Source organism: Lithobates pipiens, unplaced genomic scaffold (assembly GCF_037356315.1).
Source record: "Lithobates pipiens isolate NorthernLeopardFrog02 unplaced genomic scaffold, aLitPip1_a1.2 Scaffold_61, whole genome shotgun sequence".
Lineage (NCBI taxonomy): Eukaryota > Metazoa > Chordata > Amphibia > Anura > Ranidae > Lithobates > Lithobates pipiens.
Genome location: NW_027507883.1, coordinates 1,481,289 through 1,625,467, shown reverse-complemented (window position 1 = coordinate 1,625,467; position 144,179 = coordinate 1,481,289). Strand labels below are relative to the sequence as shown.

General features: G+C 47.7%; 1 non-coding gene and 33 pseudogenes across 1 annotated transcript; 21 read left to right on the top strand and 13 right to left on the bottom strand.

Moving 5' to 3' along the window:
* The first annotated feature begins 68,800 nt into the window (after nucleotides 1–68,800).
* Nucleotides 68,801–68,919, top strand: LOC143958535 (5S ribosomal RNA; annotated as a pseudogene).
* A 1,120-nt stretch (nucleotides 68,920–70,039) lies between these two features.
* LOC143958816 (5S ribosomal RNA) lies at nucleotides 70,040–70,158 on the top strand (annotated as a pseudogene).
* A 107-nt stretch (nucleotides 70,159–70,265) lies between these two features.
* LOC143958740 (5S ribosomal RNA) lies at nucleotides 70,266–70,384 on the top strand (annotated as a pseudogene).
* A 4,902-nt stretch (nucleotides 70,385–75,286) lies between these two features.
* Nucleotides 75,287–75,405, top strand: LOC143958444 (5S ribosomal RNA; annotated as a pseudogene).
* A 3,784-nt stretch (nucleotides 75,406–79,189) lies between these two features.
* LOC143958667 (5S ribosomal RNA) lies at nucleotides 79,190–79,308 on the top strand (annotated as a pseudogene).
* A 107-nt stretch (nucleotides 79,309–79,415) lies between these two features.
* LOC143958411 (5S ribosomal RNA) lies at nucleotides 79,416–79,534 on the top strand (annotated as a pseudogene).
* Nucleotides 79,535–79,644: 110 nt separating this feature from the next.
* Nucleotides 79,645–79,763, top strand: LOC143958799 (5S ribosomal RNA; annotated as a pseudogene).
* A 226-nt stretch (nucleotides 79,764–79,989) lies between these two features.
* LOC143958538 (5S ribosomal RNA) lies at nucleotides 79,990–80,108 on the bottom strand (annotated as a pseudogene).
* Nucleotides 80,109–94,530: 14,422 nt separating this feature from the next.
* Nucleotides 94,531–94,649, bottom strand: LOC143958718 (5S ribosomal RNA; annotated as a pseudogene).
* Nucleotides 94,650–99,685: 5,036 nt separating this feature from the next.
* Nucleotides 99,686–99,804, top strand: LOC143958595 (5S ribosomal RNA; annotated as a pseudogene).
* A 108-nt stretch (nucleotides 99,805–99,912) lies between these two features.
* LOC143958824 (5S ribosomal RNA) lies at nucleotides 99,913–100,031 on the top strand (annotated as a pseudogene).
* A 330-nt stretch (nucleotides 100,032–100,361) lies between these two features.
* Nucleotides 100,362–100,480, top strand: LOC143958797 (5S ribosomal RNA; annotated as a pseudogene).
* A 311-nt stretch (nucleotides 100,481–100,791) lies between these two features.
* Nucleotides 100,792–100,910, top strand: LOC143958656 (5S ribosomal RNA; annotated as a pseudogene).
* Nucleotides 100,911–101,017: 107 nt separating this feature from the next.
* Nucleotides 101,018–101,146, top strand: LOC143958687 (5S ribosomal RNA; annotated as a pseudogene).
* A 105-nt stretch (nucleotides 101,147–101,251) lies between these two features.
* On the top strand, nucleotides 101,252–101,371 carry LOC143958507 (5S ribosomal RNA; annotated as a pseudogene).
* Nucleotides 101,372–101,478: 107 nt separating this feature from the next.
* LOC143958747 (5S ribosomal RNA) lies at nucleotides 101,479–101,607 on the top strand (annotated as a pseudogene).
* A 109-nt stretch (nucleotides 101,608–101,716) lies between these two features.
* Nucleotides 101,717–101,835, top strand: LOC143958706 (5S ribosomal RNA; annotated as a pseudogene).
* A 109-nt stretch (nucleotides 101,836–101,944) lies between these two features.
* LOC143958301 (5S ribosomal RNA) lies at nucleotides 101,945–102,063 on the top strand (annotated as a pseudogene).
* A 334-nt stretch (nucleotides 102,064–102,397) lies between these two features.
* Nucleotides 102,398–102,516, top strand: LOC143958590 (5S ribosomal RNA; annotated as a pseudogene).
* A 13,761-nt stretch (nucleotides 102,517–116,277) lies between these two features.
* Nucleotides 116,278–116,396, bottom strand: LOC143958705 (5S ribosomal RNA; annotated as a pseudogene).
* Nucleotides 116,397–116,504: 108 nt separating this feature from the next.
* Nucleotides 116,505–116,623, bottom strand: LOC143958300 (5S ribosomal RNA; annotated as a pseudogene).
* Nucleotides 116,624–116,957: 334 nt separating this feature from the next.
* LOC143958361 (5S ribosomal RNA) lies at nucleotides 116,958–117,076 on the bottom strand (annotated as a pseudogene).
* Nucleotides 117,077–117,185: 109 nt separating this feature from the next.
* Nucleotides 117,186–117,304, bottom strand: LOC143958364 (5S ribosomal RNA; annotated as a pseudogene).
* Nucleotides 117,305–117,411: 107 nt separating this feature from the next.
* Nucleotides 117,412–117,530, bottom strand: LOC143958593 (5S ribosomal RNA; annotated as a pseudogene).
* Nucleotides 117,531–118,312: 782 nt separating this feature from the next.
* On the bottom strand, nucleotides 118,313–118,431 carry LOC143958327 (5S ribosomal RNA; annotated as a pseudogene).
* A 108-nt stretch (nucleotides 118,432–118,539) lies between these two features.
* Nucleotides 118,540–118,658, bottom strand: LOC143958531 (5S ribosomal RNA; annotated as a pseudogene).
* A 323-nt stretch (nucleotides 118,659–118,981) lies between these two features.
* Nucleotides 118,982–119,100, bottom strand: LOC143958554 (5S ribosomal RNA; annotated as a pseudogene).
* A 107-nt stretch (nucleotides 119,101–119,207) lies between these two features.
* On the bottom strand, nucleotides 119,208–119,326 carry LOC143958424 (5S ribosomal RNA). Its single transcript, XR_013270132.1, has one exon. It is a non-coding gene; the product is annotated as a 5S ribosomal RNA (ribosomal RNA).
* Nucleotides 119,327–119,436: 110 nt separating this feature from the next.
* Nucleotides 119,437–119,555, bottom strand: LOC143958544 (5S ribosomal RNA; annotated as a pseudogene).
* A 108-nt stretch (nucleotides 119,556–119,663) lies between these two features.
* LOC143958822 (5S ribosomal RNA) lies at nucleotides 119,664–119,781 on the bottom strand (annotated as a pseudogene).
* Nucleotides 119,782–120,646: 865 nt separating this feature from the next.
* Nucleotides 120,647–120,765, top strand: LOC143958818 (5S ribosomal RNA; annotated as a pseudogene).
* Nucleotides 120,766–130,782: 10,017 nt separating this feature from the next.
* LOC143958430 (5S ribosomal RNA) lies at nucleotides 130,783–130,901 on the top strand (annotated as a pseudogene).
* Nucleotides 130,902–137,639: 6,738 nt separating this feature from the next.
* LOC143958505 (5S ribosomal RNA) lies at nucleotides 137,640–137,758 on the top strand (annotated as a pseudogene).
* Nucleotides 137,759–138,788: 1,030 nt separating this feature from the next.
* LOC143958528 (5S ribosomal RNA) lies at nucleotides 138,789–138,897 on the top strand (annotated as a pseudogene).
* Nucleotides 138,898–144,179: the final 5,282 nt, after the last annotated feature.

Here is a 144,179-nt window from a genome sequence, read left to right as displayed (position 1 = left end):
CCTTTCGCAAATTTGTGGCCATTGGAACACCACAATGGAAGGTCCCAGGAAGGAAGTATTTCTCAGAGAAGGGCATCCCAGAGCTATATGGCCATGTTCAGCGGCAAGTGAATGTATCTCTGGCACACAGTGTCGGTGCCAAGATACATCTGACCACAGACACGTGGTCTAGCAAACACGGGCAGGGAAGGTATATCAGTTTTACTGCCCACTGGGTGAACCTTCTGACGGCCGTCAAGCATGTAACCCGTGGCACCCGTGTAGATTTGGTTTTACCGCCACGGATTGCATGCAGGCCTGACTCTTCTTCTCCTCCTCCTACTCCATCCTCCTCCCTCTCCTCCTCAGCTGCCTCCTCCTTTTCCGCTGCTAGCGTCTCTTCCACTGCACCGCCCAAGCTCCCCAGAACCTATTCCACATGCCAGGTGAGACGTTGCCATGCCGTGCTGCGTCTGTTGTGCCTGGAAGCAAAGAGCCACACTGGCCCGGCACTCCTTTCAGCTTTGCGTTCACAGGCAGATGAGTGGCTAACACCGCTCAATTTGACAGTTGGTAAAGTGGTGTGTGACAACGGTGCCAATCTGCTTAGCGCATTGAAACAGGGCAAAATCACGCACGTGCCGTGCATGGCACACGTCTTAAACTTGGTCGTGCAGCGATTCCTTGTCAAATACCCTGGGGTCCAGGACATCTTGCGGCAGGCAAGGAAAATCTCGGCCCATTTCAGAAGATCTTACACGGCCATGGCTCGCCTTGCTGACATTCAGCGGCGACACCATCTGCCGGTCAGACGTCTTATTTGCGATTGCCCGACGCGATGGAACTCAACCTTCTATATGCTTGATAGGCTGCTCCAGCAGAAACGTGCAGTTAACGTCTACCTGTATGAACTCTGCGAAAGAAACGGTTCTGGGGAGCTGGGTTTTTTTTCACCGCGCCAGTGGCTGCTCATGCGCGACACATGCAGACTTCTGCGGCCATTTGAGGAGATCACCAAACTGGTCAGTCGCAGCCATGGCGCCATCAGTGACATGGTACCTTATGCCTTCTTTCTGGAGCGTGCATTGCGTCGTGTCATTGATCAGGCTGTGGAGGAGCAGGAGCGGGAAGATGAGGAAGTCGCAATGCTGGATGAATTCCCAGGGGGGGCTACTCTATCTGAGACAAGTCAACAACAGGAGTCTGATGAGGAGTCAGAGGAGGATGGTGCCGGGGCGGATGAGCAGGAGCAAGAAGAGCATGCTTTAAACCTTTCTGGGATCCCTGTTGTGCGAGGATGGGGAGAGGAGAATGAAGAGGACGACATTATCCTGGATGATGAGCAGGAGCCAGGCCACCACACCGCTTCCACTTTAGTGCAAATGGGGGCCTTCATGCTCCAGTGTTTTAATAGGGACCCCCGTATAAAAAGCATGAGGGTCAAGGACCAGTACTGGGTGGCAACGTACTTAGACCCCCGGTACAAACACAAAATGGCGGAAATGTTACCGCCGTCGCAGAGGGCTGTCAGAATGCAGCACTTCCAGGCCTTGCTTCGAGAAATGCTGCATTCTGCTTTTGCGTGCGCTGGCAGAGGAGCAATTCCCACTCCCAGAGAAGGATTTGCGGGTACCAATCCAACAGCGCCTGCAAGAAGAGGCCGGTTTGAAGATGTGTTGGTGACTTCGGATATGAGGTCATTCTTTCAGCCGACCCATCGACAGGTGTCATCCGGATCCAGCATCAGGGAACGCCTAGACCGTCAGGTGTCCGACTACATTGGGTTAACGGCCGATGTGGACGCTCTGAGGAGTGATGAACCCCTAGACTACTGGGTGGGCAGGCTTGACCTCTGGCCAGAGCTTGCCCAATTTGCAATCGAACTGTTGGCTTGCCCCTCATCCAGTGTCCTGTCCGAAAGGACGTTCAGCGCAGCAGGGGGGATTGTGACCGATAAGCGTACTCGCCTAGCTCACCACAGTGTTAACTACCTCACATTTCTAAAAATGAATGAGGCATGGATCTCGGAGGAATTCAACACATGTGACCAGTAGACCATGTATATGTCTATAAACTATTTTTTTAATCAAGCACACAGACCTTCTTAATTCATTTGGCTCACTTCCTTGACCCAAAAAAGCACACCGTACTATATGCCCCTACCCTCCTCTTTGAAGAGGTTGAGCGGTGTCATATTTCTACTGGGGCTGCTTATGATATCCCTGTGCTGTGCTGACTTCCTCCTGGGGGTTCTTATTATGAAGGGATCACACTATCCCTGTGCTGTGCTGACTTCCTCCTGGGGGTTCTTATTATGAGGGGATCACACCATCCCTGTGCTGTGCTGACTTCCTCCTGGGGCTGCTTACGGTGCTGCTGTCAGTGCTGTATGTCACGGTGCTGCTGTCAGCGCTGTATGTCACGGTGCTGCTGTCAGCGCTGTATGTCACGGTGCTGCTGTCAGCGCTGTATGTCACGGTGCTGCTGTCAGCGCTGTATGTCACGGTGCTGCTGTCAGCGCTGTATGTCACGGTGCTGCTGTCAGCGCTGTATGTCACGGTGCTGCTGTCAGTGCTCTGTATTACGGTGCTGCTGTCAGATGCCTCTATCACGGTGCATGTGTCATTCCGGTATGTCACGCTGCTGGTGATCATCTCCTGCACCCTCTTCTTTGCCTACCCTGGTCCCTGACCTTCCCTCTCCTCCATTGCCTTCATTAGCTCCATAGTCCTGAATTGTTAGAACAATTTCCCAAATAAAATAAAAATGCTTGTAGTTATCGATCCCAAATTCACCTCATACATGTATTATGTCATTGTCCAGATGGTGGGACTACGTTTTACCCCCTAATAATTACCACGTGGCCGCAAATTCGACATGAAGGTTTGCAAAGTTCGCCTCCCATTGAAGTCAATGGGGCCCGCGGCGAACGTTCGGTTTCGCGAACGTTTGGGTCCGTTCGCATTTCGCGTTCGCGAAACGTCCCGTCGGAAGTTCGTCCATCACTAATTAGTAGCTGCTGGCTTTTAATATTTTTTTTTTAGGTGCAGCTCCTCTTTAACTCGGTGTACTGTTCGATTCTTTAACTCGGTGTACTGTTCAATTCTTTAACTCGGTGTACTGTGTACTCCTGGCTCTTGTTTTAAGTTTGTATCCAGTTCCTGAGTATCACTGTGCTTCGAGTCAGCTGATTGGTTGCAGGGAGGGGCCGAGCTCTCTCACTCTAGGATCATATTACCACTGCCAGCTCTGCTGCTCTGCTATGTACTGAGTGCAGAGTGAACTGTTTCAAACGAATCAGTTCACTGAAAAGAATCGATTCATCCAGTTCACTAAAAAGAATCGATTCAAAAGAACGATTCGTTCATGAACTGGACATCACTATTGTACACAAGTCATCCAATAGATCAACTTCTGTATAACCAGCCAGCCTATACATGGATCAAAATTCAGCCATTCCTGCTAAACAAGCAGAATTTTTTGACTCCATGTACAGCCAGGCTAACTCTAAAGCACAACCTCTGTACAATCAGATTGTCTCTTGTATGGCCAGCTGATTTTAGTGCCTCTTGTCAATAACAGTCCAGGTGATAGAGGGGCTTATTTTGAAGTGCAGATACCCATATCTTTCAGTTTACTGTAAGTTGTCGATTATGTTCTATGTGTGAATGAAGCATGAGGGAAATTGATTTGCTGTGTTCCTTATGTTTACTGTATTAAAGCGGGAGTCCGCCGGGACTCCGCGTTTTTTTTTTTTTTTAAAAGCCAGCAACTACAAATACTGTAGCTGCTGACTTTTTAAATAGTGACACTTACCTGTCCAGCGCGCCCGCGATGTCGGCACCCGAAGCCGATCTCTAGATCGTCTCTCGGGTGCTGCCGCCGCCATCTTGGGTATGGGAATCAGGAAATGGAGCCTTTCGGCTTCATTTCCTGGTTCCCTACTGCGCATGCGCGAGTCGCGCTGCGCAATAAGGACAGTCCCCACTGCCTCTGGGATCTGTGTGTTTCCCAGCAGGCAGCGAGGCACTTGCGGAAAGGGGCGGGCACTTGCGGAAAGGGGCGTAATCTACGCCCCTTTCCGCAGAGAGCTATCCCGGAAGTGGGTGCAGATACCTGTACTGTACAGGTATCTGTACCCCCCTCCCCCCTGAAAGGTGCCAATTGTGGCGCCGGAGGGGGGGAGGGTTCCGATGAGCGGAAGGTCCACTTTAGGGTGGACCTCCGCTTTAAGACACTACAGATTAGGGAATATGCCAGGGACTTGAATCCTATTTGAGATCTTGACTTCAACCATAACAAAAACGCATTGCATAGATCTAGTTTTTCTGTCTTGTTATGCACATTTAGGGTGGTCATACATTATACAATCTCCTTAAAGCGGGAGTCCACCGTTTTTTTTTTTTAAAAGCCAGCAGCTACAAATACTGCAGCTGCTGACTTTTAAAATAGTGACACTTACCCGCCCAGCACGCCCGCGATGTCGTCACCCGAAGCCGATCTCTCGATCGTCTCTCGGGTGCTGCCGCCGCCATCTTAGGTATGGGAATCAGGAAGTGGAGCCTTTCGGCTTCATTTCCCGGTTCCCTACTGCGCATGCGCGAGTCGCGCTGCGCAATAAGGATGGTCCCCGCTGTCTCTGGGATCCGTGTGTTTCCCAGCAGGCAGCGGGGGACTTTCGGAAAGGGGCGTAGATTCTGCGGAAAGGGGCGTACCTTCTGCAGAATCTACGCCGGAAGTGGGTGCAGATACCTGTACTGTACAGGTACCTGCACCCCCCTCCCCCCTGAAAGGTGCCAATTGTGGCGCCGGAGGGGGGAGGATTCCAATGAGCGGATGGTCCATTTTAGGGTGGACCTCTGCTTTAAGACCCCTTTCACACTGAGGCAGTTTTCAGACATTTTAGCACTAGAAATAAAAATACCCCTATAATACACAAGCTTAATGTATTCAGTAAAGTTGGTCTGTAAACTAAGGTCCGTTTTGTTAGGTTAATACAGCATTTTGAAAGTTTATAAACTAGCAGCAGACTGTGGCCATCTTAAGTGTGGGCATCTGAAGCCAGACTGTATTTCTTCCTGGATTTCAGCCTTGCAGATCTCGCACATGCTCAATGCTGCACAAGCAGTGTAATAAGTTTCAGGTCAGGTTTCCATGGCAACGGCAGTGTTAGAGGAGGTTGCCACCCATATCTATGCAAACCCCTCCTCCCTCCAGGAACCAGTAAATATACTGCATGTACAAGGAATATTATTCAAGAAACACACACTATATATACATCGTGTTCTGTACATATATACACACACATATCTACACTCAGTTGATACTTTTTTCTGTACAGCTTTTCATTTAAAAAGAAAAAAAAAATAATAATCTCAGCAACACAATTCATTTATGCATCTAGACGTATTGAAGACGACTTTATGAAGTTCAAACTGTGCATATTAATTTTGAAAAATGGTGCTTGTGTTTTGGTGTTATGCCCCTTTCACACAGGATGGATCAGTAATGATCCGCCCCGTGATGATCCGCTTGCTCTGCGGGGATCGCTCTGTTGTCCCCGCTGAGCCGGAGGATAACAGGGCGGTCCCAGCACACTGTGCAGGGACCGCCCTGTCAGCTCTCCGCTCTCCTCTACGGGGGATCGGATGAGCACGGACCGTCTGTCCGTGTTCATCCGATCCGCTCTGCAGACGGATAGAAAAATAGGATTTTCCTCCGTCTGCAGAATCGGACAATTGCGGAGGCGGACGATATCGGGTGTTTGCGGATGTTCATCCGCCGACACCCGCTATCCCATAGGAATGCATGTATGTCCGTACTTCATCCGCAAACGGATGGATGAAATACGCACATAATGTCCGCATATGTGAATGGGGCCTGAGATGGGATGGTGGGAGTATTTAAAAAAACTGCTTATTTACAACTATTTGCACAAACAACTTTCTCTATGTTACATAGATAATCGGGTTAAAAATAAGAAAATATTCACCCAGCACATCGCATCGCCCCCCTCCCAGTAAAATCGCATCGCCCCAGCACATTGCATCACAACGCCCCCAGCACATCGAATCGCATCTCCCCCAACACTTCTCATCGCATCGCCCAAAGCACATTGCATCACCCCCGACACATCAAATCACATCAGAACATCGAATCGCCTGAGATCACCTGGCAGTGCAAGGGAAATGGGACATCCCTGTGGCGGGGGTAGTCTCCAACATCTTAGAGCTGCGAGCAGTGTACTTAGCTCTGCTGAGTCTAAAAGAACATCTACGGCAGAAACAAGTGCTATTGCGGCTAGACAACAGAGCAGCAGTTTCATATATATAACGGCAGGGGTGAACGCACAGCATCACATTATTAAAGGAAGTAGAGCCCATTATGTTATGGGCGGAAAGAAATTTGTTGGATTTAAAGGCAGTTTACCTTCCGGGCCGTTTGAATCAGCAGGCGGATCGCCTATCACGTTGTTTTCCAGACAGCAACGAGTGGGCAGTGCACCCATCAGAGTTCAGTTGGATCATGAGTCTGCAGAAGCCACTAGAAATAGATCTCTTTGCTTCTCCAATGAATGCGAAGCTGCCGAGATTTCCATCCCGTCTGCCTCATCCCCGTGCAGAAGCAGTAGATGCCCTCTCGAGTCCGTGGCGATGCGAGACCGCATATGCGTTTCCCCCCAGACCCTTGATCGCAAAGTTTTTAATCAGATTATCGATGGAGCCAGTCAGAGTGTGTAGAAATTGAGTTATTACTGTATTAATAACTATATTTCAATAATTCATATTGATGAGGAAAGTTCCAAGAAAATCCGTTCAGTTCTCGTGTAAAAATACCAAAATTGATTTAATAATAAAAATAGCAAAATATTACAAGAACAGTGTCAAAATGTAGAATATAAAATAGCATCGATAAGTTTCTTATTCTTAAAATGAAGATTGTATAAATTTATCCTTGTGTGTGTGTGAGAGAAAGTTTGTCAGCTTCTCCTTCCAAGTCTGTGTCAGTCTGTGTCTCTGCAAGTCTGCCCTCTAGAAACTGCCTGTCTGTATTTTCTACCCCTAAAACTAAAAACCCCCACCCTTTTACCAATTAAGAATGGTTTTAACAATCTCTGAGCTCTGTTGTACCACAGGGAAAGCCCGCGAATTCTGAATGAGCAAATTCCCTCCCACCTCATCCAACAGGATGTTGAAATACAAAACCGTCTCTAATCAAAACATTCCATTGGGATGGCAAAACTGCCATGTATTAAACCATTTAAGTTATACAATACAAGTTTCCTATCTTCTAAACCAAATTCTACATATATCAGTAAATAGATTATATACGTTTAAAATGCAATGTACGTAATGATAATCCTAATCAGGAAATACTGTAATATAAAGAAATAACATGTATCATACTGAAACTCTGTCTTTGAACAATAATGTAACATTACCTCTTAAAATGGGGGAGGGGAATGATCAACTGGCTCTAAATTACAGCCATATGTGAAATGTACATAGAACTACTTCCCATGAAATGCATATGAAGCTTTAAAAACACTTTTACATAAATATATGTAAATATACATATATATATATACATATATACGCATATATATGTACACACACATACACATACATATATATATATATATACACATATACACCCATTTCACTTTATCCATATCTAGAATATATAATGATATACATTAGCAAGTCAATCATACTCAAGACCCAAACCATATATACATTTTAATATTCTAACAATTCCCTCTCAAAATGAATGATTAAACAATCTTTTCATTTTACGCAACTTTGAAAACCCAAATGTCCAATGAAGTCAAAAGAAATGAATCTATAACTCAAATGTCCATTAAAGTGAAAAACCAAATAATCATAAAAAATAATGTGACACAATATAAAGTCCCATGTGAAATATAAGACAAAAAATTATGATTGATCTTGTATGTTCAAAACAACAATAATAATGCTTGACCACGTGGACCCTTCACCTCTGTAAACCAATAATGAATGCACCTGGGGTGATTAGGGTGTGCCCAGGCACGCAGCGTGCCTGGGCACACCCTAATCACCCCAGGTGCATTAGCATTATCCAGGAGCAGCACCAGTGATATGACGTTTTGAGGCCTAAGAGAGGATCCGAGCATATTTGGAGACTACGTGATATCCGAAGGATTGGGTCGTTTCCAGGCTTCTTGCACCGAACGATTGGGTCGGCTTTCGGCTTCCTTATCGAAACGTCTATGTGATCGTATCTGCGCAGACTGACCTCCCTTAACAGGGGGTCACTGGAGATCTGGTAAGCCTCCATTCATTATTGGTTTACAGAGGTGAAGGGTCCACGTTGTCAAGCATTATTATTGTTGTTTTGAACATACAAGATCAATCATCATTTTTTGTCTTATATTTTACATGGGACTTTATATTGTGTCACATTATTTTTTTATGATTATTTGGTTTTTCACTTTAATGGACATTTGAGTTACAGATTAATTTCTTTTGACTTCATTGGACATTTGGGTTTTCAAAGTATTTTTCACTAATGATTTTTCACATTATTTAGGTTTTTCACATTTTCCATACACACACATTTTTCCTATTAAGTCACATTTATATTTAAGAGGCCAAGCGAAGCACTTTTACTTTTTTCTGCTTTTGTGTGCCCAGTATCCGGGTTATAGTGTTCAGCTGCTGTTTTTATATCATTTTATTTTATTTTATTTTACTAAGCGCAGATTTCTAATTTCTTTTGTAACCTAAAAAAAATAACTAGCTACTTAGCGGCACCAGTGACACTAATGGAGCGATCAGAAAAACGATCGCTTAGTGACACTGGCAAAAGGGGGTGAAAGGGTTAACTCTAGGGGCAATCAGGGGGTTAAACCTTTATTGGGGGGGTAGGGGGCTACCCTGGACCTAACATTAACTGCCCTGACAGTATTTACTGTCACAACTGACACTAAATGCAGTGATCAATAAATAAATGATCACTGCAATCAGTGACACTGTGACTGGGAGGGGGAGGGGGGGCGGGGTGCGATCGGGGGGGTGGGGTTTGTGTGCCTACATGTCAGTGTAGTGTTGGTGCACACTTACTTTCACTGTTCTCCTCGTAGTCCGGTCAATAAGACCGCCCCGAGGAGAATGACATCACTTCCTCCCTGCCTGTGTTTACTATACACAGCGGGGGAAGCTTCTCATTCGCCAGGAGCGATCGAGAGGGGATGGCCAGAAACCAACGGCCATCCCCTCATCCCGGAACGCTCCTGAAGTGAAACGGACCGCCGCATCCAGCAGGAGGGGGGTCCGATCGGACCCCCCACCCACTGGAAGGCAAGCACGTACATGTACGTGCTTTCATAGTTTCATAGTTAGTTAGGTTGAAAAAAGACACCAGTCCATCCAGTTCAACCTGAGTGAGTGTCTACAATTGTCCCTATTCCTGTACATTGCACACTCACATTGGTCCCTACCCTCAAGGAGCCCACAATCCAAGGTCCCCACGCATATACTAGGGCCAATTTTGGACAGAGGCCATTTAACCTACCTGCATGTCTTTGGATTGTGGGAGGAAACCGGAGTACCCGGAGAAAACCCACACAGACACAGGGAGAACATGCAAACTCCAAACAGGTAGTGTTGTGGTTGGGATTTGAACCAGTGACCCTTCTTATTCCTAGGTGAGAGTGCTAACCACTACACCACTGTGCTGCCCTTGTGCCTGTCGGTGCCATTGGACCGACGTACATTGCCATGCGGCGGTCCTTAAGTGGTTAAGGATGATAAAATAAATTGTCTAACATGCTATAGAAGCAGTGTCAGAGTTATGAGCTTTAATCATAACTCATTGCTTGGGTTCATCACTGAATTTTGTGGACCCAAAAATATTGCTTGACTGCGTTAGGAATGAAAAAGTATATAGCTCAATCAACTGCCTGAGTTATGAGCTTTAATCAGAACTCATTGCTTGGGTTTACCCACTGAATTTTGTGGACCCAAAAATATTGCTGGATGGAGTCAGGAATAAGAAAGAGAGCAGGGATTTCAGTCTGATCCCTCTTGGGAAAGTCTACAGAGAGCCCCCGCTCTCTGGAAGTAAAGGGCGGCTGTTGGAAGACCATCTTACATTTCAATTGTAAGCTATAATTAAAGTGGGAGTCCACCGGGACTCCACGTTTTTTTTTTTTTAAAAGCCAGCAGCTACAAATACTGCAGCTGCTGACTTCTAAAATAGTGACACTTACCTGTCCAGCGCGCCCGCGATGTCGGCACCCGAAGCCGATCGCTAGGTCGTCTGTCGGGTCCTGCCACCGCCATCTTGGGTATGGGAATCAGGAAATGGAGCCTTTCGGCTTCATTTCCCGGTTCCCTACTGCGCATGCGCGAATTGCGCTGCGCAATAAGGATAATCCCCGCTGCCTCTGGGAGCTGTGTGTTTCCCAGCAGGCAGCGGGGCACTTGCGGGAAGGGGCGGGCACTTGCGGAAAGGGGCGTAAGTTACGCCCCTTTCCGCAGAGAGCTGTCCCGGAAGTGGGTGCAGTTACCTGGATTATCCAGGTAACTGCACCCCCCTCCCCCCTGAAAGGTGCCGATTGTGGCACCGGAGGGGGGGAGGGTTCCGATGAGCGGAGGTCCACTTTAGGGTGGACCTCCGCTTTAAGCCTCTAGTCTGGTTGCTAGGTTGTTCTGAAGTAGAAGGCTGAGGGACTGGGTCAATCTCAGTTCGTGCTGGACTTGCGGAAGAGTGCTCATTCCTCTGAGAAGGCCGGGCTAGATCTGATTCAGTCTCTCTTCCAACTGCTTCTAGGGCAACATGGCAGGCAGTCCAAATGTTTGGTTATGGCCTATGAAGTGAATGGCAGATCCTATTCTAACTATTCATCCTTTCTTCCTGGGAATTCGGTGTTTTGATCTTGGAATGGTTCTTAGCTTTTCTTGGTTAGAGTATGAGGGCACCATACTACAGCCAACAAACTTTGGCCAGGCCAAAATCAACGTGCCCTATTCTTGGTTCAGACTTTAGGGACTGGGTCAAGATGTCTTCTCCCCATAGGGGAAAAGGTATGACACATGCCATTCCCACACAAATAGGTTTAAACGTCCATAATTTAAACCATATGAAAGTTTTCAATGAAAACTATTCATTAATGTCCATGTATAGTGTAGCCAGTAGCAAGCAAAAACAGAGTAGGGTTCAGGCACAATGCACATAGATATCACTTGCTGCCCATTTGCTAGAGCGGGATTTAGACAGGACCCCCTCCCAAGCCCACTGTAGCATTGTTTGTATATAATGCTGTTAACTACCCGTTTGCTGCTCATTAGTATGCCCACCTTGGAGCAGTGTAGAATGCATTGCCAGTGATTTCCCCTTGCGCATCTGCTCTGTGGTCCCAACAGAGCAGATTTCATAGGCAATGTAAATAGTAAATGGCTGCTCTACTAGAGCCGGCCTTTGGTTTATATGAAATTCAAATGATGTGTTGTGCAATCAAGCCCACTGAAGCATTGTTTGTTTACAATGCCATTAATTCCCCTCCACTACTCATTTATATGCCCAACTTGGAGCAGTGTAGAATGCATTGCAAATGATTTCACCTTGCGCATATGCTTTTTGTGGTCCCAACAAAGCAGCATTCATAAGCAATGCAGATAGTGATTGGCTGCTCTAGGGGAGCCAGTTATATGAAATGCAAATGATGTGTTGCACAATCAAGCCCACTGTAGCATTGGTTTTATACAATGCCATTAATTCGCCCTTTACTGCTGATTCATACCCAGTCTGGCGCAGCATAGAATGTATTGCGCCTGATTTCCCTTTTCAGGCTCTCTGTGGTCCCAACAGAGCAGTGTGCAGATGCAATGCACATAGATTTCTTGCTGCCCATTTGCTGCAGCTAGGCTTTCGACAGGACCCCCTCCCAAGCCCATGGTAGCATTGTTTGTATACAATGCCATTAATTTGCCCTTTGCTGCTGATTCATGCCCAGCCTGGCACAGCATAGAATGCATTGCGATTGATTTCCCGTTGGTTTCCAGCTCTTTGTGGTCCCAACAGAGCAGTATTCAGACACAATGCACATAATTGATTTATTTTTATTTTTTTGTTAGGCTTTAGTACGGTTATTAGTTAGCATTAGAACCATATTGTTTAATGTGAAAATGATGTATATTTTTACTGCTGAATGCTTTATTTTTTTAGAAGCCAGGAAAGCATTTTATTGTTTTAAAATGCCTAGCTTGTCAATATTACAATTGAGTGCAGTGTGTTTTAAAGGTTGTTAATGCAATAATTGGGGCCTAAAGCCCCATATCATCCTCCTTGTGTTTTTTAATGTTACCAATATCTCGTTGCAGATGACTGGAATGAGCACAAGATGTATGTGTGAAATGCATCCACATGACCATAGTTTGGTGTCTTTGGTGTTATCTTTGTGAAACAATATAAAAGGCAATCGGAAGTTCTGGATCTGCAGTCATTTCTTTCTTCCTTCTGACTGGAATGATCCAGTATGGCTGGGCTGCTGCTCGATCTAAAGTAAGTGAAGGGTACACATTTTTTCTTCATTTTATACATTTATTTTTCTTTAAAGATGCATTTAGCCTTTAACTCCAGGGCACATTCATCCCATTGGTGGTCAATGGGCAGCATGTCTCCCCTTGGTGGTCAATGGGCAGCATGTCTCCCCTTGGTGGTCAATGATGGGCAGCATGTCTCCCCTTGGTGGTCAATGATGGGCAGCACGTCTCCCCTTGGTGGTCAATGATAGGCAGAACGTCTCCCCTTGGTGGTCAATGATGGGCAGCACGTCTCTCCCCTTGGTGGTCAATGATGGGCAGCACGTCTCCCCTTGGTGCTCAATGATGGGCAGCACGTCTCCCCTTGGTGGTCAATGAGGATTCACTATTGAGTTGGCCCACCCTTTTGCAGCTACAACAGCTTCAATTCTTCTGGGCAGGCTGACCACAAGGTTTAGGTGTGTGTCTTTGGGAATGTTTGACCATTCTTCCAGGGAGAGCATTTGTGAAGTCAGGCACTGATGTGGACGAGTAGGCTTGGCTCGGGATTCTCTGCTCTAATTCATCCCAAAGGTGTTCTCTTGGGTTGAGGTCAAGAATCTGTCCAGCCCAGTAAAGCTCCTCCATCCCAAACTCGCTCATCCATGTCTTTTATGGATTAGTGACAGGAGGGAAGTTGGGGCTACTTCCCCAGGATAGAAGGGTGAGGCATTCACACGTGGTATCAACAAAATTCCAAGCTTCCAGGAATAGGAATTTCTCCAACTTTAGACAAGGCAGAGACCCCAAAAAGAATTGGAGGAGTACTCAGGCCACGTTTCTAAAGGCAAATAGAGAAGCCTCTCCAATAATCAGGAGGGGACAAAGTCCATTTGACAAAAGGCCACTGCAGCCAGGTTGAAGAGGTTTGCGGAGGTATCGGCGGTCGTTGCGAAGATCCGTGGGTGGTTTCTACAGTCCGTTTTACCCATTTTTGGACCTTCCAAGATGTGCCCCCACAGGACTCGTTAGTTCTAACAAAAAGTCCAACTTCACAGCAGAAAGCGGAAGTTCTGCAGAAATATCTTCACCTTCTTGTAGTACAACAGACAGTTTTACCGGTCCCTCCCTCCGAGAGATTCATGGCATTCTATTCTCCTCTCTTCCTCATCCCCAAGAAGAGTGGAGAGTGGAGACCAGTGGTGGATCTGAAGAGGTTAAATCGTTTCATACAGCTCGACACGTTCAAGATGGAATCCTTGCAGACGATCATCCAGATGGTCCAACCAGGAGACTGGATGGTATAGGTAGACTCGCAAGATGCTTATTTCCATGTTCCCGTGTTACCAGCGTTCCAAAGATTTTTGAGAGTGGCAATAGGCTCAACACATCTCCAGTTTCAATGCCTGCCTTTTGGCCTATGCACATCACCAAGGATATTCTCAAAAGTTCTAATTTCAGCCCTGGCACCTTCGAGTCTTTCACTTTTTGGATGACATTCTACTGCTAGCGTCCGATCAAGCCCAGCTACGGGACCACAAGGAGATTCTTCTGAGGACTCTGAGAGAGTTTGGGTGGTTAGTAAATACAGAGAAGAGCCTCCTAACCCCAACTCAGGTGATGATTTACCTGGGTGCTCTATTCAGCACCAAGGCTGGTACAGTGCGCCTCCCTCCCCAGAAGGTGAAGGCGATTGTTCAGAAGATGGTCCACGTCAGATCTCTCTCCCACCTGTCAGCCTCGAATTGCTTGAGTTTAATCGGGACCATGGCGGCTTGCCTTCCAATGTTACCTTGGGCTCATTGGCATCTGAGGACTTTTCAATGGGGCTTTTTGACGCAGTGGAGGAAGAAGTCCCTATGTCAGAGAATATCAATTTCAGCTTCTATGAAGAGAAGTCTCCTCTGGGGGTCAAAGGAAGACCTCATTTCAGACAGCAACGAGTGGGCAGTGCACCCATCAGACTTCAGTTGGATCATGAGTCTGCAGAAGCCACCAGAAATAGATCTCTTTGCTTCTCCAATGAATGCGAAGCTGCCGAGATTTCCATCCCGTCTGCCTCATCCCCGTGCAGAAGCAGTAGATGCCCTCTCGAGTCCGTGGCGATGCGAGACCGCATATGCGTTTCCCCCCAGACCCTTGATCGCAAAGTTTTTAATCAGATTATCAATGGAGCCAGTCAGAGTGATAGCTATTCTGCCGTACTGGCCGAAGAGGCCGTGGTACCCTTGGGCAGTGAACCTCAGTGTATGCCCCGCCGTTCAAGATCCCAGTGTTCCCGCAGCTTCTCTCACAGTGGAAATTGGTGCACCCAGCTCCTCACAAACTGAATCTACATCTTTGGATCTTGAGCGGCAGAATTTCCAGTCATTAGGATTCTCAGTGGTGGTGATTTCTACTCTCCTAAAGGCTAGGAAACCTTCCACGAACTTTATCTATTCTAAAATATGGAATACATTTAAAACATTTGCAGAAAGTAAGCAGTGGGACCCCACCACTCCGTCCACCTCAGTAGTTTTGGAGTTTCTGCAGAATGGTTTAGATCTGCGGCTCAGTTTAACCAGTAGAGACCCGCGCTATAGCCAAATGACGGCAACAGCGCGGACCTCCTTTGCCGGGACGATGTCTATTGACGTTGTCCCGTGCACAAGCGGCCTGCGCGCCCCCTGAGGGGCGCGCGTGGCGCGCTCTGTGATCGGCGAGTCTACGAGACTCGTCTGATCACGGATCCGAGCAAGGGGTCGATCCCGACCTCTTACCACGTGATCAGCTGTCAGCCAATGACAGCTGATCATGTGATACAACGAAGCCGGTAATCGGCTATCTTTCCTCCGGCGGCCGTAAAATGCCTCAACAACGGTGCTGCACCCCAGTGCCACATATCCGTGACCATCAGTGTCGCCCATCAGTGCCACCTATCAGTGCCACCTATCAGTGCCCATCAGTCCCATATATCAGTGGTACCTATTAGTGCCACCCATCTGTGCCATCTTATCTGTGCCCATCTTTGCCCATCAGTGCCGCCTTATCTGTGCCTATCAGTACTGCCTTATCTGTGCCTATCAGTGCCACTTTATCTGTGCCTATTAGTGCCGCCTTAACTATGCCTATCAGTGCCCACCAGTGCAGCCTATCAGTGCCCACCAGTGCCGCCTCATCAGTGCACTTCAATGAAGGAGAAAAATGACCTGTTTGCAAAATTTTATAACAAACTATTAAAGATGATTTTTTATTTTTTTTGCATCTTTTTTTGGTTTGTTTAGTAAAAAATAAAACTCCCAGCTGTAATTAAATACCACCAAAAGAAAGCTCTATTTGTGGGAAAAAAATGATAAAAATTTCATTTGGGTACGGTGTTGTATGACCGCGCAATTGTCATTCAAAGTGCATCAGCGCTGAAAGCTGAAAATTGGTCTGGGCAGGAGGGGGGTTTAAGTGCCCAGTAAGCAAGTGGTTAAAGTGGTGCTCAGGCCAAAATTACACTTTTTAAATAAAAATACCCCTATAATACACAAGCTTAATGTATTCAGTAAAGTTGGTCTGTAAACTAAGGTCCGTTTTGTTAGGTTATTACAGCATTTTGAAAGTTTATAAACTAGCAGCAGACTGTGACCATCTGAAGTGTGGGCATCTGAAGCCAGACTGTATTTCTTCCTGGATTTCAGCCTTGCAGATCTTGCACATGCTCAATGCTGCACAAGAAGTGTAATACGTTTCAGGTCAGGTTTCCATGGCAACGGCAGTGTTAGAGGAAGTTGCCACACATATCTATGCAAACCCCTCCTCCCTCCAGGAACCTGTAAATATACTGCATGTACAAGGAATATTATTCAAGAAACACACACACACACTATATATATATATATCGTGTTCTGTACATATATACACACACATATCTACACTCAGCTGATACTTTTTTCTGTACAGCTTTTCATTTAAAAAGAAAAAAAAAATAATTAAAAAAATAATAATCTCAGCAACACAATTCATTTATGCATCTAGACGTATTGAAGACGACTTTATGAAGTTCAAACTGTGCATATTAATTTTGAAAAATTGTGCTTGTGTTTTGGTGTTAGGCCACTTTCACACGGGATGGATCAGTAATGATCCGCCCCGTGATGATCCGCTTGCTCAGCGGGGATCGCTCTGTTGTCCCTGCTGAGCCGGAGGATAACAGGGCGGTCCCAGCACACTGTGCATGGACCGCCCTGTCAGCTCTCCGCTCTCCTCTATGGGGGATCGTCTGTCCGTGTTCATCCGATCCGCTCTGCAGACGGATAGAAAAATTGGATTTTCCTCCGTCTGCAGAATCGGACAATTGCGGAGGCGGACGATATCGGGTGTTTGCGGATGTTCATCTGCCGACACCCGCTATCCTATAGGAATGCATGTATGTCCGTACTTCATCCGCAAACGGATGGATGAAATACGCACATAATGTCCGCATGTGTGAATGGGGCCTTAGATGGGATGGTGGGAGTATTTAAAAAAACTGCTTATTTACAACTATTTTAATCGGGTTAAAAATAAGAAAATATTCCCCTAGCACATCGCATCGCCCCCCTCCCGGTAAAATCGCATCACCCCAGCACATTGCATCACAACGCCCCCAGCACATCGAATTGCATCTCCCCCAACACTTTTCATCGCATCGCCCAAAGCACATTGCATCACCCCCGACACATCAAATCACATCAGAACATCGAATCGCCTGAGATCACCTGGCAGTGCAAGGGAAATGGGACGTCCCTGTGGCGGGGGTAGTCTTCAACGTCTTAGAGCTGCGAGCAGTGTACTTAGCTCTGCTGAGTCTAAAAGAACATCTACGGCAGAAACAAGTGCTATTGCGGCTAGACAACAGAGCAGCAGTTTCATATATATAACAGCAGGGGTGAACGCACAGCATCACATTATTAAAGGAAGTAGAGCCCATTATGTTATGGGCGGAAAGAAATTTGTTGGATTTAAAGGCAGTTTACCTTCCGGGCCGTTTGAATCAGCAGGCGGATCGCCTATCACGTTGTTTTCCAGACAGCAACGAGTGGGCAGTGCACCCATCAGAGTTCAGTTGGATCATGAGTCTGCAGAAGCCACCAGAAATAGATCTCTTTGCTTCTCCAATGAATGCGAAGCTGCCGAGATTTCCATCCCGTCTGCCTCATCCCCGTGCAGAAGCAGTAGATGCCCTCTCGAGTCCGTGGCGATGCGAGACCGCGTATGCGTTTCCCCCCAGACCCTTGATCGCAAAGTTTTTAATCAGATTATCGATGGAGCCAGTCAGAGTGATAGCTATTCTGCCGTACTGGCCGAAGAGGCCGTGTTTCCCTTGGGCAGTGAACCTCAGCGTGTTGTATGACCGCGCAATTGTCATTCAAAGTGCATCAGCGCTGAAAGCTGAAAATTGGTCTGGGCAGGAGGGGGGTTTAAGTGCCTAGTAAGCAAGTGGTTAAAGTGGTGCTCCGGCCAAAATTACACTTTTTAAATAAAAATACCCCTATAATACACAAGCTTAATGTATTCACTAAAGTTGGTCTGTAAACTAAGGTCCGTTTTGTTAGGTTAATACAGCATTTTGAAAGTTTATAAACTAGCAGCAGACTGTGGCCATCTTAAGTGTGGGCATCTGAATTCAGACTGTATTTCTTCCTGGATTTCAGCCTTGCAGATCTCGCACATGCTCAATGCTGCACAAGCAGTGTAATAAGTTTCAGGTCAGGTTTCCATGGCAACGGCAGTGTTAGAGGAAGTTGCTACACATATCTATGCAAACCCCTCCTCCCTCCAGGAACCAGTAAATATACTGCATGTACAAGGAATATTATTCAAGAAACACACACTATATATACATCGTGTTCTGTACATATATACACACACATATCTACACTCAGTTGATACTTTTTTCTGTACAGCTTTTCATTTAAAAAGAAAAAAAAAATAATAATCTCAGCAACACAATTCATTTATGCATCTAGACGTATTGAAGACGACTTTATGAAGTTCAAACTGTGCATATTAATTTTGAAAAATGGTGCTTGTGTTTTGGTGTTAGGCCCCTTTCACACGGGATGGATCAGTAATGATCCGCCCCGTGATGATCCGCTTGCTCTGCGGGGATCGCTCTGTTGTCCCCGCTGAGCCGGAGGATAACAGGGCGGTCCCAGCACACTGTGCAGGGACCGCCCTGTCAGCTCTCCGCTCTCCTCTACGGGGGATCGGATGAGCACGGACCGTCTGTCCGTGTTCATCCGATCCGCTCTGCAGACGGATAGAAAAATAGGATTTTCCTCCGTCTGCAGAATCGGACAATTGCGGAGGCGGACGATATCGGGTGTTTGCGGATGTTCATCCGCCGACACCCGCTATCCCATAGGAATGCATGTATGTCCGTACTTCATCCGCAAACGGATGGATGAAATACGCACATAATGTCCGCATGTGTGAATGGGGCCTTAGATGGGATGGTGGGAGTATTTAAAAAAAAAAATGCTTATTTACAACTATTTGCACAAACAACTTTCTCTATGTTACATAGATAATCGGGTTAAAAATAAGAACATATTCCCCCAGCACATCGATCCCCCCCCGTAAAATCGCATCGCCCCAGCACATTGCATCACAACGCCCCCAGCACATCGAATCGCATCTCCCCCAACACTTCTCATCGCATCGCCCAAAGCACATTGCATCACCCCCGACACATCAAATCGCATCAGAACATCGAATCGCGTCGCCCCCAACAGATCGCATCAAATCGCATCACCCAAGCACATCGCATTGAATCGCCCCAGCACATTGAATCGCATCTCTCCCAGAACATCAAATTGCAACACCCAAGCGCATCGCATCTCCCCAGAACATTGAATCGCATCACCCCCAGCACATTGCATCACCCCCAACACTTCGAATTGCATCAGCACATCGAATCACATCGCCCCAGCACATCTCATCGCCCCAGCAAATCGAATCGCATCTCCCCCATCACATTGCATCTCCCCCAGCACATTGCATCACCCCCAGCGCATCGAAATGCCCAAAGCACATTGCATCACCTACAACACATCGAATCGCATCAGCACATCGAATCGCTTCGCCCCACCATATCGCATAGAAATGCATAGCCCAAGCACATCGCATCGCCTCAGCACATCGAATCGCATCTCCCCAGAACATCGAATCGCATCTCCCCAGCACATCGAATCGCCCCCAGCACATCGCATCGCTCAAAGCACATTGCATCACCCCAACACATCAAATCGCATCAGAACATCGAATCGCGCCGCCCCCAACACATCGCATCAAATCACATCACCCAAGCACATCGCATTAAATCGCCCCAGCACATCAAATTGCATCTCCCCAGAACATCGAATCACATCACCCCAGCAGATTGTATCACCCCCAACACTTCGAATTGCATCATCACATCGAATCGCATTGCCCCAGCAAATCGAAACGCATCTCCCCCAGCACATTGCATCTCCCAGCACATCGAATCCCCCCAGCACATCGAATCGCCCAAAGCACATTGCATTACCCCCAAAACATCATATCACATCAGCACATCAAATCGGTTTGCCCCACCACATAGCATCAAAACGCATTGCCCAAGCACATCGCATCGCCCCAGCACATCAAATCGCATCACCCATCGCATCGAATCGCATCACCCAAGCACATCGCATTGAATCGCCCCAGCACATCGAATCGCATCTCCCCCAGAACATCGAATCGCATAGCCCCAGCACATCTCATCGCCCCCAGCACATCACATCTCCCCAGCAAATCGAATCGCATCTCCCCCAGCACATTGCATCTCCCCCAGCACATCGAATCGCCCCAGCACATCAATTCGCCCAAAGCACATTGCATCACCCCCAACACATTGAATCACATCAGCACATCGAATCGCTTTGCCCCACCACATTGCATCGAAACGCATCACCCCAGCACATCGCATCGCCCCAGCACATCGAATCGCATCTCCCAGATCATCGAAACGCATAACCCCCAGCACATCGCATCTCCCCAAAACACATTGCATCACCCGCAACACATCAAATCGCATCGCCCCCACAGCACATCACATTGAATCACATCGCCCCAGCACATCGCATCGCCCCCAGCATATCACATCACATTGCCCCTGTAAGGGTTAATCCTGTGTCTAGGGTGGTCCCTTCAACCTCTCAGACCTTAGATCCAATGTATTGTATAAATTCTGATATATCTGGAATCAATTCTCAAAGGACAAATAAAACCACACACACACCATGGCGTCCTTCGAGAACTAATTGTATTGAGTTGTTACAAAGCAATTGATATAGGATATTTCACGTCATACAGAATAAGACATGCGCAGTAGACATCAAGACGATTACAGCTGGTCAAGACAAAAACGCTATTGTTCTTTGTTCTAAGCTAGCTGAATTAATATAAGAAAAGATACATAATTCCTTCTGTAGCTAAAAGATGCTGAGAAACAGTGTGAAGGTTATAGATAAGTGTGTGAGAACACACGAGTTAGAAGAATCTCATGTTGAGACAGTTATCTGAGAAGTTAAAGGGGTGTTCAAACTGTACATATTGTGAAATGGAAGTTTGTGAATATTAAGATGGCTGACAGAAACAAGATGGATGCTTAACATAACCTTTCAACCCCCTCTTAAGTCATGGAATGACTTCTACAGATCCGCAGCCTCCTGAAATCTACGGTTCTTGCTACGTTTGTTATATTCTTTTACATAAAGCTGCAGATATTGTGTATATGCGTGAGAAGGTTGGTCTGGTGTAGTACACTTGCTAATACAAAGTAGAATACGATTGAAAATCAAGTAGCCTATCAATCCTAACAATAGTACTATGATAATCATAATCACTATGTCCTTTAACCATGAAAACATTCCACCTAAACCCAAACTAGAAAAGGGGTTCCATCCATAATTACCTATGTCCCTTGCTTGTTTCATTAATTCATTTACCTGTGTTCGGTGTTGATTAATAACATCATAGTAGTCTGGGATTTCCAGGCTGGTATTGTGAAATCATGTACAACATTCATAATCTTGGGTCATTTCGCATAAACCTGTCAGAGCTGCACTCATGCTTTCAATAGCTAATTCGTGTAACTCTAGTTGTCTTCTAATTGCTTTGAGCTCGACATTGAGTAGTCCTATATCTTGGGAGTTTTTTTCCATAACATCATTTATTAAACTAGTGTAGTTATTTAATTTGTCCATCATGGTTATGCCCCATCCTGTCCAGGATGGAAACCATGTCCATGACTTATCTGAAGTAGAAAACATAGGTGGGGCTTCTCTCTTGTATTTATAAGTTAACCTATGTACTGGACTTGAAGTAACTTGTATGTGATGTTCCTGATTCTGGCCTAGGGCTGACATGACTGATACCAACTGTGCTAAATAACACCATCCTTTCACTCCTGCGGGGATCCATGGGTAACAAATTTTAGCACAGCATACATATGTATTGTTTCCCAATGAAAAACTTCTTAGAGAACTAGGTTGGGGCTCAGTTCCAGCCTCAAATGCAGCACTAACAAGTTTACTTACAAGTATCCCAGAGGTTGTGTTCCTGTATGTAGTAAGTTCACCAATGGTGTTTGTTAAGGGATTGATTTTTGTAACTACACATATGACCCATGATAATGTTACTGGTGTGGAAGGGAATACCCTTTGAAATGTTAAATACAGACTTGGAACACATACCTATTCCGTTGGATGTATTGCCTAACTGAACACACCACTCAGGTTCATGTGTCTTTCCTAAAGTGTAAAACATAATACTCTGATTGCGGTACCCTTCCGAGACATTCTTAATACTTAAGACTAGAGTATTTTCCAATAATGACTTGAGGTTCAGAGGGACAGCTAAGAGTGGGATTTTAGCAGTTTCTGGGTGCAACTTACTACAAATCCAGCATTTTTCATATCCTGACTTTCTAGCGTAAGCATATTTAAATTTTAACAGTAACATTTTTCCAGAAAAACTTGTTTCTTTGATCAATTCATTAGAGACATCTCTTTTACTGCGATTTCTGAGGTGAAAGTCAGTATGGTTGGTGTGTATTTCGCTTTTACCACATATGAGTTTCAAGGCACCTAAGTCTTCAGGATGAAAAATACAGTTAGTTATTATCCACACTGGGACAAAGATCAGAAGTAGAAACATCACCAGAAGGCAAAAGGCCTTCCCAGAAGTCTGTGGTGAAATGAGTGACATCACTGTCCTTTATGTCTGTGCTTGTCTTTTGAGGACTTAAAACTAGTGATGGACGAACTTCCGACGGGACGTTTCGCGAACGCGAAACGCGAACGGACACAAACGTTCGCGAAAACGACCGTTCGCCGCGGGCTCCATTGACTTCAATGGGAGGCGAATTTCGCAAACCTTTAGGTCGAATTTGCGGCCACGGGGTAATTATTAGGGGGTAGCACGTAGTCCCACCACCTGGACAATAGCATAATACATGTATGAGGTGAATTTGGGATCGATAACTACAAGCATTTTTTTTTTATTTGGGAAATTGTTCTGACAATTCAGGACTATGGAGCTAATGAAGGCAATGGAGGAGAGGGAAGGTCAGGGACCAGGGTAGGCAAACAAGAGGGTGCAGGAGATACAGAGCACTGACAGCAGCACCGTAATACAGAGCACTGACATCAGCACCGTGACATACAGCGCTGACAGCAGCTCCGTGACATACAGCGCTGACAGCAGCTCCGTGACATACAGCGCTGACAGCAGCTCCGTGACATACAGCGCTGACAGCAGCTCCGTGACATACAGCGCTGACAGCAGCTCCGTGACATACAGCGCTGACAGCAGCACCGTGACATACAGCGCTGACAGCAGCTCCGTGACATACAGCGCTGACAGCAGCTCCGTGACATACAGCGCTGACAGCAGCTCCGTGACATACAGCACTGACAGCAGCTCCGTGACATACAGCGCTGACAGCAGCTCCGTGACATACAGCGCTGACAGCAGCACCGTGACATACAGCGCTGACAGCAGCTCCGTGACATACAGCGCTGACAGCAGCTCCGTGACATACAGCGCTGACAGCAGCTCCGTGACATACAGCGCTGACAGCAGCTCCGTGACATACAGCGCTGACAGCAGCTCCGTGACATACAGCGCTGACAGCAGCTCCGTGACATACAGCGCTGACAGCAGCTCCGTGACATACAGCGCTGACAGCAGCTCCGTGACATACAGCGCTGACAGCAGCTCCGTGACATACAGCGCTGACAGCAGCTCCGTGACATACAGCGCTGACAGCAGCACCGTAAGCAGCCCCAGGAGGAAGTCAGCACAGCACAGGGATGGTGTGATCCCCTCATAATAAGAACCCCCAGGAGGAAGTCAGCACAGCACAGGGATGGTGGGAGCCCCTCATAATAAGAACACCCAGGAGGAAGTCAGCACAGCACAGGGATGGTGGGAACCCCTCATAATAAGCAGCCCCAGTAGAAATATGACACCGCTCAACCTCTTCAAAGAGGAGGGTAGGGGCATATAGTACGGTGTGCTTTTTTGGGTCAGGGAAGTGAGCCAAATGAATTAAGAAGGTCTGTGTGCTTGATTCCAAAAATTGTTTATAGACATATACATGGTCTACTGATCACATGTGTTGAATTCCTCCGAGATCCATGCCTCATTCATTTTTAGAAATGTGAGGTAGTTAACACTGTGGTGAGCTAGGCGAGTACGCTTATCGGTCACAATCCCCCCTGCTGCGCTGAACGTCCTTTCGGACAGGACACTGGATGAGGGGCAAGCCAACAGTTCGATTGCAAATTGGGCAAGCTCTGGCCAGAGGTCAAGCCTGCCCACCCAGTAGTCTAGGGGTTCATCACTCCTCAGAGCGTCCACATCGGCCGTTAACCCAATGTAGTCGGACACCTGACGGTCTAGGCGTTCCCTGATGCTGGATCCGGATGACACCTGTCGATGGGTCGGCTGAAAGAATGACCTCATATCCGAAGTCACCAACACATCTTCAAACCGGCCTCTTCTTGCAGGCGCTGTTGGATTGGTACCCGCAAATCCTTCTCTGGGAGTGGGAATTGCTCCTCTGCCAGCGCACGCAAAAGCAGAATGCAGCATTTCTCGAAGCAAGGCCTGGAAGTGCTGCATTCTGACAGCCCTCTGCGACGGCGGTAACATTTCCGCCATTTTGTGTTTGTACCGGGGGTCTAAGTACGTTGCCACCCAGTACTGGTCCTTGACCCTCATGCTTTTTATACGGGGGTCCCTATTAAAACACTGGAGCATGAAGGCCCCCATTTGCACTAAAGTGGAAGCGGTGTGGTGGCCTGGCTCCTGCTCATCATCCAGGATAATGTCGTCCTCTTCATTCTCCTCTCCCCATCCTCGCACAACAGGGATCCCAGAAAGGTTTAAAGCATGCTCTTCTTGCTCCTGCTCATCCGCCCCGGCACCATCCTCCTCTGACTCCTCATCAGACTCCTGTTGTTGACTTGTCTCAGATAGAGTAGCCCCCCCTGGGAATTCATCCAGCATTGCGACTTCCTCATCTTCCCGCTCCTGCTCCTCCACAGCCTGATCAATGACACGACGCAATGCACGCTCCAGAAAGAAGGCATAAGGTACCATGTCACTGATGGCGCCATGGCTGCGACTGACCAGTTTGGTGATCTCCTCAAATGGCCGCAGAAGTCTGCATGTGTCGCGCATGAGCAGCCACTGGCGCGGTGAAAAAAAACCCAGCTCCCCAGAACCGTTTCTTTCGCAGAGTTCATACAGGTAGACGTTAACTGCACGTTTCTGCTGGAGCAGCCTATCAAGCATATAGAAGGTTGAGTTCCATCGCGTCGGGCAATCGCAAATAAGACGTCTGACCGGCAGATGGTGTCGCCGCTGAATGTCAGCAAGGCGAGCCATGGCCGTGTAAGATCTTCTGAAATGGGCCGAGATTTTCCTTGCCTGCCGCAAGATGTCCTGGACCCCAGGGTATTTGACAAGGAATCGCTGCACGACCAAGTTTAAGACGTGTGCCATGCACGGCACGTGCGTGATTTTGCCCTGTTTCAATGCGCTAAGCAGATTGGCACCGTTGTCACACACCACTTTACCAACTGTCAAATTGAGCGGTGTTAGCCACTCATCTGCCTGTGAACGCAAAGCTGAAAGGAGTGCCGGGCCAGTGTGGCTCTTTGCTTCCAGGCACAACAGACGCAGCACGGCATGGCAACGTCTCACCTGGCATGTGGAATAGGTTCTGGGGAGCTTGGGCGGTGCAGTGGAAGAGACGCTAGCAGCGGAAAAGGAGGAGGCAGCTGAGGAGGAGAGGGAGGAGGATGGAGTAGGAGGAGGAGAAGAAGAGTCAGGCCTGCATGCAATCCGTGGCGGTAAAACCAAATCTACACGGGTGCCACGGGTTACATGCTTGACGGCCGTCAGAAGGTTCACCCAGTGGGCAGTAAAACTGATATACCTTCCCTGCCCGTGTTTGCTAGACCACGTGTCTGTGGTCAGATGTATCTTGGCACCGACACTGTGTGCCAGAGATACATTCACTTGCCGCTGAACATGGCCATATAGCTCTGGGATGCCCTTCTCTGAGAAATACTTCCTTCCTGGGACCTTCCATTGTGGTGTTCCAATGGCCACAAATTTGCGAAAGGCCTCCGAGTCCACCAGTTTATATGGCAGTAGTTGGCGGGCTATGAGTTCTGACAAGCCAGCCGCCAACCGTTGGGCAAGAGGGTTATCCGGCGTCATCATTTTTTTACGCTCAAACATTAGGCCCACGGAAGCCTGCCTTTTTGCAGAAAAATGTGAGCTTGGCGTGATGGAAGGTGGAGTGGAGGACAATTGTGAGGAGAGAGGAGAAGGAGAAGTAGAAGACGAGGCTGGACGGTGAGAGCCTGCAGTGTGGCTTTGTGTGTTCCGTTGCTCCCACTGGGCTCGGTGATGGCTGCTCATGTGCCTTCTTAAGGCGGTCGTCCCTAGGTGAGTATTGGGCTTACCGCGACTAACGCGTTGACTGCAAAGATTGCAGATGGCAACGCTATTGTCAGCAGCGGACACGTTAAAAAAAGCCCACACTGCGGAGCCATGTGCCGGTGTCCTGGGAGCGCCAGATGTGACCGTACATGGTCGATGACTCGCTCCTGATACATTTGCAGTCTGCTTTGTCCCTGCTGTGCAATGTAAGTCATTGCTGCTTCTCCTCCCTATCTGCTGGTCCATATCTCCCTCTGAACTCCCCTCCTCTTCCTCTCTTGTGGGCACCCACGTGACATCACTAGACACGTCATCATCAACGTCACCTTCCCCACCGCTATAAGTAGAGTAGGCAGCAACACCGGGGACCAACCTCCTCCTTGGGCTGATCTGGGTACTGGCGTCAGACTGCTGAGTAGCGCTTGTTGCTACCTCCTCTTCCTGATCCAATACCAAGAGTGGCTGCGCATCAGAAATGTCCTCTTGATATGGATCGGAAAATAATTCCAGTGACTCAAGCGGAAGGTATGTGGTGGTGGTGGTGGTGGTCGTGTTGTTGGTGGTAGTGTCTTTGGGGGTGCACATAGCAGAGAGTGAAGAAGAGGGTGCAGATCGAGAGGATGAGGAGGGTGCAGAAGAGTAAGGCTGAGCGAGCCACTCAACCAAGTCTGGTGCATCCTTTAAAGTAATTGAACGCACCTTCTGCAACTTCCCACTTTGGCTCAAGCCTGTTGCTCCTGCCCTACCCCTACCACCCCTGCGGAAGGGCCTGCCTCTTCCTCTGCATGTCATTTTTTAAATGACCCTGTGACAAAACTCTTAGTCCCTATACCGCTGAAGGACTGCTGCAGTATAGGTGAGCGGTCAGCAGTGGTGCACGTCAACCCTATCTATTGTGGACCGATAGCGGTCCTTACAGAACAGCAGACTGTACCGCACTCAAGCCTATGTACCGTAGCACCCTATACCAAGTTACCAGTCCTTATAAGAACTTTTGTGGAACAAGCAGGTTGTGTGTTAGTGATTAGCAGACTGTACGTCAGTCCCTATACCGCTGAAGGACTGCTGCAGTATAGGTGAGCGGTCAGCAGTGGTGCACGTCAACCCTATCTATTGTGGACCGATAGCGGTCCTTACAGAACAGCAGACTGTACCGCACTCAAGCCTATGTACCGTAGCACCCTATACCAAGTTACCAGTCCTTATAAGAACTTTTGTGGACCAAGCAGGTTGTGTATTAGTGTTTAGCAGACTGTACGTCAGTCCCTATACCGCTGAAGGACTGCTGCAGTATAGGGCAGCGGTCAGCAGTGGTGCACGTCAACCCTATCTATTGTGGACCGATAGCGGTCCTTACAGAACAGCAGACTGTACCGCACTCAAGCCTATGTACCGTAGCACCCTATACCAAGTTACCAGTCCTTATAAGAACTTTTGTGGACCAAGCAGGTTGTGTGTTAGTGTTTAGCAGACTGTACGTCAGTCCCTATACCGCTGAAGGACTGCTGCAGTATAGGGCAGCGGTCAGCAGTGGTGCACGTCAACCCTATCTATTGTGGACCGATAGCGGTCCTTACAGAACAGCAGACTGTACCGCACTCAAGCCTATGTACCGTAGCACCCTATACCAAGTTACCAGTCCTTATAAGAACTTTTGTGGAACAAGCAGGTTGTGTGTTAGTGATTAGCAGACTGTACGTCAGTCCCTATACCGCTGAAGGACTGCTGCAGTATAGGTGAGCGGTCAGCAGTGGTGCACGTCAACCCTATCTATTGTGGACCGATAGCGGTCCTTACAGAACAGCAGACTGTACCGCACTCAAGCCTATGTACCGTAGCACCCTATACCAAGTTACCAGTCCTTATAAGAACTTTTGTGGACCAAGCAGGTTGTGTATTAGTGTTTAGCAGACTGTACGTCAGTCCCTATACCGCTGAAGGACTGCTGCAGTATAGGGCAGCGGTCAGCAGTGGTGCACGTCAACCCTATCTATTGTGGACCGATAGCGGTCCTTACAGAACAGCAGACTGTACCGCACTCAAGCCTATGTACCGTAGCACCCTATACCAAGTTACCAGTCCTTATAAGAACTTTTGTGGACCAAGCAGGTTGTGTATTAGTGTTTAGCAGACTGTACGTCAGTCCCTATACCGCTGAAGGACTGCTGCAGTATAGGGCAGCGGTCAGCAGTGGTGCACGTCAACCCTATCTATTGTGGACCGATAGCGGTCCTTACAGAACAGCAGACTGTACCGCACTCAAGCCTATGTACCGTAGCACCCTATACCAAGTTACCAGTCCTTATAAGAACTTTTGTGGAACAAGCAGGTTGTGTGTTAGTGATTAGCAGACTGTACGTCAGTCCCTATACCGCTGAAGGACTGCTGCAGTATAGGGCAGCGGTCAGCAGTGGTGCACGTCAACCCTATCTATTGTGGACCGATAGCGGTCCTTACAGAACAGCAGACTGTACCGCACTCAAGCCTATGTACCGTAGCACCCTATACCAAGTTACCAGTCCTTATAAGAACTTTTGTGGAACAAGTGAGTTGTGAATGTTTAGCAGACTGCAGCAGAAGGGCAGCAGTCAAGTATAATATCCTTTCTATATTTGGAAGAAAGAATATTATACATGTACAAGCCTATTACTGTACCACTGATACCAGTCCTGAAAAGAACCTTTGTGGAACTAATAATAACAGCAAGTCTTTAAAATTACCCTCACTGCCTGACAACACTGCTTCCTTCCTGTCCCTATACAAATTGGCAAAAAAAGAGAACGATTAGTGGTTACTGGAACAGCTCTTTTGTGGACCTTGATAGTAACAGCTAATGATGATGATGATGATGATGATGATGAAAGACTAATCTGGCTGTCCCTGTAGCATACACCGTCCTTTCCCTTTCTCTAAACTAACAAAAGACACTCAGGCTGCTGCAAGAATCAGCAGCACAGCAAACCTATCAACACCTAACACCTATACCAGTCCTGAAAAGAACTTTTGTGTACCAAATAGCTAGTGGTTTATCTCTCCCTACTCCACACAGGAACCTGTCCCTATCTTAACAGAAGAAAGAATGTAAAATGGCCACCGGATCGGGTGTATTTATAGGTTAGGGGGAATGTACAAGTGTCCATGTGCTGTCATGTCTCAATTGGCTGTCCTGTATCACATGATAAACGTGTCACCAAAGGTTAAAGTTCTTGTATACATTAAACACGTAAGTCCGCCGCGGCGAACGACGGAAAAAGGCGTTCGAACGTGCGGACCGCGAATGTCGGAAATTCGCCGCGAAACGACCGCCGGGCGAACCGTTCGGCCATCACTACTTAAAACACCTGCTTCACCTCTTTTCAGCCTTTCTTGAATTCCTGGGCTTAGATCAACCTTCTTTACTCTGCTGGCATGGATCCAAGTAGGACTTTCCTCTGTAAGGATGGCGGTCCTGGTGACGGCTACCACTTTGGTCACTGGTTCGAATGGAACCTCTTGCGGCTTTCGACCTTTCTGAAGCCTCTGGACCACAACTTGATCACCGACCTGGAACGGGTGGGTTGGTACCTGTGAAGAAGAAGGAGAGGTGCGAGCAACTCTTCTTTCGACAATATCAAGAGTTTCAATCAGTTTTTTTACATATTCCTCCTGTATTTGTTCCAAATCACCTTTCTCTACCATCAAGGGATGATTAGTCCACGGTGTGGGGAATGGCCTACCCATGAGTACCTCAAAGGGGGAATAACCCGTCACACTGTGAGGGGTCATTCTGATTTCAGCTAATACAGCTGGGAGAACTTTTTTCCACTTGCCAAAATTCCCACCCGTAGCTTTCCTTATCCTGTCTTTAATTGTTCTATTCATTCTTTCTACAATTCCTGAACTCTGTGGATGGTAGGGGAGGTGAAATTTCCAGTCTATTTTTAGTACTTTTACAAGATCTTGGCATATTTTAGCTGTGAAAGCTGGGCCATTGTCTGAATTTATTTGCAATGGACACCCCCATCTAGGAATAATTTCCTGTGTGAGGATCTTCACTACAGTTTGTGCGTTTTCATTGTTGGTGACAAAAATTTCGGGCCAGTGTGACATTATGTCCACGATAACCAAAAGATATTGTTGTTTCGTTTCCTTCTTTGGGCATATGTGTAAAGTCTATCTGTAAATGGGTAAACGGTGTTGTTGGGTACTCAAGATGTTCATGCTTTGATTTCTTTGGGTTTGTTGGATTGTTCCTAATGCAAGTGACACATCTCCTTACAAAAGCTTTGACTAGATTAGGTAATCCTGCAATGAAAAAATCTGCATCTAGAAGTTCACATGTGGCATGCCATCCCTTGTGACCCAGTCCATGGTATTGTGCAATGAACAGGGGGGCGCTAGCAACAGGAATACACGGCTTCCCCTCTTTGCAGATTAATCCTGTTTTAGGATCCTTTTGTACCATCCCATCACAGTTCCATTGTGCAATATCATCAGGGGTGGCAAAAGCCTGCAGTTCTGTGAGCCAATGTGTCTCTTTCAGGGAACATGGCTAAGGTGTTAGCATGGGCATTTGAATGTTTGCCTTTTGTGTAGATGCAGCTTCTTTAGCTATTCTGTCAGCTAGTGCATTACCTTTGGCTATATCAGTCATTTGGCCTGTATGTGCCTTACAGTGCATGATAGCTAGTTTTGAAGGCAACTGAATTGCATCTAGTAATGCTGTGACTAGGTCAGAGTGTGAGATGCTCTTTCCATCTGCTGCCACATATCCTCTGCGAAGCCATATTACACCATGGTCCCAAACCACACCATGAGCATACCTGGAATCAGTGTAAATGTTTACTTCTTTTCCTGCTAACAGCTGGCATGCACGGGTTAATGCTATCAATAGTGATGGACGAACTTCCGACGGGACGTTTCGCGAACGCGAAACGCGAACGGACACAAACGTTCGCGAAAACGACCGTTCGCCGCGGGCTCCATTGACTTCAATGGGAGGCGAATTTCGCAAACCTTTAGGTCGAATTTGCGGCCACGGGGTAATTATTAGGGGGTAGCACGTAGTCCCACCACCTGGACAATAGCATAATACATGTATGAGGTGAATTTGGGATCGATAACTACAAGCATTTTTTTTTTATTTGGGAAATTGTTCTGACAATTCAGGACTATGGAGCTAATGAAGGCAATGGAGGAGAGGGAAGGTCAGGGACCAGGGTAGGCAAACAAGAGGGTGCAGGAGATACAGAGCACTGACAGCAGCACCGTAATACAGAGCACTGACATCAGCACCGTGACATACAGCGCTGACAGCAGCTCCGTGACATACAGCGCTGACAGCAGCTCCGTGACATACAGCGCTGACAGCAGCTCCGTGACATACAGCGCTGACAGCAGCTCCGTGACATACAGCGCTGACAGCAGCTCCGTGACATACAGCGCTGACAGCAGCACCGTGACATACAGCGCTGACAGCAGCTCCGTGACATACAGCGCTGACAGCAGCTCCGTGACATACAGCGCTGACAGCAGCTCCGTGACATACAGCACTGACAGCAGCTCCGTGACATACAGCGCTGACAGCAGCTCCGTGACATACAGCGCTGACAGCAGCACCGTGACATACAGCGCTGACAGCAGCTCCGTGACATACAGCGCTGACAGCAGCTCCGTGACATACAGCGCTGACAGCAGCTCCGTGACATACAGCGCTGACAGCAGCTCCGTGACATACAGCGCTGACAGCAGCTCCGTGACATACAGCGCTGACAGCAGCTCCGTGACATACAGCGCTGACAGCAGCTCCGTGACATACAGCGCTGACAGCAGCTCCGTGACATACAGCGCTGACAGCAGCTCCGTGACATACAGCGCTGACAGCAGCTCCGTGACATACAGCGCTGACAGCAGCACCGTAAGCAGCCCCAGGAGGAAGTCAGCACAGCACAGGGATGGTGTGATCCCCTCATAATAAGAACCCCCAGGAGGAAGTCAGCACAGCACAGGGATGGTGGGAGCCCCTCATAATAAGAACACCCAGGAGGAAGTCAGCACAGCACAGGGATGGTGGGAACCCCTCATAATAAGCAGCCCCAGTAGAAATATGACACCGCTCAACCTCTTCAAAGAGGAGGGTAGGGGCATATAGTACGGTGTGCTTTTTTGGGTCAGGGAAGTGAGCCAAATGAATTAAGAAGGTCTGTGTGCTTGATTCCAAAAATTGTTTATAGACATATACATGGTCTACTGATCACATGTGTTGAATTCCTCCGAGATCCATGCCTCATTCATTTTTAGAAATGTGAGGTAGTTAACACTGTGGTGAGCTAGGCGAGTACGCTTATCGGTCACAATCCCCCCTGCTGCGCTGAACGTCCTTTCGGACAGGACACTGGATGAGGGGCAAGCCAACAGTTCGATTGCAAATTGGGCAAGCTCTGGCCAGAGGTCAAGCCTGCCCACCCAGTAGTCTAGGGGTTCATCACTCCTCAGAGCGTCCACATCGGCCGTTAACCCAATGTAGTCGGACACCTGACGGTCTAGGCGTTCCCTGATGCTGGATCCGGATGACACCTGTCGATGGGTCGGCTGAAAGAATGACCTCATATCCGAAGTCACCAACACATCTTCAAACCGGCCTCTTCTTGCAGGCGCTGTTGGATTGGTACCCGCAAATCCTTCTCTGGGAGTGGGAATTGCTCCTCTGCCAGCGCACGCAAAAGCAGAATGCAGCATTTCTCGAAGCAAGGCCTGGAAGTGCTGCATTCTGACAGCCCTCTGCGACGGCGGTAACATTTCCGCCATTTTGTGTTTGTACCGGGGGTCTAAGTACGTTGCCACCCAGTACTGGTCCTTGACCCTCATGCTTTTTATACGGGGGTCCCTATTAAAACACTGGAGCATGAAGGCCCCCATTTGCACTAAAGTGGAAGCGGTGTGGTGGCCTGGCTCCTGCTCATCATCCAGGATAATGTCGTCCTCTTCATTCTCCTCTCCCCATCCTCGCACAACAGGGATCCCAGAAAGGTTTAAAGCATGCTCTTCTTGCTCCTGCTCATCCGCCCCGGCACCATCCTCCTCTGACTCCTCATCAGACTCCTGTTGTTGACTTGTCTCAGATAGAGTAGCCCCCCCTGGGAATTCATCCAGCATTGCGACTTCCTCATCTTCCCGCTCCTGCTCCTCCACAGCCTGATCAATGACACGACGCAATGCACGCTCCAGAAAGAAGGCATAAGGTACCATGTCACTGATGGCGCCATGGCTGCGACTGACCAGTTTGGTGATCTCCTCAAATGGCCGCAGAAGTCTGCATGTGTCGCGCATGAGCAGCCACTGGCGCGGTGAAAAAAAACCCAGCTCCCCAGAACCGTTTCTTTCGCAGAGTTCATACAGGTAGACGTTAACTGCACGTTTCTGCTGGAGCAGCCTATCAAGCATATAGAAGGTTGAGTTCCATCGCGTCGGGCAATCGCAAATAAGACGTCTGACCGGCAGATGGTGTCGCCGCTGAATGTCAGCAAGGCGAGCCATGGCCGTGTAAGATCTTCTGAAATGGGCCGAGATTTTCCTTGCCTGCCGCAAGATGTCCTGGACCCCAGGGTATTTGACAAGGAATCGCTGCACGACCAAGTTTAAGACGTGTGCCATGCACGGCACGTGCGTGATTTTGCCCTGTTTCAATGCGCTAAGCAGATTGGCACCGTTGTCACACACCACTTTACCAACTGTCAAATTGAGCGGTGTTAGCCACTCATCTGCCTGTGAACGCAAAGCTGAAAGGAGTGCCGGGCCAGTGTGGCTCTTTGCTTCCAGGCACAACAGACGCAGCACGGCATGGCAACGTCTCACCTGGCATGTGGAATAGGTTCTGGGGAGCTTGGGCGGTGCAGTGGAAGAGACGCTAGCAGCGGAAAAGGAGGAGGCAGCTGAGGAGGAGAGGGAGGAGGATGGAGTAGGAGGAGGAGAAGAAGAGTCAGGCCTGCATGCAATCCGTGGCGGTAAAACCAAATCTACACGGGTGCCACGGGTTACATGCTTGACGGCCGTCAGAAGGTTCACCCAGTGGGCAGTAAAACTGATATACCTTCCCTGCCCGTGTTTGCTAGACCACGTGTCTGTGGTCAGATGTATCTTGGCACCGACACTGTGTGCCAGAGATACATTCACTTGCCGCTGAACATGGCCATATAGCTCTGGGATGCCCTTCTCTGAGAAATACTTCCTTCCTGGGACCTTCCATTGTGGTGTTCCAATGGCCACAAATTTGCGAAAGGCCTCCGAGTCCACCAGTTTATATGGCAGTAGTTGGCGGGCTATGAGTTCTGACAAGCCAGCCGCCAACCGTTGGGCAAGAGGGTTATCCGGCGTCATCATTTTTTTACGCTCAAACATTAGGCCCACGGAAGCCTGCCTTTTTGCAGAAAAATGTGAGCTTGGCGTGATGGAAGGTGGAGTGGAGGACAATTGTGAGGAGAGAGGAGAAGGAGAAGTAGAAGACGAGGCTGGACGGTGAGAGCCTGCAGTGTGGCTTTGTGTGTTCCGTTGCTCCCACTGGGCTCGGTGATGGCTGCTCATGTGCCTTCTTAAGGCGGTCGTCCCTAGGTGAGTATTGGGCTTACCGCGACTAACGCGTTGACTGCAAAGATTGCAGATGGCAACGCTATTGTCAGCAGCGGACACGTTAAAAAAAGCCCACACTGCGGAGCCATGTGCCGGTGTCCTGGGAGCGCCAGATGTGACCGTACATGGTCGATGACTCGCTCCTGATACATTTGCAGTCTGCTTTGTCCCTGCTGTGCAATGTAAGTCATTGCTGCTTCTCCTCCCTATCTGCTGGTCCATATCTCCCTCTGAACTCCCCTCCTCTTCCTCTCTTGTGGGCACCCACGTGACATCACTAGACACGTCATCATCAACGTCACCTTCCCCACCGCTATAAGTAGAGTAGGCAGCAACACCGGGGACCAACCTCCTCCTTGGGCTGATCTGGGTACTGGCGTCAGACTGCTGAGTAGCGCTTGTTGCTACCTCCTCTTCCTGATCCAATACCAAGAGTGGCTGCGCATCAGAAATGTCCTCTTGATATGGATCGGAAAATAATTCCAGTGACTCAAGCGGAAGGTATGTGGTGGTGGTGGTGGTGGTCGTGTTGTTGGTGGTAGTGTCTTTGGGGGTGCACATAGCAGAGAGTGAAGAAGAGGGTGCAGATCGAGAGGATGAGGAGGGTGCAGAAGAGTAAGGCTGAGCGAGCCACTCAACCAAGTCTGGTGCATCCTTTAAAGTAATTGAACGCACCTTCTGCAACTTCCCACTTTGGCTCAAGCCTGTTGCTCCTGCCCTACCCCTACCACCCCTGCGGAAGGGCCTGCCTCTTCCTCTGCATGTCATTTTTTAAATGACCCTGTGACAAAACTCTTAGTCCCTATACCGCTGAAGGACTGCTGCAGTATAGGTGAGCGGTCAGCAGTGGTGCACGTCAACCCTATCTATTGTGGACCTATAGCGGTCCTTACAGAACAGCAGACTGTACCGCACTCAAGCCTATGTACCGTAGCACCCTATACCAAGTTACCAGTCCTTATAAGAACTTTTGTGGACCAAGCAGGTTGTGTATTAGTGTTTAGCAGACTGTACGTCAGTCCCTATACCGCTGAAGGACTGCTGCAGTATAGGGCAGCGGTCAGCAGTGGTGCACGTCAACCCTATCTATTGTGGACCGATAGCGGTCCTTACAGAACAGCAGACTGTACCGCACTCAAGCCTATGTACCGTAGCACCCTATACCAAGTTACCAGTCCTTATAAGAACTTTTGTGGACCAAGCAGGTTGTGTATTAGTGTTTAGCAGACTGTACGTCAGTCCCTATACCGCTGAAGGACTGCTGCAGTATAGGGCAGCGGTCAGCAGTGGTGCACGTCAACCCTATCTATTGTGGACCGATAGCGGTCCTTACAGAACAGCAGACTGTACCGCACTCAAGCCTATGTACCGTAGCACCCTATACCAAGTTACCAGTCCTTATAAGAACTTTTGTGGAACAAGCAGGTTGTGTGTTAGTGATTAGCAGACTGTACGTCAGTCCCTATACCGCTGAAGGACTGCTGCAGTATAGGTGAGCGGTCAGCAGTGGTGCACGTCAACCCTATCTATTGTGGACCGATAGCGGTCCTTACAGAACAGCAGACTGTACCGCACTCAAGCCTATGTACCGTAGCACCCTATACCAAGTTACCAGTCCTTATAAGAACTTTTGTGGAACAAGCAGGTTGTGTGTTAGTGATTAGCAGACTGTACGTCAGTCCCTATACCGCTGAAGGACTGCTGCAGTATAGGTGAGCGGTCAGCAGTGGTGCACGTCAACCCTATCTATTGTGGACCGATAGCGGTCCTTACAGAACAGCAGACTGTACCGCACTCAAGCCTATGTACCGTAGCACCCTATACCAAGTTACCAGTCCTTATAAGAACTTTTGTGGACCAAGCAGGTTGTGTATTAGTGTTTAGCAGACTGTACGTCAGTCCCTATACCGCTGAAGGACTGCTGCAGTATAGGGCAGCGGTCAGCAGTGGTGCACGTCAACCCTATCTATTGTGGACCGATAGCGGTCCTTACAGAACAGCAGACTGTACCGCACTCAAGCCTATGTACCGTAGCACCCTATACCAAGTTACCAGTCCTTATAAGAACTTTTGTGGAACAAGCAGGTTGTGTGTTAGTGATTAGCAGACTGTACGTCAGTCCCTATACCGCTGAAGGACTGCTGCAGTATAGGGCAGCGGTCAGCAGTGGTGCACGTCAACCCTATCTATTGTGGACCGATAGCGGTCCTTACAGAACAGCAGACTGTACCGCACTCAAGCCTATGTACCGTAGCACCCTATACCAAGTTACCAGTCCTTATAAGAACTTTTGTGGAACAAGCAGGTTGTGTGTTAGTGATTAGCAGACTGTACGTCAGTCCCTATACCGCTGAAGGACTGCTGCAGTATAGGTGAGCGGTCAGCAGTGGTGCACGTCAACCCTATCTATTGTGGACCGATAGCGGTCCTTACAGAACAGCAGACTGTACCGCACTCAAGCCTATGTACCGTAGCACCCTATACCAAGTTACCAGTCCTTATAAGAACTTTTGTGGACCAAGCAGGTTGTGTATTAGTGTTTAGCAGACTGTACGTCAGTCCCTATACCGCTGAAGGACTGCTGCAGTATAGGGCAGCGGTCAGCAGTGGTGCACGTCAACCCTATCTATTGTGGACCGATAGCGGTCCTTACAGAACAGCAGACTGTACCGCACTCAAGCCTATGTACCGTAGCACCCTATACCAAGTTACCAGTCCTTATAAGAACTTTTGTGGAACAAGCAGGTTGTGTGTTAGTGATTAGCAGACTGTACGTCAGTCCCTATACCGCTGAAGGACTGCTGCAGTATAGGGCAGCGGTCAGCAGTGGTGCACGTCAACCCTATCTATTGTGGACCGATAGCGGTCCTTACAGAACAGCAGACTGTACCGCACTCAAGCCTATGTACCGTAGCACCCTATACCAAGTTACCAGTCCTTATAAGAACTTTTGTGGAACAAGCAGGTTGTGTGTTAGTGATTAGCAGACTGTACGTCAGTCCCTATACCGCTGAAGGACTGCTGCAGTATAGGTGAGCGGTCAGCAGTGGTGCACGTCAACCCTATCTATTGTGGACCGATAGCGGTCCTTACAGAACAGCAGACTGTACCGCACTCAAGCCTATGTACCGTAGCACCCTATACCAAGTTACCAGTCCTTATAAGAACTTTTGTGGACCAAGCAGGTTGTGTATTAGTGTTTAGCAGACTGTACGTCAGTCCCTATACCGCTGAAGGACTGCTGCAGTATAGGGCAGCGGTCAGCAGTGGTGCACGTCAACCCTATCTATTGTGGACCGATAGCGGTCCTTACAGAACAGCAGACTGTACCGCACTCAAGCCTATGTACCGTAGCACCCTATACCAAGTTACCAGTCCTTATAAGAACTTTTGTGGAACAAGCAGGTTGTGTGTTAGTGATTAGCAGACTGTACGTCAGTCCCTATACCGCTGAAGGACTGCTGCAGTATAGGGCAGCGGTCAGCAGTGGTGCACGTCAACCCTATCTATTGTGGACCGATAGCGGTCCTTACAGAACAGCAGACTGTACCGCACTCAAGCCTATGTACCGTAGCACCCTATACCAAGTTACCAGTCCTTATAAGAACTTTTGTGGAACAAGCAGGTTGTGTGTTAGTGATTAGCAGACTGTACGTCAGTCCCTATACCGCTGAAGGACTGCTGCAGTATAGGTGAGCGGTCAGCAGTGGTGCACGTCAACCCTATCTATTGTGGACCGATAGCGGTCCTTACAGAACAGCAGACTGTACCGCACTCAAGCCTATGTACCGTAGCACCCTATACCAAGTTACCAGTCCTTATAAGAACTTTTGTGGACCAAGCAGGTTGTGTATTAGTGTTTAGCAGACTGTACGTCAGTCCCTATACCGCTGAAGGACTGCTGCAGTATAGGGCAGCGGTCAGCAGTGGTGCACGTCAACCCTATCTATTGTGGACCGATAGCGGTCCTTACAGAACAGCAGACTGTACCGCACTCAAGCCTATGTACCGTAGCACCCTATACCAAGTTACCAGTCCTTATAAGAACTTTTGTGGACCAAGCAGGTTGTGTATTAGTGTTTAGCAGACTGTACGTCAGTCCCTATACCGCTGAAGGACTGCTGCAGTATAGGGCAGCGGTCAGCAGTGGTGCACGTCAACCCTATCTATTGTGGACCGATAGCGGTCCTTACAGAACAGCAGACTGTACCGCACTCAAGCCTATGTACCGTAGCACCCTATACCAAGTTACCAGTCCTTATAAGAACTTTTGTGGAACAAGCAGGTTGTGTGTTAGTGATTAGCAGACTGTACGTCAGTCCCTATACCGCTGAAGGACTGCTGCAGTATAGGGCAGCGGTCAGCAGTGGTGCACGTCAACCCTATCTATTGTGGACCGATAGCGGTCCTTACAGAACAGCAGACTGTACCGCACTCAAGCCTATGTACCGTAGCACCCTATACCAAGTTACCAGTCCTTATAAGAACTTTTGTGGAACAAGTGAGTTGTGAATGTTTAGCAGACTGCAGCAGAAGGGCAGCAGTCAAGTATAATATCCTTTCTATATTTGGAAGAAAGAATATTATACATGTACAAGCCTATTACTGTACCACTGATACCAGTCCTGAAAAGAACCTTTGTGGAACTAATAATAACAGCAAGTCTTTAAAATTACCCTCACTGCCTGACAACACTGCTTCCTTCCTGTCCCTATACAAATTGGCAAAAAAAGAGAACGATTAGTGGTTACTGGAACAGCTCTTTTGTGGACCTTGATAGTAACAGCTAATGATGATGATGATGATGATGATGATGAAAGACTAATCTGGCTGTCCCTGTAGCATACACCGTCCTTTCCCTTTCTCTAAACTAACAAAAGACACTCAGGCTGCTGCAAGAATCAGCAGCACAGCAAACCTATCAACACCTAACACCTATACCAGTCCTGAAAAGAACTTTTGTGTACCAAATAGCTAGTGGTTTATCTCTCCCTACTCCACACAGGAACCTGTCCCTATCTTAACAGAAGAAAGAATGTAAAATGGCCACCGGATCGGGTGTATTTATAGGTTAGGGGGAATGTACAAGTGTCCATGTGCTGTCATGTCTCAATTGGCTGTCCTGTATCACATGATAAACGTGTCACCAAAGGTTAAAGTTCTTGTATACATTAAACACGTAAGTCCGCCGCGGCGAACGACGGAAAAAGGCGTTCGAACGTGCGGACCGCGAATGTCGGAAATTCGCCGCGAAACGACCGCCGGGCGAACCGTTCGGCCATCACTAGCTATCAATTCAGCAGCTTGTGCAGACTGATAGGGTATTGGATTGGCCTCGAGGACAGTATCCGGCAGTTGGACAACAGCATATCCTGCATGATAGACATTATCACTTGGTCTGCTGCAAGAGCCATCAACAAAAACTGTTTGTGCAGTAGGAATTGGTACTGAATGCATATCTGCTCTAGGTGAAGTGTCCTGATGTATTGATTGTATACAGTCATGAGGTGGTGGTAAGTCATCCTGTTCTCCTTTAAGACCTAATAAGGCATTCAAAATTGGAGCTGGGCCAGAGTTTATGTTTGAACTTTTTATTTTCAGGTTTGGATTGGACAGGAGGATGACTTCATACCCACTCAATCTTTGTGCTGACATATGTTGAGTATGTAAAGTTTTGAGGAGTGTGGTAACGCTGTGTGAGGTGTATAAAGTAGTGTTATGGCCCAAGGTAAATGGTGCTGCCAACTCTGCGACCATAGAACAAGAAGCCAACGCTCTGAGGCAAGCAGGCATGCCTTGCACCTGTACTGGAACCACCTTTGAGAAAAAAAGCTACAGGGCGCAGTCTCCCACCATGTTCCTGGGCCAGTACTCCTGCCATGGTTCTGCAATTTTCCCTAGCAAACAAGTGAAACATTTTGCTAAAATCAGGGAGGCCGAGGCTCGGGCTGGTAACCATTGCACTTTTCAACATAGTAAAAGCATTTAACATTTCATCAGACCATTTTACAATATCAGACATTTCAGAGAGGGTTGCTTGTCTCAATATATTGTCATAGAAAGAGCAGTCAGGTATCCATTGGCGGCAGTAACCAATCATTCCAAGAAAGGTTAGCAGGTCTTTCTTGGTAAGTGGGCGGGGCAGACCCACTATAGCAACAATTCTTTTGTGACTGACTTTCCTAACTCCCGGAGACAGCACAAACCCTAGGTACTCAACCTCCTGTTTACACCATTGTAATTTTTTCTTAGACACTTTGTGACCACACGTATGTAACCATTTCAATAAGGATAGGCTATCAGCTCGGCAGTCCTCCTCTGAAGAACTACAAATCAAAAGATCATCAACATATTGCAACAGTACAGAACCATGAGGGGCAGTCCAAGGCCTGAGGGTGGCTTGGAGTACTATAGAATAGACCACAGGTGAGTCTATATATCCCTGGGGCATTCTACACCAGGTAAACTGGCGATTGTGTTGGTCAATCGACACAGTAAAAGCAAAGAGTGGCCTTGTCTCCTTGTCTACAAGGACAGAGAAAAAAGCATTCTTTAAATCAATCACAGTAAAACATTTGGCTGTTGCTGGAATGGAGGACAGTAGAGATGGAACATCAGGTACAATGGGTGCTATTGGGACTATGAGGTCATTTATGGCCCTCAAGTCCTGTACAAATCTGAAGGAGCCATCCGGCTTCTTTACAGGGTTAACAGGTGTGTTGTATGGAGAAATAATTTCCTCCAGGATTCCATCCTGCAGAAACTTTTTCACCATTGGCACTATGCCATCCATCTTTTCTTTAGAGAGTGGATACTGTTTATGATAGATAGGAAATGCACCTTCTTTGAGAGTGGCCCTGTATGGTGTGCATGAAACAAGTCCTACATCCAGATCTGATGTAGACCAGACCTGGGGGTCTATATCCTCAAAATCTTCTTCACTATTTTGTTGTGACAGCATCAATGAACCTGGTTTGCATGCTACTATAGTGATTTTATCTGAGGAAATGTCTAGACCTCCTTCTGAGTTGGTTCTAATTGTGATTCCTAGTGGCCCAAACAAGTCTCTTCCCAACAAATTTACAGGACACCTTGGTATTATCCTGAAAGAATGTGTGCATATGGTGTACCCTTCATCATCTTCTATTGGTAGGGGTGGAGTCCTATATGTTTTTGTCAGTATCCCATTAATTCCCAAAGAGGGTTCCGCTGGTTCCCATTTGCCTCTGAAATGATCTTCACAAATAGTACTCCTAGTGGCCCCGCTATCAACGAGATAGGGGAGGAGTCTCCCATTTATTGAAATAGCAACCATTGGACTGTCAGTGAAATCATCTGAGACAAAAGGAAAAGCTGGGACATTACCCCCCGGGCCCCACCATTGTTGTTGATTTCCCCATTTGATTGAAAATGTTGGACCTTGTTGGATGGATGCCTGTGGTTGTTGTGTCTGGTTAGGGACAGAGCTGGAATCGGGAGTCTGAGAAGGGGTGGGGTGAGGACACTGACTCACCCAGTGATCCTCAGCACCGCAATTGAAACATCCATTGTTTCTAGAGCGACTCATCCCTCTTCCATTTCTGCCTTTAAATCACCTGCTGCATCTTTCTGTGAAAGAGCTTTACCAAAGTCAGTTCTAGAAAGTGTTGACCATTCAGTAATTATTTGTTTGACTGGGACCACTAAATGGGGTTTGAGATTACCCAGGAAAGTCTGGATCAATAATGGATCCATAGTTGGCACAACACCCAAACCGGCTTTCTGTCCATCCTGCCATATGAACCACCCAAGGGTTAACTAGATATTGCTCCGTACATTTAATTTTCCTATGAAAACAAAACAATTTACCTTGCTTGACTGCCACCTAGCGGTGCAGACAATCAGACAACGGTGTGAATCAGACAATTAGACAATACCTCAACCTAGATTCCTTTACCAAAAAGAAATCAGTACTGTCCGTGATACTTTTTTTATACTAATACAGCTACAATCACTTCAAGACTGTAACAGAATAAATTTGGAACAAGTTCAAGAGTATTTCAGACATACAATAAACACACAATCTTGCTCATGGAGCTGCTGTTTTGTTTCAGACAAATTTAAATCTTCTATGAAATTAACTTGCAATGTACATTAATCCGTTTACCTTTTCACAAAATAGCTTTACCCAAATTGTAACTTTATAACCTTCAGGAATACTACTCACCAAGTATGCCTTTTGGTTCTGGAAACAAAATAGCAGTTCACATATACACACTCAGCGCAATTCATTCAGCGTGATACATTTAAAGCAAAGCAGTTATACAATCATACACAAAGTTTACACAATACATTGATCATCAGTCACCAGTTCTGTCCTGAACAGAACTAAAACTCTAGAGTACTCTGTAAATTTTTCTAGGTCCCCAAAACCTATTCTTCTAAGATCGCCAAGATCTTTTCTTTTAAGGTCACCAAAACCTTTACAAGTGTCCCCAAAACACTATATGACCTCCAAGGTCATGACCGGTCAACTTATGTATACTTATGAGAGGTTCTATAACCCAACAGCAATCTCTGTGGTATGGAAGCCAAGTCACACACCTGACACCTGGACTCCGGCAAGTCAATTTCACTCAATAAGAATAGAATTCACTTACCGAGCCGTTAAAAGTAGCAGCTTTCCACGTCCATTAAGGGTAAATAAACATCCATCCCGGGACGAGCCCTCAGTTCTGTAAGGGTTAATCCTGTGTCTAGGGTGGTCCCTTCAACCTCTCAGACCTTAGATCCAATGTATTGTATAAATTCAGATATATCTGGAATCAATTCTCAAAGGACAAATAAAACCACACACACACCATGGCGTCCTTCGAGAACTAATTGTATTGAGTTGTTACAAAGCAATTGATATAGGATATTTCACGTCATACAGAATAAGACATGCGCAGTAGACATCAAGACGATTACAGCTGGTCAAGACAAAAACGCTATTGTTCTTTGTTCTAAGCTAGCTGAATTAATATAAGAAAAGATACATAATTCCTTCTGTAGCTAAAAGATGCTGAGAAACAGTGTGAAGGTTATAGATAAGTGTGTGAGAACACACGAGTTAGAAGAATCTCATGTTGAGACAGTTATCTGAGAAGTTAAAGGGGTGTTCAAACTGTACATATTGTGAAATGGAAGTTTGTGAATATTAAGATGGCTGACAGAAACAAGATGGATGCTTAACATAACCTTTCAGCCCCCAGCACATAGAATCGCATCTCCCCAGCACATAGAATCACATCTCCCCCAGCACATCGAATCGCAACTCTCCCAGCACATTGAATCACCCCCAGCACAACGCATTGCCCAAAGCACATTGCATCGCCCAAAGCACATTGCATCATCCCCAACACAGCTCTGCAGTGCTGTGAAGGATAAATCAGACCTGGGTGATGTGTCTTGGTGAATGAGGTTTATGCAATCATGTTGTGGCACAACCTCATCCTGCTCTCCTTTTAATTCTAAAAGGCATTTAAGATTGGTGCTGGTCCTGCAGTGGGAGAAGCATATTTGATGTGCAATTTTGCATTAGACAGCACAATCACCTCATAGCTGCTCAACCACTGAGCAGACATGTTCTGTGTATGTACATTTTTCAATAGGATTGATACATTGTGGGTGGTGTGAAGTGTGGTGTCGTGCCTCAGAGTGAAAGAAGTGGTCATCTGAACCATCATCGCGAATGACGCGAGAGCTCTGAGACACACAGGCATGCCCTGAACCTGCACCGGAACCATCTTTGAGGGGAAAAAAACAATAGGGCACAACTTGCCTCCATGCTCCTGAGCGAGGACACCTGACAAAGTCTTACAATTTTCCCTTGCAAACAAATAAAACATTTTTTTTCCATAATTAGGGAGGCCGAGCCCTGGAGCCATTACCATAGCATTTTTCAAATACACAAAAGCATTTCACATTTCATCTGACCATTTTATACAGTCTGGCATGTCTGAACCTATGGCTTGTCTCAGGAGATTGTCATAGTAGGAACAGTCAGGTATTCATTGGCGGCAGTAACCAATCATACCAAGAAAGGTAAGCATGTCTTTCTTAGTAAGTGGGCGGGGCAGACCCACAAGAACCATAGCTCTTTTGTGATTGACTTTCCTTTCTCCTTTTGAGAGTACACAACCAAGATATGCAACCATTTCTTGACACCATTGCAATAATTTCTTTGACACTTTGTGACCACTTTCAAAAAAACATTTCAAAAGATCCCTCCCATCCTCCAGGGTGGCCACCGAGTAGAACTGCAGATGAGGAGCCACATACTGGAGCAGGGATGAACAGTGTCCTGGTATCCAAGCTCTGAGAGTAGTTTGGTAGTTTGGAGGACAATGGAATAGACTGCAGAGGAGTCTACATAGCCCTGGGGCATTCTACACCATGTTAGTTAGTTAGAAAGCAAAGATTGGCTGTGTCTCCTCATCCACAGGGACGGAAATAAAAAATGCATTCAATAAATCAATCACAGTAAAATACTCGGCATCCTGTGGTATGGCAGTATTGGTGACACATCAGGCACTATTGGAGCAATCGGTACCATTAGGCTATTGATGGCCCTTAGGTCTTGTACAAACCTATAGTCACCATTTGCCTTCTTACTGGGTTAATGTTAATGTAGGGCGAGACAATTTCCCTCTTGGTTGTCTCTGTGTGTAACCCCCTCTTTGTCCTTGCCTCTCCCTTTTATAAAAGTTACCCCTTTTATTTCCTGAGAAATCATTTTGATAATGTGTCTGCACTAGTTTATTTAAGGATGTCAAAACATCCTGCAGCATCCTTCGCTGTCAGAAATCAGTTATTGTGCTTGTAGCCCACTCTGATATTTACTGTGTGTCCTCATGTAATGAAGTCTTTCATGAAACTCTTATCTGGTTGTGGAATGTAAGGGGGAGGAGGGGGGTGCATGGTACATGCATAGAAAACATTGATTTAACCCTTAAATCCACACTCTCATGTCTCTGTTAAACCCATCATGTCTCTGTTAAACCCATCGTGGACAATGTTGTGGCTAGGATGCTATAGGGAGCCTCGGTCCAGCCGGGGATCTCCACAGCATGTTTATTTTCATCCTTATTTTTCTTTCTAAACATTCTGACTTTTATTTCCTTGACTTTTTATTTATTTATTTTTTGGCAAAATTCCAACAAGCACTCCTTATGGCCAGAGGTTCCCCTGATCGCAAGCAAGCTTTGTGCATTATTACTTTTCTTATTTTTTTATAACCAAACAATTTTTATTTATATTTCAAATTTTTGGCAGCGTGCCAACGGGTTCAAATGGTACTTTCAATTGCTGTAGTACCAATGCCGCAAACAATTCCTCACTATCTATTTTGGTCAGTGAGATATTAGCACTTGAACCCTGTTGGCAAAAAGCCAAATGTCCAAATTTTGCACCTGACTTCCCCTGTGCAAGAGATGTCAGTAGCAAAAAGAATTATTCAAATAGCAGGTTTTGATCAAAAGTTAGCCTCAGAGTATACTACCGACTATGCCAATTCATGTATTACCTTAAGAGAGTGTTATAAACACTGCTACTATGCTCACTATCTCATACATTGGAGTCAAAGCATTAATATGTAAATCATTAAGAGAAAACATAAATACATCACCGGATACTGTAGCATCGCTCTACGTTTCGGTTGGGGAACTTCCATCAATCACAAAAAGGAGCCGGGAGTTCACGGCAAGACGCGTCTGTCGCCTTTTATTTACGTACCCTTATAACACAGTGCAGTGGAAAGCGTCGTCTTACCTTACAACGCTGACAAATTCCACACAAACAGTTAACAGATCATCTTATAAACTTCTACAGGCGATAGGAAGATAAGCAAAGAGAAGGGTTTTGTCCGTCACACTTTAGCAGACTTTTTCTTATAATTACAGTACTGTATAAATCATTTTCCTACGAACTTCTCAGAGTCCGTGAAAGCCCCCCCAGAGCTTTCTCCTTGTTCACACGGGAACAAGTGCTGCTTCTTAAAGCAGTCTTATTAAATGAACTTCACGGAGTCCATTAAAGCCCACCCAAGGCTTCTCTACCTGTTCACACGGGAACAGGTGCTGCTTCTTAAAGCAGTCTTATTAAATGAACTTCTCAGAGTCCATTAAAGCCCACCCAAGGCTTTATCACTGTTAACTCAGAACAGCTTTTTTTACTGCTTCTCAGAGCAGTTAAACTTATCAACGAGGTCTGAAAACAACTTCTACATAAATCACAGGTTCAAAGAACGATTTCTGAATAATGTCACAGTGAGAGATACATATATCAATTCAACTCACCATATAGACATATATTATAATCGATCCCGGACGAGCCCCCAAACTGAAGGAAATGTAGATGAAAAGGTGATTTCTTAACCCCTTCATGTCTGTCAAAGTGTGACGTTCAATCCCCACACAGGCCTGGGAGATTAGCCCATTGAGACAATGACACAAAACAACAAAGTCTCTCCGAGCAAATCTAATCTTTATTCTTTGGTGTGAATATTTAAAGGGGGCTTTCAGAAAGTACCACCCTTTGAACGTGTCATACAGATTATCCAATCATATACAAGTACAGCCTACAATAAAAGTGAAACTAGCAATTCCTCAAAATTATGTGCTTTCCAAGAAACGAAACAACTAAATAAGATAACAGTAACATGGGAAACAAAACTAGACTAGCAAAACTTGAGCATACATTTTGTGAGGTGGATGTTAGAGACACAAAATGGAAACCAAATTTCTTAAAGAATGAAAGCGGTTAAGCTAAATATCCCTTCAATCACAACCTACTAGTTCCACAAAGGTCCTTCTAAGCACTGGTAAGGTATAGCGTACTACAGTATATAGGGTTGAGTGAGGTACAGTCTGCTAATCCTTAAGGACTGGTATAGGTCCACAATATATAAGGTTGAGGTGCCCCCAATCAGTGCCACCCAGCAGTGCCCATAGTGCCACCCAGCAGTGCCCACAGTGCCACACATCAGTGCCCACAGTGCCACACATCAGTGCCCACAATCTGCCTCAACAACGGAGATGCACCCCAGTGCCACATATCCGTGCCCATCAGTGTCATCTACCAGTGCCCATCAGCGCCGCCCATCAGTGCTCAGCAGTGCCACCTATCAGAGCCACCTATCAGTGCCACCTATCAGTGCCCATCAGTCCCATATATCAGTGGTACCTATTAGTGCCACCCATCCTGAACTACACCTATACCATACCAGTCCTTAAAATAACTTTTGTGGACCTAATAGCTAGCGATTTGGGTCACTGCAGTAAGATCCCAGGACTGTACACCACCCTCTGCCCATTATGAGGGGGTTCCCATGAGCGCTGTGCTGAGATTCCCAGGTCTGTAAACCTGCTGGGCCCATTATGAGGGGTTCTCCCCAAACACATGCTGAGTTCCAGGGTCTGTAAACCCGCTCATCCCATACTTTCCCATGGAAAGTAGACACCCCAAGGAAATTGCTGAGGGGCATGTTGAGCCCATTGAATATTTCTTTTTTTGTCACAAGTGATTGAATAATGACACAAAAAAAAAGTTTACAAAAAGTTGTCACTAAATGATATATTGCTCACACATGCCATAGCTATATGTGGAATTGCACCCCAAATATATATTCTGCTGCTTCTCCTGAGTACGGGGATACCACATATGTGGGACTTTTTGGGAGCCTAGCCACGTACGGGACCCTGAAAACCAAGCACTGCCTTCTGAATTTAAATATAAAACGCTACCAAAAAAAACTGTTAGCAATCGCAGGGATCAGGCCTGACTCTGCGAACGCTGCAGTTATGTGTTTAGTGTTTTGTAAGTGACAATGATCGATCGATACTGCACTTGGGTGGGCTGGGCAGAGGGGCAAAACGCAGGTGCTAGCAGGTATCTGGGCTGATCCCGCTAACAATGCGTTTTTTTGGAACCCTAAACTGCTGGGGACGTTAGTATAGATCTGATCAGTCAGATATTGATCTGTTCAGATTCTATACCACTACGGGAGGTTTATGCTTTGCGCGTGGGTGTTAGCGGTACTGGCACTAACCTAGCGCTACCTGGGGCGACGCAGACCCTGACCCTAAAACCTAATTGATATCACCCGCCGGGTGATCAGGGGCTTAAACCTTTATTGGGTAATAAATGGTGGGTGCCCTGATGCTATAAAAATCACTTATACGGTGATCACTGGTGAAAGGGTTAACTAGGGGCAACCAGGGGGTTAAAATCTTTATTAGGTAGTATATGGGGGTCCCTGGCGCTATATAAAAACCTGACAGGGAACCTAAATAACTAACTGGCTAACCAGCGTCACCAGTGACACTTATACGGTGATCGCTGGTGAAAGGGTTAACTAGGGGAAATCAGGGGGTTAAAACTATTATTGGGTAGTATATCGGGGTACCTAGCGCTATAAAAACCTGGCGGTGAACCTAAAAAAATAACTAGCTACTTAGCGACACCTAATGCAGCGATCAGAAAAACGATTGCTTAGTGACACTGGCAAAAGGGGGTGAAAGGGTTAACTAAGGGCAATCAGGGGGTTAAAACCATTATTGGGTAGTATATCGGGGTACCTAGCGCTATAAAAACCTGGCGGTGAACCTAAAAAAATAACTAGCTACCTAGGGACACTAGTGACACTAATGCAGCGATCAGAAAAATGATCGCTTAGTGACACTGGCAAAAGGGGGTGAAAGGGTTAACTCTAGGGGCAATCAGGGGGTTAAACCTTTATTGGGGGGGGTAGGGGGCTACCCTGGACCTAACATTAACTGCCCTGACAGCTTTTACTGTCACAACTGACACTAAATGCAGTGATCAATAAATAAATGATCACTGCAATCAGTGACACTGTGACAGGGAGGGGGAGGGGGGCGGGGGGATCGGGGGGCGGGTTTGTGTGCCTATGTGTGCCTACATGTCAGTGTAGTGTTGGTGCACACTTACTTTCACTGTTCTCCTCGTAGTCCGGTCAATAAGACCGCCCCGAGAAGAATGACATCACTTCCTCCCTGCCTGTGTTTACTATACACAGCGGGGGAAGCTTCTCATTCGCCAGGAGCGATCGAGAGGGGATGGCCAGAAGCCAACGGCCATCCCCTCATCCCGGATCGCTCCTGAAGCGAAACGGACCGCCGCATCCAGCGGGAGGGGGGTCCGATCGGACCCCCCACCCGCTGGAAGGCGAGCACGTACATGTACGTGCTTTCATAGTTTCATAGTTTTATAGTTAGTTAGGTTGAAAAAAGACACCAGTCCATCCAGTTCAACCTGAGTTAGGGTTGCCACCTGTCCGGTTTTGACCCGGACAGTCCGGGTTTGGACACATGTGCCCGGGTTTCCACCCGTCGGAAACCCGGGCACACATCAACCGTCCTGTGGCAGCCGGATCTCTGGCTCCGGCCGGCGGGGCCGCAACAAACATCAATGCTATCAATGTTCAGTTCACACTGCCTAAGTGCCTTAACATCGGTGTACTCCGAGTCTGAGCCCAGCTCAGCAAAGGGCAGCAGCAGGTGTTCTGTGATTGGCCGAGTAAGCTGCAGGTCATGTGTGGGATGGACCGGATGGGGAACATGAAGGTCCCTGAATAATTCGTCTCAAGCCGTAGCTGCTGGTCACATGTGGATGCAGGGCTGCACTGTGTCTGGATCATTGCGACAGCCCTGCATGCTCCGGAGTCCTAACCCACACACGCTGTGTGTCTGTCTCCTGTCCGTCTCTCTCGTCCGCTCTGTCAGCCGCCCCCCTCTCCTGGCTCTCTCTCTGCCAGACCCTCCCTCTCCTCTCTGCCAGACTCCCCTCCCCTCTCTGCCAGACCCCCCTCTCCTCTCTGCCAGACCCCCCTCTTCTCTCTGCCAGACCCCCCTCTCCTCTCTGCCAGACCCCCCCTCCTCTCTGCCAGACCCCCCTCTCCTCTCTGCCAGACCCCCCTCTCCTCTCTGCCAGACCCCCCCTCCTCTCTGCCAGACCCCCCTCTCCTGTCTCTCTCTCTGCCAGTCCCCCCTCCCCTCTCTGCCAGTCCCCCCTCTCCTTTCTCTCTCTCTGCCAGACCCCCCCTCCCCTCTCTGCCAGACCCCCCTCTCCTCCCTGCCAGTCCCCCCTCTCCTGTCTCTCTATCTGCCAGACCCCCCCTCTCTCTCTGCCAGTCCCCCCTCTCCTCTCTGCCAGACCCCCCTCTCCTCTCTGCCAGTCCCCCCTCTCCTCTCTGCCAGTCCCCCCTCCCCTCTCTGCCAGTCCCCCCTCCCCTCTCTGCCAGACCCCCCTCTCTGCCAGTCCCCCCTCCCCTCTCTGCCAGTCCCCCCTCCCCTCTCTGCCAGACCCCCCTCTCCTGTCTCTCTCTCTGCCAGTCCCCCCTCTCCTCTCTACCAGACCCCCCTCTCCTGTCTCTCTCTCTGCCAGTCCCCCCTCTCCTCTCTGCCAGTCCCCCCTCTCCTCTCTGCCAGTCCCCCCCTCTCCTCTCTGCCAGTCCCCCCATCTCCTCTCTGCCAGACCCCCCATCTCCTCTCTGCCAGTCCCCCCTCCCCTCCCTGCCAGACCCCCCCTCTCTTGTCTCTCTCTCTCTGCCAGTCCCCCCTCCCCTGTCTCTCTCTCTCTGCCAGTACCCCCTCTCCTCTCTGCCAGACCCCCCTCTCCTGTCTCTCTCTCTGCCAGTCCCCCCTCCCCTCTCTGCCAGACCCCCTCTCCTGTCTCTCTCTCTGCCAGTCCCCCCTCCTCTCTCTGCCAGACCCCCCTCTCCTCTCTGCCAGACCCCCCTCTCCTCTCTGTCAGACCCCCCTCTCCTCTCTGCCAGTCCCCCCCTCCCCTCTCTGCCAGTCCCCCCTCCCCTCTCTGCCAGGCCCCCCTCCCCTCTCTGCCAGGCCCCCCTCCCCTCTCTGCCAGGCCCCCCTCCCCTCTCTGCCAGACCCCCATCTCCTGTCTCTCTGCCAGTCCCCCCTCTCCTCTCTGCCAGTCCCCCCTCTCCTTTCTCTCTCTCTGCCAGACCCCCCTCTCCTCTCTGCCAGACCCCCCCTCTCCTGTCTCTCTCTCTGCCAGTCCCCCCTCCCCTCTCTGCCAGGCCCCCCTCTCCTGTCTCTCTATCTGCCAGACCCCCCCTCTCCTCTCTGCCAGACCCCCCCCTCTCCTCTCTGCCAGACCCCCCCCTCTCCTCTCTGCCAGACCCCCCTCTCCTGTCTCTCTCTCTGCCAGTCCCCCCTCCCCTCTCTGCCAGTCCCCCCTCTCCTGTCTCTCTCTCTGCCAGTCCCCCCTCTCCTCTCTGCCAGACCCCCCTCTCCTCTCTGCCAGACCCCCCTCTCCTGTCTCTCTCTTTGCCAGACCCCCTCTCCTCTCTGCCAGTCCCCCCATCTCCTCTCTGCCAGACCCCCATCTCCTCTCTGCCAGACCCTCCATCTCCTCTCTGCCAGTCCCCCCTCTCCTATCTGCCAGCCCCCCCTCTCCTGTCTCTCTCTCTGCCAGTCCCCCCTCTCCTCTCTGCCAGTCCCCCCTCTCCTCTCTGCCAGTCCCCCATCTCCTCTCTGCCAGTCCCCCACCTCCCCTCTCTGCCAGACCCCACCTCCCCTCTCTGCCAGACCCCACCTCCCCTCTCTGCCAGACCCCCCTCTCCTCTCTGCCAGACCCCCCTCTCCTCTCTGCCAGACCCCCCTCTCCTCTCTGCCAGACCCCCTCTCCTGTCTCTCTCTCTGCCAGACCCCCCTCTCCTCTCTGCCAGACCCCCCTTCCCCTCTTCTGTCTCTCTCTCTTCTCTGCCAGATCCCCCCATCTCCTCTCTGCCAGATCCCCCCATCTCCTCTCTGCCAGACCCCCCATCTCCTCTCTGCCAGACCCCCCATCTCCTCTCTGCCAGACCCCCATCTCCTCTCTGCCAGACCCCCCTCTCCTTTCTGCCAGACCCTCCTCTCCTGTCTCTCTCTTTGCCAGACCCCCCTCTCCTCTCTGCCAGACCCCCCTTCCCCTCTTCTGTCTCTCTCTCTTCTCTGCCAGACCCCCCTCTCCTCTCTGCCAGACCCCCCTCTCCTGTCTCTCTCTCTCTGCCAGACCCCCCTCTCCTCTCTGCCAGACCCCCCTTCCCCTCTTTTGTCTCTCTCTCTTCTCTGCCAGACCCCCCTCTCTTCTCTGCCAGACCCCCCTCTCTTCTCTGCCAGACCCCCCTCTCCTCTCTGCCAGACCCCCCTCTCTTCTCTGACAGACCCCCCTCTCTCCTGTATCTCTATCTCTCTCCTGCCCCTTTTTTACCTCCCTCCCCCCACTTCTTTCTCTCCTCAGGTGATGGGGGCCCTAATCATTTCTAACAGCAGCCTGTGAGTGAATGCTCCAGCTCCCACACTTCCTGGCTCGAAGCAGCTCTCGGTAAGGCAGTCTAATGGGGGTCTTTCAGGGCAGGGGACACTGATGTGGGGATCCCTAATCTATCAAGGGGGGGACCGCTATAAGGGAAGGGGAATCTGAGCTAATGGGGGGAGTCTGTGGGGAGGGGGGTTCTGACTGCTGTTGACCACTTAGAGACCCCCTATTATATCAGCACCCCCTCCCCCTACTTGGAGACCTCTATTAGATAGGGGAACTCTCGTTATATAAGCACCCCCTTTAGAGACCCACATTATGATATAAGGATCAGTGTGTCCTTATATCAACCCCCTTTTTAGAGACTGGTCTCCTCTCTGCCAGACCACCCTCTCTTCTCTGTCAGACCCCCCTCTCTTCTCTGTCAGACCCCCCTCTCTTCTATGTCAGACCCCCCTCTCTTCTCTGACTGGTCTCTAAAGAGAATCCAATATAGGGGACCCTTATCTAAAAAAAAAATAAATAAAAAAAAAATGCAGTGCAACCTCCCCTTATAATTATATTAATGATAGGCTACACTGGTGGGCACTGATAGGCATAGTTAAGGCGACACTAATAGGCACAGATAAAGTGGCACCAATAGGCACAGATAAAGTGGCACCGATAGGCACAGATAAGGCAGTACTGATGGGCACAGATAAGGCGGCACTGATGGGCAAAGATGGGCACAGATAAGATGGCACGGATGGGTGGCACTAATAGGTACCACTGATAGATGGGACTGATGGGCACTGATAGGTGGCTCTGATAGGTGGCACTACTTGGCACTGATGGGCGGCACTGATGGGCACTGGTAGATGACACTGATGGGCATGGATATGTGGCACTGGGATACAGCACCGTTGTTGAGGCAGATTGTGGGCACTGATGGGTGGCACTGTGGGCACTGATGTGTGGCACTGTGGGCATTGCTGGGTGGCACTATGGGCACTGCTGGGTGGCACTGATGGAGGGCCCCTTTTTTTATTACAGAGGTGGCACTGGCAGGGGGCAGGTGGGTACTGGTAAGTTGGCCGTGATCGGGACATCAGTGATCGGCTCTTTTTTTTTCTCCTCGCGCTGTCAGCGCGAGGAGGAAAAATAGCCGATTACCGGCTCCATTGTATCACATGATCAGCTGTCATTGGCTGACAGCTGATCACGTGGTAAGGGGTCGGGATCTACCCCTTGCTCGGATCCGTGATCAGGCGAGTCTTGTAGACTCACCGATCACAGAGCGCGCCGCGTGCGCCCCTCAGGCTGCTCATGCATGGGACGACGTCAATATACGTCGTCCCAGCAAAGGAGGTCCGCGCTGTAGCCATCATTTGGCTATAGCGCGGGTCTCTACTGGTTAAACTGAGCCGCAGATCTAAACCATTCTGCAGAAACTCCAAAACTACTGAGGTGGACGGAGTGGTGGGGTCCCACTGCTTACTTTCTGCAAATGTTTTAAATGTATTCCATATTTTAGAATAGATAAAGTTCGTGGAAGGTTTCCTAGCCTTTAGGAGAGTAGAAATCACCCCCACTGAGAATCCTAATGACTGGATATTCTGCCGCTCAAGATCCAAAGATGTAGATTCAGTTTGTGAGGAGCTGGGTGCACCAATTTCCCCTATGAGAGAAGCTGCGGGAACACTGGGATCTTGAACGGCGGGGCATACGCTGAGGTTCACTGCCCAAGGGAACCACGGCCTCTTCGGCCAGTACGGCAGAATAGCTATCACTCTGACTGGCTCCATCGATAATCTGATTAAAAACTTTGCGATCAAGGGTCTGGGGGGAAACGCATATGCGGTCTCGCATCGCCACGGACTCGAGAGGGCATCTACTGCTTCTGCACGGGGATGAGGCAGACGGGATGGAAATCTCGGCAGCTTCGCATTCATTGGAGAAGCAAAGAGATCTATTTCTGGTGGCTTCTGCAGACTCATGATGCAACTGAAGTCTGATGGGTGCACTGCCCACTCGTTGCTGTCTGGAAAACAATGTGATAGGTGATCCGCCTGCTGATTCAAATGGCCCGGAAGGTAAACTGCCTTTAAATCCAACAAATTTCTTTCCGCCCATAACATAATGGGCTCTACTTCCTTTAATAATGTGATGCTGTGCGTTCACCCCTGCCGTTATATATATGAAACTGCTGCTCTGTTGTCTAGCCGCACTAGCACTTGTTTCTGCCGTAGATGTTCTTTTAGACTCAGCAGAGCTAAATACACTGCTTGCAGCTCTAAGACGTTGGAGACTACCCCCTCCACAGGGACGTCCCATTTCCCTTGCACTGCCAGGTGATCTCAGTGTGCTCCCCACCCTTTCGAACTTGCGTCGGTGGTAAGAATGGTCCAGGAAGGGCATTGCAGGAGCCGAGGCTTTGAAATGAGGTCTTCCTTTGACCCCCAGAGGAGACTTCTCTTCATAGAAGCTGAAATTGATATTCTCTGACATAGGGACTTCTTCCTCCACTGCGTCAAAAAGCCCCATTGAAAAGTCCTCAGATGCCAATGAGCCCAAGGTAACATTGGAAGGCAAGCCTCCATGGTCCCGATTAAACTCAAGCAATTCGAGGCTGACAGGTGGGAGAGAGATCTGACGTGGACCATCTTCTGAACAATCGCCTTCACCTTCTGGGGAGGGAGGCGCACTGTACCAGCCTTGGTGTTGAATAGAGCACCCAGGTAAATCATCACCTGAGTTGGGGTTAGGAGGCTCTTCTCTGTATTTACTAACCATCCAAACTCTCTCAGAGTCCTCAGAAGAATCTCCTTGTGGTCCCGTAGCTGGGCTTGATCGGACGCTAGCAGTAGAATGTCATCCAAAAAGTGAAAGACTCGAAGGTGCCAGGGCTGAAATTAGAACTTTTGAGAATATCCTTGGTGATGTGCATAGGCCAAAAGGCAGGCATTGAAACTGGAGATGTGTTGAGCCTATTGCCACTCTCAAAAATCTTTGGAACGCTGGTAACACGGGAACATGGAAATAAGCATCTTGCGAGTCTACCGATACCATCCAGTCTCCTGGTTGGACCATCTGGATGATCGTCTGCAAAGATTCCATCTTGAACGAGTCGAGCTGTATGAAACGATTTAACCTCTTCAGATCCACCACTGGTCTCCACTCTCCACTCTTCTTGGGGATGAGGAAGAGAGGAGAATAGAATCCCATGAATCTCTCGGAGGGAGGGACCAGTAAAACTGCCTGTTGTACTACAAGAAGGTGAAGATATTTCTGCAGAGCTTCCGCTTTCTGCTGTGAAGTTGGACTTTTTGTTAGAACTAACAAGTCTTGTGGGGGCACATCGTGGAAGGTCCAAAAATTGGTAAAATGGACTGTAGAGACCACACCCACGGATCTTCGCAACGACTGCCCGATACCTCCACAAACCTCTTCAACCTGGCTGCAGTGGCCTTTTGTCAAAAGGACTTTGTCCCCTCCTGCGTATTGGAGAGGCTTCTCTATTTGCCTTTAGAAACGTGGCCTGAGTACTCCTCCAATTCTTTTTGGGGTCTCTGCCTTGTCTAAAGTTGGAGAAATTCCTATTCCTGGAAGCTTGGAATTTTGTTGATACCACGCGTGAATGCCTCACCCTTCTATCCTGGGGAAGTAGCCCCAACTTCCCTCCTGTCACTCTCGAGATTGCCTTTTCCAGTCTTTCTCCAAAGAGTGCCTTCCCATCAAAAGGGATTTTGCACCAGTTTTGTTTTGATGCTGCGTCGGCTGCCCATGGCTTTTATAATGTCGTCCTTTGGTACATCTTCTCAGATGACTACTTCAATGTTTTCTGTCCAAACTTTAATGGCATTAGACACCAAGGCTAAAGCCACAGCCAGTCTACATGCTCCTCCAGCCAACTGATAGGCTTTTTTCAAATCCATCTATACGCCTGTCCAGAGGATCTTTAAAAGGAGGCCGGATCCTCCATAGGTAGGGTGATGTTCTTGGTTAAACGCACCACTGCTGCATCAACTACTGGAGGTGTATCCAGGAAGGCTGTATCTGACTTGGCCAGCGGGTACAACTTCTGGAGTCTATTTAGGGAGAAGCGTTTATCCGTCCTCTTCCATTCCCCTTCTATTAAATCCTTTAATTCTTCTAGAAAGGGAAAAAAATTAATTTAATTTTCAGAAATGGAAAAAAGGTTTTTGTCTTTTTAGGAGGCTCTTCCACCTCTTCCCAGCAGATAGCTTGTTTAACCACCAAGACAAAAGGTTGTACTAATGAAAAATTAAACCCCGAGGGTTCTGATTCATCTGAGGAATCCTCCGACTCGGCACTGTCCCCAGCAGATAAGGGAGGCAGGGTTGAAGAGGTGCCTGCTGGGTCCGCGGATGATTGACCCTGGTTAGTCATTTCTGACGTTTGACTCCTAAGCGTGGAGGGAGTTGTATGAATTAGCTCTGCTAATGAGTCTTTAACCACTTAACAACCGGCCCATAGTCGAATGACGGCTACAAGGCGGTTGTTTAACTATGGGAGGCCGTCATATGACGTCCTCCCAGAATTCCGCTCTCACGCACCCCCCTGGGGCGCGCACTCGAGAGCATCCTTGACTGCCGGGTCCACAGGACACGGCGCATCACGGATCACGGTAAACGGCCGCTCATCGCGGCCGTTTACCACGTGATCGCTTGTAACCAAACCGGCGTCATAACATAACATAACGGCGTTCCTCCCTCCCCCTCTCTGTACCGATTGGTACAACGGAGGGGGAAGAGATCAGTGTCAGCAGCGCTGTGGGCTGCATCTGCAGTGCCCACATCGCTGCTCACCGAAAATTAACCCCATCATACCCTGCCATTACTCTGCAATACTCTGCTGCAATACTCTGCTGCAATACTCTGCTGCAATACTCTGCTGCAATACCCTGCAACAGCACTCTGCAATACCCTGCAACAACACTCTGCAATGCTCTGCAACACCCGCCAATACCCTGCAACACCTGCCAATACCCTGCAACACTCTGCAATGCTCTGCAACACCCTGCAACACTCTGCAATGCTCTGCAACACCCACCAATACCCTGCAACACTCTGCAATGCTCTGCAACATCCGCCAATACCCTGCAACACTCTGCAATGCTCTGCAACACCCGCCAATACCCTGCAACACTCTGCAACACCCACCAATACCCTGCAACACTCTGCAATACCCTACAACACTCTGCAATACCCTGCAACACTCTGCAATACCCTGCAACACTCTGAAATGCTCTGCAACACCCACCAATTCCCTGCAACACTCTGCAATGCTCTGCAACAACCGCCAATACTCTGCAATGCTCTGCAACACAATACTCTGCAACGCCATACTCTGAGATATCCAGTCATACTCTGAGATATCCAGTCATACTCTGAGATACCCAGTCATACTTGGAGATACCCAGTCATACTTGGAAATTAATCTGTAACTCAAATGTCCATTAAAGTGAAAAACCAAATAATCATAAAAAATAATGTGACACAATATAAAGTCCCATGTAAAATATAAGACAAAAAATGATGATTGATCTTGTATGTTCAAAACTAGGGATGAGCTTCGTGTTCGAGTCGAACGTACGTGCGTTCGGCGAATTCCGAACGTTTTGGCCGTTCGCGTCAAAATTCGAGTGACGCGCGCGCGGACCACAATGCACTGCGTTGGCGCAGTGCATTGCTGTCCGATGATTGGCCAAGCATGCACTGTGACCCCGCATGCTTGGCCAATCGCAGCGCCGGCAGCGAGGAGAGCCATGATTGGCCACAGGCATCCTGCCTGTGGCCAATCATAGCTCAGACTGTGTAGTGCACGCCCCACACTATATAAGGCCGCCTTTAAGGCGGCCTCCTGTAGTGTGTTACTTTGCATCTGAAGCAGTGGGTGTTCTGTGTACCTTCAACACAGTACACACCAATCGTTTTTGGCTGATTTCCTATCTTGCTGCTGTGTAGTGGTTGTTGTCTGTGCCCTGACTGCAGTATACACCACTATATTCACCTCACCTATATAGCTAGTGATCTAGCTTTAACCACTTAACAACTGCCCATTGCCGATTAACGGCTTCAGGGCGGTTGTTTAACTCAGAGAGGCCGTTAATTAACGGCCTCCCAGAATTCTGCTCTCGCGTGCCCCGAGGTGTGCGCACTCGAGAGCATCCGTGACCGCCGGGTCCATAGGACCCGGCGCATCACGGTAAATGGCCGCTCATAGCGGCCGTTTACCACGTGATTGCTCCGTCAAATGACGGAGGGATCACTTGGAAACAAACCGGCGTCATGTTATGACGCCTGTTCCTCCCTCCCCTTTCTGTACCGATCGGTACAGCGGAGGGGAAAGAGATCGTGTCAGCAGCGATGTGGGCTGCATCTGCAGTGCCCACATCGCTGCTCACCGAATTTAACCCCTCAATTCCCTGCCAATACTCTGCAATACCAGTGCATACTCTGCAGTACCCTGCCATTACTCTGCAGTACCCCACCATTACTCTGCAGTACCCCGCCATTACTCTGCAGTGCAGTACCCCGCCATTACTCTGCAGTGCAGTACCCTGCCATTACTCTGCAGTACCCCGCCATTACTCTGCAGTGCAGTACCCCGCCATTACTCTGCAGTACCCCGCCATTACTCTGCAGTGCAGTACCCCGCCATTACTCTGCAGTGCAGTACCCTGCCATTACTCTGCAGTACCCCGCCATTACTCTGCAGTACCCCGCCATTACTCTGCAGTGCAGTACCCCGCCATTACTCTGCAGTACCCCGCCATTACTCTGCAGTGCAGTACCCTGCCATTACTCTGCAGTACCCTGCCATTACTCTGCAGTAACCCCCATTACTCTGCAGTAACCCCCATTACTCTGCAGTACCCCCCAATACTCTGCAGTACCCGCCATTACTCTGCAGTACCCCCAATACTCTGCAGAACCCTGCTATTACTCTGTAGTACCCCGCCAATACCCCGCCAATACTCTGTAATACCCTGCCATAAATTGCCATACCCAGCCATACTCAGAGATACCCAGCCATACTCGGTGATACCCTGAAGTACCCAGCCATAGACGCCCCCCACCCCTCACCGCCCTCTGGTGCTTCTACCAACTCGCCAGTACGATCAAAGCCAGAATCTTTTTTTTAATTTTTTATTTCAGGCTTCCCAGCCTAGAGGTGAGATGTGGGGTCATATTGACCCCCCAGATTTCACTGTAAAGAGGACCTGTCATCCCATATTCCTATTACAAGGGATGTTTACATTTCTTGTAATAGGAATAAAAGTGATCAAAAATATATTTTTGGGAAAAAAAATGTCAAACTAAAATAAAGTAAAATGAACAATAAAAAAATAAAATAAAAATTAAAGCGCCCATGTCCCCATGTGCTCGCATGTGCCACACATGTGAGGTATCGCCGAGAATGTTAGAGCGAGAGCAATAATTCTAGTCCTAGACCTCCTCTGCAACTCAAAACATGTAACCAGTAAAAAAATATTTAAAGCGTCGCCTATGGGGATTTTTTAAATAGCGACGTTTGGCGCCATTCCACGGGCATGTGCAATTTTGAAGAGTGACATGTTTGATATCTATTTACTCAGCATAACTTCATCTTTCACTTTATGCAAACATTGGGCTAACAAGTGGTTAATAATAGAGCTTGCAGTCAGTAGTGTTAGGAGATAGTGCGTGCTGTCTGCGTGCTCTGTACCCAGTACATACCGCTATAATATAGGGCAGGCCCCTACTTTCAAACATCCAACTTACAAACATCTCCTACTTGCAAATGCAAGGAGACAGCAGCAAGTGAGATGAAAAAAGATGGACGACAAAACAAAATTATACAGGGGTGATAACCCTTCCCTATGTTTTCCAAAAAGCTTAAAGATATTTTTTTTGACTGGAGCTACACTTTAAAAATGTACCGGTTGAAAATGACAAACAGATTCAACTTAACACAACAAACCTACACAGTCCCTGTCTTGTTTGCACCGCCTGTATACTGCTGTTCTGAGTATATAGGGCCTGGGGGCCACACGCATTTCCTTTTTTTAATATGGGTACGGGGTTCCCCTTAATATGTGTACAAGACCCAAATAGGCTGGTAATGGGCAGGGAGGGCTACCCATGCCATTTTTCTGAATGATTTTCAACCATATTGCAGGAACCAGATATAACATTAAAACCGCAAGCAGTTTTAAATGGTGTTATTTCCGTTTAATGTCATTTTGTGCAGGGACTGTTCTAAACACGGGAAACACGTGGCACTTCACAGGCATACTATAGACACCCCCCAGGCACCATATTTAAAGGAATATTTCACTTTTTTTTTTTCACTTTAATCGTCATTAAAATCACTGCTCCCGCCAAAACGGTAGTTTTTAAAACTTTTTTTTGCCCTGAGGCAGGAGGCAGGTCGCCAAACCCTTTTTAGCACACTATCTTGCATATTAGCCGTTAAAATTAGCACTTTCCAATTCGAACGTTCGAGTCCCATAGACTTCAATGGGGTTCTAACGTTCGTACCGAACGCGGGGGTCGTTCGCAAGTTCTGGTGCGAACCGAACCGGGGGGTGTTCGGCTCATCCCTATTCAAAACAACAATAATAATGCTTGACAACGTGGACCCTTCACCTCTGTAAACCAATAATGAATGGAGGCTTACCAGATCTCCAGTGACCCCTTGTTAAGGGAGGTCAGTCTGCGCAGATACGATCACATAGACGTTTCGATAAGGAAGCCGAAAGCCGACCCAATCGTTCGGTGCAAGAAGCCGGGAAACGACCCAATCCTTCGGATATCACGTAGTCTCCAAATACGCTCGGATCCTCTCTTAGGCCTCAAAACTTCATATCACTGGTGCTGCTCCTGGATAATGCTAATGCACCTGGGGTGATTAGGGTGTGCCCAGGCACGCTGCATGCCTGGGCACACCCTAATCACCCCAGGTGCATTCATTATTGGTTTACAGAGGTGAAGGGTCCACGTGGTCAAGCATTATTATTGTTGTTTTGAACATACAAGATCAATCATCATTTTTTGTCTTATATTTCACATGGGACTTTATATTGTGTCACATTATTTTTTATAATTATTTGGTTTTTCACTTTAATGGACATTTGAGTTACAGATTCATTTCTTTTGACTTCATTGGACATTTGGGTTTTCAAAGTATTTTTCACTAATGATTTTTCACATTATTTAGGTTTTTCACATTTTCCATACACACACATTTTTCCTATTAAGTCACATTTATATTTAAGAGGCCAAGCACTGCACTTTTATTTTTTTTAGGTTCACCGCCAGGTTTTTATAGCGCTAGGTACCCCAATATACTACCCAATAATGGTTTTAACCCCCTGATTGCCCCTAGTTAACCCTTTCACCCCCATTTGCCAGTGTCACTAAGCGATCATTTTTCTGATCGCTGCATTAGTGTCACTAGGGTCGCTAGGTAGCTAGTTATTTTTTTAGGTTCACCGCCAGGTTTTTATAACACTAGGTACCCAGATATACTACCCAATAATGGTTTTAACCCCCTGATTGCCCCTAGTTAACCCTTTCGCCCCCTTTTGCCAGTGTCACTAAGCGATCGTTTTTCTGATCGCTGCATTAGTGTCACTGGTGCCGCTAAGTAGCTAGTTATTTTTTTAGGTTCACCGCCAGGTTTTTATAGCGCTTGGTACCCCGATATACTACCCAATAATGGTTTTAACCCCCTAATTGCCCCTAGTTAACCCTTTCACCCCCTTTTGCCAGTGTCACTAAGCGATCATTTTTCTGATCGCTGCATTAGTGTCACTAGTGTCGCTAGGTAGCTAGTTATTTTTTTAGGTTCACCGCCAGGTTTTTATAGCGCTAGGTACCCCCATGTACTGCCCAATAATGATTTTAACCCCCTGATTGCCCCTAGTTAACCCTTTCACCAGCGATCACCGTATAAGTGTCACTGGTGACGCTGGTTAGCCAGTTCGTTATTTAGGTTCCCCGTCAGGTTTTTATATAGCGCCAGGGACCCCCATATACTACCTAATAAAGATTTTAACCCCCTGATTGCCCCTAGTTAACCCTTTCAACAGTGATCACCGTATAAGTGTTATGGGTGACTCTGGTTAGTTAGTTTGCTTTTTATAGCAGCAGGGTACCCACCATTTATTACCCAATAAAGGTTTAACCCTCTGATCACCCGGCGGGTGATATCAATTAGGTTTTAGGGTCAGGGTCTGCGTCGCCCCAGGCAGCGCTAGGTTAGTGCCAGTACCGCTAACACCCACGCGCAAAGCATAAACCTCCCGTAGTGGTATAGAATCTGAACAGATCAATATCTGACTGATCAGATCTATACTAGCGTCCCCAGCAGTTTAGGGTTCCAAAAAAATGCATTGTTAGCGGGATCAGCCCAGATACCTGCTAGCACTTGCGTTTTGCCCCTCCGCCCAGCCCACCCAAGTGCAGTATCGATCGATAACTGTCACTTACAAAACACTAAACACATAACTGCAGCGTTCGCAGAGTCTGGCCTGATCCCTGCGATTGCTAACAGTTTTTTTGGTAGCGTTTTATATTTAAATCCGGAAGGCAGTGCTTGGTTTTCGGGGTGCCGTACGCGGCTAGACTCCCAAAAAGTCCCACATATGTGGTATCCCCGTACTCAGGAGAAGCAGCAGAATATATTTTGGGGTGCAATTCCACATATGACTATGGCATGTGTGAGCAATATATCATTTAGTGACAACTTTTTGTAAACATTTTTTTTTTGTGTCAATATTCAATCACTTGGGACAAAAAAATATTCAATGGGCTCAACATGCCCCTCAGCAATTTCCTTGGGGTGTCTACTTTCCAAAATGGGATCATTTGGGGGGGGGGGTTTGTACTGCCCTGCCATTTTAGCACCTCAAGAAATGAGATAGGCAGTCATAAATTAAAAGCTGTGTAAATTCCAGAAAATGTACTCTAGTTTGTAGACGCTATAACTTTTGCGCAAACCAATAAATATACGCTTATTGACATTTTTTTTACTAAAGACATGTGGCTGAATAAATTTTGCTCTAAATGTATGACTAAAATTGAGTTTATTCGATTTTTCTTATAACAAAAAGTAGAAAATATATTTTTTTCTCGAACTTTTCGGTCTTTTTCCATTTATATCGCAAAAAATAAAAATTGCAGAGGCAATCAAATACCATCAAAAGAAAGCTCTATTTGTGGGAAGAAAAGGACGCAAATTTCGTTTGGGTACAACATTGCATGACCACATAATTACCATTTAAAGCAGTGCAGTGCGAAATTGTAAAATGACCTCTGGTCCTTAGGCTGACAATTGGTCCGGGGCTGAAGTGGTTAATGAGTTTTATGTAGGTACCCACCATCTGCTAATGCTGCAGGAGCAGAAAAGGGATTCCATCTTGCTTGAAGAGATCATGGCTTGCCATCTTGCTTGAAGAGATCATGGCTTGCCATCTTGCTTGAAGAGATCATGGCTTGCCATCTTGCTTGATGAGATCATGGCTTGCCACCTTGCTTGAAGATTTAATGGCTTCCCATCTTGCTTGAAGTTTTCATGGCTTCCCATCTTGCTTGAAGATTTCATGGCTTCCCATCTTGCTTGAAGATTTCATGGCTACAGTGGGCTTGGGAGGGGGGTCCTGTTTAAAGCCTAGCTGCAAGAAATAGGCAGCAAAAAATCTATGTGCATTGCGCCTGAACACTGCTGTTGATTGAGCTATATACTTTTTCATTCCTAACTCAGTCTAGCAATATTTTTGAGTCCACAGAATTGAGTGGTTAACCCAAGCAATGAGTTATGATTAAAGCTCATAACTCAGGCAGTTGATTGGAGCTATATACTTTTTCATTCCTAACTCAGTCTAGAAATATTTTTGGGTCCACAAAATTCAGTGGCTAAACCCAAACAATGAGTTATGATTAAAGCTCATAACTCTGACACTGCTTCTATAGCATGTTAGAAAATTTATTTTATCATCATCCATGATTTTTATGTAGGTACCCACCATCTGCTAATGCTGCAGAAGCAGAAAAGGGATTCCGTCTTGCTTGGAGTGTGCCTGGCTTCCCATCTTGCTTTGTGAGATTATAGCTTCCCATCTTGCTTGAAGATTTCATCGCTTATCAAACAGTCATGAAAAAGAGAAAATTTACAATGGCATTATGCTTACTTATCCAGAGATAATGAAATCTGAGGTTTGGGTTAAAAATACACAATCGAAACCATGGCACGATATACATTTTTTTTACTGTTAACCTAAAATGCTTACTTCATGGTTAAACCTGGCTTAATTATAGGGTTGAATATAGACACAGGCACAGGGAGAACATGCAAAGTCCAGGCAGGTAGTGTCATGGTTGGGATTTAAACCAGCAACCCTTCTTACTGCTAGATGAGAGTGCTAACCACTACACCACTGTGCTGCCCAAACCACTGTGCTTCAATATCTCCAGGTCACTTAACCCCTGAATCTCTAACGCTGGCCATGCACATGTCAGTTTTTTTTATTCAGCTAGTGGGTTAAATTTAAAAAACAACACCTGACTGGATTCCTCCATCCACACACTCAATGTGGGTGCTGGAATCCTCTCCACTGTATTATTGAATTCTGACAGCAGGAAGGCTACCTTGCTGTCAAAATATACAGATCATCTCTCCAGCCTACAGCCCTGACTGATTGGGAATATCCTGACTTCTGTTCAACCACAGTGGCCACACATGGATCCAAATTCATCTTTAGTAGGACTGAAACAACTAATCGATTAATCGACAACTAATCGATTATGAAATTAATCGATTACTATTTTCATAATCGATTAATCGGCCAGTAAAATAATGGTGTTAAAAAAAACTAAAATGAGCTCTTGATAGTACAAAAAGAGCAAATAATGGCTACTGTATTAATATTACTTTCACTGTTCTACAGTAAAAAAATAAACCCCTACAGTAGTGATTATCTGCTTTTTTCTACTATAAAGGGCTCATTTTCATTTTTTTAACCCCATTATGTTACTAAACGTCTTAGACCTGGTTCACAGCTATGTGTTTATTGGTGCTTTTTGCAGAAATGCACTACAGTTCATTTACATGGTTTCCTATGAGACACGTTCACATCTGAAAGGGTCAGGGACTTTCAACGCAAACTGGTGCTTTATTGGTTCAACATACTTCAATGGAGAAGCTGCAGAAAAAGCATGTAATGTGTTTTTGCAGCAATTTGTGTTTTTTAATCTGCCCAAAAAAATGCGAATTGCATTAAAATCACATGCGCAAAAATCAAAACGTACTGCAAAAAGCACGGCAGAAACAGATCAAAAGCAAACTGCATAGGTGTATACCGAGCCTTATGCTGGCCACACCGATCAATTTTCAGATGAGAATATTCAGACGAAAAATCTTTGTACATTCGCTGAATGAAAGAATTTTGTTTGAAATTTTCACTTGTTTTTTACATTCTGTTTTTAAAATGAATGTAATTTCTGAACGAAAACCACAAACACCGTCTGAGAATTCCTTTTGACTAAGAAATTTTCTATGATTTCCAAATTTTCCTGTCACTGTGGTTGAAAATGAACGTCAATTTGACACATTTTTTTTTTTAAGGTTATTAACCGATTAATCGATTAATCGAAACAATAATCGGCCAACTAATCGATTATAAAAATAATCGTTAGTTGCAGCCCTAATCTTTAGTTACTCTTATGCCGCGTACACACGATCAAACAAGCGGGTGGAAAAGTCCGGCAAACTCAAGTCCGCCGGACAATCCCCCCGTGTGTAGGCTTCTGGCATACTTTTTTGACCCGAAAGTACGGCGGACTTAGAAAGTAGTTTTGCACTCCAATCTTCCCGCTGGACTCGCATTTCGGCGGACAATCCGGCCGCGTGTGTGCCAGTCCGCCGTACTTTTGAAATGAATGGACTTTTCCCGCCCGGAGAAAAGTCCGCTCATTTCGAGCGGGTCTCCAGGTAGGCACCTGGTATGGACTTAAAGGGGAACCCCAACGCCGAAAAAAATCCGTGTGGGGGTCCCCCCCAAGTCCACAACAGACCCTTGTCCGAGCACGCTACCCCCCTCCTGAGCCGTAGGCCGCGTGCCCTCAACATGGGGGGTGCCTTGGGGAAGTGGGGGCCGCGCGGCCCCCCCACCTTGAAGCACCTTGTCCCCATGTTGATGAGGACAAGGGCTTCTTCCCGACAACCCTGGCCGTTGGTTGTCGGGGTCTGCGGGCGTGGGCTTATCGGAATCCGGGAGCCCCCTTTAATAAGGGGGCCCCCGGATACCGGCCCCCCACCCTATGTGAATGAGTATGGGGTACAATGTACCCTTACCCATTCACCTGTAAAATAAAGTACAAAAAAAAACACAACACACAAGATAAAATAATTTATTGCACAGCTCCGGGGGTCTTCCGTCTTCGGGGGTCTTTTCGCCGCACTCCTCCGCTATCTTCTTGTAGCTCTTTTACTAGCGGAGGAGTCCGGCTTTCTTCCTCGCCGCCGCCCTCTTCTTCCGACTTCGGGGGTCTTGTCCCCCCTCTTCGGTTCTTCTGCTGGGCCACCGCGCCTTCTTATAGCTCTTTTACAGGCGGTGGCCCGGTCTTCTGTCGCCGCTGTCACCGCCGCTGCCGCCGCCTTCTGTTCTGTTCTTCTCTTCTTCTTCTTCTTCTTCTTCAGATGTTGCCTCGTCGAGTCCTCCGCTCACAATGGCTCTGACCGGGCACGCGGCGACTTATATAGGGACATCACCGGATGATGTCCCCGCCTATTATGATGTCACAGTCCCAGCATCCTCTGGGACTGTGACACCATAATCAATACTTATCCCGCCAATACCCTGGCAATACCCTGACAATACTCTGCAATACTTACCCTGCCAATACTCTGCAATACATACCCCACTAATACTCTGCAATACATACCCCACCAATACTCTGCAATACATACCCCACCAATACTCTGCAATACATACCCCGCCAATACCCTGGCAATACCCTGGCAATACCCTGGCAATACTTACCCTGCCAATACTCTGCAATACTTACCCTGCCAATACTCTGCAATACTTACCCTGCCAATACTCTGCAATAAATACCCTGCCAATACTCTCCAAAATACCATTTAATTTATTTGTTTTGTTTGTATTACATATAGATATTAAAGAGGTATGTTCTCATCTGAAAACAGTATTTCTTTTGGATAATCAAACCTATAACTGACTGGAGAAAAACAAATGTCACTTGTAGACAAACCTACACTTTGTTTCAAGGCGGGGTCTGGGGAGGGGCAATGGGTGGGGCCAGGGGTGGGGCTAAAGGAGGGACCAGGGGCGGGGCCAGGGTGGAGCTGAAGGGGGCCCCGTCAGGTAGGCTGTACGGGGCCCCATGATTTCTATCAGCGGCCCTGCCTACGGCCATATCACCCTGAATGTGCCCGATCACATCTGATTTCAGATGATAAGCAGGGTCGGTCCTGGTTAGTACCTGGATAGGAGACCGCTTGGGAGTACCAGGTGTAGTAGGCTTTTTTAACCACTTCCCGACCAGCGCACGACGATGTACGTCGACAGAATGGCACGGGCAGGCATATTGGCGTACAGGTACGTCCAATATTCGATGCCGCCCTGCCATCGGGAGCGCGCCGCCGGCGCCGCGCTCCCGCGCTGGTCGGGACCCCCGTGAGTCCGGTCCCGGGACCCGCGGACTCGATCGCCGCGGGCATCCCCGCGATCGTCTCACGGAGCAGCCGAATGGAGGAAATGCTGTATAAACAACATTTCTCCATTCTGCCTAGCAACTAGTGACGCTGATCTCTGCTCCATGTGATTGGAGCAGAGATCAGTGTACACTAAATGAAAGCCCAACCCCCCCACAGTTAGTAACACACCCCTAGGAACACTTAACCCCTACACTGCCACCCACTGGTTAACCCTTTCACTGCCAGTGTCATTTACACAGGAATCACTGCATTTATATAGCAGTGATTACTGTATAAATGACAATGGTCCCAAAAATGTGTCAAAAATGTCCGATGGGTCCCCCACAATGTCGCAGTCACAATAAAAATCGCAGATCGCCGCCATTACTAGTAAAAAAAAAAATAATAAAAAATTATTAATAAAAATGCTATAAAACTATCCCTATTTTGTAAACGCTATAACTTTTGCACAAACCAATCAATAATCGCTTATTGCGATTTTTTTTTACCAAAAATATGTAGAAGAATACGTATCGGCCTAAACTGAGGGGAAAAAATATTTTTTTATATATTTTTGGGTGATATTTATTATAACAAAAAGTAAAAAATAATGCGTTTTTTTCAAAATTGTCACTCTATTTTTGTTTATAGCGCAAAAAATAAAAACCGCAGGGGTGATCAAATACCACCAAAAGAAAGCTCTATTTGTGGGAAAAAAAGGACGTCAATTTTGTTTGGGAGCCATGTCGCACGACCGCGCAATTGTCAGTTAAAGCGACGCAGTGCCAAATCGCAAAAAGTGGTCTGGTCTTTGACCAGCAAAATGGTCCGGTCTGCAAGTGGTTAAATATGTTGCTGTCATCAAAGTCCTGTTGAATTTTTCTGCTTGTTTGCCGAGGTGTCCATCTTGGCGTTTGTCAAGAGGGTTGAGAGTGGCCACCAAGATCGCATATGGCCACATCACCCTGAATGCACTCAAGCTCGTTTGATCTCAGATGCTAAGCAGGGTCGTGCCTGGATAGTACCTGGATGGGAGACCGCCTGGGAACACTAGGTGTAGTAGGCTTTTTAAAATATGTTGCTGTCATCAACGTCCTGTTTTATTTTTCTGCTTGTTTGCCAAGGTGACCATGTTGGCGTTTGTCAGGAGGGTTGAGAGTGGCCAGCAAGATCGCCTATGGCCACATCTCCCTGAATGCGATCGATCTCGTTTGATCTCGGATGCTAAGCAGGGTCGGACCTGGTTAGTACCTGGATGGGAGACCGCATGGGAATACCTAGTGCCATAGGCTTTTTTTTAATATGTTGTTGGCATCGACGACCTGTTTTAATTTATTGCTTGTTTGCCAAGATAACCATCTTGGCGTTTGTCAAGTGGGTTGAGAGTGGCCAGCAAGATCTCCTACGGCCACATCACCCTGAATGCGCCTGATCTTGGATGCTAAGCAGGGACGCGCCTGGTTAGTACCTAGATGGTAGACCGTCGGGGAATAACAGGTGCTGTAGGCTTTTTTTTAATATGTTGTTGGCGTTGAATACTTGTTTTAGTTTTCTGCTTGTTTGCCGGGGTGACCATCTTGGCGTTTGTCAAGAGGGTAAGGTGCAGTAGTGTTGGAGGTTGTTCCGCCACCACGCCTCCAAAATGCTACTATTGGTTGTGACACACCTCTCTCCTCCACCCCCTCCTCTTCTTCTTCCTCCATGGCCTCTTCCAGTGTTCTGTCCTCAGAGCCAGCGGTGCTCCGTAGGTGTTCCAGGGGCTACGCAAGTACGCAGGCAAAACGATGCCATGCCGTGCTTGCGCTGGTTTGTTTGGGGGACAGGAGCCACACTGGGGCAGATGTTTTGTCAGCTCTGCAGGGGAAGGCCAAGAGGTGGTTGACGCCACGCCAGCTTAAGCCAGGATTGGTGGTTTGCGACAATGGCACCAACCTCCTCTCCGCCCTCCGACAGGGACAAGAAGGTGGCCGTCTGACTGATGCTTTCAGACAATTTTTTAGTCCGCAGCCCCAAGGTATGATCGGTTCCAGCAACCATCGCCAGCGTCTGATTTACATGGTGCAGGAATACCTAGGGGCAAGGTCAGACTTGGACACCTTTTCCACCGAAAATCCTCTGGCTTACTGGGTCTTGAGGATGGATCACTGGCCAGAGCTTGCACAGTATGCAATTGAGCTACTGGCCTGTCCTGCATCCAGCGTTCTTTCGGAACGCACCTTCAGTGCTGCTGGTGGCTTTGTTACAGATCACAGGGTGCGGCTGTCTACCGAATCAGTTGATCGACTGACCTTCATCAAGATGAATCAGTCTTGGATCACCCACAGCTACCAAGCACCTGAAGCTGATGTAACCGAATAATTTTTTTTGAAATATCACATCCCTTCAAGGCTGCCTATGCTGATGCTGAGTGACTGTCCTGTTATGTTGATTGTCTATCCTCTTCCTCCTCCGATGATATGTTGTTCTGTTTCTGGGTGATGCCATCAGCCCAATTTTTCTGCCCCTGTTTAACAGGGACATGTAATTACAATTCTTGATATAATATTTCACAGGAGGGCCCGTTCCTGTGCCCACCCAGAGTAACTGTGAGGACTTATAGTGTTGTGGCACCAGCACCACAACCACCAAAGGTAAATTTTTCTACCACTGTTCAACAATGGCATGTAATTACAATTCTTGATATAATCGTTCACAGCAGGGCGCTCCAGCGCCCACCAAGAGTCACTTTGAGGGCTTACAATGTTGTGGCAAAACCAACACCTTGTTCCGCCATTTCTGCAGAGCATATAGAGCCGGCCCCTACTTTCAAACATCCAACTTACAAACATCTCCTACTTGCAAACGGAAGGAGACAACAGCAAGTGAGATGAAAAAAGATGGACGACAAAACAAATTATACAGGGGTGATAACCCTTCCCTATGTTTTCCAAAAAGCTTAAAATGTTTTTTTTTGACTGGATCTACACTTTAAAAATGTACCAGTTGAAAATGACAAACAGATTCAACTTAACACAACAAACCTACACAGTCCCTGTCTTGTTTGCACCGCCTGTATACTGCTGTTCTGAGTATATAGGGCCTGGGGGCCACACGCATTTCCTTTTTTTAATATGGGTACGGGGTTCCCCTTAATATGCGTACAAGACCCAAAGGGGCTGGTAATGAGCAGGGAGGGCTACCCATGCCATTTTTCTTAATGATTTTCAACCATATTGCAGGAACCAGATATAACATTAAAACCGCAAGCAGCTTTAAATGACGTTATTTCCGTTAAATGTCATTTTGTGCAGGGACTGTTCTAAACACGGGAAACATGTGGCACTTCACAGGCATACTACATACACCCCCCAGGCACCATATTTAAAGGAATATTTCACTTTTTTTTCCACTTTAATCGTCATTAAAATCAGTGCTCCCGCCAAAACGGCCGTTTTTAAAACATTTTTTCTTGCATTGACCCATGTCCCCTGGGGCAGGAGCCAGGTCCCCAAACCCTTTTTAGGACAGTATCTTGCATATTAGCCATTAAAATTAGCACTTTTAATTTTGAACGTTCGAGTCCCATAGACTTCAATGGGGTTCTAACGTTCGTACGAATTTGGGGTCCGTTCGAAAGTTCTGGTGCGAACCGAACCGGAGGGTGTTCGGCTCATCCCTATTCCTTAATATATAGGGATTTGTCATTAGGAAATAACAATTCGTAGGAGTGGTGAAGTTGGGTTAATTCTATAACTTCTGTCACAGTAGGAAGAGAGTCAGTTTTCCATTTTCTAGTTATAGATAGTCTTGCAGCTAAAAGTATATGTGTTACTACTTTACGATATTGTTTGGGAATCGTATGTAAATTCATATTCAGAATGGCTAGTTCTGGTGAAAGTTGAAGGACAATACCTGTTACGGAAGTGAGTAAATGGGAGATTGCCTGCCAGTAGTTATGTAAGCTTGGGCAGTCCCACATAATATGAAATAGGGTCCCCAATTGGGTACAATTTCTCCATCAATTAGGTGACGAGTTCCCCTTGAATTTTGCTAGGATATGTGGAGTCAGGTATTGTCTTTGAACAATTTTTTGTGCCAATTCCCATAGTGTAACACATGCAGTGGCCCTATATATGCTTCGTAGGGAAGCCATCCATTGTTTAATTGAAAAGTCTTGCCCCAAATCTTGTTCCCATTTAAGGAAGGAAGGTAGTTTGCTGGGTATGTTTTTTGCCCCTAGAATTGGGTATATTGTAGCTACTCCTTTCTGTGAGGTGGCATGGTTATTGAGGAAAGACCATATTTTAACCGGGATTGAAGCTCTGAGTTGTGGATTGTGTAGCAGACACTTTTCTATTTGAATATATGTAGATCGCTCAGAATTCGGAAGCTGTAATTCATTACTTAACTGAGAAAAAGACTTTAATGAGCCCTGTTGGAAGAAGGAACCAAGTTTGATATCCCGACCCAAATTCCAGTCATGTATTTGTACGCCAGGAATTAATGTTGGTATGATTGTTAGAGGAGGGTTTAACACCGTGATTGGAATTTTATCCCATTTGTATGTGATGATTCTCTGCCAAGAGTGTAGCGTCGCTTTCACCGTTGGTGGGTATTGAGCTGTAATTGTGGACTTAATTTTCCTACTAAGTAACCAGAATTGCATATTAGGCTGTCGTGTGATGTCTTTCTCAATTTTTCCCCATAAAGTTTTAGGAGTAGGCAAGAACCATTCTTGCAATTGGGTCAAAAGAGTTGCGTCATAATAATCCTGTAGATCAGGTACGGTCGCACCACCTATATTTCTATGTTTAATTAGTATATGGTATGCGCAACGGGATTTTTTGCCATTCCATAGATATTTTCCCAAACTGCTTTGTAAGGATTTAAAGTAGTATTTAGGGATACATATTGGAAGGGACCTGAGTTGATATAATCATTTTGGTAAGGTCATCATTTTGAAAGCTGCCAGGCGACCAGCCCATGTAAATTCGAATTTACTAAGTGTTAGACCATCTTACATTTCAATTGTAAGCTATAATTAAGCCTCTAGTCTGGTTGCTAGGTTGTTCTGAAGTAGAAGGCTGAGGGACTGGGTCAATCTCAGTTCGTGCTGGACTGGCGGAAGAGTGCTCATTCCTCTGAGAAGGCCGGGCTAGATCTGATTCAGTCTCTCTTCCAACTGCTTCCAGGGCAACATGGCAGGCAGTCCAAATGTTTGGTTATGGCTTATGAAGCGAATGGCAGATCCTATTCTAACTGTTCATCCTTTCTTCCTGGGAATTCGGTGTTTTGATCTTGGAATGGTTCTTAGCTTTTCTTGGTTAGAGTATGAGGGCACCATACTACAGCCAACAAACTTTGGCCAGGCCAAAATCAACGTGCCCTATTCTTGGTTCAGACTTTAGGGACTGGGTCAAGATGTCTTCTCCCCATAGGGGAAAAGGTATGACACATGCCATTCCCACACAAATAGGTTTAAACGTCCATAATTTAAACCATATGAAAGTTTTCAATGAAAACTATTCATTAATGTCCATGTATAGTGTAGCCAGTAGCAAGCAAAAACAGAGTAGGGTTCAGGCACAATGCACATAGATATCACTTGCTGCCCATTTGCTAGAGCAGGATTTAGACAGGACCCCCTCCCAAGCCCACTGTAGCATTGTTTGTATATAATGCTGTTAACTACCCGTTTGCTGCTCATTAGTATGCCCACCTTGGAGCAGTGTAGAATGCATTGCCAGTGATTTCCCCTTGCGCATATGCTCTGTGGTCCCAACAGAGCAGATTTCATAGGCAATGTAAATAGTAAATGGCTGCTCTACTAGAGCCGGTGCCACATCACCAGGTGGCACCAGGAATACCAGGTGCCGCAGGCTTTTTTTAATGTGTAGTCGGCATCAAAGACCTGTTTTATTTTTCTGCTTGTTTGCCGAGGTGACCATCTTGGCGTTTGTCAAGAGGGTTGAGAGTGGCAAGCAAGATCGCCTAAGGCCACATCACCCTGAATCCGCTAGATATCATCTGATCTCGGATTCTAAGCAGGGTCAGGCCATGTTAGTAGCTGGATGGGAGACCTCCTGGGAATACCAGGTGCCGTAGGCTTTTTTTAATATGTTGTTGGCGTCGACGACCTGTTTCATTTTACTGCTTGTTTGCCGAGGTGACCATCTTGGCATTTGTCAAGAGGGTTGAGATTGGCCAGCAAGATTGCCTATGGCCACATCACCCTGAATGCACACGATCTTGTATGATCTCGGATGCTAAGCAGGGTTGGGTCTGGTTAGTACCTGGGTGGGAGACTGCTTGGGAGTACAAGGTGCCGTAGGCTTTTTATAATATGTTGTTGGCGTCGACGACCTGTTTTATTTTTTTGCTTGTTTGCCGAGGTGACCAGCTTGGGGTTTGTCAAGAGGGGTGAGAGTGGCCAACAAAATTTCCTAAGGCCACATCACCCTGACGGTTTTCAGATCCACAAGCTTGTCCTCCGGCAACCTGCATTCCATCGCTTCAGAATCCAACACAATACCCATAAAGGTGATGACCTTCCTGGGCCCTTCCGTCTTGTCGGGTGCCAACGGGATGCCGAACCGTTCAACAACGTGTTCCAGCGTCGCCAGCAACACCCCGCACACTCTGGAATCCGGCGGACCCACGCAGAGAAAGTCATCCAAATAATGGATAACAGAGTTCAGCCCTGCGACATCCCGGACCACCCATTCCACAAATGAGCTAAATGTTTCAAACACCACGCATGAAATGGAGCACCCCATGGGGAGGCAACGGTCAACATAAAACATGTTGTCCCAATGACACCCCAACAACCGAAAACTTTCGGGAGAAGTAGGGGTGGGCCTGGTTAGTACGTAGATGGGAGACCGCCTGGGAATACTAGGTGCTGTAGGTTTCTTTTCTTTTTTTTCTCTTTTTACCCATGGATACCATCTTGGCATTTGTCAAAAGGATTGAAGGTGCACAAAGAGATTGCCTACGGCCACATCACCCTGAAAGCGCACCATCTCATCTGATCTCTGAGACTAAGTAGTGGCGGGCCTGGTTAGTACTTGGATGGGAGACCGCCTGGGAATACCAGGTGCTCTAGGCGCTTTTTTTTTTTATTGCCATTGACTTGTTTTTTTTGTTTTCCATGGTGACAATCTTGGCGTTTGTGAAGAGGGTTGCAAAGAGATTGTCTATGGATTCATCACCCTGAAAGCGTCTGATCTCAGAGGCTAAGCAGGTTCAGGCCTTGTTAGCACCTGGATGGCAGACCACCTGGGAATACCATGTTCCATAGGCTTCTTTTTTTTGGCGTTGGCTTGTTTTTTTCCCTTGTTTCTCAAGGTGACCATCTTGGCGTTTGTCAAAGAGGGTTGAGGATGCCCAAGAGATTGCTTACGGGCCATATCACCATGAAAGCGCCCAATCTCATCTGATCTCGGAGGCTAAGCAGGGTTGGGCCTAGTGACCATCTTTGCGTTTGTCAAGAGAGATGAGGGTGCCCAAAGAGATTGCCTATGAGTAGGGTCGGGTCTGGTAAGTACCTGGATGGGAGACCGCCTGGCAATACAAGGTGCTGTAGGTTTCCTTTTTTTTTATTTTATTTTTTTTGGGGCGTTGACTTATTTTTTCCCTTGTTTCCCAAGGTGAATCTTGGTGTTTGTCAAGGGGGTTGAGGATGTCCAAAAAGATTGGCTATGGCCACATCACCTTGAAAGAGCCCCATCTTGTCTCATCTCGGGGGCTAAGCAGGGGCTGAGCCTGGTTAATACCTGGATGGCAGACTGCCTGGGAATACCAGGCCCCTGTGCTTCTTTTCTTTTTTTGCATTTACTTGTTTTTTTCCCTGGTTTCACAAGGTGACTATCTTGGCGTTTGTCAAGATGGGTCATGGTGTCCAAATAAATTGCCTATGAAAGCGACCAATCTTGTCTAATCTCAGAGGCTAAGCAGGGTCAGGCCTGGATGGTACTTGGATGGGAGACTGCCTGGGAATACCAGGTGGCATAGGCTTCTTTTTTTCTTTTTCTTTTGGCGTTGAATTTGTTTCCCTTGTTTACCAAGGTGACCATCTTGGCGTTTTTCAAGAGTGTTCAGGGTGCCCAAAGCGATTGCCTAAGGCCACATCTCCCTGAAAGCAACCAATCTCATCTGATCTCGGAGGCTTTGCAGGGTCGGGCCTGGTTAGAACCTGGGTGGGAGACCCCCTGGGAATACCTAGTGCCGTAGGTTTCTTTTTTATTAATTTTTTGCCGTTGACTTGTTTTTTGTCTTTTGTTTCCCAAGGTGACCATCTTGGTGTTTGTCAAGAGGGTTGAGGGTGCCAAAAGAGATTTCCTATGGCCACATCACCCTGAAAGTGCTCGATCTTGTCTGATCTCGGAGGCTGAGGAGCGTCTGACCTGGTTAGTAACAAATGGGAGACCTCCTGGGCAGTGGCGGTTGGTGAAGTTTTAGGATGGGGGGGCGCAAGACCACACCCCCTCAGATTTGCCCCCCCCCACTTATCACAAGCCACACCCCTTAGTGAATCAACATCATATAACAGGCTGCACATTATACACTGGGCTCTACTAAAGCAGATGAATCATGCCTATCTTGTGTATAACCACATCAGGCACCTTTTCTACAACCTGTAAATCGCACATATTTGCATTCTGCAACCTGTAAATCACACATATCTGCCTTCTGCAACCTGTAAATCACACATATTTGCATTCTGTAAATCGCACATAACTGCATTCTGCAAACTGTAAATTGCACATATCTGCATTCTGCAACCTGTAAATTGCCCATATCTGCATTCTGCAACATGTAAATCACACATATCTGCATTCTGTAAATCGCATTCTGTAAATTGCACATATCTGCATTCTGTAAATCACACATCTGCATTCTGTAAATTGCACATATCTACAACCTGTAACTTGCACATATCTACAACATACAAATCGCACATATCTACAACCTGTAAATTGCACATATCTACAACCTGTAAATAGCACATATCTGCATTCTGTAAATCACATTCTGTAAATCGCACATATCTGCATTCTGTAAATCGTACATATCTGCAGCCTGTAAATAGCACATATCTACAACCTGTAAATCACACATATCTACCCTCTGCAACCTGTAAATCACACATATCTGCATTCTAAAAATCGCACATAACTGCGTTCTGCAACCTGTAAATTTCACATATCTGCATTCTGCAACTTATAAATTGCCCATATCTGCATTCTGCAACATGTAAATCACAGATATCTGCATTCTGTAAATCACATTCTGTAAATCGCACATATCTGCATTCTGTAAATCACACATCTGCATTCTGTAAATCGCACATATCTGCATGCTGTAAATCGCACATCTGCATTCTGTAAATCACATTCTGTAAATCGCACATATCTTCATTCTGTAAATCACACATATCTGCAACCTGTAAATAGCACATATCTACAACCTGTAAATCTTGTTTGGGGGGAGTATGCTGCCGACCACCGATAATAACCCTTTTTTTTTTAAATCTTGTTTGGGGGATATGCTGCCAAACATCGATAATAAGTTATTATTGGTGGTCGGCAGCAAACCCCCCCAACAAGATTTAAAAAAAAAAGGGTTATTATCGGTGGTCTGCAGCATTAACCCCCATACCTGCCCCCCCAAACAAGAGTTTTTTTTAAAAAAGGGTTATTATTAATAACCCTTTTTTTAAAGCTTTTTGGGGGGGATGTATGCTGCCGGCCACCGATAATAACACTTTTTCTTTAATTTTTTTTAGCAGGGTGGGTGAAGGGGGTTGGGGTATGCTGCCGAGTGCGACCACCATAGTAACCCTGTGGATTTGGAGGGGGTACCGGCGGAGGCGCTGAATAAATAATAACGAATTTGTAAGCTGCCATGCGGCAGCCCCTTACCTGATCCTCTCAGGCGGGCAGAACAGAGAAGTGCTGTGCCAACGTCACTTCCTTGAGTGACGTCGGAAGCACTGCCCACCGCTCACTCAAAGTGCAAGTCTTTTATTTTTTGGGTGTTGACTTGTTATTTTCCCTTGTTTACCAAGGTTAACATCTTGGCGTTTTTCAAGAGGATTGCGAGTGCCCAATGCGATTGAATACGGCCACATCTCCCTGAAAGCAACCAATCTCATCTGATCTCGGAGGCTTAGCAGGGTCGGGCCTGGTTAGAGCCTGGATGGGAGACCCCCTGGGAATACCAGGTGCCGTAGGCTTTTTTTTATATTTTGTTGGCGTCGACGACTTGTTTTATTTTTCTACTTGTTTGCCAAGCTGACCATCTTGGTGTTTGTCAAAAGGGTTGAGAGTGGCCACCAAAATCGCCTACGGCCACATCACCCGGAATGTGCCTGATCTCGTCTGATCTTGGATGCTAAGCAGGGTCGGGCCTGGTTAGTACCTTGATGGGAGACTACTTGGGAATACTAGGTGCCATAGGCTTTTTTTTTTAATATGTTGTTGGCGTCGACGACCTGTTTTATTTTTCTGCTTGTTTGCCGAGGTGACCATCTTGGCATTTGTCAAGAGGGTTGAGAGTGACTGGCAAGATCGCCTACAGCCACGACACCCTGAATGTGCCCGATCTTGTCTGATACCGGATGCTAAGCAGGGTCGGAACTGGTTAGTACATGGATGGGAGACCACCTGGGAATACCAGGTGCTGTAGGCTTTTTTTTAATATGTTGTTGGTGTCTACGACCTGTTTTAATTTTCTGCTTGTTTGCTGAGGTGACCATCTTGGTTTTTGTCAAGAGGGTTGAGCGTGAGCAGTGATGTGGTGATGTGGCAATCTTGCTGACCACTCTCAACCCTCTTGACAAACGCTAAGATGGTCACCTCGGCAAACAAGCAGAAAAATAAAATAGGTCGTCGACGCCAACAACATATTAAAAAAAAGCTTACGGCACATGGTATTCCCAGGCGGTCTCCCATCCAGGTACTAAGCAGGCCCAATGCTGCTTAGCATCCGAGATCAGCCGAGATCAGGCGCATTCAGGGTGATGTGGCCGTAGGCAAACATTGTGGCCACTCTAAATCCTCTTCACAAATGCCAAGATGGTCACCTCGGTAAACAAGCAAAAAAATAAAACAGGTCGTTGACGCCAACAACATATTAAAGAAATAAGCCTACGGCACCTCGTGTTCACAAGCGGTCTCCCATCAGGTCCGACCCTGCTTAGCATCTGAGATCAGACGAGATGAAGCATATTTCGGGTGTTGGGGCTGTAGGCGATATTGCTGGCCACTCTCAACCCTCTTGACAAACGCCTAGATGGTCACCTTGGCAAGCTTGAGAGGGAATGGGATGTTTATCCCAGAGCGTGTGGAAACCGATGACCTTTTCCTTAAATAGTTTGTGTGTCTGCATGTTAGAGTGAATGATGTGGAGGGATGTTGGTTTGTGCGTACCGAGAAAGGGCCAATGTCACCTTTAGTCAGTCGGTTGAAACATGTGAATCAAAAAACAATTAACAGATGCATCATAGTAACTTTTAGAACCATAACTATAACCAAAAAATAAAAAATAAAAGAAAAGAAAAAACAGCCGTCCAGAATTCAGTTGGGCGGTATTATCTCGTAGATGAATCTCCCCCAACACTTCTCATCGCATCGCCCAAAGCACATTGCATCACCCCGACACATCAAATCGCATCAGAACATCGAATCGCGTCGCCCCCAACAGATCGCATCAAATCGCATCACCCAAGCACATCGCGGAACGCCGTTATGTTATGTTATGACGCCGGTTTGTTTACAAGTGATCGCTCCGTCATTTGACGGAGCGATCACGTGGTAAACGGCCGCGATGAGCGGCCGTTTACCGTGATCCGTGATGTGCCGGGTCCTATGGACCCGGCAGTCAAGGATGCTCTCGAGTGCGCGCCCCAGGGGGCGCGTGAGAGCGGAATTCTGGGAGGACGTCATATGACGGCCTCCCAGAGTTAAACAACCGCCCTGTAGCCGTCATTCGACTATGGGCCGGTTGTTAAGTGGTTAAAGACTCATTAGCAGAGCTAATTCATACAACTCCCTCCACGCTTAGGGGTCAAACGTCAGAAATGACTAACCAGGGTCAATCATCCGCGGACCCAGCAGGCACCTCTTCAACCCTGCCTCCCTTATCTGCTGGGGACAGTCCCGAGTCGGAGGATTCCTCAGATGAATCAGAACCCTCGGGGTTTAATTTTTCATTAGTACAACCTTTTGCCTTGGCGGTTAAACAAGCTATCTGCTGGGAAGAGGTGGAAGAGCCTCCTAAAAAGACAAAAACCTTTTTTCCATTTCTGAAAAGGAAATTCATTTTTTTCCCTTTCTAGAAGAATTAAAGGATTTAATAGAAGGGGAATGGAAGAGGACGGATAAACGCTTCTCCCTAAATAGACTCCAGAAGTTGTACCCGCTGGCCAAGTCAGATACAGCCTTCCTGGATACACCTCCAGTAGTTGATGTCGGCTGCCCATGGCTTTTATAATGTCGTCCTTTGGTACATCTTCTCGGATGACTACTTCAATGTTTTCTGTCCAAACTTTAATGGCATTAGACACCAAGGCTAAAGCCACAGCCAGTCTACATGCTCCTCCAGCCAACTGATAGGCTTTTTTCAAACCCATCTATACGCCTGTCCAGAGGATCTTTAAAAGGAGGCCGAATCCTCCATAGGTAGGGTGATGTTCTTGGTTAAACGCACCACTGCTGCATCAACTACTGGAGGTGTATCCAGGAAGGCTGTATCTGACTTGGCCAGCGGGTACAACTTCTGGAGTCTATTTAGGGAGAAGCGTTTATCCGTCCTCTTCCATTCCCCTTCTATTAAATCCTTTAATTCTTCTAGAAAGGGAAAAAAATGAATTTCATTTTCAGAAATGGAAAAAAGGTTTTTGTCTTTTTAGGAAGCTCTTCCACCTCTTCCCAGCAGATAGCTGGTTTAACCGCCAAGACAAAAGGTTGTACTAATGAAAAATTAAACCCGAGGGTTCTGATTCATCTGAGGAATCCTCCGACTCGGCACTGTCCCCAGCAGATAAGGGAGGCGGGGTTGAAAAAGTGCCTGCTGGGTCCGCGGATGATTGCCCTTGGTTAGTCATTTCTGACGTTTGACCCCTAAGCGTGTCTTTCAGGGATGGAGGTGTATGAATTAGCTCTGCTAATGAGTCTTTAACCATTTAACAACCGGCCCATAACCGAATGACGGCTACAGGGCGGTTGTTTAACTCTGGGAGGCCGTCATATGACGTCCTCCCAGAATTCCGCTCTCGCGCGCCCCCCTGAGGCGCGCACTCGAGAGCATCCTTGACTGCCGGGTCCACGTGATCGCTCCATCAAATGACGGAGTGATCACTTGTAAACAAACCGATCGGTACAGCGGAGGGGGAAGAGATCGGTGTCAGCAGCGCTGTGGGCTGCATCTGCAGTGCCCACATCGCTGCTCACCGAAAATTAACCCCATCATACCCTGCCATTACTCTGCAATACTCTGCTTCAATACTCTACAATACCCTGCAACAACACTCTGCAATGCTCTGCGACACCCGCCAATACCCTGCAACACCCGCCAATACCCTGCAACACCCTGCAATGCTCTGCAACACCCTGCAATGATCTGCAATGCTCTGCAACACCCGCTAATACTCTGCAACACTCTGCAATGCTCTGCAACACCCGCCAATACCCTGCAACACTCTGCAACACCCGCCAATACCCTGCAACACCCTGCAATACCCTGCAACACCCTGCAACAACACTCTGCAATGCTCTGCAACACCCGCCAATACCCTGCAACACCCGCCAATATCCTGCAACACCCAATATCCCAAGGATCCCAGTGTTCCCGCAGCTTCTCTCACAGGGGAAATTGGTGCACCCAGCTCCTCACAAACTGGATCTACATCTTTGGATCTTGAGCGGCAGAATTTCCAGTCATTAGGATTCTCGGTGGGGGTGATTTCTACTCTCCTAAAGGCTAGGAAACCTTCCACGAACTTTATCTATTCTAAAATATGGAATACATTTAAAACATTTGCAGAAAGTAAGCAGTGGGACCCCACCACTCCGTCCACCTCAGTAGTTTTGGAGTTTCTGCAGAATGGTTTAGATCTGCGGCTCAGTTTAACCAGTAGAGACCTGCGCTATAGCCAAATCACGGCTACAGCGTGGACCTCCTTTGATGGGAGACTGCCGGAGAATACCAGGTGCCGTGGGCTTTTTTTTATATGTTGGCATCGATGACCTGTTTTATTTTACTGCTTGTTTGCCGAGGTGACCATCTTGGCGTTTGTCAAGAGGATTGTGAGGGGCCAACAAGATTCTACAGCCCCATCACCTGGAATATGCCTGATCTCGGATGCTAAGCAAGGTTGTGCCTGGTTAATACCTTGATGGGAGACCGCTTGGGAATACCAGGTGCTGTAGGCTTTTTTTTATTATGTTGTTGGCGTCAATGACTTGTTTTATTTTTCTGCTTGTTTGCCGAGATGACCATCTTGGCATTTGTCAAGAGGGTTGAGAGTGGCCAGCAACATTGCCATTGGCCACATCACCCTGAATGCACCCGATCTTGTCTGATCTTGAATGCTAAGCATGGTCAGGCCTGGTTAGTACCTGGATGGGAGACCGCCTGGGAATGAACAAATGAATGAATTACTTGTATAGTGCACAATGTGAACTGAATCGCCTCTAGGCGCTGTGGCGAGCATTGATCATCTGCTAAAAGAGGAAGGTCTTGAGTTTTTTCCTAAAAGCCAGGTGATTTTCTTCCAGCCGGATGTTGATTGGTAGAGCATTCCATAGCCGAGGCCCTTGGACAGCGAATCTCCGATCCCCCTTGGATTTAAGACTGCGGTTTGGTGTGTAATGATTTATTTTCTCCATTAGGTATTGCGGAGCTTCTCTATGCACGCATTTGTGGGTGAGGCAAAGGGTCTTGAACGTGATCCGATTTTTTACGGTTAGCCAATGTAAGCTCCTCAACGAAGGAGAGATGGATTCCCAGGGGTTTTTTCCTGTTATCAGCCTTGCCGCCGTGTTCTGGATCAGTTGTAATCACGCAAGTTGATATTGTGGTAATCCTATGTAAAGCGAATTTGCGTAGTCCAGTCGTGAATTAATGATTGTTCCAACTACCACTGCTTTGTCATTCTTTGGGATAAAAGGGATGAGTCTGCGAAGCATGCGCAGCAGATGGTGAGATCCACTGACTACTGCTCCTATATGCGCATCCATTGACATTTGTGCGTCTAAAATAACCCAGAGACTCTTCGCTTTGGTCTTTGGGGAGATAGTCTGCCCAAAAACGGTTGGTGGAGACCAGGAGGTTTTGGTTTCGGGCTTATGATTTGGGTGTAAGATAAGAAGCTCTGTCTTTGATTCGTTCAGCTGGAGGGAGTTAGTGGTCATCCAGTCCTCTATTGATTTGAGGCAGTTTTCAAGTTGTTGTTGGTGATCTTTTTTTCCATTGATCCGGAAATAAAGTTGCGTGTCGTCAGCATAAGAGTGGAAGCAGAGATCTGAGCATCTGATGATTTGAAGGAGTGGGCGAATGTAAATGTTGAAGAGAACGGGTGACAAAGGAGAGCCTTGAGGGACTCCGCAGGTGACTGCCTGAGTTTCGGAGAGGAATTTTACTAGTTTCACTGTCTGTGACCGATTTCCTAGCAAGGACGCGAACCATTGGAGATCTATGTCTTGGACTCCGGCTACTTCTGTGAGTCGGACGAGTAGAATATTGTGATCTACTGTATCAAACGCTGCACTTAGGTCTAGGGACATTCAGGGTGACATGGCCGTAGGCGATCTTGCTGGCCACTCTCAAACCTCTTGACAAACGCCAAGATGGTCACCTATGCAAACAAGCAGAAAAATAAAACAGGTCGTCGACGCCAACAACATATTAAAAAAAAGCCTACGGCACCTGGTATTCCCAGGGGGTCTTCCATTCAGGCTCTAACCAGGCCTGACCCTGCTAAGCCTCCGAGATCATATGAGATTGGTTGCTTTCAGGGAGATGTGGCCGTATTCAATCACTTTGGGCACTCGCAACCCTCTTGAAATACGCCAAGATGTTAACCTTGGTAAACAAGGGAAAATAACAAGTCAACACCCAAATAAATAAAAAAAGACTTGCACTTTGAGTGAGCGGTGGGCGGTGCTTCCGACATCACTCAAGGAAGTGACGTTGGCACAGCACTTCTCTGAGAGGATCAGGTAAGGGGCTGCCGCATGGCAGCTTACTAATTCTTTATTATTTATTCAGCACCGCCGCCGGTACCCCCTCCATATCCACAGGGTGACTATGGTGATCGCACTCGGCAGCATACCCCAACCCCATTCACCCCCCCTGCTAAACAAGATTTAAAGAAAAAGTGTTATTATCGGTGGACGGCAGCATACACCCCCCCAAGAAGCTATAAAAAAACAACGGTTATTAATAATAACCCTTTTTTAAAATCAGGTTGTAGATATGTGCAATTTACAGGTTGTAGATATGTGTGATTTACAGGTTGTAGATATGTGCAATTTACAGGTTGTAGATATGTGCGATTTACAGAATGCGATTTACAGAATGCAGATATGTGCTATTCACAGGTTGTAGATATATATGCGATTTGCAGGTTGTAGATATGTGCGATTTATAGGTTGTAGATATGTGCAATTTACAGGTTGTAGATATGAGCGATTCACAGGTTGTAGATATATGCGATTTGCAGGTTGTAGATATGTGCGATTTATAGGTTGTAGATATGTGCAATTTACAGGTTGTAGATATGAGCGATTTGCAGGTTGTAGATATATGCGATTTGCAGGTTGTAGATATGTGCGATTTACAGAATGCGATTTACAGAATGCAGATATGTGCTATTTACAGGTTGTAGATATGTGCAATTTACAGGTTGTAGATATGTGCGATTTGCATGTTGTAGATATGTGCAATTTACAGGTTGTAGATATGTGCAATTTACAGAATGCAGATATGCGATTTACAGAATGCGATTTACAGAATGTAGATATGTGCGATTCACATCTTGCAGAATGCAGATATGGGCTATTTACAGGTTGTAGATATGTGCTATTTAAAGGTTGCAGATATGTGCGATTTACAGAATGCGATTTACAGAATGCAGATGTGCGATTTACAGAATGCAGATGTGTGATTTACAGAATGCAGATATGTGCGATTTACCGAATGCGATTTACTGAATGCAGATATGTGCGATTTACATGTTGCAGAATGCAGATATGGGCAATTTATAGGTTGCAGAATGCAGATATGTGCAATTTACAGGTTGCAGAATGCAGTTATGTGTGATTTACAGAATGCAGATATGTGTGATTTACAGGTTGCAGAAGGCAGATATGTGTGATTTACAGGTTGCAGAATGCAGATATGTGTGATTTACAGGTTGTAGATATGTGCTATTTACAGGCTGCAGATATGTGCGATTTACAGAATGTGATTTACAGAATGCAGATATGTGCTATTTACAGGTTGTAGATATGTGCTATTTACAGGTTGTAGATATGTGCAATTTACAGGTTGTAGATATGTGCGATTTGCATGTTGTAAATATGTGCAATTTACAGGTTGTAGATATGTGCGATTTAATGAATGCAGATATGTGCGATTTACATGTTGCAGAATGCAGATATGGGCAATTTACAGGTTGCAGAATGCAGATATGTGCGAATGCAGATATGTGCGATTTACAGGTTGTAGATATGTGCTATTTACAGGTATGTGCGATTTACAGAATGCGATTTAGAGAATGCAGATATGTGCAATTTACAGAATGCAGATATGTGCGATTTACAGAATGCAGATATGTGTGATTTACATGTTGCAGAATGCAGATATGGGCAATTTACAGGTTGTAGATATGTGCTATTTACAGGTTTTAGATATGTGCAATTTACAGTTTGTAGATAGGTGCGATTTGCATGTTGTAAATATGTGCAATTTACAGGTTGTAGATATGTGCGATTTACAGAATGCAGATATGTGTGATTTACATGTTGCAGAATGCAGATATGGGCAATTTACAGGTTGCAGAACGCAGTTATGTGCGATTTACAGATTGCAGATATATGCAATTTACAGGTTGCAGAAGGCAGATATGTGTGATTTACAGGTTGCAGAATGCAAATATGTGCCATTTACAGGTTGCAGAAAAGGTGCCTGATGTGGTTATACACAAGATTGGCATGATTCATCTGCTTTAGTAGAGCCCAGTGTATAATGTGCAGCCTGGTATATGATGTTGATTCAATAAGGGGTGTGGCTTGTGATAAGTGGGGGGGCAATTCTGAGGGGGTGTGGTCTTGCGCCCCCCCCATCCTAAAACTTCACCAGCCGCCACTGCCCAGGAGGTCTCCCTTTTGTTACTAACCAGGTGAGACGCTGCTCAGCCTCAGAGATCAGACAAGATCGAGCACTTTCAGGGTGATGTGGCCGTAGGAAATCTCTTTCGGCACCCTCAACCCTCTTGACAAACACCAAGATGGTCACCTTGGGAAACAAAGGACAAAAAACAAGTCAACGCCAAAAAAATAAAAAAGAAACCTACGGCACTAGGTATTCCCAGGGGGTCTCCCACTAGGGATGAGCCGAACACCCCCCGGTTCGGTTCGCACCAGAACTTGCGAACGACCCCCGCGTTCGGCACGAACGTTAGAACCCCATTGAAGTCTATGGGACTCGAACGTTCGAATTGGAAAGTGCTAATTTTAACGGCTAATATGCAAGATAGTGTGCTAAAAAGGGTTTGGCGATCTGCCTCCTGCCTCAGGGGACATGGGTCACTACAAAAAAAAGTTTTAAAAACTACCGTTTTGGCGGGAGCACTGATTTTAATGACGATTAAAGTGAAAAAAAAAGTGAAATATTCCTTTAAATATGGTGCCTGGGGGGTGTCTATAGTATGCCTGTGAAGTGCCACGTGTTTCCCGTGTTTAGAACAGTCCCTGCACAAAATGACATTAAACGGAAATAACACCATTTAAAACTGCTTGCGGTTTTAATGTTATATCTGGTTCCTGCAATATGGTTGAAAATCATTCAGAAAAATGGCATGGGTAGCCCTCCCTGCCCATTACCAGCCTATTTGGGTCTTGTACGCATATTAAGGGGAACCCCGTACCCATATTAAAAAAAGGAAATGCGTGTGGCCCCCAGGCCCTATATACTCAGAACAGCAGTATACAGGCGGTGCAAACAAGACAGGGACTGTGTAGGTTTGTTGTGTTAAGTTGAATCTGTTTGTCATTTTCAACCGGTACATTTTTAAAGTGTAGCTCCAGTCAAAAAAAATATCTTTAAGCTTTTTGGAAAACATAGGGAAGGGTTATCACCCCTGTATAATTTGTTTTGTCGTCCATCTTTTTTCATCTCACTTGCTGTTGTCTCCTTCCGTTTGCAAGTAGGAGATGTTTGTAAATTGGATGTTTGAAAGTAGGGGCCTGCCCTATATGCTCTGCAGAAATGGCGGAACAAGGTGTTGGTTTTGCAACAACATTGTAAGCCTTCAAAGTGACTCTTGGTGGCCGCTGGAGCGCCCTGCTGTGAACGATTATATCAAGAATTGTAATTACATGCCATTGTTGAACAGTGGTAGAAAAATTGACCTTTGGTGGTTGTGGTGCTGGTGCCACAACACTATAAGTCCTCACCGTTACTCTGGGTGGGCACAGGAAGGGGCCCTCCTGTGAAATATTATATCAAGAATTGTAATTACATGTCCCTGTTAAACAGGGGCAGAAAAATTGGGCCTTAGGCACTGGTGCCATCACACTGCAACCTCTGCCATACACTCTAGTTTTATTGCAGGAATTAGCCCTGCTGCAAAGCATTGCATCAAAAATTGTACTTAAACGCCCCTGTTAAACAGGGGCAGAAAAATTGGGCCTTAGGCACTGGTGCCATCACACTGCAACCTCTGCCATACACTCTAGTTTTATTGCAGGAATTAGCCCTGCTGCAAAGCATTGCATCAAAAATTGTACTTAAACGCCCCTGTTAAACAGGGGCAGAAAAATTGGGCCTTAGGCACTGGTGCCATCACACTGCAACCTCTGCCATACACTCTAGTTTTATTGCAGGAATTAGCCCTGCTGCAAAGCATTGCATCAAAAATTGTACTTAAACGCCCCTGTTAAACAGGGGCAGAAAAATTGGGCCTTAGGCACTGGTGCCATCACACTGCAACCTCTGCCATACACTCTAGTTTTATTGCAGGAATTAGCCCTGCTGCAAAGCATTGCATCAAAAATTGTACTTAAACACCCCTGTTAAACAGGGGCAGAAAAATTGGGCCTTAGGCACTGGTGCCATCACACTGCAACCTCTGCCATACACTCTAGTTTTTTTGCAGGAATTAGCCCTGCTGCAAAGCATTGCATCAAAAATTGTACTTAAACGCCCCTGTTAAACAGGGGCAGAAAAATTGGGCCTTAGGCACTGGTGCCATCACACTGCAACCTCTGCCATACACTCTAGTTTTATTGCAGGAATTAGCCCTGCTGCAAAGCATTGCATCAAAAATTGTACTTAAACACCCCTGTTAAACAGGGGCAGAAAAATTGGGCCTTAGGCACTGGTGCCATCACACTGCAACCTCTGCCATACACTCTAGTTTTTTTGCAGGAATTAGCCCTGCTGCAAAGCATTGCATCAAAAATTGTACTTGAACGCCCCTGTTAAACAGGGGCAGAAAAATTGGGCTGCTGGCATCACCCAGAACCAAAAATGTTCTTCCAACATATCAGCGGAGGAGGAAGAGGATAGACAATCAACATAACAGGACAGTCACTCAGCATCAGCATAGGCAGTCTTGAAGGGATGTGGTATTTCAAAAAAATTATTCGGTTACATCAGCTTCAGGTGCTTGGTAGCTGTGGGTGATCCAAGACTGATTCATCTTGATGAAGGTCAGTCGATCAACTGATTCGGTGGACAGGCGCACCCTGTGATCGGTAACGAAGCCACCAGCAGCACTGAAGGTGCGTTCCGAAAGAACGCTGGATGCAGGACAGGCCAGTAGCTCAATTGCATACTGTGCAAGCTCTGGCCAGTGATCCATCCTCAAGACCCAGTAAGCCAGAGGATTTTCAGTGGGAAAGGTGTCCAAGTCTGACCTTGCCCCTAGGTATTCCTGCACCATGTAAATTAGACGCTGGCGATGGGTGCTGGAACCAATCATACCTTGGGGCTGCGGACTAAAAAATTGTCTGAACGCATCAGTCAGACGGCCACCTTCTCCACCGCTCCTTCTGACTGATGCCTCAGCAACACGTTGTCCAGGACCAGGAGTTTGTGACCTCCCAGTCTCTGGGAACGCGTTGCACAGAGCTTTCTGCAAGGCCTCCCGGAGATGTCTCATCCTCTGCTCCCTCTGCGATGGCAAGATAAGGTCGGCAACCTTACCCTTGTACCGTGGATCAAGGAGAGTGGCCAGCCAGTAATGGTCCCTCTCCTTGATCCGAAGAATACGAGGATCCTTCCGCAGGCTTTGCAGGATCAGGGAGGCCATGCAGCGTAGGTTAGCTGAGGCATTCGGTCCGGAGTCCTCTGGGTCACTAAGGACAACATGATCCGCAGCTACCTCCTCCCAGCCACGTACAAGTCCACGTGTTTCTTGGGACTGTAAATCATCCCTATAAGACTGCTGCTGCTGATGCTGAGTGCCAGCCTCCACCTCCATGCTGACACAATCATCCTCCTCCTCCTCTTCCTCCTCCTCACCCTCTTCCTGTGTGATGGGTGGCACAGCAGGAACACTGTCTGGATAAAGGGGGCCTTGAGAGGCAAGGAAGTCCTCCTCTTCCTGCCTCTGTTCTGCCTCAAGTGCCCTGTCCATTATTCCACGCAGCGTATGCTCCAAGAGGTGGACAAGAGGTATAGTGTCACTGATGCATGCACTGTCACTGCTCACCATCCTTGTGGCCTCCTCAAACGGTGACAGGACAGTGCATGCATCCCTGATCATGCCCCACTGGCGTGGTGAGAAAAAACCAAGCTCTCCTGACCCTGTCCTGGTGCCGTAGTCGCACAGGTACTCATTGATGGCCCTCTGCTGCGTGTGCAGCCGCTGCAGCATGGCCAATGTTGAGTTCCATCTGGTGGGCATGTCACATATAAGGCGGTTCTTGGGCAGGTTCAACTCCTTTTGGAGCTCAGCCAGCCGAGCACAGGCATTAAATGATCGGCGGAAATGCACACAGACTCTCCTGGCCTGTTTCAGGACATCCTGTAAGCCGGGGTACCTGCCCAAGAACCGCTGCACCACCAGGTTAAGGACGTGAGCTACACAGGGCACATGGGTCAGTTGTCCCTGTCGGAGGGCGGAGAGGAGGTTGGTGCCATTGTCGCAAACCACCATTCCTGGCTTAAGCTGGCGTGGCGTCAACCACCTCTCGGCCTGCCCCTGCAGAGCTGACAAAACATCCGCCCCAGTGTGGCTCCTGTCCCCCAAACAAACCAGCGCAAGCACGGCATGGCATCGTCTTGCCTGCGTACTTGCGTAGCCCCTGCAACGCCTACGGAGCACCGCTGGTTCTGAGGACAGAGCACTGGAAGAGGCCGTGGAGGAAGAAGAAGAGGAGGGGGTGGAGGAGAGAGGTGTGTCACAACCAATAGTAGCATTTTGGAGGCGTGGTGGCGGAACAACCTCCAATACTACTGCACCTTGTCCTGCATCCTTCCCAGCAGCCAGAAGAGTGACCCAATGGGCCGTGAAAGACAGGTAACGTCCCTGTCCATGCCTGCTGGACCATGAGTCAGCGGTAATATGCACCTTACCGCTGACCGCCCTGTCCAGCGAGGCAAGGACATTGCCTTCCACATGCCGGTAGAGAGCCGGAATTGCCTTCCGTGAGAAAAAGTGGCGTTTGGGGACCTGCCACTGAGGAACCGCACATTGTACAAACTCAGGGGGCCGAATCTACCAACTGAAAAGGCAGCAGTTGAAGTGCTAGCAATTTAGCCAAGCTAGCATTCAACCGCTGGGCATGTGGATGGCTGGGAGTAAATTTCTTCCGCCGGTCCAGCAGCTGGGGCAGGGACATTTGTCTGCTATAATCGGACGTGGATGTACCACTAGCAGAGTTCCCGGAAGCACTTGGCTGTGACACACCTAATTCTACACCTTCATTCCTCTCAGAGCAGGTTTCAGAGAGGACTGAAGGTCTAGTGGGGTTGGAGATGCCAGCTGATGAGGAGCAAGGAGAGGTCCGCTTTGTTCTTTGGTGTGGGTCTTTGAGGTATGCTTGCCAACGAGCTGCATGGCAGGTCAACATATGTCTGGTCAAGCATGTGGTGCCCAAGCGGCTGATGTTTTGGCCACGTGAGATACGCTTGAGACATATGTTGCAAATAGCAGCGGTGCGATCTGATGCACTCGTCTCAAAAAAGGCCCACACCAAAGAACTTTTAGAATAACGCGCAGAGGAAGCGCTCTGCGCAGAGGAAGCGCTCTGCGCAGGCGGAGCTCTGCGGTGTGATTCAGTCGGTGTGCTGCCCCTAAGCTGGCCCCCGGAGGGCATCCTGCCTCGTTGGACATGTGCCTCCTCCTCCTCCTCCTCCTCCTCCTCCCTCCTTCCAGGCACCCACGTGGAGTCAGTGCCCTCATCATCCCCTCCCTCTTCATCGCTGTAGCAAACCTGGCAGTATGCTGCAGCTTGTGGAACATTACTGCCAGATTGCTGTCCTTCTTGAGCATCCCCTCTCTCTGTGCTCACGCTACTGCCTTCCTCTAGCTGAGTGTCATCATCAGAGCCCACCAAACACTGGGCATCCTCCTGGAGCATGTACCCAACACTGTGCTCAAAGAGTTCAGGAGACTCCTCAGGAGGACGTGGTGGGTCTAGGGAAGGAGTCACTGATGATGACATTGAGAGGAGGGACGACGATGTGTTGGCAGCTGCTTTTCTACTACCCTGAGACTGGGTGAGAGAGGATGAGGAGGATGAAGAGGGCTTGGTCATCCACTCTACCAAGTCGTTGGCATGTTGCGGTTCAACATGTCCAGCTGCAGAAAAGAAGGACAAGCATGTCCCATGGCCACGTGCTGATGACAATGCACCGCGTCCCCGACCAGCACTGTTGTCTCTAGACACAGAGCCTGCTTGCCCTCTTTTATCGGCTCGCGCCTGTCTGCCTCTCCTTGCTGGCCTTCCAGACATGGTAATGGCCTGAAGGGAGTTGGGTAAAACAGTAGTTGGGTAGTTTATATTGTGCTGGAGGCACACAACACCCACTAACTCCTGCAGATGCCTTTTTTATAGAACAGCAGAGTTAAAGGGGTATATACAGATGTATACTGTGCTGTGCTGGAAGCACACACAACTTCCAATAACTCCAGCAGATGCCAATCGGGCCCAAATACAGAACAGCTATGTAGGTGGATAATAGCGGTATGTACTGGGTACAGAGCAGGCACACAGCACGCACTATCTCCTGAGTGACACTGCTGACTGCAAGCTCTATTGTTAAAGATGGACCACTAGCTATATAGGTGAGGTGAATATCACGGTGTATACTGTGGTCAGGGCACGCAGACAATAACAAGAAAACAGCAGAGTTAAAGGGGTATATACAGATGTATACTGTGCTGTGCTGGAGGCACACACAACTTCCAATAACTCCAGCAAATGACAATCGGGCTCAAATAGAGAACAGCTATGTAGGTGTATATAGTGGTATGTACTGGGTACAGAGCACGCAGACAGCACGCACTAACACTACTGACTGCAAGCTCTATTATTAAAGCTAGATCACTAGCTATATAGGTGAGGTGAATATAGTGGTGTATACTGCGGTCAGGGCACAGACAGTAACCACTACACAAGAGCAAAATAGTAAATCAGCCAAAAACGATTGGTGTGTAACTGTGTTGAAGGTACACAGAACACCCACTGCTTCAGATGCTAACAAACACTACACGAGGCCGCCTGAAAGGCAGCTTTATATAGTGTGGGGCGTGCACTACACAGTCTGAGCTATGATTGGCCACAGGCAGGATGCCTGTGGCCAACCATTGCTCTTCCCGCTACTGGCGCTGCGATTGGCCAAGCATGCGGGGTCACAGTGCATGCTTGGCCAATCGTGAGACAGCAATGCATTGCGCCATCGCAGTGCATTGTGGGCCACACGAATTTTGCCGCGAACGGCCCAAACGTTCGGAATTCGGCGAACGCACGAACGACCAATGTTCGAGTCGAACATGCGTTCGACTCGAACACGAAGCTCATCCCTATCTCCCACCCAGGTTCTAACCAGGCCCGACCCTGCAAAGCCTCCGAGATCAGACGAGATCAGTTGCTTTCAGGGAGATGTGGCCTTAGGCAATAGCTTTGGGGACCCTGAACACTCTTGAAAAACGCCAAGATGGTCACCTTGGTAAACAAGGGAAAATAAGTCAACGGCAAAAAAAAAAAAAATGAAAAAAAGAAGCCTATGCCACCTGGTATTCCCAGGCAGTCTCCCATCCAGGCACTATCCAGGCCTGACCCTGCTTAGCCTCCGAGATTAGACGAGATTGGTTGCTTTCAGGGTGATGTGGCCATAGGCAATTTCTTTGGATGCCCTGAACCATCTTGACAAACGCCAAGATAGTCACCTTGGCAAACAAGGGAAAAAAACAAGTAAATGCAAAAAAAGAAAAGAAGCCCAGGGGCCTGGTATTCCCAGGTGGTCTGCCATCCAGGTATTAACCAGGCTTAGCCCCTGCTTAGCCCCCGAGGTGAGACAAGATGGGGCTCTTTCAAGGTGATGTGGCCATAGCAAATCTTTTTGGACATCCTCAATCCCCTTGACAAACACCAAGATTCACCTTGGGAAACGAGGGAAAAAATAAGTCAACGCCCCAAAAAAAAAAAAAAAAAAAGGAAACCTACAGCACTTTGCATTCCCAAGCGGTCTCCCATCCAGGTACTTACCAGGCCCGACCCTACCCATAGGCAATCTCTTTGGGCACCCTCATCCCTCTTGACAAATGCAAAGATGGTCACTAGGCCCGACCCTGCGTAGCCTCGGAGATCAGATGAGATTGGGCGCTTTCATGGTGATATGGCCCGTAAGCAATCTCTTGGGCATCCTCAACCCTCTTTGACAAACGCCAAGATGGTCACCTTGAGAAAGAAGGGAAAAAAACAAGCCAACGCCAAAAATAAAGAAACCTACAGCACCTGGTTTTCCCAGTACTAACCAGGCCCGCCCCTGCTTAGCCTCAGAGATGCGACGAGTTGGGGCGCTTTCAGGATGATGTGGCCATAGACAAATTCTTTGGGCACCCTCAACTCTCTTGACAAACACCAAGATCCTCACCTTGGGAAACAAGGGGGAAAAAAGTCAACGCCAAAAAAAAAAATGACGGCACCTGGTAATCCCAGGCGGTCTCCCATCCAGGTATGAATCAGGCCCGACGCTGCTTAGCCTCCGAGATAAGACGAGATTTGTCGCTTTCAGGGTGATGTGGCTGTAGGCAATCTCTTTGCGCACGCTCAACCCTCTTGACAAATGCCAAGATGGTCACCTTGGGATACAAGGGAAAAAACAAGTCAACGCCAAAAAAAAAAAAAAAAAAAAGAAGCCTGTAGCACTGGGTATTCCCAGGCAGTCTCCCATCCAGGTACTAAGCATGTCCGACCCTGCTTAGTCTCCAAGATCAGATGACATTGGGCGCTTTCAAGGAAATGTGGCTGTAGGCAATCTCTTTGGGCACCCTCAACCCTCTTGACAAATACCAAGATGGTCACCTTGGGATACAAGGGAAAAAAACAAGTCAACGCCAAAAAAAAGAAAGAAGAAGCCTGTGGCACTGGGTATTCCCAGGCGGTCTCCCACCCAGGTACTAACCAGGCCCGACCCTGCCTAGCCTTTGAGATGAGGCGTTTTCAGGGTCATGTGCCCATAGGCAATCTTCTTGGGCAGCCTCAGCCCTCTTGACAAATGCCAAGATGGTCACCTTGGGAAACAAGGGAAACCTTGGCACCCTAGATTTTTGGAACTACATTTCCCATGATGCTCAACTACACTGCAGAGTGCATGAGCATCACTGGAAATTTAGTTCCAAAACATCTGGGGTGCCAATGTTCACCATCACCGTCCAAGGGCAAGGATAGATGAAGACTTTGCACTATGCGGTCTTCCAGGGAGGCCTGCTGCAGATGGCAGGCTCTCACCTTGTCCGTCCCTGCACCGCACTGATCTACTCACTGTCTCTCCTTGCTCCTTCCCTTTGCCTCTCCGGCATGGATTCTTTCACTGCCTTCTGAGTCAGGATCCTTCCAAGCCAGCTTTCCTGAGCCCCTGGCCTGAGCTACCACCCCTTCCCGGCAGGGGTTTCCTCAAGGGCCACCAACAACCTCTCCTCAGCACTGCTTCTCCATCTTCCACCCAACTCCCCTGCTGGTATGGTCCATGTCTATTTATGGGGTTGTCTCAGTCCTTTGCCAACCCACTTCTGGGGACCCCATAAACATTCATGTCAGCCCTTCCTAACCCCTACCTTCTAGTTCTAGAAGATTCTTCAACCTTCTAGACACCATGGGGAGGCACCAGAGAGCTGCCAAGAGGAGTCATCCAGCCCTGGCCTCTAGTAACCCAGACCCAATTTAATGATTCAGGTTATTCCTGGGCAGAAATATGCTTTTTTTCTACTCTGACACTAGAGGGTGCTATACTCACCTCCCTCTTAAAAGCAGCCATGTCCCCATCGTCTAGAAAAACAAAAATTGGTCCTGCACCCAGGAGCAAGGGCATCCCATAAGCAAAAATGGGAAGGGGAAAAAGGCAATACACCTGGAAAAGGGCTTTGTACAAATAAATATGTGGTATCAAAAAAAGATGATTTATATATTTTCTTTCACAAACAGAAACCATATACATAATGTGTACATCCTGACTACAGGTCCCTGTAGCTAGAAAGATCTGTCAATGTCAACATATGTACATTAGGGATGACCTTGGTGTTTGAGACGAACACATGTTCGACTCGAACACCGGCTCTTCGCCCGTTCGGCGAAGCCAGAACTCTGCGCCATCGCAGTGCATTGCTGGCTCATGATTGGCCAAGCATGCACTGTGACCCCACATGCTTGGCCAATCACAGCGCCGGCAATGAGGACAGCCATGATTCCCTGTGGCCAATCATAGCTCAGGCTGTGTAGTACATGCCCCACACTATATAAGGCCGCCAGCGTCTGCAGGAGTTAGTGGGTGTTCTCTGTGTACCTTCAACGCAGTATACAACGTCCATTATCCACCTATATAGCTATATTGCTCTTCTGTAATTGAGCTATAAGCCATCTGCAGGAGTTTCTGGGTGTTGTCTGTGTGCCCTGAGTGCAGTATACACCATTATCCAGCTATATAGCTATATTGCTCTTCTGTAATTGAGCTATCAGCCATCTGCAGGAGTTTCTGGGTGTTGTCTGTGTGACCTGAGTGCAGTATGCACCATTATCCACCTATATAGCTATATTGCTCTTCTGTAATTGAGCTATCAGCCATCTGCAGGAGTTTCTGGGTGTTGTCTGTGTGCCCTGAGCGCAGTATACACCTTTATCCACCTATTTTGCTCTTCTCTAATTGAGCCATCTGCCATCTGCAGGAGTTAGTTGGTGTTGTGTGCCTCCAGCACAGCACAGTATACACCGGTATCTACCCTTTAATTCCTGTTGTTCTATAATAAAGGCATCTGCAGGAGTTAGTGGGTGTTGTGTGCCTCCAGCACAATATACACTACCCAATTTCTGGTTTTCCCATCTCCCTTCAGGCCATTACCATGTCTGGAAGGCCAACAAGGAGAGGCAAACAGGTTCGAGCCGATAAAAGAGGGCAAGCAGGCTCTGTGTCTAGAGACAACAGTGCTGGTCGTGGACTCGGTGCATCGTCATCAGCACGTGGCCATGGGACACGCTTGTCCTTATTTTTGGCAGCTGGACGTGTTGAGCCGCATCATACTGAAGACTTGGTAGAGTGGATGACCAAGCCCTCTTCATCCTCCTCATCCTCTCTCACCTAGGCTCAGGGTACTAGCAAAGCAGCTGCCAACGCATCCTCTTCCCTCGTCTCAATGTCATCATCAGTGACTCCTTCCCTAGACCCACCACGTCCTCCTGAGGAGTCCCCTGAACTCTTTGAGCACAGTGTTGGGTACATGCTTCAGGAGGATGCCCAGTGTTTTTTAGGCTCTGATGATGATACTCAGCTAGAGGAAGGCAGTAGCGTGAGTGCAGAGAGAGGGAATGCTCAAGAAGGACAGCAATCTAGCAGTCATGTTCCACAAGCTGCAGCATACTGCCAGGTTTGCTCCAGCGATGAAGAGGTAGGGGATGATGAGGGCACTGACTCCACATGGGTGCCTGGTAGGAGAGAGGAGGAGGAGGCACATCTCCAACGATGCAGGATGCCCTCCGGGGGCCAGCTTAGGGGCAGCACACCGACTGAATCATACCGCAGAGCTCCGCCTGTGCAGGGCGCTGCCTCTGCGCGTTATTCTAAAAGTTCTTTTGTGTGGGCCTTTTTTGAGACAAGTGCATCAGATCACACTGCTGCTATCCTTAGAAGGACCTTTGAAGGACCTTTGTGCAAATAGTAGGTTGTGATTAGCAGACTGTACCTCAGTCCCTATAATCATAAAGGACTACTGCAGCAGAAGGGCAGCAGTCAAGTATAATATTCTTTCTATATTTGTAAGAAAGAATATTATACGTGTACAAGCCTATTACCATACTAGTCCTGAAAAGAACCTTTGTGGACCTAACAGTAACAGCTACTGATTAAACTGACTGTCCCTCACTGCCACACACAGATTCCTGCCTGTCCCTATTTAAACTGACAAAACACAGGCTCCTGCAACAATAACTTGAATAGCACTCAAAACTATATCCTGTACTACTTTACCATATCAGTTCTGAAAAGGACTTTTGTGGACCTAATAGTAACAGCTAATGATTAAACTGACTGTCCTTGCTGCACACAGCATCCTGTCCCTCTCTCAGCCCTGACAAAAGACAATCTGCAGCAACAATGACTTGAATAGCAGTGCCTCAAACCTATATCCTGAACTACACCTATACCATATTAGTCCTTAATAGAACTTTGGTGGACCTAATAGCTAGTGATTTGGGTCACTGCAGTCTCTCCCTGCTCCACACAGCAACCTCTCCCTATAGTGACAGAAGAAAGAATGTAAAATGGCCACCGGATCGGGTCTATTAATAAGTTAGGGGGAATGTCCAAGTGTCCATGTGCTGTAATGTCTCAATTGGCTGTCCTGTACCCCATGATGGATGTGTCATCATAGGTCAAAGTTCTTTTATACAGTAAACACGTAAGTCCGCCGGGCGAACAGCGGCAATAGTCGGCCGAACGGGCGGACCGCGAACAGCCGAAATTCGCCGCGACACGACCGCTGGGCGAACAGTTCGGCCATCCCTACTGGTTAGTACCTTGATGGGAGACCGCTTGGGAATACCAGGTGCCGTAGGCTTTTTGTTTAATATGTTGTTGGCGTCAACGACCTGTTTTATTTTTCTGCTTGTTTACCGAGGTGACCATCTTGGCGTTTGTCAAGAGGGTTTAGAGTGACCAGCAAGTTTGCCTAAGGCCACATCACCCTGAATGCGCCCAATCTCGTCTGATTTCGGATGCTAAGCAGGGTCAGGCCTTGTTAGTACCTGAATGGGTGCCCGCCTGGGAATACCAGGTGCCGTAGGCTTTTTTTTAATATGTTGTTGACGTCGACAACCTGCTTTATTTTTCTGCTTGTTTGCCGAGGTGACCATCTTGGCGTTTGTCAAGAGGGTTGAGAGTTGCCACCAAGATGGCCTACTGCTACATCACTCTGAATGCGCCTGATCTCGTCTGATCTCGGATGCTAAGCAGGGTCAGGACTGGTTAGTACCTGGATGGGAGACTGCCTGGAAATACCTGGTTCCGTAGGCTTTTTTTAATGTTGTTAGCATCGACGACCTGTTTAATTTTTCTGCTTGTTTGCCGAGGTGACCATCTTGCCGTTTGTCAAGAGGGTTGAGAGTGGCCATTAAGTTTCCCTACGGCCACATCACCCTGAATGAGCCTAATACCATCTGATATCAGATGCTAAGCAGGGTCGGGTCTGGTTAGTACCTGGATGGGAGACCGCCTCGGAATACTAGGTTCCATAGATTTTTTTTTAATATGTTGTTGGCGTCGACGACGTCTTGTTTTTCTGCTTGTTTGCAGAGGTGACCATCTTTGCATTTGTCAAGAGGGTTGAGAGTGGCAAGCAAGATCACCTACGGCCACATCACCCTGAATGCGCCTGAACTTGTCTATTCTTGGATGATAAGCAGGGTTGGGCCTGGTTAATACCTGGATGGGAGACCACCTGTGAATACCGGGTGCCATAGGCTTTTTTTTTTAATATGCTGTTGGCGTCGATGACCCGTTTTATTTTTCTGCTTGTTTGCCGAGGTGACCATCTTGGTGTTTATCAAGAGGGTTGAGAGGGGCCAGCAAGATCACTTTTGGTCACATCACCCTGCATGTGCCCGATCTCGTCTGTTCTCGGATGCTAAGCAGGATCAGGCCTTGGATATACCATGTGCCATAGGCTTCTTTTTAATATGTTGTTGGCGTCGACGACCTGTTTTATTTTTCTGCTTGTTTGCTGAGCTGACCATCTTGCCGTTTGTCAAGAGGGTTGAGAGTGGCCAGCAAGATCTCTTACAGCCACATCACCCTGAATGCACCCAATCTCGTCTGATCTCGTATACTAAGCAGGGACGGGCCTGGTTAGTACCTGGATGGGAGACTGCTTGGGAATACCAGGTGCCGTAACCTTTTTTTAATATGTTGTTGGCATCGACGACCTGTTTTATTTTTCTGCTTGTTTGCCGAGGTGACGATCTTGGCGTTTGTCAAGAGGATTGAGAGTGGCCAGCAAGATCGCCTACGGCCACATCACCCTGAATGCTCCCGATCTTGTCTTATCTCGTCTGATCTCGGATGCTAAGCAGGGTCGGGCCTGATTAGTACCTGGATGGGAAACCGCCTGGTAATAACAGGTGCCATAGTTTTTTTTTAATATGTTGTTGGCGTCGACAAAGTTTTATTTTTCTGCTTGTTTGCCGAGGTGAATATCTTAGCGTTTGTCAAGAGGCTTGAGAGTGGCCAGCAAGATCGCCAAAGGTCATATCACCCTGAATGCGCACAATCTCGTCTGATCTTGGATGCTAAGCAGGGTCGGGCCTGCTTAGGTGCCTGGATGGGAGACCTCCTGGGAATACCAGGTGCTGTAGGCTTTTTTTTATATGTTGTTGGTGTAGACGACCTGTTTTATTTTTCTGCTTATTTGCCGAGGTGATCATCTTGACGTTTGTCAAGAGGGTTGAGAGTGGCCAGCAAGATCGCCTACAGCTACATCACCCTGAATGCTCCCGATCTTATCTTATCTCGTCTGATCTCGAATGCTAAGCAGTGTTGGGCCTGGTTAGTACCTGGATGGGAGACAGCTTGGGAATACCAGGTGCCGTAGGCTTTTTTTTTATTATGTTGTTGGCGTCGACAACCTGTTATATTTTTCTACTAATTTGGCGAAGTGACCATCTTGGTGTTTGTCAAGAGGGTTGAGAGTGACCAGCAAGGTCGCCTACAGCCACATCACCCTGAATGCTCTTTATCTTGTCTGATCTCGGATGCAAAGCAGGGTCGGGCTTGGTTAGTACCTGGATGGGAGACCACCTGGGAATAACAGGTGCCATAGGCTTTTTTGTAATATGTTGTTTGTGTAGACGACCAGATTTAATTTTTCTGCTTGTTTGCCGAGGTGATCAACTTGACGTTTGTCAAGAGGGTTGAGAGTGGACAGCAAGATTGCTTACAGCCACATCACCCTGAATGTGCTCTGTTTTGTTTGATTTCGGAAGCTAAGCAGTGTCGGGCCTGGTTAGTACCTGGATGGGAGACCGTCAGGGAATAACAGGTGCTGTAGGCTTTTTTTAATATGTTGTTGGCGTCGACGACCTGTTTTCTTTTTCTGCTTGTTTGCCAAGGTGACCATCTTGGCCTTTGTCAAGAGGGTTGAGAGAGATAATGAAGAACCCCTAAGGCCTCATCACCCTGAATGCGCCCAATCTCGTCTGATTTCAGATGATAAGCAGGGTCGGGCCTGGTTAGTACCTGGGTTGGAGACTGCTTGGGAGTACCAGGTGCCATAACCTTTTTTTTAATATGTTGTTGGCGTCGACGAACTGTTTTATTTTTCTTCTTGTTTGCCGAGGTGACCATCTTGGCGTTTGTCAAGAGGGTTGAGAGTGGTCAGCAAAATCGCCTTCGGCCTCATCACCCTGAATGTGCCCAATCTCCTCTGATCTCGGATGCTAAGCAGGTTTGGGCCTGGTTAGTACCTGGATGGGAGACCTTCTGGGAATACCAGGTGCCATAGCCTGGTTGCTAGGTTTACAAAAAGTTGTCACTAAATGATATATTGCTCACAAATGCCATAGTTATATGTGGAATTGCACCCCGAAATATATCCGCTGCTTCTCCTGAGTACGGGGATACCACATATGTGGGACTTTTTGGGAGTCTAGCCGCGTACGGCACCCCGAAATCCAATCACTGCCTTCAGGATTTCTAAGGGTGCAAATTTTTGATTTCACTCCTCACTACCTATCACAGTTTCGAAGGCCATAAAATGCCAAAATAACACAACCCCCCCCCAAATGACCCCATTTTGGAAAGTAGACACCCCAAGGAAATTGCTGAGGGGCATGTTGAGCCCATTGAATATTTTTTTTTTGTCCCAAGTGATTGAATAATGATACAAAAAAAAAAGTTTACAAAAAAGTTGTCACTAAATGATATATTGCTCACACATGCCATAGTTAAATGTAGAATTGCACCCCAAATATATATTCTGCTGCTTCTCCTGAGTACGGGGATACCACATATGTGGGACTTTTTGGGAGCCTGGCCACGTACGGGACCCTGAAAACCAAGCACTGCCTTCCGAATTTAAATATAAAACGCTACCAAAAAAACTGTTAGCAATCGCAGGGATCAGGCCTGACTCTGCGAACGCTGCAGTTATGTGTTTAGTGTTTTGTAAGTGACAATGATCGATCGATACTGCACTTGGGTGGGCTGGGCGGAGGGGCAAAACGCAGGTGCTAGCAGGTATCTGGGCTGATCCCGCTAACAATATGTTTTTTTGGAACCCTAAACTGCTGGGGACGTTAGTATAGATCTGATCAGTCAGATATTGATCTGTTCAGATTCTATACCACTACGGGAGGTTTATGCTGTGCGCATGGGTGTTAGCGGTACTGGCACTAACCTAGCGCTACCTGGGGCGACGCAGACCCTGACCCTAAAACCTAATTGATATCACCCGCTGGGTGATCAGGGGCTTAAACCTTTATTAGGTAATAAATGGTGGGTGCCCTGATGCTATAAAAAGCAAACTAACTAACCAGAGTCACCCATAACACTTATACGGAGATCACTGGTGAAAGGGTTAACTAGCGGCAACCAGGGGGTTAAAATCTTTATTAGGTAGTATATGGGGGTCCCTGGCGCTATATAAAAACCTGACGGGGAACCTAAATAAGTAACTGGCTAACCAGCGTCACCAGTGACACTTATACGGTGATCGCTGGTGAAAGGGTTAACTAGGGGCAATCAGGGGTTAAAACCATTATTGGGTAGTATATCGGGGTACCTAGCGCTATAAAAACCTGGCGGTGAACCTAAAAAAATAACTAGCTACTTAGCGGCACCAGTGACACTAATGCAGCGATCAGAAAAACGATTGCTTAGTGACACTGGCAAAAGGGGGTGAAAGGGTTAACTCTAGGGGCAATCAGGGGGTTAAACCTTTATTGGGGGGGTAGGGGGCTACCCTGGACCTAACATTAACTGCCCTGACAGCTTTTACTGTCACAACTGACACTAAATGCAGTGATCAATAAATAAATGATCACTGCAATCAGTGACACTGTGACTGGGAGGGGGAGGGGTGCTTTGTCCGTCTATGTGTGCCTACATGTCAGTGTAGTGTTGGTGCACACTTACTTTCACTGTTCTCCTCGTAGTCCGGTCAATAAGACCGCCCGAGGAGAATGGCATCCCTGCCTGTGTTTACTATACGCAGCGGGGGAAACTTCTCAATCGCCAGGAGAGATCGAGAGGGGATGGCCAGAAACCAATGGCCATCCCCTCATCCCGGATCGCTCCTAAAGCGAAACGGACCGCCGCATCCAGCGGGAGGGGGGTCCGATCGGACCCCCCACTCGCTGGAAGGCGAGCATGTACATGTACGTGCTTTCATAGTTTCATAGTTAGTTAGGTTAAAAAAAAGACACCAGTCCAATCTGAGTGAGTGTCTACTATTGTCCCTATTCCTGTACATTGCACACTCACATTGGTCCCTACCCTCAAGGAGCCCACAATCCAAGGTCCCTATGCATATACTAGGGCCAATTTTGAACAGAGGCCAATTAACCTACCTGCATGTCTTTGGATTGTGGGAGGAAACTGGAGTACCTGGAGGAAACCCACGTAGGCACAGGGAGAACATGCAAAATCCAGGCAGGTAGTGTTGTGGTTGGGATTTGAACCAGTGACCCTTCTTACTGCTAGGTGAGAGTGCTAACCACTACACCACTGTGCTGCCCTTGTGCCTGTCGGTGCCATTGCACCAATGTACATTGCCATGCGGCGGTCCTTAAGTGGTTAAGGATGATAAAATAAATTGTCTAACATGCTATAGAAGCAGTGTCAGAGTTATGAGCTTTAATCATAACTCATTGCTTGGGTTCATCACTGAATTTTGTGGACCCAAAAATATTGCTTGACTGCGTTAGGAATGAAAAAGTATATAGCTCAATCAACTGCCTGAGTTATGAGCTTTAATCAGAACTCATTGCTTGGGTTTACCCACTGAATTTTGTGGATCCAAAAATATTGCTGGATGGAGTTAGGAATAAGAAAGAGAGCAGGGATTTCAGTCTGATCCCTCTTGGGAAAGTCTACAGAGAGCCCCCGCTCTCTGGAAGTAAAGGGCGGCTGTTGGAAGACCATCTTACATTTCAATTGTAAGCTATAATTAAGCCTCTAGTCTGGTTGCTAGGTTGTTCTGAAGTAGAAGGCTGAGGGACTGGGTCAATCTCAGTTCGTGCTGGACTTGCAGAAGAGTGCTCATTCCTCTGAGAAGGCCGGGCTAGATCTGATTCAGTCTCTCTCTCTCTTCCAACTGCTTCTAGGGCAACATGGCAGGCAGTCCAAATGTTTGGTTATGGCCTATAAAGTGAATGGCAGATCCTATTCTAACTGTTTATCCTTTCTTCCTGGGAATTCGGTGTTTTGATCTTGGAATGGTTCTTAGCTTTTCTTGGTTAGAGTATGAGGGCACCATACTACAGCCAACAAACTTTGGCCAGGCCAAAATCAACGTGCCCTATTCTTGGTTCAGACTTTAGGGACTGGGTCAAGATGTCTTCTCCCCATAGGGGAAAAGGTATGACACATGCCATTCCCACACAAATAGGTTTAAACGTCCATAATTTAAACCATATGAAAGTTTTCAATGAAAACTATTCATTAATGTCCATGTATAGTGTAGCCAGTAGCAAGCAAAAACAGAGTAGGGTTCAGGCACAATGCACGTAGATATCGCTTGCTGCCCATTTGCTAGAGCAGGATTTAGACAGGACCCCCTCCCAAGCCCACTGTAGCATTGTTTGTATATAATGCTGTTAACTACCCGTTTGCTGCTCATTAGTATGCCCACCTTGGAGCAGTGTAGAATGCATTGCCAGTGATTTCCCCTTGCGCATATGCTCTGTGGTCCCAACAGAGCACATTTCATAGGCAATGTAAATAGTAAATGGCTGCTCTACTAGAGCCGACCTTTGGTTTATATGAAATTCAAATGATGTGTTGTGCAATCAAGCCCACTGAAGCATTGTTTGTTTACAATGCCATTAATTCCCCTCCACTACACATTTATATGCCCAACTTGGAGCAGTGTAGAATGCATTGCAAATGATTTCACCTTGCGCATATACTTTTTGTGGTCCCAACAAAGCAGCATTCATAAGCAATGCAGATAGTGATTGGCTGCTCTAGGGGAGCCAGTTATATGAAATGCAAATGATGTGTTGCACAATCAAGCCCACTGTAGCATTGGTTTTATACAATGCCATTAATTTGGCCTTTGCTGCTGATTCATACCCAGTCTGGCGCAGCATAGAATGTATTGCGACTGATTTCCCGTTTCAGGCTCTCTGTGGTCCCAACAGAGCAGTGTTCAGATGCAATGCACATAGATTTCTTGCTGCCCATTTGTTGCAGATAGGCTTTCGACAGGACCCCCTCCCAAGCCCACGGTAGCATTGTTTGTATACAATGCCATTAATTTGCCCTTTGCTGCTGATTCATGCCCAGCCTGGCACAGCATAGAATGCATTGTGATTGATTTCCCATTGGTTTCCAGCTCTTTGTGGTCCCAACAGAGCAGTATTCAGACACAATGCACATCATTGATTTATTTTTATTTTTTTGTTAGGCTTTAGTGCGGTTATTAGTTAGCATTAGAACCATATTGTTTAATGTGAAAATTATGTATATTTTTTACTGCTGAATGCTTTATTTTTTTAGAAGCCAGGAAAGCATTTTATTGTTTTAAAATGCCTAGCTTGTCAATATTACAATTGAGTGCAGTGTGTTTTAAAGGTTGTTAATGCAATAATTGGGGCCTAAAACCCCATATCATCCTCCTTGTGTTTTTTAATGTTACCAATATCTCGTTGCAGATGACTGGAATGAGCACAAGATGTATGTGTGAAATGCGTCCACATGACCATAGTTTGGTGTCTTTGGTGTTATCTTTGTGAAACAATATAAAAGGCAATCGGAAGTTCTGGATCTGCAGTCATTTCTTTCTTCCTTCTGACTGGAATGATCCAGTATGGCTGGGCTGCTGTTCAATCTAAAGTAAGTGAAGGGTACACATTTTTTCTTCATTTTATACATTTATTTTTCTTTAAAGATGCATTTAGCCTTTAACTCCAGGGCACGTTCATCCCATTGGTGGTCAATGGGCAGCATGTCTCCCCTTGGTGGTCAATGATGGGCAGCATGTCTCCCCTTGGTGGTCAATGATGGGCAGCATGTCTCCCTTTGGTGTGTCAATGATGGGCAGCACGTCTCCCCTTGGTGGTCAATGATGGGCAGCACGTCTCCCCTTGGTGGTCAATGATGGGCAGCACGTCTCCCCTTGGTGGTCAATGATGGGCAGCACGTCTCCCCTTGGTGCTCAGTGATGGGCAGCACGTCTCCCCTTGGTGGTCAATGAGGATTCACTATTGAGTTGGCCCACCCTTTTGCAGCTACAACAGCTTCAATTCTTCTGGGCAGGCTGACCACAAGGTTTAGGTGTGTGTCTTTGGGAATGTTTGACCATTCTTCCAGGAAGAGCATTTGTGAAGTCAGGCACTGATGTGGACGAGTAGGCTTGGCTCGGGATTCTCTGCTCTAATTCATCCCAAAGGTGTTCTATTGGGTTGAGGTCAAGAATCTGTCCAGCCCAGTAAAGCTCCTCCACCCCAAACTCGCTCATCCATGTCTTTTATGGATTATGCTTTGTACACTGGTGCACAGTCATGTTGGAACAGAAAGGGGCCTTCCTCAAACTTCCCACAAAGTTGAGAGCATGAAATTGTCCAACATTTCTTGGTATGCTGACACCTTAAGTGTTGCCTTCACTGGAATTTAGGGGCCAAGCCCAACCCCTGAAAAACAACACCACACCATAATCCCCCCCCCACCAAGTGATTTGGACCAGTGCACAAAGCAAGATCCATAAAGACATGGATGAGTGTGTTTGGGGTGAAGGAACGTGACTGGAATGCAGAGTCCTGACCTCAACCCAATAGAATACCTTTGGGGTGAAATAGAGTGAAGGCTGAGAGATGGGCCTTTCTCGTCCAACATCAGTGCCTGACCTCACAAATGTACTATTGGAAGAATGGTGAAATATTCCCATAGACACACTCCTAAACCTTGTAGACAGCCTTCCCAGAATAGTTGAAGCTGTTAGAACTGCAAAGAGTGTGCTAACTAAATATTGAACCCTATGGACGAAGACTGATATTCCATTAAAGTTTGTGTGTGTTCGTGTGTAAAGGCAGGTGTCCCAATACTTTTGACAATATAGTGTATGTGTAAGGGGGCACTCTGCCACACTCTGATGCAAGGGGGCGATACTCTGCTATAAAGTGGGACTCTGATGTAAGGTGTTGTGGGTGATGCAATGGGCTTTGGGGAGATTCGATGTTCTGGGGAGATGCGATTGGGCGATGGGATTCGATGTGTTGGGGCGAAGCGATTCGATGTGCTGATGTGATTCGATGTGATGCGATGTGCTGCGATGTGCTGGGGGCGATGCGATGTGATGTGCTGGGGGCGATTTGAAGTTCTGGGGATATGTGATGCGATTGGGCGATGGGATTCTAGGTGTTGGGGTGAAGCGATTCGATGTGCTGATACAATTCGATGTGTTGGGGGTGATGCAATGTGCTTTGGGCGATGCCATGTGCTGGGGGTGATTCGATGTTCGTGGGAGATGTGATTCGATGTGCTGGGGGAGATGCAATTCGATGTGCTGAGGGTGATGCGATTCGATGTGCTGGAGGAGATGCGATCCTATGTGCTGGGAGCAATGTGGTGCGATGTGCTGGGGGCGATGCGATTCGATGTGATGTGCTGGGGCGATGCGATTTGATGTGTTGCGGGTGATGCAATGTACTTTGGGAGATGCGATGTGCTGGGGGTGATTCGATGTGCTGGGGAGATGTGATTCGATGTGCTGGGGAGATGCGATTCGATGTGCTGGGGGAGATGCAATTTGATGTGATGCCAAGTGCTGGGGGCGATGCGATGTGCTGGGGTGATGCGATTCGATGTGATGTGCTGGGGGCGATTCGATGTTCTGGGGAGATGTGATGCGATTGGGCAATGGGATTCGAGGTGTTAGGGTGAAGCGATTCGATGTGCTGATGCGATTCGATGTGTTGGGGGTGATGCAATGTGCTTTGGGCGATGCGATGTGCTGGGGGTGATTCGATGTTCGTGGGAGATGTGATTCGATGTGCTGGGGGAGATGCAATTCGATGTGCTGAGGGTGATGCGATTCGATGTGCTGGAGGAGATGCGATCCTATGTGCTGGGAGCAATGTGGTGCGATGTGCTGGGGGCGATGCGATTCGATGTGATGTGCTGGGGCGATGCGATTCGATGTGTTGCGGGTGATGCAATGTACTTTGGGAGATGCGATGTGCTGGGGGTGATTCGATGTGCTGGGGAGATGTGATTCGATGTGCTGGGGAGATGCGATTCGATGTGCTGGGGGAGATGCAATTTGATGTGATGCCAAGTGCTGGGGGCGATGCGATGTGCTGGGGTGATGCGATTCGATGTGATGTGCTGGGGGCGATTCGATGTTCTGGGGAGATGTGATGCGATTGGGCAATGGGATTCGAGGTGTTAGGGTGAAGCGATTCGATGTGCTGATGCGATTCGATGTGTTGGGGGTGATGCAATGTGCTTTGGGCGATGCAATGTGCTTTGGGCGATGCATTGTGCTGGGGGTGATTCAATGTACTGGGGGAGTTGCGATTCGATGTGCTGGGGGAGATGCGATTCTATGTGCTGGGGGAGATGCGATTCTATGTGCTGGGGCAATGTAATATGCTGGGGGCGATGCGATGTGATTTGATGTGATGTGCTGTGGGCGATGCGATTCGATGTGTTGCCGGTGATGCAATGTGCTTTGGGGAGAGTCGATGTTCTGGGGAGATGCGATGCGATTGGGCGATGGGATTCGATGTGTTGGGGCGAAGCGATTCGATGTGCTGATGCGATTCGATGTTTTGGGGTGATGCAATGTGCTTTGGGCGATGCGATGTGCTGGGGAGATGCGATTCGATGTGCTGGGGCCAATGTGATGTGCTGGGGGCGAATCAATGTGCTGGGGTGATGCAATGTGCTGGGGGTTATGCGATTCGATGTTCTGGGGAGATGCGATTCGATGTGCTGGGGCGATGCGATGTGCTTGGGTGATGTGTTTCGATGCGATGTGGTGGGACAAACCAATTTGATGTGATTCGATGTGTTGGGGGTGATGCAATGTGCTTTGGGCGATTTGATGCGCTGGGGTGATTCGATGTGCTGGGGAGATGCAATGTGCTGGGGGAGATGCGAATCGATTTGCTGGGGAGATGTGATGTGCTGGGGGCGATGAGATGTGCTGGGGCTATGCGATTCGATGTGCTGATGCAATTCGAAGTGTTGGGGGTGATACAATATGCTGGGGTGATGCGATTCAATGTTCTGGGTGAGATGCAATTCGATGTGCTGGGGCGATTCAATGCGATGTGCTTGGGTGATGCCATTCGATGTGATGGGTGATGCGATTTGATGTGCTGGGGCGATGCGATGTGCTTGGGCAATGCGTTTTGATGCTATGTGGTGGGGCAAAGCGATTTGATGTGCTGGGGGAGATGCGATTCGATTTGCTGGGGCGATGCGATGTGCTGGGGCGATGCGATTCGATGTGATGATGCAATTCGAAGTGTTGGGGTGATGCAATGTGCTGGGGTGATGTGATTCGATGTTCTGGGGGAGATGCGATTCGATGTGCTGGGGGCGATTTGAAGTTCTGGGGATATGTGATGCGATTGGGCGATGGGATTCTAGGTGTTGGGGTGAAGCGATTCGATGTGCTGATGTGATTCGATGTGTTGGGGGTGCTGCAATGTGCTTTGGGCGATTTGATGCGCTGGGGTGATTCGATGTGCTGGGGGAGAACCAATGTGCTGGGGGAGATGCGAATCGATTTGCTGGGGAGATGTGATGTGCTGGGGGCGATGAGATGTGCTGGGGCTATGCGATTCGATGTGCTGATGCAATTCGAAGTGTTGGGGGTGATACAATGTGCTGGGGTGATGCGATTCAATGTTCTGGGTGAGATGCAATTCGATGTGCTGGGGCGATTCAATGCGATGTGCTTGGGTGATGCGATTCGATGCGATGGGTGATGCGATTTGATGTGCTGGGGCGATGCGATGTGCTTGGGCAATGCGTTTTGATGCTATGTGGTGGGGCAAAGCGATTTGATGTGCTGGGGGAGATGCGATTCGATTTGCTGGGGCGATGTGATGTGCTGGGGCGATGCGATTCGATGTGATGATGCAATTCGAAGTGTTGGGGTGATGCAATGTGCTGGGGTGATGTGATTCGATGTTCTGGGGGAGATGCGAGTCGATGTGCTGGGGCGATTCAATGCGATGTGCTTGGGTGATGTGATTCGATGCGATGTGTTGGGGGCGGCGCGATTCGATGTTCTGATGCGATTTGATGTGTTGGGGTGATGCAATTTGCTGGGGGCCATGCAATTTGCTGGGGGCGATTCAATGTGCTGGGGAGATGCGATTCGATGTTCTGGGGAGATGCGATTCGATGTGCTTTGGGCATTTCGATGTGCTGGGGGTGATGCAATGTGCTGGGGGAGATGCGATTCGATTTGCTGGGGCGATGAGATGTGCTGGGGTGATGCGATTCGATGTACTGATACAATTCGAAGTGTTGAGGATGATGCAATGTGCTGGGGGTGATGCGATTCGATGTTCTGGGGGAGATGCGATGTGCTTGGGGTTGCGATTTGATGCGATCTGTTGGGGGCGACGCGATTCGATGTTCTGATGCGATTTGATGTGTCGGGGTGATGCAATGTGCTTTGGGCGATGCGATGAGAAGTGTTGGGGGAGATGCGATTCGATGTGCTGGGGACGTTGTGATGCAATGTGCTGGGGCGATGCGATTTTACGGGGGGGGTGATGCGATGTGCTGGGGGAATATTTTCTTATTTTTAACCCGATTATCTATGTAACATAGAGAAAGTTGTTTGTGCAAATAGTTGTAAATAAGCAGTTTTTTAAAATACTCCCACCATCCCATCTACGGCCCCATTCACACATGCGGACATTATGTGCGTATTTCATCCATCCGTTTGCGGATGAAGTACGGACATGCATGCATTCCTATGGGATAGCGGGAGTCGGCGCAAACACCCGATATCGTCCACTTCCGCAATTGTCCGATTCTGCAGACGGAGGAAAATCCTATTTTTCTATCCGTCTGCAGAGCGGATCGGATGAACACGGACAGACGATCCCCCATAGAGGAGAGCGGAGAGCTGACAGGGTGGTCCATGCACAGTGTACTGGGACCGCCCTGTTATCCTCCGGCTCAGCAAGCGGATCATCACGGGGCGGATCATTACTAAAACATCCCGCGTGAAAGGGGCCTAACACCAAAACACAAGCACAATTTTTCAAAATTAATATGCACAGTTTGAACTTCATAAAGTCGTCTTCAATACGTCTAGATGCATAAATGAATTGTGTTGCTGACATTATTATTTTTTTAATTATTTTTTTTTCTTTTTAAATGAAAAGCTGTACAGAAAAAATCAGCTGAGTGTAGATATGTGTGTGTGTGTATATGTACAGAACACGATATATATATATATATATATATATATATATATATATATATATATATATCCTATATATAATATATATATATATATATATACCGTATATACTCGAGTATAAGCCGAGATTTTCAGCCTCTTTTTTGAGGCTGAAAGTGCCCCCCTCGGCTTATACTCGAGTCATCGCTGTCTGCCCGCTCGATCAGCGTGTCGAGCAGACAGACAGCGGCCATTCTATTCAAAAGCCGCGCCTCCGGCTCCGCCTTCGCCTGTGATAGGCGGAACACTGAATTTCCCAGCAGCCTGTGTTCCGCCTATCACGGACATCGTATCATCCTCGTACTACGGACGAGGATGATACGAAGTCTGTGATAGGCGGAACACAGGCTGCTGGGAAATTCAGTGTTCCGCCTATCACAGGCGAAGGCGGCGGCGCAGCTTTTGAATTTTACAATGGCCGCCGACGAAGAGGGCACGGGACGGAGGCAAGGCAAGGCACGGCACGGCACGGGACGGGACGGGACGGGACGGAGCCAAGGCAAGGCACGACACGGGACGGATGCAAGGCACGGCACGGGACGGAGGCAAGGAGGCAAGGCACGGGACGGAGGCTCTCGGGACAAAGGCTCGGGACACAGGTAGGCTGGACACACACACACACACACACACACACACACACACACACACACACACACACACACACACACAGGGATGGATGGAGACACACACACACAGGGATGGATGGATGGATGGATGGAGACACACACACACAGGGATGGATGGATGGATGGACACACACACACACAGGGATGGATGGATGGAGACACACACACACAGGGATGGATGGATGGATGGATGGAGACACACACACACAGGGATGGATGGATGGATGGACACACACACACACAGGGATGGATGGACGGACACACAGGGATGGACGGACACACAGGGATGGACGGACACACAGGGATGGACGGACACACACACAGGGATGGACAGGCATGTCTCACCCTCGGCTTATACACGAGTCAATAAGTTTGCCAGTTTTTTTGGGGGTAAATTGGGGGCCTCGGCTTATATTCGGGTCGGCCTATACTCGAGTATATACGGTATATATTCATTTCCCGGTTCCCTACTGCGCATGCGCGAATCGCGCTGCGCAATAAGGATGGTCCCCGCTGCCTCTGGGATCTGTGTGTTTCCCAGCAGGCAGCGGGGCACTTGCGGAAAGGGGCGGACAATTGCGGAAAGGGGCGTAATCTACGCCCCTTTCCGCAGAGAGCTATCCCGGAAGTGGGTGCAGAATACCTGTACTGTACAGGTATCTGCACCCCCCTCCCCCCTGAAAGGTGCCAATTGTGGTGCCGGAGGGGGGGAGGGTTCCGATGAGCGGAGGTCCACTTTAGGGTGGACCTCCGCTTTAACAGCATTATATACAAACAATGCTACAGTGGGCTTGGGAGGGGGTCCTGTCTAAATCCTGCTCTAGCAAATGGGCAGCAAGTGATATCGATGTGCATTGTGCACATCCGATCGGACCCCCCTCCCGCTGGATGCGGCGGTCCGTTTCGCTTCAGGAGCGATCCGGGATGAGGGGATGGCCGTTGGTTTCTGGCCATCCCCTCTCGATCGCTCCTGGCCGAATAAGAAGCTTCCCCCGCTGTGTATAGTAAACACAGGCAGGGAGGAAGCGATGTCATTCTCCTCGGGGCGGTCTTATTGACCGGACTACGAGGAGAACAGTGAAAGTAAGTGTGCACCAACACTACACTGACATGTAGGCACACATAGGCACACAAACCCGCCCCCCGATCCCCCCGCCCCCCCCCCCCCCCTCCCTGTCACAGTGTCACTGATTGCAGTGATCATTTATTTATTGATCACTGCATTTAGTGTCAGTTGTGACAGTAAAAGCTGTCAGGGCAGTTAATGTTAGGTCCAGGGTAGCCCCCTACCCCCCCAATAAAGGTTTAACCCCCTGATTGCCCCTAGAGTTAACCCTTTCACCCCCTTTTGCCAGTGTCACTAAGCAATCGTTTTTCTGATTGCTGCATTAGTGTCACTGGTGCCGCTAAGTAGCTAGTTATTTTTTTAGGTTCACCGCCAGGTTTTTATAGCGCTAGGTACCCCAATATACTACCCAATAACGGTTTTAACCCCCTGATTGCCCCTAGTTAACCCTTTCACCCCCTTTTGCCAGTGTCACTAAGCGATCATTTTTCTGATCGCTGCATTAGTGTCACTAGTGTCCCTAGGTAGCTAGTTATTTTTTTAGGTTCACCGCCAGGTTTTTATAGCTCTAGGTACCCCGATATACTACCCAATAATGGTTTTAACCCCCTGATTGCCCTTAGTTTACCCTTTCACCCCCTTTTGCCAGTGTCACTAAGCAATCGTTTTTCTGATCGCTGCATTAGGTGTCGCTAAGTAGCTAGTTTTTCTTTGGTTCACCGCCAGGTTTTTATAGCGCTAGGTACCCCGATATACTACCCAATAATAGTTTTAACCCCCTGATTGCCCCTAGTTAACCCTTTCACCAGCGATCACCGTATAAGTGTTATGGGTGACTGTGGTTAGTTAGTTTGCTTTTTATAGCATCAGGGCACCCACCATTTATTACCCAATAAAGGTTTAAGCCCCTGATCACCCGGCGGGTGATATCAATTAGGTTTTAGGGTCAGGGTCTGCATCGCCCCAGGTAGCGCTAGGTTAGTGCCAGTACCGCTAACACCCACGCGCAAAGCATAAACCTCCCGTAGTGGTATAGAATCTGAACAGATCAATATCTGACTGATCAGATCTATACTAACGTCCCCCGCAGTTTAGGGTTCCAAAAAAACGCATTGTTAGCGGGATCAGCCCAGATACCTGCTAGCACCTGCGTTTTGCCCCTCCGCCCAGCCCACCCAAGTGCAGTATCGATCGATCATTGTCACTTACAAAACACTAAACACAAAACTGCAGCGTTCGCAGAGTCAGGCCTGATCCCTGCGATTGCTAACAGTTTTTTTGGTAGCGTTTTATATTTAAATTCGGAAGGCAGTGCTTGGTTTTCAGGGTCCGTACATGGCTAGGCTCCCAAAAAGTCCCACATATGTGGTATCCCCGTACTCAGGAGAAGCAGCAGAATATATATTTGGGGTGCAATTCCACATATAACTATGGCATGTGTGAGCAATATATCATTTAGTGACAACTTTTTGTAAACTTTTTTTTTTGTGTCATTATTCAATCACTTGGGACAAAAAAAATATATTCAATGGGCTCAACATGCCCCTCAGCAATTTCCTTGGGGTGTCTACTTTCCAAAATGGGGTCATTTGGGGGGGTTTGTGTTATTTTGGCATTTTATGGCCTTCGAAACTGTGATAGGTAGTGAGGAGTGAAATCAAAAATTTGCACCCTTAGAAATCCTGAAGGCAGTGATTGGATTTCGGGGTGCCGTACGCAGCTAGACTCCCAAAAAGTCCCACATATGTGGTATCCCCGTACTCAGGAGAAGCAGCAGAATATATTTTGGGGTGTAATTCCACATATAACTATGGCATTTGTGAGCAATATATCATTTAGTGACAACTTTTTGTAAACCTAGCAACCAGACTAGAGGCTTAATTAAAACAGGTCGTCCACGCCAACAACATATTAAAATAAAGCCTACGGCACCTGGTATTCCCAGAAGGTCTCCCATCCACGTACTAACCAGGCCCAAACCTGCTTAGCATCCGAGATCAGAGGAGATTGGGCACATTCAGGGTGATGAGGCGGAAGGTGATTTTGCTGACCATTCTCAACCCTCTTGACAAACGCCAAGATGGTCACCTCGGCAAACAAGCAGAAAAATAAAACAGGTCGTCGACGCCAACAACATATTAAAAAAAAGCCTATGGCACCTGGTACTCCCAAGCAGTCTCCAACCCAGGTACTAACCAGGCCCGACCCTGCTTATCATCCGAAATCAGACGAGATTGGGCGCATTCAGGGTGATGAGGCCTTCGGGGTTCTTCATTACCTCTCTCAACCCTCTTGACAAAGGCCAAGATGGTCACCTCGGCAAACAAGCAGAAAAATAAAACAGGTCGTCGACGCCAACAACATATTAAAAAAAAGCCTACAGCACCTGTTATTTCCTGACGGTCTCCCATCCAGGTACTAACCAGCTCTGACACTGCTTAGCTTCCGAGATCAAACAAAATGGAGCGCATTCAGGGTGATGTGGCTGTAGGCAAATTTGCTGGCCACTCTCACCTCTCTTGACAAACCCCAAGATGGTCACCTCGGCAAACAAGCAAAAAATAAAACAGGTCGTCGACGCCAACAACATATTATAAAAAAGCCTACGGCACCTGGTACTCCCAAGCGGTCTCGCACCCAGGTACTAACCAGACCCAACCCTGCTTAGCATCCGAGATCAGACAAGATCGGGCGCATTCAGGGTGATGTGGCCATAGGGAATATTGCTGGCCATTCTCAACCTTCTTGACAAACGCCAAGATGGTCACCTCGGCAAACAAGCAGAAAAATAAAACAGGTCATCGACGCCAACAACATATTAAAAAAAAAGCCTACAGCACCTGTTATTCCCTGACGGTCTCCCATCAAGGTACTAACCAGGCCCGTCCCCGCTTAGCATCCAAGATCAGACAAGATCGGGCGCATTCAGGGGGATGTGGCCATAGGCTTCTTTGCTGGCCAATCTCAACCCTCTTGACAAATGCCAAGATGGTCACCTTGGCAAACGAGCAGAAAAATAAAACAGGTCGTCGACGCCAACAACATATTATAAAAAGCCTACGGCACCTGGTACTCCCAAGCGGTCTCCCACCCAGGTACTAACCAGACCCAACCCTGCTTAGCGTCCGAGATCAGACGAGATCGGGAACATTCAGGGTAATGTGGCCGTACGAAGTCTTGCTGTCCACTCTCAACCCTCTTGGCAAACGCCAAGATGGTCACCTCGGCAAACAAGCAATAAAATAAAACAGGTCGTCGATGCCATCAACATATTAAAAAAAGCCTATGGTACCCGGTATTTCCAAAGGTCTCCCATCCAGGGACTAACCAGGCCCGACCCTGCTTTGCATCCGAGATCAAACGATATCTGGCGCATTCAGGGTGATGTGGCATTAGGCAATCTTGCTTGCCACTCTCAACCCTCTTGACAAACTCCAAGATGGTCACCTCGGCAAACAAGCAGTAAAATAAAACAGGTCGTCGATGCCAACATATAAATAAAAAGCCTACGGCACCTGGTAATCCCAAAGGTCTCCCATCCAAGGACTAAACAGGCCCAACCCTGCTTAGCATGCAAGATCAGATGACATAGGGAACATTCATGGTGATGTGACCTTAAATAATCTTTCAGTCCACTCTCAACCCTCTTGACAAACGGCAAGATGGTCACCTCAGCAAACAAGCAGAAAAATAAAACCGATAGTTGACGCCAGCAACATATTAAAAAATCGCCTACAGCACCTGGTATTCCCAGGCGGTCTCACATCCAGCTACTAACCAGGCCCGACCCTGCTTAGCATCTGAGATCAGACGACATTGGACGCATTCAGGGTAATGAAGCCATAGGCGATCTTGCTGGCCACTCTCAATCCTCTTGACAAATGCCAAGATGGTCACCTCGGCAAACAAGCAGAAAAAAAAACAGGTCGTCGACGCCAACAACATATTAAAAAAAAGCCTACGGCACCTGGTATTCCCAGGCGGTCTCCCATCCAGGTATTAACCAGGCCCGACCCTGCTTAGCATCCGAGATCAAACGATATCTGGCGCATTCAGGGTGATATGGCAATAGGCGATCTTGAGCGCCACTCTCAACCCTCTTGACAAACGCCAAGATGGTCACCTCGGCAAACAAGCAGTAAAATAAAACAGGCCGTCGATGCCAACAACATATTAAAAAAAAGCCTACGGTACCTGATATTCCCAGGCGGTCTCCCATTCAGTTACTAACCAGGCCCGACCCTGCTTAGCATCCGAAATCAGACGAGATCGGATGCATTCAGGTTGATGAGGCCATAAGCGACCTTCCTTACCACTCTCAATCCTCTTGACAAACGCCAAGATGGTCACCTCGGCAAACAAGCAGAAAAATAAAACAGTTTGTTGTTGCCAACAACATATTAAAAAAAGCCTACAGCACCTGGTACTCCCGAGCGGTCTCCCATCCAGTTACTAACCAGGCCCAACTCTGCCTAACATCCGAAATCAGGCGCATTCAGGGTGATGTGGCCGTAGGCGATCTTGCTTTCCGCTCTCAACCCTCTTGACAAAAGCCAAGATGGTTATCTCGGCAAACAAGCAATAAAATAAAACAGGTCGTCGATGCCAACAACATATTAAAAAAAGACTACGGCACCTGGTATTCCCATGTGGTCTCCCATCCAGGTACTAACCAGGCCTGACCCTGCTTAGCATCCGAGATCAAACGAGATTGAGCGCATTTAGGGAGATGTGGCTGTAGGTGATCTTGCTGGCCCCTCTCAATCCTCTTGACAAACGCCAAGATGGTCACCTCGGCAAACAAGCAGAAAAAAAAACAGGTCGTCGACGCCAACAACATATTTAAAAAAAGCCTACGGCACCTGGTATTCCCATGCGGTCTCCCATCCAGGTACTAACCAGGCCCGACCCTGCTTAGCATCCGAGATCAAACGAGATCGAGCGCATTCAGGGAGATGTGGCCATAGGTGATCTTGCTGGCCACTCTCAACCCTCCTGACAAATGCCAAGATGGTCACCTTGGCAAACAAGCAGAAAAATAAAACAGGACGTGGACGCCAACAACATATTAAAAAAAAAAGCCTATGGCACCTGGTGTTCCCAGGCGGTCTCCCATTCAGGTACTAACCAGGCCCGACCCTGCTTAGCATCCGAGATCAAACAAGCTTGAGTGCATTCAGGGTGATGTGGCCGTATGAGATCTTGGTGGCGACTCTCAACCCTCTTGACAAACGCCAAGATGGTCACCTCGGCAAACAAGCAATAAAATAAAACAGGTCGTCGACGCCATCAACATATTAAAAAAAAGCCTATGGCACCTGGTATTTCCAAAGGTCTCCCATCCAGGGACTAACCAGGCCCGACCCTGCTTAGCATCCGAGATCAGACAAGATCGGGCGCATTCAGGGTGATGAAGCTGTAAGCGATCTTGCTGGCCACTCTCAACCCTCTTGACAAACGCCAAGATGGTCACCTCGGCAAACAAGCAGAAAAAAAACAGGTCGTCGACGCCAACAACATTAAAAAAAAGCCTACGGCACCTAGTATTCCCAGGCGGTCTCCCATCCAGTTATTAACCAAGCCTGACCCTGCTTAGCATTCGAGATCAAACGATATCTGGCGCATTCAGGGTGATATGGCAATCGCATCGCCCCCCGCACATGGCATCACATCGAATCACATCTCCCCAGCACATCGAATCGCATCTCCCCAGCACATCAAATTGCATCTCCCCCAGCACATCGCATCTCCCCCAGCACATCGCATCTCCCAAAGCACATCGCATCTCCCAAAGCACATTGCATCACCCCAGCATATCGAATCGCATCAGCACATCGAATGGCATCGGCACATCGAATCGCTTCGCCCCAACACATCGAATCCCACCGCCCAATCGCATCGCATCTCACCAGAACATTGAATCGCCCCAAAGCACATTGCATCACTCGCAACACATCAAATCGCATCGCCCCCCAGCACATCACATCGCATCGCCCCAGCTCATTGCATCTCCCCCAGCACATTGCATTACCCCCAGAGCACTCATTACAGTAGAATTTAGGGAAAGGGCGATTGAGGCAGCTCTCGCATTTCCTTAAATACAATTTTTTTTCTTTGAAGCAGTACCCACCCTGGTCTTAGCTATTTATTGTATCACAGGTATGCTGCCATGGTGGTACCAGGAAAACGGAAAATTGTTTCATACTTACCCTAATTTTTTTTTTCTGCTTGTTTGCCGAGGTGATCATCTTGGCGTTTGTCAAGAGGGTTGAGAGTGGCCAGCAAGGTCGCCTACGGCCACATCACCCTGAATGCATTTTATCTTGTGTGATCTCGGATGCTAAGCAGGGTCGGGCCTGGTTACTACCTGGATGGGAGACAGCCTGGGAATACCAGGTGCCGTAGACTTTTTTTAATATGTTGTTGGCGTATACGACCTGTTTTATTTTTCTGCTTGTTTGCTCAGGTGACTATCTTGCTGTTTGTCAAGAGGGTTGAGTATGGCCAGCAAGATCGCCTGCGGGCACATCACCCTGAATGCGCCTGATCTCGTCTGATCTCAGGTGCTAAGCAGGGTCGGGTAAAGAACCTATGTTAGAGGCTCCTTAGCTTGATCCAAGATGCAGTATGTCAAACTGACACACCACCGATCACTGCGATGCACGCCCTCACGGGCACACAATCGCGTCTTATCCTGTTGGACGCCATATGTCGCCCAGTCAGGATAATGAAACCACTTCTCAGATGTAATTTTGTTATATAGGGGGGGGGAAGTGGTTAACCACATGCTGACCGCGCAATAGCCAAAATATTGGTCTTGTGTTTGTGGACTTAGGAAGCACAGACTACACTATAATCCCACTATACTGACATAGTACACTATACTCACACCATACTGAAACCCAACACTGAAACTACACAATATTGACACACTATACTCAAACTATACTCACACTATACTAACACTTTCCACTGAGCCACAATAACACACTAACTCTCTAGTAGCAAACTGAGCCCTGCTCTATCTATCGCCACTCCAACAACACACTGCAAAAGCTTCCTGTGGAAAGGAACCTTTTATAGTGTGGGGTGGGACTATGATCACTGAGAAATCATTGAGCAAAGTCTTCAGTGTTCTGTGCACCGATTAGGTGAAGCTTTGCACCTGACCAGTGGTCAGAAGCATTGCTTCAGCCAATCAGGGCCCTACTATGCACTGTGCATTGTAGGGTGCTTGGTGGGCGAACATCCCACAGAGAGCCCCTAGGGTTGCCACCTGTCCGGTTTTGACCCGGACAGTCCGGGCTTTGACACACGTGCCCGGGTTTCCGCCTGCTGGAAACCCGGGCACACATTCCACGGACCTATGGCCGCCAGATCTCTGTCCCCGGCCGCAACATCTAGAGGGGCTGCACGCATGATTCCGTGCCCGCTATCACTATGACACAGGTGCACGGTGCTCTGAGCCAGCAGGAGCCCTGTGATTGGCCGAATGGGCCATGTGCGGGACGGGCCGGGCGGCAGACATGGGGGTCTGTTAATGGCCCTGCGGAGCTGGTGCTGGTCAGGTGTGGAGGCGGGGGCGGGGCTGCACTGTGGATTTGATCATCGCACCTGCTTCCTTCCGGAGTCCTGCCTCACGATGTGTTTCCTGAGGTCTCATCTGCTCTGTCAGCTCCTCTGTGTGACCCCCCCATCTCCTCCTCTGTGTGCTCCCCATCTCCTCCTCTGTGTGCCCCCCATCTCCTCTGTGTGCCCCCATCTCCTCTGTGTGACCCCCCCTCCTCCTCTGTGTGACCCCCCCTCCTCCTCTGTGTGACCCCCCCTCCTCCTCTGTGTGACCCTCCTCCTCCTCTGTGTGACCCCCTCCTCCTCTGTGTGACCCCCCTCCTCCTCTGTGTGACCCCCCATCTCCTCTGTGTGACTCCCCATCTCCTCTGTGTGCCCCCCCATCTCCTCTGTGTGACCCCCCTCCTCCTCTTTGTGACCCCCCTCCTCCTCTGTGCGACCCCCTCCTCCTCTGTGTGACCCCCATCTCCTCTGTGTGATACCCTCCTCCTCTGTGTGACCCCCATCTCCTCTGTGTGACCCCCATCTCCTCTGTGTGACCCCCATCTCCTCTGTGTGACCCCCCTCCTCTGTGTGACCCCCTTACTCCTCTGTGTGACCCCCATCTCCTCTGTGTCACCCCCCATCTCCTCTGTGTCACCCCCCATCTCCTCTGTGTCAACCCCCTCCTCGCTCTCGCTCACCCCCCATCCCTCTCTCTCGCTCACCACCCATCTCTCTCGCTCATCCCCCCATCTCTCTCTCGCTCACCCCCCCTCTCTCTCGCTCACCCCCCCTCTCTCTCACTCACCCCCCTCTCTCTCGCCCACCCCTCTCTCTCTCTCTCTCTCTCGCCCACCCCCCTGTCATGGTCGTTCCGGTAATGCAATGGTACATGGGAGGCCTGCCCGCAGAATTCCTATGTTAAGAACTAACCGGTATCCTAGGGCGCGTGTTGGCGCGAACGCGGGTGCGCATTGGTACGAACGGGCGCACGTGGGTGCGCAAAGACACGAACGGGCGCACGCGGGTGCGCGAGGTTACAAACGGGCGCACGCGGGTGCGCGAGGTCACGAACTGGCGCACGGTTACACGCGGGTGCGCGCAAACGCGCCGTTTGACCGTTTTTGAAGGCTACTTAAAGGAACCTGTTACTGTGCCTCCCTGCTGTCCAGTCTACAGCGTGTCCGGTGTTCCTGCTTTCTGCTACTCTGTTGTCCTTGATTCCTGTTTACCCGGCCTGTTCCTGACGACGTCTGTTTGCTGCCAGCCTCCGACCCTCGGCCTGTCTGACTACGCTTTTGCCTCTTCCTTGGAACTGTTTGCTGCCCGTCTGTTACCGACCCGGCTTGTACCTTGACTACCCCTGGCTTTCCGCTGTTCCTGCTCGACTGTTGTGTTCCTTCCGCTACCTTCTACTCCAGCCTGCCTGCCAAGTGTACCGGCCTCCAGCTTCTTCTGTGCTTCAGGACACCTCCTCACTGTCAGCTGCTCCAGTGTCCTTGCCACGTTCCTGTGCATCTCCTGCTGCCTGCTGATCTAGCGCTCTGCCAAGTTCCTGTGCATCTCCTGCTGCCTGCTGATCCAGCGCTCTGCCAAGTTCCTGTGCATCTCCTGCTGCCTGCTGATGCAGCGCTCCTGTGTTCTTATGCCTTCCCTGAGGTCCGGACCAGTCCTACACCTGCTTGGCACTTGTGCCCTCTGAACTCTAGAGTCCCTGTCCCCACTTTCAGGGGTTCTCGAGCCAGAGGCTTACGAGAGGCCGCTCCCTGCATTCTGGGCTCCTACACCAGGTTCGTGACAGTACTGGACAGCCATGTCCGAGCCTATGCAGGGAGCCTCCCCTATGGATGAACTCTGCCGCCACTTAGCTGGACTTACTCAGGCGCTGAAGAGTCTGCAGGAAGGCTATGGCCGACTGAAGGAACGTGTCCAAGCCCTATCTGTATCTACGCCAGCTGTTTCCAGGACTTCTGCTCCACCTTCGGTGGTGATGATGCCGCCTGAACCCAGGGTTCCTACACCTGAAAGATTTTCTGGCAACCGGGGTAAATTCAGGGCTTTCCGCAACTCTTGGCTAGTTCTGGTGAAAGTTGAAGGACAATACCTGTTACGGAAGTGAGTAAATGGGAGATTGCCTGCCAGTAGTTATGTAAGCTTGGGCAGTCCCACATAATATGAAATAGGGTCCCCAATTGGGTACAATTTCTCCAGCAATTAGGTGACGAGTTCCCCTTGAATTTTGCAAGGATATGTGGAGTCAGGTATTGTCTTTGAACAATTTTTTATGCCAATTCCCATAGTGTAACACATGCAGTGGCCCTATATATGCTTCGTAGGGAAGCCATCCATTGTTTAATTGAAAAGACTTGCCCCAAATCTTGTTCCCATTTAAGGAAGGAAGGTAGCTTGCTGGGTATGTTTTTTTCCCCTAGAATTGGGTATATTGTAGCTACTCCTTTCTGTGAGGTGGCATGGTTATTGAGGAAAGACCATATTTTAACTGGGATTGAAGCTCTGAGTTGTGGATTGTGTGTGGGTTGGCAAAGGACTGAGACAACCCCATAAATAGACATGGACCATACCAGCAGGGGAGTTGGGTGGAAGATGGAGAAGCAGTGCTGAGGAGAGGTTGTTGGTGGCCCTTGAGGAAACCCCTGCCGGGAAGGGGTGGTAGCTCAGGCCAGGGGCTCAGGAAAGCTGGCTTGGAAGGATCCTGACTCAGAAGGCAGTGAAAGAATCCATGTCGGAGAGGCAAAGGAAAGGAGCAAGGAGAGACAGTGAGTAGATCAGCGCGGTGCAGGGACAGACAAGGTGAGAGCCTGCCATCTGCAGCAGGCCTCCCTGGAAGACCGCATAGTGCAAAGTCTTCATCTATCCTTGCCCTTGGACAGTGATGGTGAACATTGGCACCCCAGATGTTTTGGAACAAAATTTCCAGTGATGCTCATGCACTCTGCAGTGTAGTTGAGCATCATGGGAAATGTAGTTCCAAAAATCTAGGGTGCCAAGGTTTCCCTTGTTTCCCAAGGTGACCATCTTGGCATTTGTCAAGAGGGATGAGGCTGCCCAAGAAGATTGCCTATGGGCACATGACCCTGAAAGCGCCTCATCTCAAAGGCTAGGCAGGGTCGGGCCTGGTTAGTACCTGGGTGGGAGACCGCTGGGAATATCCAGTGCCACAGGCTTCTTCTTTCTTTTTTTTTGGTATTGACTTGTTTTTTTCTCTTGTTTCCCAAGGTGACCATCTTGGCCTTTGTCAAGAGGGTTGAGGGTGCCTAAAGAGATTGCCTATGGCCACATCACCCTGAAAGCAACCAATCTCGTCTGATCTCCAAGCCTAAGCAGGGTCGGGCCTGGTTAGTACCTGGATGGGATGCCGTAGGCTTCTTTTTTTTTTTTGAGCATTGACCTGTTTTTTTTTCCCCTTTTTTCCAAAGGTGACCATCTTGGCGTTTGTCAAGAGGGTTGCCAAAGTGATTGCCTATTTCCACATCACCCTGAAAGCGTCTAATCTCGGAGGCTAAGCAGGGTTGGGTCTGTTTACTACCTGAATGGGAGACTGCCTGGGAATACCAGGTGCCGTAGGTTTCCCAAAGTGACCATCTTGGAGTTTATCAAGAGGGTTGAGGATGGCCAAAAAGATTGCCTACGGCCACATCCCCCTGAAAGCGCCCAATCACAGAGGCTAAGTAGGGTCGTGCCTCGTTAGTACCTGGATGGGAGAACGCCTGGGAATACCAAGTGCCGTGGGCTTCTATTTTTTTTTTTTTTGGCGTTGACTTGTTTTTTTCCCTTGTATCCCAAGGTGACCATCTTGGCATTTGTCAAGAGGGTTGAGGGTGCCCAAAGAGATTGCCTACAGCCACATTTCCTTGAAAGCGCCCAATGTCATCTGATCTTGGAGACTAAGCAGGGTCGGACATGCTTAGTACCTGGATGGGAGACTGCCTGGGAATACCCAGTGTTACAGGCTTCTTTTTTTTTTCTTTTTTTTTTGGCGTTGACTTGTTTTTTCCCTTGTATCCCAAGGTGACCATCTTGGCATTTGTCAAGAGGGTTGAGCGTGCGCAAAGAGATTGCCTACAGCCACATCACCCTGAAAGCGACAAATCTCGTCTTATCTCGGAGGCTAAGCAGCGTCGGGCCTGATTCATACCTGGATGGGAGACCGCCTGGGATTACCAGGTGCCGCAATTTTTTTTTTGGCGTTGACTTTTTTCCCCCTTGTTTCCCAAGGTGAGGATCTTGGTGTTTGTCAAGAGAGTTGAGGGTGCCCAAAGCATTTGTCTACGGCCACATCATCCTGAAAGCGCCCCAACTCGTCGCATCTCTGAGGCTAAGCAGGGGCGGGCCTGGTTAGTACTGGGAATACCAGGTGCTGTAGGTTTCTTTATTTTTGGCGTTGGCTTGTTTTTTTCCCTTGTTTCTCAAGGTGACCATTTTGGCGTTTGTCAAAGAGGGTTGAGGATGCCCAAGAGATTGCTTACGGGCCATATCACCATGAAAGCGCCCAATCTCATCTGATCTCCGAGGCTACGCAGGGTCGGGCCTAGTGACCATCTTTGCATTTGTCAAGAGGGATGAGGGTGCCCAAAGAGATTGCCTATGGGTAGGGTCGGGCCTGGTAAGTACCTGGATGGGAGACCGCCTGGGAATGCAAAGTGCTGTAGGTTTCCTTTTTTTTTTTTTTTTTTTTTTTTTTTGGGGCGTTGACTTATTTTTTCCCTTGTTTCCCAAGGTGAATCTTGGTGTTTGTCAAGGGGGTTGAGGATGTCCAAAAAGATTGGCTACGGCCACATCACCTTGAAAGAGCCCCATCTTGTCTCACCTCGGGGGCTAAGCAGGGGCTGAGCCTGGTTAATACCTGGATGGCAGACCACCTGGGAATACCAGGCCCCTGGGCTTCTTTTCTTTTTTTGCATTTACTTGTTTTTTTCCCTTGTTTGCCAAAGTGACTATCTTGGCGTTTGTCAAGATGGTTCAGGGCGTCCAAAGAAATTGCCTATGGCCACATCACCCTGAAAGCGACCAATCTCGTCTAATCTCGGAGGCTAAGCAGGGTCAGGCCTGGATAGTGCCTGCCTGGGAATACCAGGTGGCATAGGCTTCTTTTTTTCTTTTTTTTTTTGCCGTTGACTTATTTTCCCTTGTTTACCAAGGTGACCATCTTGGCGTTTTTCAAGAGTGTTCAGGGTGCCCAAAGCGATTGCCTAAGGCCACATCTCCCTGAAAGCAACTGATCTCGTCTGATCTCGGAGGCTTTGCAGGGTCGGGCCTGGTTAGAACCTGGGTGGGAGACCCCCTGGGAATACCTAGTGCTGTAGGTTTCTTTTTTTTTTTTTTTTTTTTTTTTTTGGCGTTGACTTGTTTTTGTCCTTTGTTTCCCAAGGTGACCATCTTGGTGTTTGTCAAGAGGGTTGAGGGTGCCGAAAGAGATTTCCTACGGCCACATCACCCTGAAAGTGCTCGATCTTGTCTGATCTCGGAGGCTGAGCAGCGTCTGACCTGGTTAGTAACAAAAGGGAGACCTCCTGGGCAGTGGCGGCTGGTGAAGTTTTAGGATGGGGGGGCGCAAGACCACACCCCCTCAGATTTGCCCCCCCACTTATCACAAGCCACACCCCTTATTGAATCAACATCATATACCAGGCTGCACATTATACACTGGGCTCTACTAAAGCAGATGAATCATGCCAATCTTGTGTATAACCACATCAGGCAACTTTTCTGCAACCTGTAAATGGCACATATTTGCATTCTGCAACCTGTAAATCACACATATCTGCCTTCTGCAACCTGTAAATCAAACATATCTGCCTTCTGCAACCTGTAAATGATACATATCTGCATTCTGCAACCTGTAAATTGCACATATCTGCAATCTGTAAATCGCACATAACTGCGTTCTGCAACCTGTAAATTGCCCATGTCTGCATTCTGCAACATGTAAATCACACATATCTGCATTCTGTAAATCGCATTCTGTAAATCGCACATATCTGCATTCTGTAAATCGCACATATCTGCATTCTCTAAATCGCATTCTGTAAATCGCACATATCTGCAACCTGTAAATAGCACATATCTACAACCTGTAAATCGCACATATCTGCATTCTGCAACCTGTAAATTGCCCATATCTGCATTCTGCAACATGTAAATCGCACATATCTGCATTCATTAAATCGCACATATCTACAACCTGTAAATTGCACATATTTACAACATGCAAATCGCACATATCTACAACCTGTAAATTGCACATATCTAAAACCTGTAAATAGCACATATCTACAACCTGTAAATTGCCCATATCTGCATTCTGCAACATGTAAATCACACATATCTGCATTCTATAAATCGCATTCTGTAAATCACACATATCTGCATTCTGTAAATCGCACATATCTGCATTCTCTAAATCGCATTCTGTAAATAGCACATATCTACAACCTGTAAATCGCACATATCTGCATTCTGCAACCTGTAAATTGCCCATATCTGCATTCTGCAACATGTAAATCGCACATATCTGCATTCATTAAATCGCACATATCTACAACCTGTAAATTGCACATATTTACAACATGCAAATCGCACCTATCTACAACCTGTAAATTGCACATATCTAAAACCTGTAAATAGCACATATCTACAACATGTCAATTGCTCATATCTGCATTCTGCAACATGTAAATCACACATATCTGCATTCTGTAAATCGCATTCTGTAAATCGCACATATCTGCATTCTGTAAATCGCGCATATCTGCATTCTCTAAATCGCATTCTGTAAATAGCACATATCTACAACCTGTAAATCACACATATCTGCATTCTGCAACCTGTAAATTGCCCATATCTGCATTCTGCAACATGTAATTTGCACATATCTGCATTCATTAAATCGCACATACCTACAACCTGTAAATTGCACATATTTACAACATGCAAATCGCACATATCTACAACCTGTAAATTGAACATAGCTACAACCTGTAAATAGCACATATCTACAACCTGTAAATAGCACATATCTGCATTCTGTAAATCACATTCTGTAAATCGCACATATCTGCAGCCTGTAAATAGCACATATCTGCATTCTGTAAATCACACATAACTGCATTCTGCAACCTGTAAATTGAAAATATCTGCATTCTATAAATCGCACATAACTGCATTCTGCAACCTGTAAATTGCACATATCTCCATTCTGCAACCTATAAATTGCCCATATCTGCATTCTGCAACATGTAAATCGCACATATCTGCATTCAGTAAATCGCATTCGGTAAATCGCCCATATCTGCATTCTGTAAATCACACATCTGCATTCTGTAAATCGCACATCTGCATTCTGTAAATCACATTCTGTAAATCGCACATATCTGCATTCTGTAAGTTGCACATATCTGCAACCTGTAAATAGCACATATCTACAACCTGTAAATAGCCCATATCTGCATTCTGCAACATGTGAATCGCACATATCTACATTCTGTAAATCGCATTCTGTAAATCGCATATCTGCATTCTGTAAATTGCACATATCTACAACCTGTAAATTGCACATATCTACAACATGCAAATCGCACATATCTACAACCTGTAAATTGCACATATCTACAACCTGTAAATAGCACATATCTGCATTCTGTAAATCGCATTCTGTAAATCGCACATATCTACAACCTGCAAATCGCATATATCTACAACCTGCAAATCGCACATATCTACAACCTGTAAATTGCACATATCTACAACCTATAAATCGCACATATCTACAACCTGCAAATCGCATATATCTACAACCTGTGAATAGCACATATCTGCATTCTGTAAATCGCATTCTGTAAATTGCACATATCTACAACCTGTAAATCGCACATATCTACAACTTGTAAATCGCACATATCTACAACCTGTAAATTGCACATATCTACAACCTGTAAATCTTGTTTGGGGGGGAGTATGCTGCCGACCACCGATAATAACCCTTTTTTTTTAAATCTTGTTTGGGGGGTATGCTGCCTAACACCGATAATAAGTTATTATTTGTGGTCGGCAGCATACCCCCCAACAAGATTTTTTTTTAAAAAAGGTTAACATCGGTGGTCGGCAGCATACCCCCACACCCCGCTAAACAAGATTATAAAAATAAGGGCTATTATTGGTGGTTGGCAGCATACCCCCCCCCTAGACAAGATTTAAAAAAAAGGTTATTATTAATAACCGTTGTTTTTTTATAGCTTCTTGGGGGGGGGGGGGTGTATGCTGCCGGCCACCGATAATAACACTTTTTCTTTAAATCTTGTTTAGCAGGGGGGGTGAATGGGGTTGGGGTATGCTGCCGAGTGCGACCACCATAGTCACCCTCTGGATGTGGAGGGGGTACCGGCGGCGGCACTGAATAAATAATAAAGAATTAGTAAGCTGCCATGCGGCAGCCCCTTACCTGATCCTTTCAGAGAAGTGCTGTGCCAACGTCACTTCCTTGAGTGATGTCGGAAGCACCGCCCACCGCTCACTCAAAGTGCAAGTCTTTTTTTTTTTTATTTGGGTGTTGACTTGTTATTTTCCCTTGTTTACCAAGGTTAATATCTTGGCGTATTTCAAGAGGGTTGCGAGTGCCCAAAGCGATTGAATACGGCCACATCTCCCTGAAAGCAACCAATCTCATATGATCTCTGAGGCTTAGCAGGGTCAGGCCTGGTTAGAGCCTGGATGGAAGACCCCCTGGGAATACCAGGTGCCGTAGGCTTTTTTTTTTAACATGTTGTTGGCGTCGACGACTTGTTTTATTTTTATGCTTATTTGCCGAGCTGACCATCTTGGTGTTTGTCAAGAGGGTTGAGAGTGGCCAGCAAAATCGCATACGGCCACATCACCAGGAATGTGCCTGATCTTGTCTGATCTCGGATGCTAACCAGGGTCGGGCCTGGTTAGTACCTTGATGGGAGACTACTTGGGAATACCAGGTGCCGTATGCTTTTTTTTAATATGTTGTTGGCGTCGACGACCTGTTTTTTTTTCTGCTTGTTAGCCGAGGTGACCAAGAGAGAGGGTTAAGAGTGGCCATCAAGATTACCTACGGCCACATCACCGTGAATGCGTCCGATCTCATGTTATCTAGGATGCTAAGCAGGGTCAGGACTGGTTAGAAACTGGATGGGAGACCGCCTGGGAATACCAGGTGCCGTAGTCTTTTTTTAATATGTTGTTGGCGTCGACGACCTGTTTTATTTTTCTGCTCATTTGCATAGGTGACCATCTTGGCGTTTGTCAAGAGGTTTGAGAGTGGCCAGCAAGATCGCCTACGGTCATGTCACCCTGAATGTCCCTAGACCTAAGTGCAGCGTTTGATACAGTAGATCACAATACTCTACTCGTCCGACTCACAGAAGTAGCCGGAGTCCAAGACATAGATCTCCAATGTTTCGCGTCCTTGCTAGGAAATCGGTCACAGACAGTGAAACTAGTAAAATTCCTCTCCGAAACTCAGGCAGTCACCTGCGGAGTCCCTCAAGGCTCTCCTTTGTCACCCGTTCTTTTCAACATTTACATTCACCCACTCCTTCAAATCATCAGATGCTCAGATCTTTGCTTCCACTCTTATGCTGACGACACGCAACTTTATTTCCGGATCAATGGAAAAAAAGATCACCAACAACAACTTGAAAACTGTCACCGCCTATTACTGTCACAAAGGATGTTTACATTCCTTGTGACAGCAATAAAAGTGATCACATTTTTTATTTTATTTTTAAAAACAATTTAGTCATTTTAAAATAAATAAAAAAATAATAAAACATTTTATTAAAGCGCCCGCCGTCCCCGCGAGCTCGCGAAGCAAAGAAAACGCATACGGAAGTCGTGCCCGCGTATGTAAACGGTGTTCAAATCACACATGTGAGGTATCGCCACGATCGTCAGAGCGAGAGCAATAATTCTAGCACTAGACTTCCTCTGAAACGCTAACATGGTAACCGTAAAAAATGTTTAAAGCGTCGCCTATTGAGATTTTTAGGTACCGTACTTTGTCGTCAATCCACAAGTGCGTGCAATTATAAAGTGTGACATGTTTGGTATCTATTCACTCGGCGTAACATTATCTTTCACATTATGCAAAAAAAAAAAATGGGATAATTTTACTGTTTTTTTTTTTTATTCATGAAAGTGTCCCTTTTCCCAAAAAGTTGCATTTAAAACACCGCTGCGCGAATACCGTGTGACATAAAATATTGCAACAATCGCCATTTTATTCTATAGAGTCTCTGTTAAAAAAATATATATATATAATGTTTGGGGTTCCAAGTAATTTTCTAGCAAAAAATATGGATTTTAACTTGTAAACACCAAATGCCAAAAATAGGCTTAGTCATGAAAGGGTTAAGCCAGGTTTAACCATGAAGTAAGCATTTTAGGTTAACAGTAAAAAAAATGTATATCGTGCCATGGTTTCGATTGTGTATTTTTAACCCAAACCTCAGATTTCATTATCTCTGGATAAGTAAGCATAATGCCATTGTAAATTTTCTCTTTTTCATGACTGTTTGATAAGCCATGAAATCTTCAAGCAAGATGGGAAGCTATGATCTCTCAAAGCAAGATGGGAAGCCAGGCACACTCCAAGCAAGACGGAATCCCTTTTCTGCTTCTGCAGCATTAGCAGATGGTGGGTACCTACATAAAAATCATGGATGATGATAAAATAAATTTCCTGACGCCTTCATGGCAGCACACACTGGGTTGTGACTCCGCCCCCACAACCTGACAGGATTGGATTAACTATAAATTTGAAGGGGAGACACCCTGCTGCATTCTCTTTTTTATCCTCACCTGACAGGTTGGACGGACGGAGTTTTCCTGTTACAGATAAATAAGCCTCTACCGCATTCGCCCCAGCAGGTTCAAGCCTCTCCTGTTTGGAAGTCCCTCCTGTACAGTCTCTAAAGGAGCTTCTATGGAGGGAACCCCCGCTCTGGTGGTCTCAAGGGGCTACTGGATTTCTGGCATTACCAAAGCTTTAAAGAAGCTTTTTTACCTTTGCAGTGGACTCCCCTTCTTCCTTTGCCTATTAATTCCTCTTATTTAAATAATATCCATCTTTTATTCCTATAGTAAGTGGTGGTTTATATTCCCTTTTTTTCTCTACCTTTGGGATTGCTGTCTCTTGTAGTCCCCTGTCATGGCCGCCGTTTGTTTCTCCTTCAGTGGTGTTTTCTCTATGCTGTAATTTCAGCCTAGATGGCGCCGTTCGGCCACTCTTTTTTTTTCCCCCTATGTTTTCAATGTGTGTTCCCTTATCCAAAATGGCGCCGGAACACTCGGGACGCTTCTGTGCATGCGCAGAGCATCAATTAGCCGCCACAATGGCGCTATTTTCAAATACAGAGCTGTATTTCTCTGTGATTCTTCTGTGCAATCTGCAAAACTTAAGGAAGGTTGCTGCCTCTGCATGTAGATCACTCTGCAGTCTCCAGGTAAGTCCCTGTGGGACTCCTATATATATTATTATATATATTATTATATATATTATTATTATTGTTATTATATTGTTTCTTGCAAATAAACTTTGTTAATAAATAATATATATATTTATATATATATATATTTAAGTGAATTGTGTGTGTGTATGTGTATGTGTATGTATATATGTGTGTGTGTGTGTATATGTATATATGTACACATTATTTCTCTCTATATCTCAGACTGTCCTTCACCCCTTTTTTTTCTATGGAGTCCACTGCCCACGCAGACCACCATCAGCAAGTTAGGTAAGAGGCTTTACCGGGCAAGGTAAGTATTGAAGGGGAGAAAAAAAGAGTGCCAGACGTTAAATGCTGCATTTTTTTGGCAGCCCGTCTAGATCAAGAGGCGCAAGTTCCAGCCATGGGAGAAGGTCTAGCCATACGTCTAGCAGGATGTCCCGCAGGAGCCGCTCAAGATCTCCTTCATGGCACTGAAGACACAGCCACTCACAACATAGCTACTCACGCCACAGTCGATCAAGTCGCAGGAGATCTCCTTCCTCACAATGTCAAAGCCGCCACACCCAACCTGCAGCAAACGCTTGCTGGGTATGCGGCGCTCCGGCACTGCCAGATAACTAACAGATAATAAAGCCTATCGCAGACGCAAGAATTGCTACAGACCTCATAAGAGAATCAGTGCGGGAGTCCATACTGGAAACAACAACACCAGCATTAGATAGAGCTGCTCCCAGTACATCTTCAGCAGACCCCCATCTCACTCAAGCATCACAATCTTCCTCTGAAGATGAGGGTCAGGAGATGTCAGTGGGCTTTGATTTTTCCCTGGTGGAACCCTTTGCAAAGGGCGTTAAAGAAGCATTCGGCTGGCAAGATGATGCGGCGGAACCTCAGAAAATACGGAAATATTTTCCAAACCTAAAAAGAGATCCGTTATCCTTCCCATTTATAGTGGAGCTGGAGGATCTCATTAAAGACGAGTGGGAGAGGTCTGACAAAAGATCTAGTCTTACAAACAGATTAGCCAAGATGTACCCTTTAAAAGAGTCAAAAGTGAAGCCTTTAATTAATGCTCCCATCATCGATTCCTCATTAATGTGCCTCACCCGCCACGTCACACTACCAATCGAGGATGCTGTTTCCTTTCGGGATGTGCTCGACCGAAAGATGGACCTAGAATTGAAGAAGGCATATTCCATGGCTGGGGGAGCCTGTAGACCAGCAATTACCACAGCAGCAGTGGCCACAGCCATCTCAGGATGGGCATCTAAAATAGAAAAAGACCTACAGGATGGCATTGAAATGGGAAAGATTATTTCCTCTCTGCAAGAAGTCAAGCTAGCAGAGGCATCAGTAGATATTATAAGATCTTCAGCCAAGGCTATGCTGGCCTCCGTAACAGCTCAAACCGTGGATGGCCGATACAGCATCAAAAATAAATTGGTGCAGAATTCCATATGATGGCGCAAATCTGTTCGGTGCCAAGTTAGACTCTGCCATATCCAAGGTAACAGGAGGGAAGTCAGGCCTGATCCCCTCCGACAGGAGACCCAAGACACAGAAAGGACCTGTTTACAGACGTAATCTTCCGGACAAATATAGAGAGTCCAGGTCCTACTCTCCTGGTAGGGAATTTAGAAGGGACTGGAAAAACACAAAACCTTCTTTTCAAAGGATACAGAAATCTAAGGCCACCCCGGCAGGGGAACAGAAGGAACTTCACCAAGATCTGGTCAGACCATATAAAGGATTTATGGACATTGTCCACAATCCGATTCGGACACAGGTGGAAATTCAAAAACAGACTCCCACCAAATCATTTCCAGGCAACCAGAGTACCATCCTCAGTACCCCAAAGGATTCTGCTAGTAAAGTACGTAGCAGAATTGAAACAAAAGGGAGCGATCCTGGAGGTCCCATCATGCCAAAAGGGAAGAGGGTTCTACTCTTCCTTGTTTCTGCTAAAAGACAGGGGATTTGGATCCTGTATTAGACCTCAAGATGCTCAACAAGGATATCAAAGTGGAGGCTTTCAAAATGGAAAACTTTCAATCCATACTTCTAGCAATAAATCTGGGCGATTGGATGCTTTCAATAGATTTATCGGACGCTTATCTGCATATACCAATTCATCCGGCCTTTCAAAAGTTTCTCCGGTTAGCCATAAACCAACATCATTTCCAATTCCAGTGCCTCCCATTCGGCATCTCTTCGGCACCCAGGACATTTACAAAAGTATTGTTACCGTTGGTGGCTTTCCTCAGAGAAAAGGGATTACGCGTCCACCATTATCTGGACGACATCCTACTTTTAGCAAAGGATCAAGAGACGTTGATTCATCACCGAGAGATCCTCCTTACAACCCTCCAGAAGTGGGTGGATAATCAATTGGGAAAAGAGCTGTCTGCGACCCACACAAAATATGATATTTTTAGGGGCAGATCTAAACACCAAAACAAACAAGATACAGCTCCCACAAGAGAAGATCCGGCCTCTGATACAGAAAATGTAGAAGCTGCTATCAAGGAATCACTTACCAGCCAGAGCCTGTCTGAGTGTACTAGGGTCCATGTCCGCAACCATACCCATGGTGCGATGGGCACAGTGACACATGAGAACCTTACAGAACTCATTCCTCAGGCAGTGGGATGGAGTCTCAATGCGTCAGCCCATCTTCATCTCCAGATCGGTGAAGCAATCAATATGGTGGTAGACGCGCCCGAGCAATCTCAGGAAATACAAACCGATAGTCCCTCCAGACCCGGAAGTAGTCACTTCGGATGCCTGCCAGAGCGGTTGGGGGGCCCACTATCAAGACCAGGCAGCCCAGGGCCAGTGGCATATTCAGTCTCAAGGTTTGGTCTCAAACATTTTAGAGCTCAGGGAAGCCGTTTATGCCTTAAGGGCATTTGCACCATTTCTGACGGACAAGAATGTGCTCATTCGAATGGACAACCAAGTAGCAGTGTCTTATGTTCAGAAGCAAGGGGGTACCAGGAGTGCCACCTTGATGGAAGAAGTTCGGCCCATCTTGGAATGGGCTCAGATACATCTAACAAGTTTAAAAGCAGTGTATGTCCCAGCGGCACAGAACATACTACCCGACTGCCTGAGTCGAGAAACGCTATCCAACAACGAGTGGTGGTTGAACCCTCGGACTTTCTCCCTCCTTACGGAAATCTGGGGAACGCCGGAAGTAGATTTAGCAGCCACTCCGACGAATACCAAGTGCCACAGATTCCTGTCAAGAGGTTCATTCCCATCGGTGGAGGGAGTGGACTGTCTAGTTCACCCATGGAACTTCAAGTTGGGGTATATATTCCCTCCAACTCCGTTAATTGTGAGGTTCCTATCCAGGCTTAGGAGATCCTCGGTGACGGTATTTACGATTATTCCACTGTGGCCGAGGAGGCCGTGGTTCACGACTCTTACAGCTCAGCCTTCAACCTCCAGTTCCTCTCCCAATAACTCCGAATCTTCTGTCTCAAGGTAAATTTTTACATCCTGCATCAGAGAAATTGCACCCGATGGCCTGGAGATTGAGAGGGCTAGACTAAGAGCGCAAGGCTGTTCTCATGAAGTCAACCCTGATGCAAGCCAGGAAAGCCACTACCAATACCATCTATTCAAAGGTTTGGGGAAGATTCTGCTTCATGGCACAACAGAAAGGATGGAATTCCCTTTCTCCGCAACCCTCTCAGGTCCTGGAATTCCTCCAGTCGGGGGTCAACAAGGGTCTAAGCTTAAGTACCCTAAAGGTTCAGGTATCAGCTCTGTCAGCTAAAACAGATACTAAGTGGGCATTCCACCCATTGGTAATCCAATTTACAGAGCCTATCTAAACATTAAACCCCCCAGGAGGCCAGTCTTTCCATTATGGGATCTTTCAATAGTTCTCCATGCTTTCGCTTCTCCTCCGTTTGTTTCTTTTTTTTTGTTGTTGACTTGTTTTTTTTCCCTTGTTACCCAAGGTGACCATCTTGGCGTTTCTCAAGAGGGTTGAGGGTGCCGAAAGAGATTTAATATGGCCACATCACCCTGAAAGTGCCTGATCTTGTCTGATCTCAGAGGCTGAGCAGCGTCTGCCCTGGTTAGTAACAAATGTGAGACCTCCTGGCAATAACCAGTCCCATTTGCTTCTTTTTTTTTTTTTGGCGTTTACTTGTTTTTTTCCCTACTTTCCCTAGGTGACCATCTTGGTGCTTGTCAAGAGGGTTGAGGGTGCCCAAAGGTATTGCTTATGGCCACGACACCCTGAACACACCCGATCTCGTTTGATCTCAGAAGCTAAGCAGGGTTGGGCCTGGTTAGTACCTGAGTGGAAGACCGCCTGGGAATACAAGGTGCCGTCATTTTTTATTTTTTTGCCGTTTGTTTGACTTGTTTTTTTCCCTTGTTTCTCAAGGTGACCATCTTGGCGTTTGTCAAAGAGGGTTGGGGATACCCAAAGAGATTGCCTACAGCCATATCACTGTGAAAGCGCCCAATCTCGTCTGATCTCGGAGGCTAAGCAGCGTCGGGCCTAGTGACCATCTTTGCATTTGTCAAGAGGGATGAGGGTGCCCAAAGAGATTGCCTATGGGCAGGGTATGGCCTGGTTAGTACCTGGATGGGAGACAGCCTGGGAATACAAGGTGCTGTAGGCTTCCTTTTTTTTTTTTGCGGGGGGGGGGGGGGCCTTGACTTATTTTTTTCCCTTGTTTCCCATGTTTATTATCTTGGCATTTGTCAAGATGGTTGAGGGCACCCAAAGAGATTTCCTATGGCCACATCACCTTGAAAGCGACCAATCTCGTCTAATCTTGGAGGCTAAGCAGGCTCAGACCTGGTTAGTACCTGGATGGGAGACTGCCTGGGAATACCAGGTAGCATAGGCTTCTTTTATTTTTATTTTTTTTGGCGTTTACTTATTTTTCCTTGTTTTCCATGGTGACTATCTTGGCATTTGTGAAGGAGGTTTAGGGTGCCCAAAGAGATTGTCTATGGCCTCATCACCCTGAAAGCTCAAAATCTCGTCTTATCTCGGAGGCTAAGCAGGGTCGGGCCTGATTAGCATCTGGAGGGGAGACCGCCTGGGAATACCAGGAGCTGCAGTCTCCTTTTTTTTTTTTTTTGCGTTAGACTTGTTTTTTTCCCTTGTGACCATCTTGGCATTTGTCAAGAGGGTTGACGGTGCCCAAAGAGATTGCCTGAGGCCACATCACCCTCAAAGCCCTAATCTCATCTGATCTCAGAGGCTAAACAGGGTCAGCCCTGGTCAGTACCTGGATGGGAGACCGCCTGAGAATAGCATGTGCTGTAGGCATCTTTTTTTTTTTTTTGCCTTGTTTCCCAAGATGACCATCTTGGCGTTTGTCAAGAGGGTGGAGTGTGCCCAAAGAGATTGCCTACAGCCACATCACCCTGAAAGCACCTGATCTTGGAAGCTAAGCAGAGTCGGGCCTGGTTAGTACCTGCATGGGAGACCGTCTGGGAATACCAGGTGCTGTAGGTTTTTTTTTTTTGGAGTTGACCTGTTTTTTATTTCTGGTTTCCCAAGATGACCTTCTTGGCATTTCTCAAGAGGGTTTTGGGTGCCAGAAGAGATTGCCTATGGCCACTCCACTCTGAAAGCACCCGATCTCATCTGGTCTTGAAGGCTAAGCAGAGATGGGCCTGCTTAGTACCTGGATGGGAGACCGCCTTTTTTTGTGGTTCCCCAAGGTACCACAAAATCTTGGCATTTCTCAAGAGGGTATTCCCAGGCGGTCTCCCATCTAGGTACTAACCAGGCCCGCCCCTGCTTAGTATCAGATGCTTTCAGGGTGATCTTGCCATAGGCACTCACTTTTGGCACCCTCAACCCTCTTGACAAACACCAAGATGGTCACCTTGGGAAACAAGGGAAAAAAAGAAGTCAACTATGCCATATTAGCACCTCAAGAAATGAGATAGGCAGTCATAAACTAAAAGATGCGTAAATTCCAGAAAATGTACCATTGTTTTCAGACGCTATAACATTTGCGCAAACCAATTAATATACGCTTATTACATTACCAAAGACATGTGGCTGAATAAATCTTGACCTAAAAGTATGAATAAAATTGAGTTTATTGGATTTTTCTTATAACAAAAAGCAGAAAATATAATTTTCTTTCAATATTTTAGATTTTTCCGTTTATATCGCAAAAAAATACAAATTGCAGAGGCAATCAAATGCCTTCAAAATAAAGCTCTGTTTGTGGGAAAAAAAGATGACCTACGTGACCCACACTGACCTACCCGACATACATACACTAACCTACGTGACCCACACTGACCTACCCGACATACATACACTGACCTACCTGACCCACACTGACGTACGCGACACACTCTGACCTACACTGACCTACCTGACATACATACACTGACCTACACGACACACACTGACATACACTGACCTACCTGACACACACACTCTGATTGACCTACCTGACCAGGAGGAGATAGACTTCATGTGTTCAGGTACTACAGCAGCAGCTCATCCGTGTTGCTGGTGTGCAAGGCAGCCAGAGGAGAAGAGGAGAGCCGCCCGCCCAAGTGGGTATTGATGTAGTGCGGCCGCCGCGTTGTCATTTCCACTTTCTTCCTGCTCCAGCACAGCAAGCTGGGAGAGGACTAAGATTGGAGGAGTGTAGGCTAAGGGACCCGCTGCGAATTCTGCTCAGGATGGCGGCGTCATCCCTTTCTCTCCCTCCAGCGGGACAATCCAGACCAGAAGTCGTAGGCCAGGCCCCACGAGCACTAGCGCGGAGGAGGAGGAAGTGGAATCCTCCTATGCTTTGAATGTTGGGCAGTGTGGGCACAGTGGGCAGTGACGTTAATGGTTGCTAGCCGCCAGGCGGCTATAGCAATCAGTGACCAAGAGTAAAGTCGGGTGGAAGCGAGGCAGAGCTAAAGCTGGAGCTGGAGCCGGAGCCAACCATGGCTCAGTCTGCCCCTGTTCCCTGCATTCTGGACCGAGACTCTGGGCTATTGGTCCCAGACTACGGCCACCCCCCAAAGTAGGGACGTACATCAGAGTGCAATGGTCGGCAAGTGGTTAAAGCGACGCAGTCCCGAATCGCAAAAAGTGCTCTGGTCTTTGGCCAGCCAAATGGTCCGGTGCTGAAGTGATTAAATGCCCAAAATGGTCCTTGGTGACTAAAAAAGGCACACTCCTGACCTTTGAATGCCAAAAGGGTCCTCGGTGACCAGGGGCGGACTGACAACTAATAGGGCCCCCAGGCAATAGAAGCTCATGGGGCCCCCTTGGGCGCCACACCAGCACAGGGAGACACGGGGGAGCACACAGGGGGAAACTGGAGGAAGAACGCACACGCACACACAGGGACACACACACACACACAAGGAGACACACTCGCACACACACACACAGGGGGACACACACACACAGGGGGAACCACTCACACACACACGGGGACACACTGACGCACACAGGGGGACACGCACACAAGGGAAGACAAACACAAACACACACAGGGGGACACACACACAGGGGGACACACTCGCACACAGGGGGAAAGACACACACAGGGGGAGAGATACAGGGGAAGAAACACACACACATACACAGGGGGAGACACACACACACAGGGGAAGAAACACACACACACACAGGGGGAGACACACACACACAGGGGAAGAAACATACACACAGGGGGAGACACACACACACACACAGGGGAGACACACACACCACACACAGGGGGACACGCACACTCACACGGGGGGCACACACACTCACACAGGGGTACACACAATCACACGGGGGGACACACAATCACATGGGGGGACACACACACTCACACGGGGACACACACACAGGGACACACACACACACCACACAGGGGGACACACTCACACAGAGACACTCACACAGGGGGACACTCTCTCACACACACACACACACAGGGGGAAGACTCTCTCACACACACACAGGGGGAGACACACACACACACACAAGCGGAGACACACACAAGGGGAGGCACACACAGGGGGACACTCACACACACACACACACAGGGGGACACACTCACACCACACACACACACAGGGGGATATACTCTCACACACACACACACAGGGGGATACACTCTCACACACACAGGGGGATACACTCACACACACACACACACACACGGGGATACACACTCACACACACGCGCAACACAAAGGGGGACTCGCACACTCACTCACACAGGGGGACACACACAGGGGGGCACACACACAGTGGGGCACACACACACACTTACAGGGACACTAGACACACACAGGGGGACACTAGACACACACAGGGGGACATTCACACGGGGACACTCACACAGGGGGACACTCACACACACACAAACACAGGGACACACACACACACATACACATGGGGACACACACACACAGGGGGACACACACACACAGGGGGACACACACACACAGGGGGACACACACACACAGGGGGACACACACGCACACACAGGGAGACACACACACTCACTCACACAGGGGGACACACACACAGGGGGACACACACTCACACCACACAGGGGTACACTCACACACAGGGACACTCACACACGGGGAGACACACACAGGGGGACACTCACATAGGGGGACACTCTCACACACACACACACAAACACAGGGACACACACACACACACACACACACACAAACACAGGGACACACACAAACACAGGGACACACACACACACATGGGGACACAAACACAGGGGGACACTCACACAAGGAGAAAACACTCACACAGGGGGACACTCACACAGGGGGACACACACACACAGGGGGGACACACACAGGGGGACACACTCGCACACACACGGGGACACACACACACACAGGGGGGGGACACACACACACACAGGGGGACACACTCGCACACACACACACACACACAGGGGGATACACTCTCACACACACACAGGGGGATACACTCACACACACAGGGGGATACACACACACACACACATAGGGGGATACACACTCACACACACGCGCACACACACAGGGGGACACGCACACTCACTCATACAGGGGGCACACACACAGGGGGACACACACACACACTTACAGGGACACTAGACACACACAGGGGGACACTAGACACACACAGGGGGACATTCACACAGGGGGACACTCACAAAAGGGGACACTCACAAAGGGGGACACTCACACACACACATGGGGACACACACACATGGGGACACACACGCACACACAGGGGGACACACACACAGGGGGACACACACACACAGGGGGACACACACACACACACACACACAGGGGGACACACAGGAGAAGACACACACAGTGGGAGACACACACACAGTGGGAGACACACACACACAGGGACACACACACACGCACACAGGGGGACACACACACAGGGGGAGAGACACACAGGCCCCGAAAACCAAGCACTGCCTTCCGGATTTAAATATAAAACGCTACCAAAAAAACTGTTAGCTGTTGGATGTTTGAAAGTAGGGGCCTGCCCTATATGCTCTGCAGAAATGGCGGAACAAGGTGTTGGGTTTTGCCACAACATTGTAAGCCCTGAAAGTGACTCTTGGTGGGCGCTGGAGCGCCCTGCTGTGAACGATTATATCAAGAATTGTAATTACATGCCATTGTTGAACAGTGGTAGAAAAATTGACCCTTGGTGGTTGTGGTGCTGGTGCCACAACACTATAAGTCCTCACCGTTACTCTGGGTGGGCACAGGAAGGGGCCCTCCTGTGAAATATTATATCAAGAATTGTAATTACATGTCCCTGTTAAACAGGGGCAGAAAAATTGGGCCTTAGGCACTGGTGCCATCACACTGCAACCTCTGCCATATACTCTAGTTTTATTGCAGGAATTAGCCCTGCTGCAAAGCATTGCATCAAAAATTGTAATTAAACGCCCCTGTTAAACAGGGGCAGAAAAATTGGGCCTTAGGCACTGGTGCTGGTGCCATCACACTGCAACCTCTGCCATATACTCTAGTTTTATTGCAGGAATTAGCCCTGCTGCAAAGCATTGTATCAAAAATTGTAATTAAACGCCCCTGTTAAACAGGGGCAGAAAAATTGGGCCTTAGGCACTGGTGCTGGTGCCATCACACTGCAACCTCTGCCATATACTCTAGTTTTATTGCAGGAATTAGCCCTGCTGCAAAGCATTGCATCAAAAATTGTACTTAAACGCCCCTGTTAATCAGGGGCAGAAAAATTGGGCCTTAGGCACTGGTGCTGGTGCCACCACACTCCAACCTCTGCCATATACTCTAGTTTTATTGCAGGAATTAGCCCTGCTGCAAAGCATTGCATCAAAAATTGTAATTAAACGCCCCTGTTAAACAGGGGCAGAAAAATTGGGCTGCTGGCATCACCCAGAACCAAAAATGTTCTTCCAACATATCAGCGGAGGAGGAAGAGACAATCAACATAACAGGACAGTCACTCAGCATCAGCATAGGCAGTCTTGAAGGGATGTGGTATTTCAAAAAAAATTATTCGGTTACATCAGCTTCAGGTGCTTGGTAGCTGTGGGTGATCCAAGACTGATTCATCTTGATGAAGGTCAGTCGATCAACTGATTCGGTGGACAGGCGCACCCTGTGATCGGTAACAAAGCCACCAGCAGCACTGAAGGTGCGTTCCGAAAGAACGCTGGATGCAGGACAGGCCAGTAGCTCAATTGCATACTGTGCAAGCTCTGGCCAGTGATCCATCCTCAAGACCCAGTAAGCCAGAGGATT